This window comes from Lepus europaeus, chromosome 21 (assembly GCF_033115175.1).
Source record: "Lepus europaeus isolate LE1 chromosome 21, mLepTim1.pri, whole genome shotgun sequence".
NCBI lineage: Eukaryota > Metazoa > Chordata > Mammalia > Lagomorpha > Leporidae > Lepus > Lepus europaeus.
Genome location: NC_084847.1, coordinates 50,811,708 through 50,929,424, shown reverse-complemented (window position 1 = coordinate 50,929,424; position 117,717 = coordinate 50,811,708). Strand labels below are relative to the sequence as shown.

At 61.3% G+C, this 117,717-nt stretch overlaps 1 protein-coding gene across 5 annotated transcripts; it reads left to right on the top strand.

Annotated features, from left to right (window-relative positions):
* Window positions 1-17,793: 17,793 nt before the first annotated feature.
* On the top strand, window positions 17,794-113,913 carry GTF2IRD1 (GTF2I repeat domain containing 1). Of its 5 annotated transcripts, none has more exons than XM_062179710.1 (27): window positions 17,794-17,900; window positions 54,265-54,393; window positions 56,805-56,946; window positions 59,298-59,453; window positions 60,784-60,967; window positions 61,316-61,626; window positions 63,428-63,517; window positions 64,665-64,748; window positions 65,718-65,901; window positions 72,194-72,219; window positions 72,639-72,747; window positions 73,542-73,579; window positions 73,964-74,044; window positions 74,409-74,498; window positions 81,181-81,228; window positions 81,810-81,875; window positions 82,107-82,290; window positions 85,882-85,931; window positions 86,096-86,152; window positions 87,127-87,210; window positions 89,478-89,661; window positions 89,865-89,893; window positions 105,524-105,601; window positions 105,740-105,932; window positions 109,417-109,454; window positions 112,861-113,000; window positions 113,681-113,913. In XM_062179710.1, the coding sequence occupies exons 2-27, from the start codon at window positions 54,271-54,273 to the stop codon at window positions 113,747-113,749; spliced, it is 2,838 nt and encodes a 945-aa protein (XP_062035694.1). In that variant the 5' UTR covers window positions 17,794-17,900; window positions 54,265-54,270; the 3' UTR covers window positions 113,750-113,913. The 5 variants fall into 5 exon arrangements, with proteins under 5 accessions (XP_062035694.1, XP_062035695.1, XP_062035693.1 ...); XM_062179711.1 differs by having other exon boundaries at window positions 112,858-112,994; XM_062179709.1 differs by having other exon boundaries at window positions 112,858-113,000.
* The last annotated feature ends 3,804 nt before the right edge of the window (window positions 113,914-117,717 follow it).

The following is a 117,717-nucleotide window of genomic DNA, read 5'->3' as shown; positions in this document are numbered from 1 at the left end:
ACTCCTCACTCCAGGACACTGGGAGCCGCAGCTCTCTCCCGCAGGACTCTCTCCTGCTCCTCTGAAACTCCCAGCCATGGGAGGCAGGGCACGCGGGGAGGGGGGCCAGGAGGTCGCACAGTGCACCTGCCTCCAGGTGACGGCCCTGGTCCAGCCTGTGCTGCTGGAGTCCTGACCAGGACAGGGCCAGCTCTGTGCTCAAAACTGGCCACGGTTCAGCACCATTGTCAGCAAGGCTGTGCAGACAGGGGCGCTGTGTCGCACACCTCCAGGGGGCGCGCTATTGTGTGTATGGAGCCTCCTCTGGGTGGGCTGAGAGGCTTGGAGTTCATCCCAAGGAGCGCTCGCCGCAGGGGTCACCTAAGAGCAGCTCATGGCCCCAGACAGATGGCGTCTTCCCAGGCTTGTCCCCCCTCCTTTCCCCTACCCCCATCTATAAAGAACAGAAAAGTAATTTTCTAAAAACAGAATCGAGGCCGGCTCTGTGGTGTAGTGGGTTAAGCCACTGCCTGCAATGCTAGCATCCCATATGGGTGCTGGTTCGAGTCCCGGCTGCTCCACTTCCGATCCAGCTCCCTGCTAATGCGCCTGGGAGAGCAGCAGAAGATGGCCCAAGTGCTTGGGCCCCTGCACCTGCGTGGGAGACCCAGGTGGAATTCCTGGCTCCTGGCTCAGCCCCAGCCACTGCGTCCAATATGGAGAGTGAACAAATGGATGAAGGTCCTCTCTCTGTCTCTCTGTATGTGTCACTTTGCTTTTCAAACAAACAAATCTTTTAAAAAAAATTAGGTCCCTAAGTTAATGCCGCAATGCAATCTGTAAGGTGCTTCGGCAAGTTTAGTAGATGTATTCCAAATACCTTATGCTTTGTTTTGATTTATTCAATAAGGGTGCTAGGACAATTAGCTGTCCATATGGAAAAAGAATAAAATTAGATTCTCACCTCCCACGTAAGTGAAAATCAACTCCAGATGAATTAAAGAACTAGGTGTGAAAAATATAATCAAAAAACTTTTAAAAGAACATGTAAAATGAGGAAATGTATCAGACTAGAAAAGCCCCAAATGATTAAGGTCCAGATGAACATTTATTTAAGATTTTTTTTTTTTTGACAGGCAGAGTGGACAGTGAGAGAGAGAGACAGAGAGAAAGGTCTTCCTTTTTGCTGTTGGTTCACCCTCCAATGGCTGCCGCGGCTGGCGCGCTGCGGCCGGCGCACCACACTGATCTGATGGCAGGAGCCAGTTCTTTTTTTTTTTTTTTTTTAATTTATTTATTTTTGACAGGCAGAGTGGACAGTGAGAGAGAGACAGAGAGAAAGGTCTTCCTTTGGCCGTTGGTTCACCCTCCAATGGCCGCCGCGGTAGCGCGCTGCGGCCGGCACACCGCGCTGATCCGATGGCAGGAGCCAGGTGCTTCTCCTGGTCTCCCATGGGGTGCAGGGCCCAAGGACTTGGGCCATCCTCCACTGCACTCCCGGGCCACAGCAGAGAGCTGGCCTGGAAGAGGGGCAACTGGGACAGAATCCGGCACCCCAGCCGGGACTAGAACCCGGTGTGCCGGAGCCGCAAGACGGAGGATTAGCCTAGTGAGCCGCGGCGCCGGCTCTAAGATGATTTCTATGTCAAGTACCATCACACTAGGGACTGGCACCGTGGCGCAGCGGGTAAAGCCGCCACCTGGGACGCCAGCATCCTATACGGGCGCCAATTCATGTCCCGGCTGCTCCTCTTCTGATCCAGCTCCCTGCTAATGGAAGATGGCCCGAGTCCTTGGGCCCCTGCACCCGCGTGGGAGACCTGGAAGAAGCTCCCGGCGCATGGCTTTGGATCGGCGCAGCTCCGGCCATTACGGCCATTTGGGAGTGAACCAGGGATGGAAGACACTCCCTCCTTCCCCTCTCTTTCTGTTAATTCTGTCAGATAAACAAATAAATCTTTTAAAAAATCAAACATCTAAGTTTACTATTTGAAAGGCAGAGTGATGAGAGGTAGAGGTAGAGGTAGAGGTAGATGGTAGAGGTAGAGGTAGAGGTAGAGGTAGAGGTAGAGGTAGAGGTAGAGGTAGAGGCAGAGGCAGAGGTGGAGATAGATAGAGATAGAGGTAGATGATAGAGAGCCTGAACTCTCCTAGGTAGGGTGCAGATGTCCCGAGTGACAACCCAGCTGCTGAGCCAAACACTGGCCCCACAGGCCACCTCTGGCTGCCCTATCCCGCCCCGGTCTCTCTCCCAGAACCCTCTTCTGTGGGGGAGAGACACAGGTGCAGCAGCTGCGGGCTCTGATTGGCCCACCTCCAGGTCAATCACTGGGGGAGCGAGCAGGTGCAGCAGCAGTGCGCTCTGATTGGCCCACCTCTGGGTCCATCACTGCGGTGTGGTAAGCCGTGAGAGCTGTGATTTATTAAGCGTGGGGCCCCAGGCTGCCCCTGTGGCCAGGATGGGCCCCTCCCGTTGAGCAGAGTCCCACAGTCTGGGGAGCAGGGGTCCCCCTGGCTGGACCAGGGCTCTGAGGACAGAGATGGTCAGATCTGGCCCTTTCCCGCTGTCCCTGGCCGTGACAGGTGTTCCAGAGGTGGAAGTACAGAGACCTCGGGTCCCCAGATGCCGCCCTGGGAAACCCCGCCAGCAGGTGCAGGCCACTGGGGAGCAGCAGGAGCTGCTAAAACGGGCTCCTCCCACCCAGCACCTTTGCCAAGGAGGAAAAGGCACCCGTGTGGTTTGTGACCCCGAAGTGGGCCATCTCCATGGAGATCAGGGGACAAGGGAGTGGGCACCTGTCCTGGGAAGCCAGGGTCCTTCCGGGGAGAGGGCACCCCCCCACGTGGGGGAGGGGTCACCAGGTTCAGCACTTTGGAAATGTTCATGGAGGGAAATGGTGCAAAGGAGCCCAGATCAGAGGTGCTGGGGGAAGCAGTCGGGTTAGGGATGGAGGGGAGGAAGCCGCCCGGTGCTCTGCCCACCGCGAAGCTACTGACACCTGGGTCCCTGGAGGAGGTCCAATAGCCCGGGACCCCCTGGCCCCTGCAGCCCCGGGTCCCCGGCAGAGGTCTGATAGCCCAGGACCCCCACGCCCCCTGCAGTCCTGCCCAGAAATCAATCCTCTCACATCCTGGACACCCAAGCCGTGGCTCTCAGACCCAGAGCTGAGGGGGCCGGCACTGTGGCACAGTGGGTTAAGCCGCCACTCACAACACCTGCACCGCACATCAGAGTGCCTGGGTTCGAGTCCCGGCTGCTCTGCTTCCAATCCAGCTTCCTGCGAATGTGCATCTTGGGAGGGAGCGGGGGATGGCTCAAGTACTTGGGTCCATGCCACTCACCTGGGAGACCCGGATGGAGTTCCTGTCTCCTGGCTTCAACCTGGCCCATCCCTGGCTGTTGCAGGCATTTGGGGAGTGAACTAGCAGATGGGGGATCTCTCTCTCTCTCTCTCTCTCTCTCTCTGACTCAAATAAATAAACCTTTAAAAAATAAAATCCGAGCTAACCACGACGCTCCTCTGTATTGCACCAGCTCAGGCTCCCATGCTCCGGGAACCTGCACACCTGCAGGATCATTGCGGCCCCGCCCTAACCTCTGAGCCTTCCCAGAGGCCACTCCCACCGCCCACCGCATCTTCGCATCATCGTTCAAACACCCCTGGCTTCGCTCTCTCCCCATGCCTTCCAGAGACTTCGTTGCACCTGCTCTTGGGGCTGATGTGTGTGTGCCTGGCCCGGAGTTCAGGGACCGCGCCGCGTCATCGCCGTGGTCACCACCAGGGCTGGCCCCGCCAGGGCAGGCACGGACGGATGGAACGGGTTTGGGGAGCAGAGGGCTTGCCTCTCTCTGGGCCTCACGGGCATCCTCCCCCCATCCCCCTCTGAGCCTGTCCCCAAGGACGGCCGAGGGACGCGGTGATTAATTAGAAAGCAAGTCATGTGCAGGTCCGGCCTCATTCCAATAAACCCGTCAAGGGTATTAGTTACCAGATGTGGTGATAGAGGTGGGGGAGGTGACTGGAGCAGGGAAGGATCCTGGGGCCCAGAATACAAATGAGCACCCGATTCAGTGGCTGGGGGCCCTGGGGGCCCGCGGGGCACCTGCTAGGTGTGGGTGCGCATGCGCCGCCGCTCCCCCCCCCCCCCCCGCCCGCGCATGTGCATCCACACCTAGCAGGTGCCAGGTCTCTGCGTGGCTCATGGCGGCCCCAGCCCTCCCTGCTCTGAGCCCTGTTCTTCAGCCGAGGACATCAGGGGGCACAGAGAGGTTTTACCGCCAGGCAGGGGTCACACAGCCAGCAAGCGGCACCGCTGGGATAGCCGCCTGTGCTCTTGTACTCTCCCACGGGGGTGCAGGGGTCCGAGGACCTGGGCCATCTTCTGCTGCTTTCCCAGGGCGCATTAGCAGGGAGCTGGATGGGAAGTGGAGCAGCCGGGACTGCGGCTCACACGATAGGATGCTGGTTTGCAAGCTGACCCCGCCCCCTAGCCTGTGCTGTTACCAACAGGGGTGCACGCCTCCCCGCGAGCCACTTGTCACAGTGGCAGTCACGTTGCTGGGACCCGGCCTGTGCCAACGAGGCTCCTCCCAGGAGCCCGCGACTATGTGTGTGTGTGGCGGGAGGGGCTCCCCTGGGACAGGATTTGGGGGGCGAGGCACCTGCCCCTCCTCGCTCTTCTCCGTGTCAACCCCGGGAGGCGGTCTCAGCCCAGCACCCGTCCGCAGCGGGATTAAAATAGTCCTGACCTCAATAGGAGCGCGATGGGATGGCAGTCCCGGCGACGCCAGCCGGGGCGGGGGGGGGGGGGGGCGGGGAGCGCGCACACGGATGAGCAGCCCCCAGCCCCTGTGAGCAAGGGGACAGACCAGGAGGTGCTGTCGCGGGGGGCGGGGGGGGCGGGGAGGGATGCTGCGGCCAGGGGCAGGGCGGTGCAGCCGGCTGTGAGGGTGGGGGGAGGATGGGGGGCGTCTCTGAGTCCCCGGGGAGGAGGGCCTGAGGGTCATAGGCAGGCTCTAGAAGCGGGCGTGTGGGCCCTGACCCGGGGAGGATGCTGAGGTGGGCGGTCCCCTGTGGGCGTGGGCAGGGTCCCTGAGATCTGGATCACTAACTCATGCCCATGAGGCGTTGTGCACAGAGCGAGGGACATCACCCTTGCTTAAAATCTACCATTGTTGTCGCGCAGGTCTTTTTTTTTTTTTTTTTAAGAATTATTTATTTATTTGAAAGGCAGAGTTTTTTTTTCCAGGTCTCCCATGTGGGTGCAGGAGCTTAAGCACTTGGGCCACCTTCCACCACCCTCCCAGGCACATTAGCAGGGAGCTGGATCAGAAGTGGAGCAGCCAGGACTCGAACCAGCGTCCATGGCATCGCAGCCGGCGACTTTACCTGCTTGCTATGCCACAGTGCCGGCCCCAGTTCCCAACAACTTGAAGCATCACCTACTGCCTCCCAGGGTGTGCATTGGCAGGAAGCTGGAGTTAGGAGCTGCAGCTGGTACTCGAACCCCAGCTTATGGGACGCAGGCATCTTAACCACGTGGCCAACTGCTCCCCGCCCCTCTGCAGCCACTGTCTTGCAGTTCTTAACCATTTCGTCTTGAACGTGTGCTTTGCACCTAAAATGCAAGAGGAGGTGGAACTTGAGCGGGAACGTGGAGATGGAGAATGTGTGTGTTTCTGTTCCCATCCAGTGGTGGCCGTGTCCCAGGGACCCAGGGTGCACGTGGACTCAGGCTGGGCAGGATTCAGAGTGACTCAGAGCAGGTGCACCGAGCCCTCCAGTCTTGCCTGTAAAGATTCAATTCATTGGCCGGCGCCGCGGCTCACTAGGCTAATCCTCCACCTGCGGCGCTGGTACCCCAGGTTCTAATCCCAGTTGGGGTGCCGGATCCTGTCCTGGTTGCCCCTCTTCCAGTCCAGCTCTCTGCTGTGGCCCGGGAGGGCAGTGGAGGATGGCCCAGGTGCATGGGCCCTGCACCCGCATGGGAGACCAGGAGGAAGCACATGGCTCCTGGGTTCGGATCAGCGCAGGCCCCGGCCATAGTGGCCATTTGGGGGATGAACCAATGGAGAAGGAAGACCTTTCTCTGTCTCTCTCTCACTGTCTAACTCTTTCTGTCAAAAAAAAAAAAAGAAAGAAAAAAGAAAAAAAGAAAGAAAGAAAAAGATTCAATTCATTACGAATGGAAAACAATATTTACTTAAAAAAAATTTCATCCGTACAAACTGTTCTCGGTGTCATTTGCTGTGCACCACAGTGAAACAACTTTCCATGCCATTTCCACTGCATCAGGGATTATGGGAAATGCAGAAACGATGGCGGATCTGCAGGAGGGGGTGCGTGGGGGCCTGAGCACCCACAGATTGGGCAGCCACGGGGCTCTGGCACAGCCCCCTGAGCACAGGGAGGGAGGACTATACTAGATTGGGGGTCGCTGGTGGCTTTGAGAGCCGCCTGCCCCCCCCGGGGGTCTGCCTAAGCCACACCTCGCTTGTAAGGCGGGAAGACAGCAGCGCTGTTGTCAGAACCAAGGAGCGCCCCGGAACCCGAGCCTTCCTGCCTTGCTGCTCGCTTCCCGTGTGCGCCAAGCACGCGGCTGACAATGGTGACGTGGGAGGAACAGGGACGAGAGTGACACACGGTTCCTTTTCTTTTCCATCCCTCCTTACGAAGCACAAACTTGGTTCTGATTTGTGCCTATCAAGAGCGGAGCTGAAAACAGCTGGAGTGGGTGTTGGGCCAGACGGAGAAGCCAGCACTGTGGCATAGTAGGTTAACACACTGTGGCCTGCAGTGCCAGCATTACCCTATGGGCGCTGGTTCAAGTCCTGGCTGCTCCACTTCCCATCCAGCTCCCTGCTAATGCACCCGGAAAGCAGTAGAAGACGGTCCAAGTGCTTGGGTCCCTGCCACTCATGTGGGAGACCTGGAAGAAGCTCCAGGCTCCTGGCTTTGGTCTGACCCAGCTCTAGCTGTTTCAGACACTGGGGAGTGAACGAGTAGATGAAAGCTCACTTGCTTGCTTGCCCTCGCATGCTCTCTCTCTCTCTCTCTAACTCTGCCTTTCAAAAAAAAAAAAAAAAAAGAGGCGGAGCTGAAATTGACATCATGAATGAATGGCCTCTTGGTCCTGGGTTGTTTTTTTTTTGTTGTTGTTGTTGTTTTTAAGATTTATTTACTTGAGCCGGTGCCGTGGCTTAACAGGCTAATCCTCCGCCTTACGGCGCCGGCACACCGGGTTCTAGTCCCGGTCAGGGCGCCGGATTCTGTCCCGGTTGCCCCTCTTCCAGGCCAGCTCTCTGCTATGGCCCCGGAAGGCAGTGGAGGATGGCCCAAGTCCTTGGGCCCTGCACCCGCATGGGAGACCAGGAGAAGCACCTGGCTCCTGGCTTCAGATCAGCGAGATGAGCCGGCCGCAGCGGCCATTGGAGGGTGAACCAACGGCAAAAAGGAAGACCTTTCTCTCTGTCTCTCTCTCACTGTCCACTCTGCCTGTCAAAAAAAAAAAAAAAGATTTATTTACTTGAAAGTCAGAGTTACACAGAGAGAGGAGAGGCACAGAGAGAGAGAGAGAGAGAGAGAGAGAGAGAGAGAGGTCTTCCATCCACTGGTTAACTCCCCAATTGGCTGCAACAGCCAGAGCTGCGCCGATCTGAAGCCAGGAGCTTCTTCCGGGTCTCCCATGTGGATGCAGGGGCCCAAGAACTTGAGCCATCTTCTACTGCTTTCCCAGCCATAGCAGAGAGCTGGATGGGAAGTGGAGCAGCCGGGACTCGAACCGGCGCCCATATGGGATGCTGGCACTTCAGGCCAGGGTGTAAACCCACTGTGCCACAGCACCGGCCCCAGGTGTGTGTGTGTGTGTGTTGTTGTTGTTGTTTTTTTTTTTTTTTAGATTTATTTATTTATTTGAAAGGCAGTGACAGCAAGAGTGAGAGCAAGAGAGAGCGAGAGCAAGAGAGAGAGAGAGATCTTCCATTCACTGGCTTGCCTCCAAAATGCTCACAACAGGCTGAAGCCAGGAACCTGGGACCCCATCTGGGTCTCCCACATGTACAGCAGGGCCCCAATGTGGGGCCATCTTCCACTGCTTTCCCAGGTGCATAAGCAGGAAGCTGAATTGGAAGTGGAGCAGCCGGGACTCGAACCAGTGCTCATACGGGATGTCAGCGTAGCAGGTTGAGCCACAGCCACAGCGCCAGCTGCTGTTTTCTCCTTTTCCTGGGAGTCCTGTCCACTGCAGTGTTTCGGGTCCTATGCCCGCATGGGGGCCCTGCTGGGTCAGGTGCACCTGCCTGCCGAGGGGGTGATGGGGGAGGTGCAGAGGCAGCCCAGGGGGAGGGGAGGCTGCAGGGACACTTCCTGGATGTCAGAGAAAGCAGTGCGGTGCCTCTTCTGTAATTCTTTCTAAAACACAGAGGCGGGAGGTGTCTAAAGGTCCTTCAAAAAGTTCGTGGGAAAATGAACTGGCGGATGGGTTTCTTCTGAGATCCTAGCTTTGTCTTTGATCACTCGTGTTTCCCATGAGCTTCCATGAGGATCCCTTGTGCACTCAGCCCTGCCAGGAGCTGGTGGGGCTTCCTCTGGGCCTGATCAGGCAGGGAAGTGGGGTGGAGGGTAGGGTGGGCAGGCCGGCCGGCCCCCAGACCCTCACTCTGCTCTTGGTCCAGTTTGCCAAGTGCCCGGGGCTCTGCCCTGCCCTCCAGGGGGCCCTGGTGGAAGGGACAGAGCAGTGGCCGTCTGTGACTTTCCCAAGGCTGCCAGGAGTCTCCGTCCCACCGCCTGCATTCTCTGCTCATGTATTTATTTTCGGAGCAGGAAAGTGGATTTGCAACGCTCCTTCTGCGTGTGCAACCCACCCCCCGGAGGTGGGAGGGGCTGTGGGGCTCAGGAATAATGCAATGCGCCAGCCCCACCCCACCCCCACCCCAGGCCACGCTAGGCTCCAGGCTGTCCTAGGAAGGCTCTGGGTCGCCACACAGGGGCCCAGGAGAAAGCCCTGCCCCTGTCCCCTGCCGCTACAGTTGAGGCAAGTCCCCACCTGCAGCACAGGTGTGCCGCTCTGTCTTCACTGTGGTTTGGCTGGCCACCCGGGACGTGGCCCGTGCAGGGCTGGGTTCTTTCTTGGGTGCCACCCTTCATCCTCCTGGGCACGCTGAGCCCCCAGCTATGTCCTGAGCCCAGCACAGACCGATGGGAGCCCCAGCAGCTGGTGGGGTGACAGGTGGCATTGCCCCTCTCCCAGCAGGCTGCTAAACGCCCCCCACTGAGCCTAATGCAGGAGCCACTAGGGTAGACACAGGGTATTTAAACGGAGGCATCAAAAGGTTGACCAGCAACTTCTCTGGAGCGAGCCAGGGATGGAGGGGGGTGTACCTGGGAATGGGGGAGGAGCCATGGTACCCGGGGCAGCCCTCCCATCCCCCACCGCACACCCCAGCCCTGGGAGGCAGTGGCCTGGTGCTTCTCTATCATAACATTTACCAACAGAGCTGCAATTGAGCCAGGCGGCTCAGCAATTATAATCATGTTATCATTATTGCTGATAATTCTGATCGCGAGCATAAATTATCAACAGGAGCAGGGCGCGGGGGGGGGGGCAGGAGGTAGACACCTCTGGGGCGGCGTTGGGGAAGGGGGGAGACCGGCTTCCCTTTCTGCTCAGCACCTCCCGCCCCGCTCCTGGTGCTGCCCAAGGCCAAGCGGCCCTTCTGGAGGCCTGGCCCCTTGGGGTGCTGGGGACTGAAGGTGGCGTTTCCCATCAGCGTCCCAGGGCTGCCCCGACCACCACTCACGGAGCCCCTGGGTGCCTTGCACAAACTATTAAGGTGCAATTATTACGGAGCCGGTAGTTCTAAATTGATCTTTCAGTTACTCCGCAGCTGCAACCATGGAGACGGCCCCGGCTCAATTACACGCCTCTCTTCTGTTCTTTAAAGATTCCAGTGGAGGAGAGCGGGAGGAGAGGAGGCAGCGGTGGCGGGCGGGCCGGCAGCGGGGGCAGAGATGCCAAGAGAGACAGAGACGACAGAGCCTGAGGCATGGGGAGGGGGCAAGAGACCCCCAGAGATGAGGAGCAGGACTGACCGGGATGGGGAGAGCCCCAGAGAGGTGACAGATCCGAGGGAGCTGGGAGAGATAAGGGCTCAGAGTTGGAGACAGAGGAATCACGGGACATCAAGTGAGGGAGACAGACAGGGAAGGAGAGAATGGCGGGGGGGGGGGGGGGCTGGCCAGAGCGCCTGCAAGGAGAGAGACAGAGGCCACGGCGGAAGCAGATTCTAGAAACAGACACATACACCCTCCTCCCCGCCCCTTCCCTCTCCCCCCGCCAACACACACACACACACACACTTTACTGGAAAGAGCTACATAAAAAGACAGCAAGGAACAGATGGAGGGAAACGGGAGAAAAGTGAAGACCAGGGAGTTCGCTGACAGCACAGAGAAGGCGCACGCTTTCTATTCATTCATGCATGCATCATTCACCCACCCACCCGCCAACCCACCCATCCATCCTCCACTCACCCATCCGTCCACCCACCCACCCATCCATCCATCCTCCACCCACCGACCCATCCACCCATCCATCCATCCATCCTTCCATTGTCCACCCATCCATCCCTCCATTCAACCACCCATCCACCCACCCATCCACCCATCCATCCGTCCACCCACCCACCCATCCGTCTACCCACCCATCCATCCATCCACCCATCCGTCCACCCACCCATCCATCCGTCCATCTACCCACCCACCCATCTGTCCACCCAACCACCCATCCATCCATCCACCCACCAACCCACCCATCCATCCTTCCATCCAACCACCCACCCATCCATCCATCCATCCATCCACCCACCCATCCAACTACCCACCCATCCATCCATCCATCCACCCACCCATCCAACTACCCACCCAACCACCCATCCATCCATCCATCCATCCACCCATCCATCCATCTGTCCACTCATCTGTCCAACCACCCATCTGTCTACCCATCCATCCAACCACCCATCTTCCATCCATCCACCCATCCAACCATCCATCTATCCACCCACCCACCTACCCATCCATCCATCTACCCTACCACCCATCCATCCATCCATCCACCCATCCATCCATCTGTCCACCCACCCATCCACATACCCAGCCAGCCAGCCAGCCAGCCAGCCACCCATTCATCTACCCATCCATTCATCCATCCAGCCACCGATCCAGCCACTGATCCATCCATCCATCTGTCCACCACCTGTCCATCCACTGATCCATCTGTCCATTTGTCTACCCACCCATCCATCTGTCCATCCATCCATCCATCCACCCATCCATCCATTCACCCATCCAGCCCTCTGTCCACCCATCCATCTGTCCACCAACCCATCCACCCAGCCAGCCAGCCACCCATCCATCTACCCATCCAGCCACTGATCCATCCATCCATCCATCCATCCATCCGTCCATCCATCCATCTGTCCATCTGTCCATCTGTCCATCCATCCACCCATCCATGCCTGCAGCGTCTGCAGAGCCCCACCGTGCGCCAGGCTCAGGGCTCACAAGCCCCCACCTCTGCCCTCACAGGGATCTTAGAGTTTACTGGGCCCATCTGTGTTTCTATAGTGAGATTCCCGAGGCTGGGGAACTTTATCGGGGAGAGTTTCATTCAGCCAACAGTTCTGGCGGTGCAAGGGGTGGCACCTGGTGGCATCCTTGCTGCAGGGTCCTGAGGCTGCACAGGCCATCACATGGCGTGAGACAGGGAGGAGGTGTGTGTGTGTGTGGGGTCTCTCCCCATCTTCTCACAAACCTACCATGACATGGCTGTGGGAGTGCCACCCTTACGGCTACAGGTTCCCCCGAAACACAGTCGAATGGCATTTCCAACCTCTTTGTACCGCACAGTGAGGGTTGAACTTGAACACGGGAGCCCTGCAGGGACCCATTCAGATCACATCCAAACCACAGCAGCAGGAGAGTCAGACGGGGACCAAATGCTCCAGCAAAGCAGTCTCCCCCGGCCGCGTACTACGAGCCATGGGGCCCAGAGCTCCTCGGCCAGCAGGTAGCTTGGGAGGGGTGGTCGGGATGGGTGCATCCTTGAGGACTGGGGGCTGACCTGGTGGAGGACAGGTGGGGGATACCAGGTAGAAGAACTGTGTGTGCCAGGGCCAGGCCCACTCACCAGCGGGAGAGCAAAGATGGGTTCCAAGTCCTGGCTGCTCCCTGCTAATGCACCTGGCAAAGCAGCAGAAGATGGCCCAAGTGCTTGGGCCCCTGCACCCACATGGGAGACCCAGAAGAAGCTCCTGGCTGCTGGCTTCAGCCTGGCCATTACCACCATCTGGGGAGTGAACCAGCAGATGGAAGATCTCTCTCTCTCTCTCTCTCTCTGTCACTCTGCTTTTCAAATCAACAAATAAATATAGAAATTTGAAAAAAAAAAAAAAAGACTTGGTTCCAAGGCCTCCTAAGGCAGTGGGATAGGAGGCTGGGGGCAAGGGGAGACCCCCAGGGGGATGCATTCTTCTGGAACTGAGGGGCTGCAGCTAATAAAAATTTGGGGGCAAGAGAGAAAGATGCTGACACTCCCAGCCGATGTGTCTCTGGGGTGGGGGAGGGAAAGGCACTGGGCTGCTGGGTCCCGGGCCACCATGGAGCCAGAGTGCTGTGGCTCTGCTCCGCCTGCTGCTCCCAGGCTGTGGCTGAGAAGGGGCTCCCTCCGGCTCCAGTGCTCAGGGCCCCGCGCAGCCCGGAGCTCCCAGGGGCAGGGTCTTGTCTTGGGGTGCAGACTCTCTCTCCAGAGGCCGAACAGCCCCCCAAGAATGCAGAGGCCGGTGTGCCCCACGCATGAGTGTGCACCAGAAAACCTAGGGTCCTGCACTCCAGACGAAAGGCCCAGGCCACGCCTACCCCTGAACCTGCACTTTCTGTTGTTTGAATTTGGTTATTTGTTTAGTTTTGGAATTTTTATTATATTTGAAAGGCAGAGAGTGTGAAATTCCCTGGGTTGGTTCACTCCCCCAAATGCCTACAACAGCCAAGCTGGGCCAGGCCAAAGCCAAGAGCCAGGAAGTCCAACCGGGTCTCCCTTGTGGGTGGCAGGGGCCCACTTCCCGAGCTGCCTCCCAGGGAGCTGGAATTGGAGGCAGAGCCGAGACTGGAACCCAGGCGCTCTGTTAAGGGATGCAGCTGTCTCCGTGGTATCTTAATCATTGTGCCAAATGCCCACCCAGGCTGGTACTTTTAAAAATATTATTTATTTACTTGAAAAGCAGAGTTACAGAGAGGGAGAGGCAGAGGCAGAATGAGAGAGAAATCTTCCATCTGCTGGTTCACTTCCCAAATGGCTGCCCGGCCAGGACTGGACCAGGCCAAAGCCAGGAGCTTCTTCCAGGTCTCCCACATGGGTGCAGGGGCCCAAGCACTTGGGCCATCTTCCACTGCTTTCCCAGGTGCATTAGCAGGGAGCTGGATCAGAAGTGGAGTAGCCGGGACTCGAACCAGTGCCCATATGGGATGCCAGCATTGCAGACAGCGGCGGTACCCGCTACACCACGGCACTGGCCCTTGGCTGACAAGGTATGGAAACTGAGGCCCTAGGCTCCCCAAAGCCAGTGGCCGAGCTGAGGCACCCACTGGACCCCCTCTGGTCCTGGCTCGTCCACTTTTCCAAGCACTGGGCTGCAGATGAACTCGCTAGAGACCTCGGGCTGTGTTTGGGGATCCACTTTACAGATGAGGAAACTGAGGCTCGGAGAGAAGACGTAGCCCCAAACAACACGGCTGAGATTGAGAAGTCAGTCAGTCTGGATCCCAACCCAGGGCTCTCCATGTAGGGCTGAGAGGGGTGCCTGGCCGCCGGGCGGTGGGATGGGGCAGAGACTGGCGTACCCTCCACTAGGCAGTGCAAAGGGACGGGGGCGCACAGGGTAGGGGTTCCCCCAAGGCTTTGCACTTAATGGTGCTCTCTTTCTCATAACGTCACATAGCATCTGGGGAAGTCACTTTGAAATGCTTTTTCCTCCATCTTTCCTTTTTGGGTCTTGAAGTTGTCCTATTTTTTTAAAAAATTTATTTGTTCATTTGAGACGGGGAATGGGGTGGGTGGGGAGACTCCCATCCACAAATTCACTCCCTAAACGCCTGCAACAGCCAGCACTGGGCTGGATGGAAGCCAGGAGCTGGGAACTCAACCCAGGTCTCCCACATGGGTGGCACTTCTGGCTGCCAGAGCCAGCACCGGCAGGAAGCTGGAGGTGGGACTTGAACCCACGCACCCTGATATGGGGAGTAGAAATCTCAAACTGCGGGGCCCAACACCTGCCCTCTCCCCACCAAAGTTGTCTCAAATCTTTACTAATTCATTTATTTATTTAAAGATTTATTTTACTTATTTGAAAGGCAATGAGAGAGAGAGAGAGAGAGAGAGAGAAATTGAGAGAGATTTTTTCCATCTGCTGGTTCACTTCCCAAATGGCTGCAATGGCTGGGGGCTTGGCTAGGCTGAAGCCAGGAGCCTGCTTCTCCATCCTGGTCGCCTATGTGCACTTGGGCCATCTTCTGTTGCTTTCCCAGGCGCATTAGCAGGGAGCTGGATCAGGAGTGGAACAGCTGGGACTTGAACCGGCGCCCATATGAGATGCCGGTGTTGCAGGCGGCAGCTTTACCTGCTGCACCACAGCACCAGCCCCGCTCCTGTCTGAAGGGATGACTGCCCTGCTTCCAGGTTGCCCAGGCTGTCCCGACCCCAGCTCACCAGGGTGCCTGAGATCCCGGCTGTACATCTTGAGTTGGGGACATCTGCGAGACCATGGCCCTACGGATGCCCTGTCCCACCAAGAGAAAGGATTCAGTTTCCAGCAGCCTGGACCAGACTGAGCCGCAGGGGGACAAGGGCCCACGCAGGTGATGGAAGGAGGCCTGGGGGGACATCCCTCTCTGGGGCTGCAGATTTGGGTCACAGACACAGGGGTGCCAGCGAGCCCATTGCCTGCCCCGTGCCCCTGTGTGGGCCCCCACACTGCCAAGGCGCCCCCGCTGGCTGGGCTAACATCCAACGTGGAGGCTCTGTGGCCTGATCGTGGACGGGTCTTCTTTCCCTCCCAGTCCTCACAGCTTTGCTCCTCTGAGGGGGAACAGGAATGGTGGATGTCTTCTGACATTCTAGAAGTCCCACTTCTAACAAGTGCCGATGATCCCGAAAAGACAAGGAGAGCCAGATGGTGGTGGAAAGAGGCAGGTGGCAGATCCAGAGTCCTGAGTGCGGATCCTGCCACTCGCTCCTGGGCTGCTCTGGGTCACTCCCGCCCTCCGACCAGGTGCGGTCTGCTCACCTGTATGATGAAGGCGTTGGGTTCGCTGTGCTTACCTGTGCTCCTGTGTGGTCCCATCCAAGGCAGTCAAACCTGAGGTTCCCTCTGGGGTTGCCCCAAGCCGTTCCCCTGCCAGGATGCCTGGGCCGTCTTTTCGGCTACCTGCCCCACCCCCCACTGGGCGGAGCCAGGAGAGCTGGGTTGTGCAGCATGTTGGGAGAGGCACTGATGCCTGTAGGGGCTCAGGGTCCCAGAGGCTGCCGGAGTCCACGTGGACAACGCCCCCTGGCGGCCAGTTCTGCACGGGGGGGGGCCAGTTCCTCCTGCCTTGGGGCTTCCTGGGCTGACCCGGCAGCAGCAGATCCAGGTACCCACCCCCTTCTGCGATTGCCTGGTGCCCTACAGTCATACCTGTGACGTGGGGCTAGTCCCATCCACCGGCGGCTGCTCAGATGAAACCAGCCAGTAAACCAATGAAGGCCCATCTGTTACCAGGCACCTGCTGTATGGGGGGCACCACGCTGGACATTTCCCCCGCAGTGTATGTTGTTCAGTCCCCACAGCAATCGGAGGAAGGAAGGCCTACCTTAGCCCCATTGTACAGACAAGCAAGCTGAGGCCCAGGGAGGCAAGTGGTGCACACACAGCCCCGTGCCATGCCCAGGTCACAGGTTTCCGAGTGGGGCCCGGCTATGCCGTATCCACTGCCCCCGGTCTCTGCCTGGAGTAGGCTGGGGCCCAGCTGTTTGGCCCAGCAGTCCACAGAGTGGAGAGAGGGACCTACACACCCAGCGTTGCTGCTCTGGATTCTGCCTGCAGGGGGCAGTACTGAGCACATGGCAGAGCTGTCTTCTCCCCAGGCCTCATCCTCTCTCCCGGCCTTGAGGTTGGGGAAGACTTTGGCCCAGCACCTGCCAGCCCTTCCTGGAACCAACTTCCCTCAGCCGGGCCCCCTGGAGCCACTTAATGTTACCCTTAACACCTCCAGCGCTGGCGCCCGATGTCAAGGGGGCACCATCCATCGGTCAGTGGGCAGAAGGCAGCCAGGGGAGCCAGTCCCGGCAAAGCACTCATGTGGCTGGTGTCTTTAACAAAGTCTCTTTTCACTGCATTGTCGGATGAGGCCGACAGTACCTACCTGGCAGGTGTAGCACGAGGCATAGAGATCTTCAATGCCTCACCCCAGAACCAAGCGGATGCTGAACCAGCCGCGGCCACCATCTGTCCTGCCTACTGTGGGAGCCACCCCGTGGTGGACACAGGGGGCTGCAGGAAGGGGGAAGTGGACCCTCGGGGAGGGGAACTGGTTTGCCCAAGGTCACAGAGGTGGCAAGAGGAAGAGCCAGGATTTGAACTCACACAGAACCAGCGCAGGCTGGGTGGGGATGCGCGGCTGGAGGGACCACATGGGAGGGTGCCTCGAGGTGTTCCCAGTCTCCCCAGGGGGTCCAAGGGGACAGATGGAGGACTCCCGGCCCCATGCCCAATCCCAGGGCCCCTCCCAGCTCTGCCCTGGGGGCCGGCTCTAGTCTGATGGGCTTCTGGGCTTGTGGGGGGAGGGGGGAGTGCTTAGCCAAGGTCAACCCTCACCAGCGCCTGTGCCGGCCCCAGGCGGGACCTGCTGAAGTCTCAGCCAGGCTTGGGTTTGCTGCATCTAGGCCAGGAACTCCCTGGGGTTGGGGCCTGCCTGGGGTGTGCGTCCCTGCGGTGGCCAGCCTAGCAAACACCTGGCACAGGGCTCGGGGCACCTGTGGGGGAGCGGCTGTGTGGATTCGGTGGGGGGGGATGTGGGTGGGTGTGCACCTGGATTCAGCAGGGCCCCTGTTGTATTTGGGGGTGTGGGTATAACACGGGAGGGTACCAGGCCAGGGCACCACAAGGGAGGGCACTTGGACCTGCTACGACCTCGACCTCGGGCATGGGCACATCCCCCAGAGGGACAGAGGGGACCTGGGCCAAACCCTGGGAGGAGAACCGAAGCCAGGAGGCCGGGATGACCGGTGGGCCTCCGCTGCCTTTCCCCGCCCCCCCCCCTCCCCTCTCCAAGCCGGAGCCACCGAGTGACCTTGACCCCCCGGGGTGGGGGGGCGAGTGCCCAGGCTCCCTAATCCCGCGGCCCGCGGGGCCAGGCGGGGTGGGGGCGGGGCGGCGGCGCGCTCCCCCCGCGGTGCCCAGGCCGGGGCGCGGGGCGCGGGGCGGGCTCGGGCGGGCTAATCCCGTATGTAAATGGCAGCCAATGGAGGGTGGTGTTGCGCGGGGCTGGGATTAGGGCCGGGGCGAATGGCTGGCAATCTTACTGGGATTACAGAACAAAGAGCCTCCCGCGCGCCCGCTCTCGCCTGCGCTCCCCGCGCCGCGCCCCGCCCTCCGCCGCAGCCGCCGGGGTGGGGGCCGCCGCGCGCCGCCCCCCGGCCGGCCGAGCCCCGCCGCCCCCCGCGCTCTTCCCCGCCCGCCCGCCCGCGCCGCCGCCGCTCGCCTGCCTCGGCCTCGCCGTCCCCGTTCTCGCGGATTAATTAAGGCGGAGGCAGCGGCGGGAGGCTGAGTGCTGGCCGCGGGCCGGGGCCGGGGCGCCGCTGGCAGGAGCGCTTGGGGATCCTCCAAGGTAGGAGAAACTTTTGCGGGGGGCGGGCGGCGAGGCCCGTCTTGCGCCCCGCACCCCCCTCCCCCCCAAGCCTGGCCCCCCTCCCCCTCAAGGTGTTCCAGAATTCGGGTCCGGCTTTGGGGGTGTGTGTGTGTGTATGTGGGTAGGTGGGGGGGGGGCTTGGGGAGAGGAGGCACGTGACCGGGATTATAATTCGGGCCCGGGGACGCGAGGGGCGGCCGCCCCCCACCTGCCGGCAGCGGCTTGCGAGCCCGGAGCTGTCAGCCCCCACCCCCCGGCCCCTCCGGAGGTTGGGGGGCGCCCCGGGCCGGCGCCTGAGGCCGCTGCAGTTGGCGAATGAGGTCAGTCGTGCTGCCCGCGGCGGGCGCCGGTGCGGGAGCCGAGGGGGCTGGGAAGGCCGCGGCCCCCGCCCCCTCCCCCCCAGCCGCCGCCGCCGCCCGGGCTGGGCCCCTACTCGAAGGCCGAGTCCCGCCGCAGGGGCTGCCCCAGCCCTGGCTTCCCAGGTTGGGGTCCCCGCCCCGGGAGGGGGCTGCCCGGAGTGGTGGTGGTCGCTGGCCACTGGGTGAAGCCGGGAAGGAGACGGGGACAGTGACAGTGGCGCAGGCACGAGGAGTCTAGGAGGCCAAGTTGGGGGTGCCCCGTCTGTGGGCGGTCCTGAGTTATTGCAGACAAGGAGGGAGGGAGAGGAGGGGGCTTCAGGGCCCACCTTCCCACCAGTCCTGCCCGGAGTCCCTGGAAATGGTGGCCTGGACCCTCTGCAGGGCCCCCTGGGGAGACGGACAGCAGGCTCAGGGGGCCACCGCGTTGCTGGGAGTTCTGTCCTCCTGGTGGGTGCCCGAGGAGGCTGGAGCCCTGGCCTGCCTCCCCCCGCCCCCCGGGGTCCACACTTGGGGGCGGGGAGAGTCCCGGGTGCGGAGGCGGAAGTGAGGGAGTGTGGCCTGGAGGGGTCTCTCTGGTGGGCACGTGGGGGATGCGCCGGCCCTGGGATGGAGGATGGTGTGGGCTGTCCTGGGGTGGCTGTGGTTGGTGGGGATGGCACTTGCAGGGGCTTCTGGGACTGCTCAGAGTAGAGGGGGGTGGTGGCCCGAGCCCCCCGGCCCCCTCCAGCCCTGGGACTCCCCTGGCGGGCTCCCTCTCAGCACTGGCCTGGGAGCAGCTCGTTCATTTCGGCCGCGTCATTCCCAGAGGGATCGGGCAGGGTTATTGATTATTTATTCGGAGAGGGAGGGGCTGGGCACAGGGCAGCGAGGAGGGGACCCGCCAGGTGGCCGTCATGAGCCACCCTGGATGGGGCCCTGGAGGGTGTGACAGAGACTCTGACCTCTTCTGTCTACTCAGGGGCACGGGGTGGGCCAAGACAGACCTGGCCCCGAGGCGGTGGGGTTTCTGAACCTCCAACCAGCATCACGTTGTGGGAGGCTTATTCCCGAGTCCTGTGCTGTAGCCCGCTCGGAGGGTGACCTAGAAATTGGCGATGCTCGCTCAAGAGGGTCCCAGGGGACTACTGCCAGGTTGTTGGAGCGGGGGAAGAAGTGGGTCTGGGAGCCAGCGTCATGGGGGTCCACCTAACCCACATATCAGCGCCGTTCTTCCCAAGCTGGGAGCAGGGGCCTTTATCTGCGGTGTGCCCGTCACAAACAGTCTTCATCCATCCACTTACGGCAGTCTCCCATGCCGGGAGCGAGGCTGGCCCTCTGACCGTGCGGCCGCGGCTCTTGCTTGGCGCTGAAGGCAGGCGCCACCCTGGGGGCCTCCGAGGTAGCTGTCCCTGCAGTGGGGTTCAGAGTGGGACACCCCAGCTGAGGACCTCAGGGGGACGTGGTGTGGTGGGGGCCGGCTTGGGCCCCTCCTGTCCTGAGCCGTGACCTTGGGACTGAAGACCACACGTGGGTGGCTCGTCCTTACCCTGGCTGGCTGGTGCCTGGTCACCCGGTGCATCGTTGGCCCGGTCAGTGGCTCCTGCAGTCTCACCCCTGTTCCTAAACGGCCTTGCTCTGCACAGAGCTGTGCCCTACCCCTGCGGTTCCCCAGCGGGCGGCAGCTGCAGCAGGGGGAGGGGCCACATCTCTCCCCTCCTCCCCCAGGGTCTGAGCACTGGCCGAGGTGACCCCTTCGTGTGTCCCTGGCATTCTTGCCTTCCTCCCTCAGATGCTCACGAATATCTCTCCCGTTGCACCGTGCTCCTCAAACATGTGTTGACCAGCCGTGTGCCTGAATGAATGAATGAAAAACCCTGCGCCTATGGTCTTGTCCCAAGTTCTCATCTCTGGAGCAGGTTCCCCACCATGGTAGGGGGCCCGGGGCCTTTCCTTGAGCCTCCGAGGGGGCCTATGTGATCCCTCGCTGCGTATGCCCCCCCAGTCTCTCCGTCCTGCCACTCTCTGTGCCGTGGCTCTTAGCCAGCAGTGGCCATCTCTCCTTTAAACGCTGGGCAGCACGGAACACGAGCAGGTCCTGAGGTAATCAGCCCGGGGTGTGCACCCGGCTTCATGGGGGCCTGGAAGGGTACCCCTGGGGAAAAGGGGAAGTCACCCAGGAAGCAGGTGAAGTGACAGCACCGGGGGCAGAGCAGGACCTGGGCGGAGGGCTTGGGATCCCAGGCTGAGTCCAGGTTATACCGCGGAACCTCCTGGAACAGGGACCCTTGGGGAGACTGGCAGGGAATCCCCCCAGAAGAGGTGGAGTGGTGGCAGGGGTGGGTTTCTGGGGAGAAGGGGAGGAGCCAGGTGCATCTGGCCAGGAGATAATGAGGTTGGACCTGTGGTCAGTGGGTGGGAGCTGGGAGAACACAAGAGGCTTCTGGGTAAGGAAGGGGGACTTCAAACAGTCAGAGGCCCCTCCCCCCAGGCCCTGTGCCCCTGGCTACAATCAGGCTCAGGTGCCCCGGGGTTGTGTGGTATGGCAGAGGGAGGGCCTCCTGGCCTCTGTTGAGGGGGGGGGGGGAGCCAGTGCTGCTTCTCCCACCCTCTGCGATGTCCCCAATTCCACTCCCCTCCAGAGCGCACCTGTCCTGCATCCCTTACCGCGCCCCCAGGTCTCCCTGGCGGAAGTGCACGTGGGTCTGATGGCTTCTCCAGGGTGAAGGGCAGAGCTGCAAGGGGCAGGGCTGGGGGCTTCGGGCTCTGGCCCTCGGCTCTGCTCTTGCCTTGCCCCGTGAGGCCCCGGCTCCCTCGCTGGGCGCCCTGGGTGACGGCCGGCTGGGGTGACAGCCATGGAGCCGAGCCCTTGTGCGGTGCGAGCTGACCGACATCCTCCATAGCCAGGCGTGTGGTGACTGCTGAGGGGGGGCTCGGGCCAAGCATCCATCCTCTTGACCTTGAGCTGCACCTGGCTGACCTGTGGCTGTGTGTCCACCTGTCTCCCTTCTTTAGGAACACCTGCTTTGAGTATCTAATGCTTAGACTCATTTGGGTTTCAGCTAAGCAGCGACCAATGTAGGATTTAGACCAAGAACCTGCTTGCTGTTCACCTGTCTGGGGGTGGGGTGGGGTCTCCTGTTTTATCTGGCAGGCCCCCAGCTGCTGCCCCTGGGGCAGTGAGCCTGTTGAATGCCAAGGAGGAGCTGCAGGTGGGGTCCCGGCTCACTCTGAGGCGCCAGGGTTGGTCTGCAGTGAGCGTGCTTCAGATAGAGCTGACTCCCGGTTCTCTGACGTATGGTGCTAGGCTCTGTCCGGTCTGTGGCCCACGGGACCAGCTTTTCTGCAAGGCCTGGTGGTATAGCTGTTCAGGAGGTCTCTGGGACACCTGGGGCTCCCCGGCGTTCTCGTGCGCTTTGTGTTACTATAACGAAGTCGCCGAGGCAGGCTGCCTTATGAAGACAGGAGGTGCATGTGGGCACAGAGTCCAAGCAGCGGGGTGCAGGCTGTGGCAAGGGCCCCCCACCGGAGCCGCACCCCCTCTCTTGGTGGGAACAGGTGTGTATAAAGCCACCAGGAGCAGTCCTGGGAGCTGCGTGGTAATGACCCAGTCTCCTCACTTCCCAGGGCCCCCACCTGCCAACTCCTCAGTTACATGGAGTTTCTGCCCTCTTAGTGCCAAGATGTTGGGGATTCCATTCTAGCAGGCACGGGCTTCGAGTCATGGCACCCAGCGTGGGGAGCCCTCGTTTTCAGGGCGTTTAGTGCCAGTGCGCATAATGTGCTGTGTCAGCAGGTGTGGGAGGAGCAGCGGGGCCACCTCCCCTGTCGCAGTGTCGGGGTTCACGTGGGGTGCCCCTGCTGCCACCCACCCTGGGAGCCCAACAGTGGTGGCTCCGGTGCTTGGGTCCCCACCACCCACGTGGGAGACCCGGATGGCGTTTCCAGCTCCTGATGTCGGCCTGGCCCAGTCTGTGACTGTTGTGGACGTTTGGGGAGCGAACCAGTGGACAGACAATCTCTCCCTCTGTCCCCCTTGGTCGGCCTTTCGAGTAGATGAAAATTAAAAAGAAATAAGTAAAAATTGAAAAGAAAGAGCTGTCGAGAGGAGGGGGGTTGCTGGAAACACCCCGTTAGCCACCAAAGTAGGACTTCCCAGCAGAGCTCGCAAAGGCAGCCCTAAGCCCTGGGGGTGTTTTCTCTGAGGATGAGAGAGAGAAAGAAAGATCTCCTATCCACTGTTCACTCCTCAGATTCCCATTAGTGGCCAGGGCTGGGCCAGACCGAAGCCAGGATCTTCTTTCAGGTCTCCCGTGCAGGTGCAGGGGCCCAAGCACTCGGACCACCTTCCCACAGCTTTCCCAGGCCATAGCAGGGAGCTGGATTGGAAGTAGAGCAGCCGGGTCTCGAACCGGCACCCATATGCGATGCTGGCATCCCTCCCGGTGGCCTTACCCCTACACCACAGCGCCGACCCCCTGATGCCCCCTTTCAAGGCACCGGGAGCCTGTGCCCTGGGGCAGTCATGGGCTGGAGGCGCCGCCCCTGGGCTGGGCGCAGGGCGAGTGTAAGTTTCGTGGCTCGGTCCTTTTGCTGCTGCTCCAAGTGCAGTTTATACACAAGGAAGGTTCATTCAGTCAGGCCCTGGGGGTTCCGGTCGAGGGAGGCATTAGGTGAGGGTGATCTTACTGCAGGGACGCTGCCGGGGGCATCACCTGGCGACGGTGGCAGCTGCTACTCCTGTCTCCTTATAAAGCCTCTAGCGCCATCCTAGGGCCTCAGCCTCAGGACCACACATGACCCTTGTCGCCTCCTAAAGGGTCCACCTGGTCCTCAAAACCTCACCACAATAGACTTCCAAACCAACGCAGATGGCCGGGAAGTGCCTGTGCCCCAGCATCCTGCTCCGCGCCCCCCACCCCCACCCAGCACCTGTGCCGCGGTCCCGGGGGTGGGAGGTGCAGCTGGGAAGTGAGGCGCGGGGTCTCCTAGGCCCCTCGCTGGAGTCTGGACAGTTTGCTGGAACATGACCGGGAGATGCAGCCCCCGACTGCCCCGGACCGCACGATGGCTGTGGCTGTGGAGTCTTGGTGATATGGCGTGGGTACATGAGGGGCCCCCACGCAGGTATGGAGAGGAAAGTGGGGGAAGCCAGAGGTGGGGCAGCTGGGGCCTCCCTCTGCTGTGCCTGTTGCTGGGGGCGTCTCCCTTAGGCAGCTTTGAGAGAGAACTGTTCCAGGATGGGCCAGGGTCTTATGGTGCTACAAGGTGCATTTTAGGGGCTCAGCCCGTCCGCTTGTCACTTAAGCAGCCCGTGAGAAACGCAAGGCCACCACATCCGAGGGTCTCGCGGGGTGCTGGCGTCCACCCTGGGTTGTCGAGGCAGGAGGGGTCTCCGTGTGGAACGTTGCTCAGTGTGCACGCGCTACAAGGCTAGGGGAGGAGGGGCATGGGCGTCTGGCCTGACAGCTGAGCTACCCCTCAAAGCGCTTGGCGTGGACCCTGGAAGGCAGCGGTGAGGGTCCAAGCACTTGGGCCCCTGCCACCCGCGTGGGAGACCCGGATGGAGCTCCAGGCTCCTGGCTTCAGCCTGGCCCAGCCTGGCTCTGTTGAAAGCCTTTGGGGAGGGAACCAGCAGATGGAAGCTTTCCTTTCTCTGTCTCTCTGCCTTTCAAATAAATACATTCAAAATATTTTTAAAATAAGTTTAGATGCAGAAATTTTGACATCCACACACAATTTTTTCTTAACACTGTGGACTTTTTGAAGAACTCTCATACATGATTTCAAAAAAATTTTTTGCACCAACATCAACTTAAAAATACAGTTTAAAAAACTTTTTTTTTGAATTGACTTCCATTTTATTTGGGAGACAGAGCTCTTTCTTCTGCCGCCTCACTCTCCAGATGCCCGGGCCACAACCAGGGCTGGGCCAGGCGGAAGCCAGGAGCCCAGAACTCCATCCGGGTCTCCCCCATGGGTGGCAGGGACGCGTGTGCTCCAGCCATCGTCACTCGTTGCCTCGCAGGGTGTGTGCTAGCAGGGAGGTGGATTGGAAGTAGACGAGCTGGGGACACAGGCGTCACAGGCGCGGTGACTTCACCACCACACTGAGCACCTGCCACCAACGTAAGCTGCTTTTAATTCCATTTTTCTCCCCGCAAACCTTTTGCAATCTTTCATTGAGCGATCTCATCTCTCGCTTGCTCGCTCGTGCACACACACACACACACACAGTTCCCCCGAGATCCTGTGCAGTCCGTCCCCTGCCCTGGCCCCAGCCCCGGCTGCTCCTGATCTGTTTTGTGTCTCGGTGGCTTTGTACTCCCAGAGCATCACGTAAATGGAGCCACGTGGCTGGCAGCCTCCGTGCCTGGCTTCCTCATCCTGCCCCTTAAAGGCCTTCTCCCAGGCGTTGGGGTCCCGGCTGCTCCTTTTGGGGTGCAAAGGAGTCGTCCACGGAGCGAACAAGCCACAGACCAGCCTCTGTCCTCTCAATACAGCCTCAGCAAATCGGCTTGCTGCCACCCCCCACCCCGCCCAGGCAGAGAAGAGGGGTGACTTTTCTCCTCTGGCCATCCCCCCACCTTTGCGGTGCCTGCAGCCTGCACCCTTCCCTCCCCACCCCCGCAAGCTGACCCTGACCGGGGAGAGCCGCACGTCTCTGACTTCAGAACTGGAATTTCATCCAGGGGTTCTGGTGACGCCTACGCCGAGCCCGGTGATGAAATTACACCTGCCTGCTGCCGCCCGCGGGGCCTCCCCCACCCCACCCCACCCACCGCCCTCCAGGTGGGCTCCCGTGCGATTGATGCTGGGGCCCAGACAGCTGGGGCTTGAGGGCGAGGCGGCGCAGGGGGAGGAGAGCTGCCTGCCCTTGCCCATCCCTAGGCACCTGCGCCCCATGGGTGTTGGGAGGGGGGAGGGGACGTCCCTGGCCCTGTGTCTCTGGTCGCCACTCCTGCAGCTGTTCAGCTGCGGGTAGGAATCCCTCGTTATTCCTAGTTCAAGGCCAGGGTTCCTTCCGGGGTGGGGGCAGGAGGGTGATGCAGGGTCCCTGAGAACAGGGCTGCACGGCCGTGGTGGGTGGGCTTTGGTTCATTCCTCTTTTTTTTAAGATTTATTTTATTTATTTGGAAGAGTTACAAAGAGAGGTAGAGACATAGAGAGAGAGATCTTCCATTCACTGGTTCACTCCCCAGATGGCTGCAATGCCCAGAGCTGCGCCGATTCGGAGCCAGAAGCCAGGAGCCAGAAGCTTCCTCCTGGTCTCCCCATGGGGGCACAGGGACCCAAGGACTTGAGCCCTCTCCCACTGCTTTCCCAGGCACACCAGCAGGGAGCTGGATCAGAAGTGGAGCAGCCAGGAGTCGAACCGGTGCCCATATGAGATGCTGGTACTGCAGGCTGGGGCTTTAATCCACTGTGCCACAGCACCAGCCCCTGGTTTGTTCCTCTTAAAAATGGGGGCCCTGAGGGGTAGGAGGTAGGGTGGTTCCACCCATTTGAGTCAGAACAGGGCCACCATTCCCCCCACTCTCCATTATTCAAAAGGCAAAGAGAGACAGAGAGAGAGAGATCTTCCATCCGGTGGTTCACTCCCCAGATGGGCTGGGCCAGGCCACAGCCAGGCACCAGGAGCTCCATCCAGGCCTCCCATGCAGGTGGCAGGGACCCGGGTGTTGAGCCACATGCCTTGCCGCCTCCCAGGGTGTGCATCAGCAGGAGCTGGGACTCGGACCCAGACTCTGTGGTATGGGAGCGGTGCGTTAACCACTGCACCAACCGCCCGCCCCATGTCAGGGCCTCTGTTATCGGCCTGACCTGTGTGGGCTTGAAGTGAAATTACGGTTGGCCAAACACGTGGGGTCCGCTGCCGCCGCCCAGGGTCTGCCCTGGGTGCACAGGGGTCCTTCTCCCGAATGCCCATGTGGCCAGCACTGAAGTCTCCCTGGCCGCAGAAGCTGCTAGCCTGCTCGGTGTGCTGAGCCGACCCCGCCTCTCTCTGCCCATCTGGAGTTGGGGGGCGGCAGGAAGCACCTGGCAGGGTTGCCGGGTGGGCACAGTGAGTGGAAGGGGCGCTGGCCAGGAGCTTGGTGGATTCCCAGGGACCGTGGCTCCCCCTGGGATTTGGGGGTGGGGTCTGACTTTGTTGTTTGTGAGGTTGTCTCTTTCCCCTGCCTGCCCTCCACCCTCCCACCCCTGAAGACCTCCAAGGCTGGACCCCTGGGGCTGGCACTCAGCGGGAGGCCTGGGACGGCCCTGGCCCTTGGGTGCTCCTGGGTGGCTCCCTGGAGCTCCAGGGTGGTCCTGGCGGCTCTTGGGGGGTCTTGTGATTGGGCCAGCCTGCTGTCGCTCTCATGTTTATCTAGGAGCTGGTTTTTCAGGTGTGGGAGCTTCTAGCAGGAGGCCCAGGCTGGGAGTGTGGGGCCCTTGGTGTGCATGGGGGGTGCCCTTGTTCCCCATGTACACCCTGGCTCCCAGCAGGCTTCTGGGCAGGCGGGCAAACCACATCCTCTCCTTTGATCCGTGGCCTGCGGCTCCCCAAGATACTGTTCTCAGCACATCCCTGAGTCAGAGGCCGGGGGCTCCCCCTCCTTGGTCGAGGCTCCCCAGGCTGCCTCAGGGCATCCCCACTTCACCAGGGTGGGCAGTGGAGCCACCAGGGCCAGACGGACATAAGTTCAAGTCCCACCTTGACCACTGAGCTGCTGTGTGGCCTCAGGCAGGTGACCGCCCCTCTCTGAACCTCGCTGGGGCGAGGATAGTTTTTTGTTTCCAGGGTTGTTGGGAAGGATCCCCGTGTTCAGTTGGGGGGATGGTGGTGACCGCAGAGAGGAGCTGAGCCCCACAACCCCCTGCCCTGTGCTTTCCCTCTGCCCCACCAGCTTGGAGAACCTGGAGCTGGCTGGGCCCCTCGGCCTGTCCACCCACAGCCCCACAGGCCAGGTGCCAGGCAGCCCACCTGGGAGAGGAAGTGTTCGGATGTCACCCAGGGAAGGCCCAGGAGAGGTGGCGTCTCTGCAGGGTGGGTGGACTTGGACGCGAGGGCATTGTCTTCTGTGGGGGGAGGGGGGCAGCAGTGGGATCCCGGGCCCAGCATCGGGAAGTGCCACGGCGTGTGTGGCCAAGCCAGCACCCTGCTTCGGAAGTGGCCGCACGCACCGTGGGCACAGGCTGGGCTGCCGTGCCGGGTCCCGGGGAGGAGTCCCATCGCCTCCTTCCCTGGGCTTCTCGCTGCTCCCTGGGGAGCGACAGGCCCAGCACAGCAGCCCTGCCTGCTGCTCCGGGTGCCAGCCGTGACGGGCTTAGAATAGCCCGTGTCCCCGTCCTGCTGCTCCTGGGAGCATGTTTAATGCGCCTGTCCCTCTCCCTGGGCCAGTGCACACACTCAAGGTCTCAGCGTGGACATCCGTCCCAGCCACCTTGCTGAGAGAGGTCTTCCATCTGCTGGGTCACTCCCCAAGTGGCCGTGCTGATCCGAAGCCAGAAGCCAGGTGCTTCCTCTGGGTCTCCCACATGGGTGCAGGGGCCCAAGCACTTGGGCCATCTTCTATTGCTTTCCCAGGCCAACAAGAGGGAGGTGGATCAGAAGTGGAGCAGCTGGGGTGTGAACCAGCGCCCCTGTGGGATGCCGATGTCACAGGCAGATGGCTTTAACCTGCTGGGCCATACTGCCAGCCCCCAGGTCCCCAGGCACGGAGTGAACCTCCAGGACATCCTTGTCAGGTGCATCAGAAACAAGCTGGGGCGATGCATTTGGGGTGTGCACCGGTTCCAACCCTTGCCGCCTTGCCCCATCCGCCCCCCACCCCCACCCTGGGGGCCACTCCTGCCTGCCTGGCTGTGTTTCCCAGAGCATGATTGGGGAGGCTGCGGGGGGGGAGGGGGGAAGGTGGTGATGGCAGAGCTGTTTCTGTCTCTGTATGTGGAGAGGACTCGTGTGGAGCACAGAGTGTTGAGACACACACGCGTGCGTGCAGTCACACACGCGTGTGTGTGTGCACACATGGGTGGCCCTCCGGGTGTGGCGGCCGTGCCGGGTGACTGGATGTGTAGCTGGATCCCCAGCAGCAGCCCCTGTCCGGTACCCCATAGCCATCGGCAGCGAGGGCCCCGTGCACTTTGGCTCCGTCTGTGTGGAGGCTGAGACAAAGGGGTTATTTATTCTTCACCGGGAGGAGCCTGTGGGTGGGCAGTGAGGAGCCAGGGTTGGGGGTTGGGGGGGTGCTCAGCCCCGTCTTCTTCGGCGCCCCCGGTTTTCTCCCTAGCGTACTGGAGGCTGGTGGTTCCTTTTTGGTTGGTTTGTTTCTGGAGAGTTTGTTTTTAAACGATTTCCTTGAAGTGTCCGATCCAGGGTTGTCCTATGCCCCGACAGCCCCCGGCTGCGAGGGGGCCCACTTACTTGGAGTCTTACTCGGCTTTGGGACGGTGGGGAGGCCACCCGTGACACTGTGCTGGCAGCTTGTGCTGGGACCTTTTCCTGGGCGGGGCGGCCCCTGGACTGTCGGTGTCCAGCGCTGTGTTTAGTCCGTGACATGGGAGGGAGGTTGACAGGGGCTTTGTCGTGTAGGAGGCGGGGTGTTGGGTGATTCTGGCCCAAATGCAGGCGAACTGGAGTGTGCTGAGTGCGTGTCGGGGGGCGGGGCCAGGCTGTGAGGTGCAGGAGGTAAGACATAGTCAATGTGTTTCTTCCTTTTTTTTTTTTTTTTAAGATGCATTTTTATTTATTTTGCTGGCTGTTGTGTTATTTATTTCAAAGGCAGAGTGACAGAGAGAGGAAGGGGGTAGAAAGAGACAGAGATCTTCTATCTGCTGGTTCACTCCGCCAGATGGCCTCCATGGCCAGAGCTGGGCTGTTCTGAAGCCAGGAGCCTGGAACAACATCCAGGTCTCCCATGCGGGTGGCAGAGGACACTTGGACCGTCTTCTGCTGCCTTCCCAGGTGCATTAGCAGGAAGCCGGACTGGAAGTGGAGCAGCCGGGACTTGAACCGGTGCTCCGATAGAGGATGCTGGCGTCACAGGCAGCGGTTTAAGCCGCTGAGCCACAGCCCTAGGCCTGATGCATTTTTGGCTTACGGTATTTTCAGAGGTAGACACATTGTGAGCCCAGGGTTCTCTGCGCCCCTGTGCACAAAATTGTGCCGTAGTCATCGCCAGCTGATTTCAGAGCTGCTGCTTTTTTGTCTGAATTTATTCGCTTGTTTTCATTCCGTTTGAATGGCAGAGAGATGGAGACAGATCTTCTCTGCTTTGCGTCACTCCCCAGACACCTGCCATCGTTAGGGTTGGAACAAGCCAAAGCCAAGAGCAGGGATCTCTGTCCAGGTCTCCCATGTGGGTGGCAGGGACCCAGGCACTTGAGCCATCGCTTGCTGCTGCCCAGGGTGCGCGTTAACAAGGAGCTGGATCAGCAGTGGGGTCCCCACTTTATGGAGGGGAGCCACCTCCCACCCCTCCCCCAGCCTGTGTCCACCCTGCTGTACCCATGAGGCCTGCAGCCCAGGGCTTGTCCGTTCCCGTCCGAGACGTTGTCTCCTGAGCCAGCGTGAGCTGCAGGCCGTCTCGCCTTTGGAAGCCGGCCCGGGCTGGAGCTGTCGTCCTCGGCCAGCGGGAATGTAAAATGATACGGCCATTTCTGGAAAACCCACTGGGCAGCTGCTTATTTATTCATTAGTATTCTTTTTCCAAAAAAGATTTATTTATTTATTTAAAAGGCAGAGTTACAGAGTGGCAGAGAGAGAGAGAGAGACACCTCTCATTTGCTGGTTCACTCCCCAAATGGCTGCAATGGCCAGAGCTGCGCCTATCCAAAGCCAGGAGCCAGGAGCTTCATCCAGGTCTCCCATGTGGGTGCAGGGACCCAAGGACTTGGTCCATCTTCCTCTGCTCTCCCAGGCATGCATTAGCAGGGAGCTGGATGGGAAGTGGAGCAGCCAGGACTTGAACTGGCGCCCATATGGACCATCTTCTGCTTTCCCAGGCCTTAGCAGAGAGTTGGATCAGAAGTGCAGCAGCTGAGACTTGAACTGGCACCCATATGGGATGCCAGCCTTGTAGGCAGCACCTCCACCTGCTATACCACAATGCTGGCCCCCAAGACTCAAGACTCACCATTTCAAAGTATGCTATTCTATTGATTTTTTAAAAAATTTATTTTAAGATTTATTTATTGGGGCCAGCACTGTGGTGCAGTAGGTTAATCCTCTGCCTGTGGCGTCAGCATCCCATATGGGTACCAGTTCTAGTCCTGACTGCTCCTCTTCCCATCCAGCTCCCTGCTATGGCCTGGGAAAGCAGTAGAAGATGGCTCAAATCCTTGGGCCCCTGCACCCATGTGGGAGACCTGGAAGAAGCTCCTGGCTCCTGACTTTGTATCGGCTCAGCACCAGGCACTGCGACCATTTGGGGGAGTGAACCAGCATTTGGAAGACCTTTCTCTGTCTCTCCCTCTCACTGTCTATAATTCTACCTCTCAAATAAATAAATAAAATCTTTAAAAATTTTTTTATTTGTTTATTTGAAAGGTAGAGTCACAGAGGAGAGGGAGAGAGAGAGATTGATCTTCCATCTTCTGATTCATTCCCCAGATACCTACAGCAGCCAGAGCTGGGCCAGGCCAAAGCCAGAGCCCAGGAACTCCTTCGGGGTCTCCCACGCGGGTGGCAGGGGTCAAGCACTTGGGCCATCACCTGCTGCCCTCCCGGGGTGAAGCATGAGCAGGGAGCCGGATCGGAGGCAGAGGAGCCAGGACTCGTACCAGCACTCGGATACGAGACACCGCCGTGACAGGTGGCGGCTTAACCCGCTGCGCCACCACACTGGCCCTGCTTGGTGGGTTTCAGTGATCACAGAGGTGTGCCCCTCATCAGGGGTCTCTTCCTCCCCTTCCTCATCCCAGGCCCTGGCAACTACTAAGAGTTGTCTGTAGGGGCCAGCGCTGTGGCGCTGTGCCGGCATCCCAAGTGGGCATCAGTTCGAGTCCTGGCTGCTCCACTTCCAATCCAGCTCTCTGCTGTGGCCTGGGAAAGCAGTAGAAGATGGCCCAGGTCCTTGGGCCCCTGTACCCACGTGGGAGACCCGGAAGAAGCTCCTGGCTCCTGACTTCGGATCAGCAGCTCTGGCCATTGCGATCATTTGGGGAATCAACTAGCGGAATGGAAGACCTCTCTCTCTGCCTCTACCTCTCTCTGTAACTCTTTCAAAGAAATGAAATAATTCTTTTTTTTTTTTAAAGGTGTCTGTAGAATTTTGACAACTTAAAAAAGAAAATTTGTGCAAAGTGGGACATGGGTGAGTGTTGGTGCTGTGGCGTAGCAGGTAAAGCCGCTGCCTTCGGTGCCGGGATCCCATATGGGCGCCGGTTCGAATCCTGGCCTCAGATGTTCAGCCTGGCCGTGAAGAAACCTAACGGTCCGGACAGGAATACCTGGGATCGAGTCCTGGCTCTGGTCCTGGCTCCAGCTCCCTGCTCACTCGCGCCCTGGGAGGCAGCAGGTGATGGCTCTAGTGCTCGGGTCCCTGCACCCACATGGGAGACCCTGATAGAATTCTCCAGTCCTGGCTCCTGCCTGGTTCCGCCCTGAGTCATTGTCGGCATTTGGAGAGTGAACCAGTGGCTGAAAGGCCTTTCTTTCTGCCTCTCAGTCATTAAAAATAAAAAAGAAAGAAAGAAAGAAAAAGAAAACCCAGCTTGGACTTTGAACTTCTGCAGCGAAACCTCACTTAGGGTTTTCTCTGCCATTCATTGCTGGGTCGGTGCCGCCTTGCCCTCGTCGTTGGAGCTGCTGAGCTCTGGTCAGCAAGATGGTAGCTCGAGGTTGCCTGCTGGCCATGAACCAGGGACCTGTGTCGGCTGCTGTCGTCGAGGGGCCCAGGGTCTGGGGCTGTGGCAGTCCCCGTTCAGTGCGTGCTGTCTCCATAGCTCCCCACCACCACCACTGGAAAACCCGTGACCTTGGCCATTTGCACGGTGCTTTCCCGAGCCAGCAGCCTTGTCGTCGGCTCAGAAAATGAAGCATCGGGGGTCTAGGTTGGTGTCAGGGCCCCCGATGCTCCCTAGGAATCCCAGATATCACAGTACCCCAGCTGGGAGGCCCCGGCTGTCCGTCTGGGAGGCTGAAAAGACACCATTGGAATAACGCGCCTGATGAGAGCTGCCAGCCAATCTACAAATATCTGTGCGTGAGGTTCCCGTCTGGGCCGCATGGTCCTCGTGGATCTGTGCCCGGGGCCGCGCCAGGGGCCGCCTTCTGGGGAGGGAGGGCGCCCTCGTGCGCCAGGGCTGCTCTGGGCGTGTTGTCAGCCATCACCTGTGCACAGCGGATGGCAGTGACGTACCCGTGGCCTCGAGGAACGGGGTACCCGGCCCAGCCATCTCATCGACCGCTCTCGCCTCCTGCCTCTGCTCCAGACAAGAGGCAGGGCAGGGCGTTGGGTCGCCTGTCCCTGTATTGAAGCAGGGCCTGGGGCCCCCGTGTCATACAGCTCCCGGTGAGGAGGAGGCAGCTGGGCCCAGATCTCGCAGGGGCCATGGCCCTGGGTCAGCGTCTGAGACCGTTGGCCTCTGTGGGAGACGAGGGGTGTGGGCTGGGAGTCGGCAGGGAAGGCGCCCGTTTGTGCCGTCACAGCAGCCAACTGAGCCTCCAGGGAGCCCCCGGCCATCCAAGTGGGTGCAGGTGGCCACGCTGCCCTCTCGCAGGTGGGGGCAGAGGGAGAATGGTTCTGTGTGAGTCTGCGTGAGCCCGAGTGTGCCCCTGCGCGTGGTGAGAGCTGGAAGCCTCCGGGGTCCTGTGTTGTGGGACAGGTCACCTGCACACTGGGCCTCAGGTGTCCCGTGCCGCCCCCCAACCCCCTCTCATCCCCCCAACCCCAACCCGCCTCCCCCGCAGGGTATGGGCATCAGCTGTGCTGGTGTGAGAGCTGGGTCGGGGGACGGGCGCGTGGTATGTGTGTGTGTACACGTGTCCATACACACACACACACATATGCTGTGCCCACCCTCAGGGCCTGAGCTGCCGGTGCCCGATCTGCTCTCCTGATGCCCAGCCACCTGCCGGGGGGCGGGGGGCGGCGGAGCCTTGCTGGGCCCCGTGGCCTGCTCCTTCCTGTCTGGTTGCATTCCTGGCCCGCAGCAGATCTGTGCGTGGCTGAAGAAGTCGCTGAATCCCTAAGCATCTATGTTCCTATCTGGAAAATGGGTCATCGGCTATCTGGTGCTGGTGAGAGTCCCGGCCCCCGAGGAGGAGGGGCTGGTGCCATGTCCTTGGCTGCCTGGTTTCCGGTCCATGTCTGCCGCTTCCATTCCTGCTTGGGTACCCTCTGAGCTGCGGGGATTCCGCTGGAGCCCCACTGCTGCCTCCGAACCCTCGTCCAAGCTCCCGCTCCAGACCCCCATCTGGCCTTGGGAGTCACCCCTCCCCCCCAGATTCCACTCACCCCTGGTGGAGGAGCTGATGGTGCCCAGGGTCACAAAAATTAACGTGAACTTCCCTCTCCCTGGCCAGGGGCCTGGGGGCAGGAACACGCCATTCACCTCCAGCTTCAGGGCTGGGTCACAGCAGGTGTAGGGGAGATGCGGTGTGGTTGGCTGGGTCCCACAGGCCCCTAGCAGGTGGGTGTGAGGGCTTGGGGTCCCTGAGATGGGGAGACAGGAGGAGAGGGTCCCGGGACAGGAGGTGACCGGCTGGAGGGTGTCAGGGGCTGGCAGGGCCTGGGCACGGCCCAAAAGTCAGGAAGGGGACAGGCTGGGGTGACCCAGATGAATGTTACGGACTGGGTTGGGAGAAGGCTCCCCTACCAACTGCTGGTCCAAGTTCCTGGTTCACGGGTGGGGAGGTTGAGGGTAGCATCTGATCTGATCCTGCCCTCTACCCCTGGGGTCTCAGAGGTTGTGGGGGCAGGGGTAGGCGGGAGCCAGCACCCTGGGGTTAGGGTCACCCGTGAGCCAGGGGCTACCTTCTGCCCAGCCTGTCCCCAACAGGAGAGAGCCTGGTGCTGCTCCCTAGGTTTTCCGAGAAGCCTGTTTACAGCTGGTGAGAGACCCTCGGGAGATCGGCTCGGTGCGCCTCCACGCACCTCCCTCCCTGACACCCAGCCCCAGGCTACACAGACGCCTGGTGAGAAAGAACAAGTAATGAGCCCAGGGATCAGTCACAACTGGGGGTTGGTGGGGGGGGAGGGGCCTGGTGCCAGGGGTCCCTGATGCCAACTGAATGTACTTCCTACCCAGGATCCCTCTGCATGGGGACGGGGGTGGCAAAGGTGACATTGGGAGCCCCCCAAGCATGGACCTCAGGGTGACGCTACTCACTGTCCCTTTAGTTAACGAGCACATAGGGTCTCCAGGCCCCTTACCAGGCACTGCTCATATGTTCACGTGCAGGGTCCTTGCCCTGCTGAGAGCAAGGGAATTAGTGCCACTTTTAAAGCGTTAATTGGGGCCAGCACCATGGCAGAGTGGGTTAAGTCGCCACCCACAATACCAGCATCCCCTGTGGGCACCAGGTTTGAGTCCTGGCTGCTTCACTTCCAGTCCAGCTCCCTGCTGATGCGCCTGGGAAAGCAGCAGGTGATGGCCCAAGTGCTCGAGCCCCTGTCACCCGTGTGGGAGACCCAGAGGAAGCTCCTGGCTCCTAGCTTCAGCCTGGCCCAGCATGGCTGTTGCGGCCACCTGTAGAGTGAACCAGCAGATGATGGATCTTATTTGTTTGAAAGTCAGAGAGGGGACCGGTGCTGTGGCATAGTGAGTAAAGCTGCCACCTGCAGTGCCAGCATCCCGTATGGGCGCTGATTCGAGTCCTGGCTGCTCCACTTCTGATCCAGCTCTCTGCTGTGGCCTGGGAAAGCAGTAGAAGATGGCCCAAGTCCTTGGGCTCCTGATCCCTTGTGGGAGACCTGGAAGAAGCTCCTGGCTTTGGATTGGTGCAGCTTCGGCCATTGCAGCCATCTGGGGAGTGAACCAGTGGATCAAAGACCTCTCTCTGCCTCTCTGTAAATCTGCCTTTCAAATAAATAAATCCTTAAAAAAAAAAAAAGAGAGAGAGAGAAACAGACACAGAGAGGTCTTCCATCCACTGGTTCATTCCTCAGATGCCCACAGCAGCCAGGCTGAAGCCAGGAGCCCAGGTGGCATGGGTGGCAGGGACCCAAGTACGTGAGCCATGGCCGCTGCCACCCAGGGTGCGCATCAGCAGGGAGCTGGATCGGAAGCGGGGCTGGGATGGAGGTGGCTTCAGTGGCGCCGGGTCCCAGGAACCACAGGCAAGGCTGAGAGGGCTTGGGCTTCTTGCTGGGGTCACCAGCTGCTGATGGCTGGGTGGGGAGTTGAACCCAGCTTTGCCTGCCTCCCACTCTGTGCATTTCTGTCTTCCTCCTGCTGAGGTGGGGCGGGGGGAAGATACCAGCCCAGCCAGGTGTGGGCGTGGCAGGGTTGCAGGTGCTTATGGGAGGGTCTCCGCTGTGAAGAGGGGGGTGGAGCCTGGCCAAGCCGCATCCTGCATCTCCCTCCCACTGCCCCACCGCCACTTGTCCCTTTACCTGCCAGGGGTAAGCCCCGCCTGCACAGTGACACTTGGGACCCCCACGGGCCACGTGTGCCACAGTGGCCCCGTGACATCACACCGCCTAGTGGTGTCGTGGCCATTGGTTTGTGTGAGGACAATCCATGGCGTTTGCATGCCTGGCTCGTTGGAGCGCCTGCTGTATACCTGGTGCCGTCTGAGGTTTTTTTTGGGAAGAAACAGCAGTGAGTACCACAGAACCCTTGCTCCCCTGTGCTTCTGTTCTGGGGCGGGCGGGGTGGGGTGAGGCCTGGGAGGACCTCCAGCTGCCTGGGGCCCACCTGCCAGGTGGGAATAAAGCCGGCCCTGCCCAGGGCCAGGGGATGGAGTCCTGTATTGTCTTCCTGGATTGACAGAGGGGCTTCTGGCTGCATGTATGCAGATGGGGGTCAGTGTCCCCCGTGCAGGAACCTGTGTCCTGCATGCCAAGGGGAGGACCCAGGAAACCTGGTTTGCACCCCTCTCCCACCAGGCCTCCCCTCCCCGGCTGCCCTGGCTCCCCGGCTTCCACCCCAGGCTCCTGGTGTTCCCCCAAGGCGCCTTGGCCACCTGCCTCCTCCCTGACCTCTGACCTCCACCAGCACCTCTTCTTCCCTTTCCTCCTTGAATACCTGAGCCCCCAAAAGCCTTTTCCTCAGCTTCCCCCCATTTCTCCCTCCTGACCCCTCCCCCCCATCATGCACTGGCCACGGGTGGGCCTGGGGCATCCCAGGATCAGCGGCTCAGCCCCCTCCCTCCCAGCCTTCTCTCTGTGCCGCACCTGCGCACCAGCGCCCACTCGACCCTGGAGTCGCTCCCGGCGCCACCGACTCCTTGGGATCCCCTCCCAGTGGGTCACACGGCTCTGCCCCGCCCCCGTCTGCTGCAGCCTCCAGCCTGGACTGTCCCCAAGTTCTGGGACTGCTGGTGGCCAGGCCCCGCTCGGGGCCCCCCGTAGGCCAGCACACGATCCTGCCGGGTGTCCCCTAGGTGGACAGCATCCGGCCCCCGCTCCGCGCCGTAACAGCGGCTCCTGTTACCGCTAAAGGAACTTCTGGGGGCCCCTGCTCCCCTCAGCCATGCCCAGCTCCTCGCCCACTGCTTCCTGCCCTGCCCTGTTTGCTACAGCCAGGCAGACCTGGACCTGTTCCCATCCCACCCACTCCTGGAGGCCACTGCCCTGCCTCGGCCCAGGCGGGCTGGTGGCCGGGGCTTCCGGGGCAGCAGGCACCCCTCGCAGCGGCTCTCCGAGGACTGGCTCAGCGCTGGTGTCCATGGGAGGCAGGCCCCCCGAGTCCTGAAGAGCAGTGTCTGGGCATGGGGCCCCTGGGATCTCCACTCAGCTCAGGTGTCACCTCCAGGGAGCCTCCCTTGACTGTCCCACCTGCCATCCCTGGCATTTTCTGAGTTCCTTGCTTTGATCCATCGTTGAGGTCAGGATTTACTTATAGGAAAATATATCCATCTTCGTGTCCAGCATGGTGCATTCTCTGTGCGCCTGTACCAAGGGGACCACCGCCTGGTCTTGGTGCGTCACAATTCAGTTTCATTCTTGTTGTTGTTTGTTTGCTAATATTCAGCCTTATTTTATTGTCATTCTCCTGTCCCCTCCCCCAGCCTGGCGAGTCATCAGGGGCAGGATGGAGAGTCACCGTGTTGGTGGCGTGTGGGAGGGAGGTGGCCACATCCCCACACGGTGACCGGGCCCACACGTGTGTGCAGCAGGGCAGGGGCCATGGCTGTGGGAACGCGTGTGACTGTGATGAGCCTGGCCTGACGCCCCCGGCCCAGGGCCCCGAGGGGAGCCATGGCCACGCCCCGGCTGGCAGCTTGCAGATTAATCTCCAAGGCCACGCTGCCAGTTGCCGGAGGCACGCAGGCCCGGCCAGGATTGAGAATTCTCATCCTGGTCACGCAAGCGGCCGCCGCCCCTGCCTGCCCGCCTGGAGCCTGAAGCCAAGCTTTAAATAACGGGATGGAAACCTGACCCGAGGAGCTGTCCGCCCACCGGGGCCCGGCATCTCCTTGGTGGGGGGGGTTGGAGAGGGTTGTAGGCACAGGTGCAAGCTGCACCCCTCCTGCTGGCCAGGAAGGGAGCAGAGAAGCTGGGCTTTGAGGATTTTGGGGTGGTCTGAGAAGCGGCCTGGTGTGCCAGGAGACGGCCGTCTTCCAGAACTTTCTCCCACCTGTGCCTTCAAGAAGCCTGAAGGGGGCGGGGGGCAGAGGGCATTCCTGGGCCAGGCCACAGAGCCGCAGATCTTCCTGGAAGAAAGGGCCCCTCCCTCTGGGGCCCGCCCATGGCCGTGCCCGGGTCCCACTTCCCGGCCCTGGGGCCCAGGCAGCTGCACTGGTAGGTTGCCGGTGGCAGTTTTTTTTTTAAAGAGTGTGGATTTTGTGGTTCCTTCCGAACTGTACAACCTCCTTAGGTGGTTTAAAGGAGAGGGCAGAGCAGCCACTCCTAGGTCCAGCCTACGGAGGTCTAGGCCGTGCTGTTCCCGCCCCAGGCCCCTGCGTGGTGTGCACCTGAGCCCCCTCCCCATGGTGTACCCCTGAACCCCCATGGTGTGCATCTGAGCCCCCCATGGAGTACACCTGAGCCCCTACGTGGTGTGCACCTGAGCGCCCCCCCCCGTGTACACCTGAGCCCCCCTGGTGTGTACCTGAGCCCCTCCCCCCCCGTGTACACCTGAGCCCCCCTGGTGTGTACCTGAGCCCCTCCCCACCCCGTGTACACCTGAGCCCCTACGTGGTGTGCACCTGAGCGCCCCCCCAGTGTGCACCTGAGCCCCCCTGGTGTGTACCTGAGCCCCTCCCCCCCCCGTGTACACCTGAGCCCCTACGTGGTGTGCACCTGAGCGCCCCCCCAGTGTGCACCTGAGCCCCCCTGGTGTGTACCTGAGCCCCTCCCCCCAGTGTACACCTGAGCCCCCCTGGTGTGTACCTGAGCCCCCCCCATGTACATCTGAGCCCCCCTGGTGTGTACCTGAGCCCCCCTGGTGTGTACCTGAGGGCCCCCCCCAGTGTACACCTGAGCCCCCCTGGTGTGTACCTGAGCCCCTCCCCCCCCGTGTACACCTGAGCCCCCCTGGTGTGCACCTGAGCCCCCTGGTGTGTACCTGAGCCCCCCTGGTGTGTACCTGAGGGCCCCCCCCAGTGTACACCTGAGCCCCCCTGGTGTGTACCTGAGCCCCTCCCCCCCCCCGTGTACACCTGAGCCCCCCTGGTGTGCACCTGAGCCCCCCGGTGTGTACCTGAGCCCCTCCCTCCCGGTGTACACCTGAGCCCCTCCCCCCCAGTGTACACCTGAGCCCCCCTGGTGTGTACCTGAGCCCCTCCCCCCCCCCCGTGTACACCTGAGCCCCCCTGGTGTGTACCTGAGCCCCTCCCCCCCCCCGGTGTACACCTGAGCCCCCCTGGTGTGTACCTGAGCCCCTCCCCCCCGGTGTACACCTGAGCCCCCCTGGTGTGTACCTGAGCCCCCCGGTGTACACCTGAGCCCCTGCGTTGTGTGCACCTGAGCTCCTCTGTACTGCGTTGGTGTCGCCCCCATGGGACGGCTGTCTCTGCTCTTTCCCGTGTGTGCATGTGCGTGTGTGCTTCTGTTTACACACCCTCAGACACATTTCTCAGGACTCGTTCATAGAATGACAAGGCCTGGGTGGAAAGGTGGGCGCGTGGCTAAAATTCACTCTCTTGAAATTGTCTCAGGGTCCCCATGTGGCTTGCTGAGACCCAACCGTGTGGGCCCAGGGCAAGACGCCCCTGCTCCTGGGCTGGTGGCTCAGGACAGGGCTGGGCCCTAGGTGACAGGTGCCCCAGGGGCCTGATGCAGAGCCCTCTGCCCTCCTCGGCCTCCGAGGGGGCCATACCCTCCTTACTTAGTGCGAGAGCAATGCGGGGTCCTGTGCCGGTCTCTGTTGTCTCACCGCAGTCCTGATACCCCACGACTTGTACAGACTTCCAGTCAAAGACAGGAGGTATTTGATTGCAAAGAGCTCCGTGCATTTTCACTTTTTTTTTTTAATAATTTTTTTTTTTACAGGCAGAGTGGACAGTGAGAGAGAGAGACAGAGAGAAAGGTCTTCCTTTTTGCCATTGGTTCACCCTCCAATGGCCGCTGCGGCCAGCGCATCGTGCTGATCCGAAGCCAGGAGCCAGGTGCTTCTCCTGGTCTCCCATAGGGTGCAGGGCCCAAGTACTTGGGCCATCCTCCACTGCCTTCCCGAGCCATAACAGAGAGCTGGCCTGGAAGAGGGGCAACCGGGATAGAATCTGGCGCCCCGACCGGGACTAGAACCCGGTGTGCCGGCGCCGCAAGGATTAGCCTGTTAAGCCACGGCGCCGGCCCGTGCATTTTTATTTTAAGATGCATTTATTTATTTGAAAGAGTTAGAAAGAAGTCTTCTATCCGCTGATTCACTCCCCAAATGGCCACAATGGCTGGAGCTGGGCTGATCTGAAGCCAGGAGCTTTTTCCAGGTCTCCCACACGCGTGCAGGGGCCCAAGCACTTGGACCATCTTCTACTGCTTTCCCAGGTACATTAGCAGGGAGCTGGATAGGAAGTGGAGCAGCCAGGACCCGAACTGGTGCCCATATGGGATGCTGGCGCCATAGATAGCAACTTTACCCTCTATGCTATAGCGCCGGCTGCCTGGTAAATTTTTATGAACCAAACCACCCAGGAGACTGTTTCCCAGATAGGAAACAACGCTGCCAGCTCCCCAGGCACTGTCCCCAGTGCCCGTCCGGTGACCACCACCGCTCCCGCCCGGCCTGGGTTTGAACTCTGCACAGCGTGACGTGCCGCGCCCTGATGCTTTCATCACGCGGGGTCGCGTGCCACTGCCCGGTGTCTTTTGCAGTGGACTGGGCGGGGGCAGGGGGTGGGGAACGTGGCAGGAAGGAGCGCCAAGCTTGGGGCGCTGCCTGAGCCACTGCCGCTTTGCAGGGACGCAGATGGTCTCCTGGAAATATAAAAGAACTGCGAGTGGCATAGGCAGGCCAGCCCGTGGGAGAGCACGGGGAGGCGGCACAGGCAGCTGGGCTTCCTCTGGCCCCTCCGGCCTTGGTTTCCCCAGCTGGACCCAGAGGCTGTCTGCTCTTAGCATACGCGCTGCCCGCTGGCAATGGGGCAGAAGTGAGGTGCCTGTGACCGCAGCCCCCAGCCCGTAGGCCGCGATCTTTGGTGATGAGATCTTTGCAGATTAGTGGCCGTGAAGACCCTCTTTAAAAGGCCTTGCCGGCCGGCGCGGTAACTCAATAGCCTAAACCTCCACCTGCGGTGCCGGCACACCGGGTTCTAGTCCTGGTCGGGGCGCCGGATTCTGTCCTGCTTGCTCCTCTTCCAGTCCAGCTCTCTGCTGTGGCCCGGGAAGGCAGTGGAGGATGGCCCAAGTGCTTGGGCCCTGCACCCCATGGGAGACCGGGAGAAGCACCTGGCTCCTGGCTCCGGATCAGCGAGATGCGCTGGCCACAGCGGCCATTGGAGGGTGAACCAACGGCAAAAGGAAGACCTTTCTCTCTGTCTCTCTAACTGTCCACTCTGCCTGTCAAAAAAAATAAATAAATAAAAAATTAAAAAAATAAAAAGGCCTTGCTGTGTTGTGTGGGCAGCTGCTGCTGGACCCCACCCCCCACAACCCCAGGACGAGAAGCCAGCGTGCACAAGAGAGCCTGGGACCATCCTCCCAGTCGGGAAACGCTCGCCTGTGTCAAACCAAAGTTGGTATTCCAGAAACTTCTACCAGTGTGGTGTGAATGAACCTGAACTTCAGGAGCTGAACCCCATCGGCCTATTCACTCTCCAAATGCCCACAACAGCCAGGACTGGGCCAGGCTACAGCCAGGAGCCCGGAGCTCCATCCGGGTCTTCCATGTAGGCGGCCAGGGTGCCCAAGGACCCAGGCTGTTGCCTGCTGCCTTCCAGGGTGTGCATGAGCAGGGAGCTGGAGTGAGAGTAGAGCTTGGACTTGAACCCAGAGCCTCCAGCACAGGTGACGTCCCCAGCAGCAGCTTAGCCTGCTGCACCAGACACACACTGGAGACCATTGTTATCGTCAGTGTCACTGTAGCACAGGCACCTGGCAGGGCCCCGATGTGTTGCACGCTCCAGCCCCTTATCTGGTGCCCATCTCGCCGAGGCTGTGGGGCGGGGTGAGGAGGAAGGGGTGACGCCCCCTGGGCGAAGCCTGGGAACTGGTGGCTTCCACGGAGGCAGGAAATTTCTTGTTGAGTGGGATCGCAGCAGAGGGAACAGCACAGGTACCCTGGGTTTCCAGAAGGAAGCAGGTGGGGCTGTGGCAAGACCCAGATTTGCTGTTTAGACAGACTTCCCCCGACGGCCAGGACTCACGGACAGCAGCGTTTATCAGGAGAGCCCTGAGGACCAGGGCCTCTGAGAGTGGAAACCATCGCCTGTGCGTGTCAGTGGCCGCTGGCTACTGCAGGAGGTCCCGTCTCCTGCTGTCCCTGTGGCATGGGTAAGGCCCCAGGGAGGGCGTGCCCGTGGCACAGTGGTTGAACAGCCAGGGACACCTGTATTCCCTATCAGAGGGCCTGGTTCATTATCCAAATGGCCACAATGGACAGGGCTGGGCCAGGCTGAAGCCAGGAGCTGAAGCCAGAGGGCCCGGGCTTGAGTCCCGGCTCCGGTCCCAGTTCCAGCTCCTTGCTGGTGCGCACCCTGAGAGGAAGCAGGTAGCTGAGCCCCTGCACCCACGTGGGAGACCTGGAAGCAGCTCCTGGCTCCTGGCTTCAGCCTGGCCCAGCCCTGGCTGTTGTGGGCATTTGGGGAGTGAACAGTGGATGGAAGATCTCTGCCTGTCACACAATAAATAAATAAATAGTTTAAATAAAAAGTTTGTGGGAGGGGCCAGCACTGTGGCATATTGGGTAAGGCCTCCGCCTGCAGTGCCAGCATCCTATATGGGCTCCTGGTTCGAGATCCAGCTGCTCCACTTCCCATCCAGCTCCCTGCTAATGCACCTGGGAAAGCAGCGGACGATGGCCCAAGTGCTTGGGCCCTGGCCACCTCGTGGGAGACCCAGAAGAAGCTCCTGGCTCCTGGCTGAGCCCTGTCCATTGTGGCCATTTGGATAATGAACCAGCAGATGGAAGACCTTTCTCCCTCTGACTCTCCCTCTCTAACTCTGACTTTCAAATAAATTAAGCAAACTTTTCTTTTTAAAGTGTGCTTGTTTTAAACATTGTACAAATAAAGTAACCGCCCACTAATGCTGTATATATGTCACCATCTCAGCAAGGCTTTTGTTTTACGTTTTATTTATTTATTTGAAAGGCAGAGTGATAAGAGAGAGGAAGAGGCACAGAAATCTTCCATCTGCCAGTTCATTCCCCCAGTGATTCCAACAGCCAGGGCTGGGCCAGGGTGAAACCAGGAGCCTAGAGCTCCATCTGGGTCACCCATGTGGGTAGCAGGGGCCCAAGACTTGGGCCAACTTCCGCTGCTTTCCCAGGCCATTAGTAGGGAGCTGGATGGGAAGTAGAGCAGCTGGGACTTGAACCAGTGCCCATATGGGATGCCCGCTGAGCCACAGTGCCAGCCCCTCATCATCTGTTTGGTTTTTATATATATATATGTATTTACAGAACATTAGATATGATACATGCAGTATAAACAAGACAGGCTGATAGAGAACTTACAGAAGCTAGATATAGAAACTAAAATATATGTTTTTTAAAAAGATTTATTTATTTCTTATTTGAGAGTCAGAGTTACACAGAGAGAGGAGAGGCATAGAGAGAGAGAAGTCTTCCATCCGCTGGTTCACTCCCCAATTGGCCGCAATGGCTGGAACTGCGCTGATCCGAAGCCAGGAGCCAGGAGCTTCTTCTGGGTCTCCCACGTGGGTGCAGGGGCCCAAGGACCTGGGCCATCTTCTGCTTTCCCAGGCCACAGCAGAGAGCTGGATCGGAAGTGGAGCAGCCGGGACTAGAACCGGCGCCCATGTGGGATGCCGGTGCTTCAGGCCAGGGCATTAATCCACTGCGCCACAGCACTAGTCCCTAAAATATACACGTTAAGAAGTTAGTGATGTGTACAGATATGAAAGGTCAAACTGTTCGTGGAAGGGGCTGGCGTTGTGGCATAGTGGGTTAAGCTGTACCTGTGCCATTGGCATCCCATATGGGTGCCTGTTTGAATCCGGGTCTCCCACGTGGGTGCAGGGGCCCAAGCACTTGGACCATCCTCTACTGCTTTCCCAGGCCACAGCAGAGAGCTGGATTGGAAGTGGAGCAGCCGGGACTCAAACCGGCGCCCATATGGGATGCCGGCACTGCAGGCCAGAGATTTAACCCACTGCGCTACGGTGCTGGCCTCGACTGTTCTCTGTTTCTACCCCACGCTGTGTCAAGAGTGATGAGACGAGAAGGGGAAACGGGTTGTGGCTGCTGATGGAGCAGCCAGCGGCGCTGATGGTGTGAACACGCATCACAGATTCCGTGCGGCTCCCTGTGCGCCAGGCAGGTTGTTCAGGGACATGGGGGTGGGGTGAAGGGGCCTTCATTTCTCCAGCCACGGTCACGGCCATGGCGAGGGTGCTCCCGTGCACACAGCGTCACTGGCGTCCGTGCCTTTCTGAGCAAGACGGCCTCCCCACGCCTCTCATGTCTGGGAGGCCGGAGGTGGACTCTGTGCTGCTCTTTGGGACGGTCTCAGCTTGAGAACCTGGCAGTAGGGCACCAGGATTTGCCCCGCAAGGCTGGTTGAGAGGCCCAGCTGTCCCCCACCCGGGCACCTGCCTGTGGGTGCCAGGACACCGTTGGGGGCAGCCCCTTTTGGGGTGAGAGCCAGGATTGGGGTCCAGGATTGTGGATCGCAAGCCCCAGGCTGCCTGGACCCAAAGCCCCTCCAGCTGCCGCGGCCCTGAGCAGGGCAGGGACGGGAGGCGGGGCTGTGGCCCTCAGCCTGGTTGCTGCCACACAGCTGGCCAGGGGGCAGGAATCCCAGGTCCCACCACCACCCCGCCCCCGGGACAGGAGCTGGGGCGTCTGTCGGCAGGGTGCGGCTGCTGGGGAGGAGAGCCGGCCCCCTCCCCAGGAGGGGAGACGTTTCTTGTTTGCGCTCTCAAGCTTCTCCCTGCAGAAACACAAGCATATGGCTGCGGATGGCGCGGGGGCGTGTTTGGGTGGCGTGCGCGCCTGCCTCTGCCTTTTGCATGCTCCGTGTGTCTTTTTCTGCGTCGCCTCCAGCTCCCCCCGCTGGTCCCCTGGGGCAGCGAGTCAGAGGCGACCTCGGAACCTCTCTGGACATTGCGGAATTCCGAGATGAGGACTGTGTTGTACCCTGCCCGCCCCGCCGTGAGCTAGTCCCTGGGGACTTCAGAAAGTTTGTGGGAAAAGAAAATGAAAAGGTGTTTAGTTGGGTGCAAAAATTGTAAAATCCATGCATAGCTTTTTTTTTTTTTTCATGCTATGCATTTCCATGAGCTTTGTGAAGACCCCTGACCTTGGGGGCTGTGGGCAGTGAGGGGGTCTGTGTTCATTTCCTGCCACTAAGGACCACAGAGGTGATGGGAGACACGTGGGGCCAGTGTCGCGGCCCAGCGGGTTAAGCCGCCGCTGGGACCTATCCCATTCTGAAGCGTCAGTTGTCAGAGTCCCGGCTGCTCCGGTTCCAGTCCAGCTCCCTGCTAACTAACGTGCCTGGGAAAGCAGCGGAAGATGGCCCAAGCCTTGGGCCCCTGCACCCACGTGGGAGACCCCGATGGAGCTCCAGGCTTCTGCCTGGCCCTGCCCCGGCTGTTGCAGCCATCTGGGGAGGGAACGGGCAGGTGGAAGTTCTCTGGGTCTCTCTGGATCTCTCTGCCATTCATTGTACGGGAAGAAAGGGCACACTGGGAGTGGGTTCCTGAGGCCGGAAGTCCAGCGTCTTCCCCGTCTGGCCGGGGCAAAGGTGTTGACAGACTTGTGCTTCCTCCAATGGCTGCGGGGGCGGCTATTTTTCCCCGCCCCTTCCGGTTCCGGCCGGCGTCTCCTGGGCTCGTGGCCGCCCCTCTGGAAGCAGCCACAGCCTCATCTTCCCTTGGCCGGCGTCTCCTTCCTGGGAGGTGCGTGCTGGCGTCTGGGGCCCACCAGAATCTGCTGGGCTCGCCCCTACCCCCACTCCCAGCTCAGGACCCCCAACTCACTTCCGCCCGTGCGCGTTCTTGTGCGTGGGGCCGCACCCGTGAGCTCTGGCGGGTGTGAGTGTCTCTCTGAGGGCCTCCCCTGTGAGCCTGTGGCGGTGTGGCGGCCCCAAACCAGCCAGCCCCCGTGCCCTCCCCCACCGTACAGATCCATGCTGTACCCCACCCCGGCCCCCCGCAGCTGCCCCGGGCGCAGGAGCGGCTACAAGGTCCGCCCCCTCCCAGGGCCTCTCTGTAGTGAGCAGACCCAAATTTATTTATTTTTTTTATTTTTTGACAGGCAGAGTGGACAGTGAGAGAGAGAGACAGAGAGAAAGGTCTTCCTTTGCCGTTGGTTCACCCTCCAATGGCCGCCGCGGCTGGCGCACCGCGCTGATCCGAAGCCGGGAGCCAGGCGCTTCTGGTCTCCCATGCGGGTGCAGGGCCCAAGAACTTGGGCCATCCTCCACTGCCTTCCCGGGCCACAGCAGAGAGCTGGACTGGAAGAGGGACAACTAGGACAGAATCCGGTGCCCCGACTGGGACTAGAACCCGGGGTGCCGGCGCCGCAAGGCGGAGGACTAGCCTAACAGACCCAAATTTAGCAACGACAAAGCCACAGCCTGGCCCGGTGGATCTCAGGGTCTCACTCAGTTGGGACTGCGGGGTGGGGTCATGCCAGGGACTTCTCGATGCAGTTGGGGTGACTTGTCCCCCCCAAACTCCTGCAGCGCGTGGGTGGCTCCCCAAAGTTGTCAGTGAGCAGCATTAAGAAAGAGGAGAAACTTGAGCGTGGCCATGGAGGGAAATGATTTGATGAGGTCATTAGGAGGAGCTCCCATGATTGGATCCTGGTAGCTTTGTGAGGAGCGTAGATGGACATGCATGCTGGCCGAGCCCTGCAGGGGGATTGCTCACCTCGCCCTGGGGCTCTGCCTGCAGGGAGGACCCCACCAGCAGAGGGCCCTGCACCTGCACCGTCAGAGCCGTGAGCAAAAAACCAACGTCTTTTCTCTATCAAGTTAGCCTGCCTCAAGTTTCTCCTTATAGTCACAAAAGTGGACGATGCACTTCTTCCCTGCCCCGGCCACCTCCAGCCCCGTGGTGTCTAAGTGGCTGACCGCCTGCCGGTTGTCTTGGAGTCTAGAGGCCCATGGCCCGTGTCTCAGAGTGGGGGAGAAGCTGGGGTGAGGCTGCCGCCTTTGGGGAGCCTGGCGGTGACTTCCAGGACTCTGCTGGTTCCCGATGGGCCCATGTTCAAGAGGGAGAGGAGTTAGATGTCACCACTTGGTTTTTTTTCAGTTTATTTATTTGAAAGGTAAAGAGAAAGAGAGAGATTCCCTCTGCTGGTTCACTCCCCAATTAACTGTAAAGGCTGGGGCTGGTCCAGGCCACAGCCAGGAGCCGGGTCTCTCATGTGCAAGCCAGGGCCCACTTGCGTCAGTCCGTCTGTCTTTCCGGGGACGCACGGGTTGCCGCCGTGCACAGCGGCTGTGAACGCGGGGCTGCCTGGGGCCTTGTTTTCCATCGCTCTGGGTTTAGACCCAGAAATGCAAGTGCTGGATCGTGCACTGCTGCCATTCTTCATCTTTTAGGAACTGCTTGCCGCCAGTGCCTGCAGCAACAGCACGCAGGGGTTCCCGTTTTTGCACACTTGTGATTTTTCTGGGTAGCTTTCGGCTTGGCCTGGTTTTGAGAATGTAGCCTTTTTAGTGGGTGTGCGATGGCCCGTCAGTACAGTATCTTGTTTTGGGGGAGGGATTTACTTGTTTATTTGAAAAGCACAGAGAAAGAGAGAGACATCTCCCATCTGCTGGTTCACTCCCCAAATGCCCACAGTAGCCGAGGCTGGTGCAGGCGGAAGGCAGGAGCCAGGGACGCCATCCGGGTCTCCTGCATGGGCCGTCACGTGCTGCCTCCCAGGGCTATCAGCAGGAGTGCCGGCGGTTTGCTAACGATGATCTGTGTGGATCTTTTCCCATGCTCGGGGGCCATTTATACGTTGTCTTTGGAGAATTATCCATTCTAGCCATTGGCCCATTTTCTGCGTGGATTGTCTGGGGTCGTTTTGCTGTCGAGTCTTAGGAACCCTATGCATGTTCTGGATGTCAGTCCCTTATCAGATCCATGATTGGCAGGTATCTTCTCCCATAGGTCACCTTTTTGCTCTGGAGGGCGGCACAAGCTTCTTACCCTGGGAGCAAAGGCTGTGTGTCTCCATGTGTGGCCCCCTCCCTCTGCCTCTCCAGTGTCGTCCCTCGACGTAGAAACTCAGAGAACTCCTATGCATTGCACTACCCAGCCCAGCAGTCACCACCTTAGGGGAACCTTGTTTGGCCGACCCCTGCTCCCCGAAAATAGCTAAAAAGTGTGAAACTCCCAGTGGGGAGTCTCCCCCAGTGGGGGTCTCCTTGTGGCCTCGCCGAGATCAGCACAGGGAATGAGAATGGCGCTGGGTTCAAAAGTGTGTGTGAAAGGAATGAATGAGGCCTGCGCCACGGCTCAATAGGCTAATCCCCTGCCTTGCGGCGCCGGCACACCGGGTTCTAGTCCCGTTCGGGGCGCCGGATTCTGTCCCGGTTGCCCCTCTTCCAGGCCAGCTCTCTGCTATGGCCCGGGAGTGCAGTGGAGGATGGCCCAAGTCCTTGGGCCCTGCACCCGCATGAGAGATCAGGAGAAGCACCTGGCTCCTGGCTTCGGATCAGCGCGATGCGCTGGCCGCGGCGGCCATTGGAGGGTGAACCAACGGCAAAAGGAAGACCTTTCTCTCTGTCTCTCTCTCTCACTGTCCACTCTGCCTATAAAAAAAAAAAAAAAAAAAGGAATGAATGAGTACACAGAGGAGTTGATGAATGAAGGCGCCAGGGTTGAGAGCCCCGCCCCTGACTGAGGCTGCCCCACCCCCACATGCCCCTCACCCTGAGCATGCACTGGTGCTTGGGAAGGGGCTTAGACAGGAGCTGATCAGCTCCCCTGTGGGCCAGGAATGACCTTGAGTGGTGAACTTGACACACACACACACACACACACACCCGTGGTTGTCTGGGAATTGTTAGTGACAGCTGTGCCAGTGGTCGGGGAGCTGCTGACGTTGGTTTCTTCGGTGCAACTCCGAGTCCGTGTGGGGACGCGCACTCCTCCCCCAGCTGGTGGGTCAGGCCCCCAGCCTCACTGTGGCCGTTCTCAGCCTGTCGTGTCCCTCTCTTAGCCATCGCCGTCGTCCCCTTGCTCATCTGCTACACTCACACTGCTGAGTTCACGCTCCCCTCTCACACTCCTCCTACAGGTGTGCGGATGCTTGAGGGGCGGGAACAGTAGGGTCCTGGCTTCCCGGCCGGGCCACAGCCAGGGACAGCATCTGCACAGTGGGGTGGGGGAGGAGTAGCCTGGGCCACACCCCGGCCCCTGGGTGGGGAGCAGAAGGCTTACACACACATGGTGTGGTGTAAGCGTTTTGGACTTTGGGACGTTGGGCTCAGGTCCTGGCTCTGGGGCCTTTGGGGTGAGAATTTCCTTGTGGAGGGTGAGGGCAGCTGTGAGACCCCGCTCCGGACCGGGCCAGCCCCAGCATTTAGGGAACTGCCTTGGGGCTCCCTCCGGCCAGGTCATGCTGCCTCGGCGCCAGGCGTGCTGGCTCTGCACCCCGCTGGGTGTCCTCTGTGTGGTTCTGAAGCCCTGGGCCTCTGGCCAGGAGCCTGGCATCTGCACGTGACTCACCAGCCACTCAGCTGGCCGTCCTGGTACCCGGGCCTCCCCCGTTGGCCTTGTTCCTCTGAGCTGAGTGTTGTGGCCAGTGGAGGGGCAGAGCGAGAACAGGCTGTGTGTCCCAAGTCCAGAATCTTGTCCTGACTGCTCGCTGATATTCTTGGGGGTGGAGTCAGGCCTTCCTGCCCAGGTGTGTGGAGTGTGGTTGGGAGGCTGGGTGATGGAGCAAGTGCCACTTCCTGCCCAGGTGTGTGGAGTGTGGTTGGGAGGCTGGGCGATGGAGCAGGTGCCACTTCCTGCCCAGGTGTGCGGAGTGTGGTCGGGAGGCTGGGCTATGGGGCAGGTGCCACTTCCTGCCCAGGTGTGCGGAGTGTGGTCGGGAGGCTGGGCTATGGGGCAGGTGCCACTTCCTGCCCAGGTGTGCGGAGTGTGGTCGGGAGGCTGGGCTATGGGGCAGGTGCCACTTCCTGCCCAGGTGTGCGGAGTGTGGTCGGGAGGCTGGGCTATGGGGCAGGTGCCACTTCCTGCCCAGGTGTGCCGACTGTGGTCGGAGGCTGGGCTATGGGGCAGGTGCCACTTCCTGCCCAGGTGTGCCGACTGTGGTCGGAGGCTGGGCGATGGAGCAGGTGCGCAGTTTGGAGAGCTGAGTTCTTCAGTTGCTTCCACCGTCTGCCCTAGCTCTGCCTCTTGGAGTTCCCAGCACAGGCCTGTGTCTGACCTCGGAGACGTCACCATGGTGGCAGCCTCTTCACCCACCTCTCTCTCTGTTCTCTTTGTCCCCTTCCCCGAGTGTCCCCCTTATCAAAGGAAGTTGCCTTTCTTGGGCCGCCGGGTGGTCATTTAGCATCTGTCCACACTCACAGCTGCTGGGAGAGGTGTGGACTCCTGGCCTGGGTGGTCCCTGTGTCACAGGGTAACTGGGGACTGAGGGCTTTCTGTGCTAGGCCCAGGGAAGTCAGGTGGGCATCTGGGCAGCAGTTAAGACTCTGTGACCTGCGTCCCATCGTTGAGTGCCCGGGTCCAAGTCCTGGTTCCAATTCCGACGCCAGCTTCCTGCTAATGCGCACTCTGAGAGGCGGCAGGGACGGCTCACGGACTTGGGTCCCTGTCGTCCTTGTATAAGACCTAGATGGAGCTCCTGGCTCCTGGCTTTGGCCTGGCCCTGCCCTGGACTTTGCTGGCATTTGAGGAGTGACCCAGCAGATAGAAGTGTGTGTGTGTCTGTCTGTCTGTCTCTATGCCTTTGAAAGAAATAAAAGTCCCATTGCAAGTGAGCTCTGCATCCAATCAGCTGGGCTTTCTGCATCGCAGCCAGTGTGGGAAGCACCGTCCCCGCCCACTGCACGTCATCTGGAAGGGCAGGCTTGGAGACGGACAGACCTCGTCCCCACTGCGTGCTCCCTGGGGACCTGGCAGGTCCCTTTGTCATGTCGAGGAGAGTGATGCTGGGGCCATCGCTGTGGTGTAACGGGTAAAGCCACCACCTGCGACGCCAGCATCCCATATGGGCACTGGTTTGCATCCCGGCTGCTCCACTTCTGATCCGGCTCCCTTCGAATGCGCCTGTGAAAGCAGCAGAAGATGGCCCAAGTGTTTGGGCCCCTGCACTCATTTAGGAGACTCCTGGGTCCTGAATTCGGCCTGGTCCAGCCACGGCCTTTGTGACCATCTTGGGGGTGAATCAGTGGATGGAAGATCTCTCTCTTGGTCTCTCTCTCTCTCTCTAACTTCACCTTTCAAATAAATGAACCTTAGGGGGAGAGAGCGAGCACGATGCTATAGCAAGGCCGGTAGCTTCTGTGTGCAGATGCTGTACCCGGGCTGCTGGGTCTGCTGATGCTGCAGGTCAGGGGCGTGACCTGGACACCTGTCTGACCACGCGGCCTCCCTCTCTGGGCTCTGCGGGGCACTGAGACCCTGGCACCGGCTCCATTCGTCGTCAGCTCCAGTCTCTAGGCTCTTCCCACTTCGTGATCCAAATCCATCCTGGCTGGCTTGCAATTTCCCACGTTTGTCAACCCCCCACCCCCTGAGCACCAGGCAGGTGGCTTGGGAACCCCCCAGCACGCGCAGCGCCAGCCAGCTGACCTGAGTGCTTGTGAGTCCCCTGGACATTTGTCACACACACTCGTGAAAACTAGCCCGGCCCCCAGCCCCCAGCCCCTGGCTCTCGGAGCTCCCGGTCTATTCGGAGAAACCTCCCCAGGAGCAGGTGGTGAAGTTATCCCAGACTGCACCAGGAGACGGGTCTCTGGCTCTCACGGGAGGAGACAGCCGAAGGGGGCCCTAGACCTGGAAGAGCCTGGAGCCCAGGGCAGGGGCAGAGGGTCCCCCGGGGCTTACTGCAGAGGGACGCTCTTGTTTCTTTGCCATCTGCAGCTTGCGAGCAGGAGCGTGAACCCAGGTGGATGCTGCATGGAGTCCCTCTGTCTGGTGTTTGGAGCAGGGACCAAGGGGACAAGAGCAGGACAGGGGATCAGGGAGGAGGGCATCGCCCTGGTCGGGGCAGTAGCCTGGTTGGTGAGGTGGCCCTGGGGGAGGCCAGCCATGGATGGCTGTGGGTGTGTTTTGGAGCTGGGCTGTGTGAGGACATGGGGGTGAAAGGAGAGGACCCCCACCCAGCCCCTCCCCACACCACCCCTCCCCCAGCCCCTCCCCACACCACCCCTCCCCCAGCCCCTCCCCACACCACCCCTCCCCCCTCCCCAGGTTGGTGCCAGGAGGAGGCGTGGCCAGCACTCCATTCATGGGGTCCCTGAGGGGGCTGTGCGTGGCCTCCCTGCTGTTGTCCTGACCCCTCCAGGCCTTGCCCACTCAGGAGCCAGGGTGTGGTGTGGGGGGGTCCCTGGGCACAGAGGGCATCCTGACCATGTGTGTCCACGACTCAGGAGCTGGCCGCCCACACCCCTGCTGGTGCCCAGCTCACGTCCCTGCAGGCCTCCATTTCCCCCTCATCCGGGGACTTCCCTCTCCTGAAATCTTGCACACTTGGGTCAGGCTTCGCCGCCCGCCTGCCTCTAGGTTCTCTGTTCTATGTGGAGTTTCCCTGTGTCCGGGTCTCGGCTGCCAAACAAGGAGACTCGGGGTGTACGTGGGGTTCACCTGTGATGGTCCCAGACCTGGGCCTGGCTGTCCTCCTGGCTGCCCGCCAGCCTTCCTACCGTAGCCCCAGGGAGAGGCGCCAGTCACTGGCAGGGGGTGGCCTCCGTCCCTCATCCCCAGATCTACTCCCCTGGACTCCAGCTCAGGACACAGGGCTGGGCTGGCCAGGACAAGAGTCCGGCCACAGCCTGCAGAGGCCCCAACCCCGCCCCCGTGTCTGCGTCTCCCTCTCTAGGTCCCTGGTTCCGTCCTAACTGGATTAAAACCTTTGCCGGAAGGAGCCAGCTGCAGGCTGCGGGCCACAGGGAGGCCAGGGCTGGAGCGCCGTCTGGTGCCTCCCACTTGACCTTGATTCGATTTTTGCCTCCTGGCTGGCCAGGAGTCTGGTAGCCCGGAGGCCTTTCTGGGAATGGCTCAAGGGAGTGGCCAGTGGCGGGAGGGGCTGGCGGATGCCTGGGAGCTCCTAGACCAGCAGGCAGATCTCTCAGCGGGGGGCCTTGGGGGAGCCACCGCAGACCCTGGGACAGGCTTCCTGCGGCAGAATGTCCCCAGGGTGGCCCTGCTGCCCGTTGGGCCACGCATGCGCCATCCGTGGCCATGTCCCATGGGTGGCCCGTCACCCCTAGTGCATTTCAAACTTCTATAAAATCGTAGCCCGGGGGCAGAAGCAGGGCTGGCTGGTTGTTCCCATCAGCATTTATCCCCGGCCCCAGGGCACCGCTGGGCAGGAGACCCGCACCTGCTGTAGACTCTTGGGCGCCCCCGAGAGGCCACAGTCTGTGGTTGGGGGGCCTCCCCGCTTTGGCGCTGTTGCATGTGTGGGGCAGCAGAGGCAGAAGACTTGGTCCCTGCCCTGGAAGAGCTGAGCGTCTGGGGGCAGTCCTGGCCACAGAGGACACCCTTAAGGCACCAGCCCCCAGGGGCTCCTGCCTGGTGCTTCCCACCCACACCCAGTGCTGCCTGTTCCCCAGAGCAGGGAAACCCAGGGTCCCCGCCTCCTGGCTCCTCCCTCTCCTTTGCTCCCACGGGGAGGGCGCTAGGACAGCCTGGGGGTGGCCCCTGAACCTGACTCCCGGCTTAGGAAGGAGAGGGCAGGGTGGAAGCAGGAGCCTGGGGGAGCCGGTGTTTGTATCTGGGGGGTGTCCAGGCTGGGCGGGGCAGGGGCAGCAAAGCCTGAACGCCCGATAGGAGCCCTGGCCTGAGGGAGCCCCAGCTAGGAGGAGGTGACGGCTCTACCTCCCCTCCCCTCCCCGGGGCCTCACGCCGTCTTCAGGGGTACAAAGTCCTACCCTGGGGCCTCTCACCCACAGCCAGGAAGTAGACTGAGGCTGAGGGGCCGGTGAAGGGGAGGCCAGGGAGGGCACCTGCCCCAGCCGGGCTGCGGGCACAGGAAGTGGGGTGAGAGGAGAAGCCACTAGGCCCACGACAACCCACAAGATCGTACCTGAGCAGAGCAGGGGCCGGGTGGGTAGGAGCAGGTGCCCTGCCCCGTGCCTCACGCCCACTGCGCTGCCTCCTCCATCCCTCCAGGTGACCATGGCCCTGCTGGGGAAGCGCTGTGACATCCCTGCCAACGGCTGCGGGCCCGACCGCTGGAATGCCGCCTTTGCCCGCAAAGACGAGATCATCACCAGCCTGGTGTCCGCCTTGGACTCCATGGTGAGCCCACCTGCCGGGAGGAGGGAGGGGTCAGAGCGGGGCCTGGGCCGCTGCTCCGGAGGTCAAGTCCGGGGACGTCCAGCCCTGGTCCTCCCACGTCCCCTCTTGCTGTTCGCTTCCTGCCCCCAGGCGTGAGCCATGCTCTCCCTGTAAGTGGGAGAGTTATCACCGTATCGCCACCCACTGCCCCGGGCACTGTCGCCTACCCACGCACCTGTCGGCAGTTGGTCCCAGAGGAGGAAATAACTACCCTCTTCACGGTGACAGTTCTGTGACGACTGAGTGTAGGCAGGTGTGAAAAAAACATTTTCATCTGCCATCAGCGGCTCGCCTGCCTGGGAGGGCGGGGGAGCGAGAGCCAGAGAGGGCAGCGCCTGGCCTGCAGTCACACAGCACGAAGCCGTGGGTTCCCCCGCGGGGACAAGGGCCCTCCTCCTGGGTCAGCTCTCGGCTGTTCCTGCTGTGGGGAGGCTGCCTTGGTGCCTGCCATCTCTCTCCTTGCTCCTTGTTTGTTTGGGAGCCTCCGTCCGAGTGCTCGGGGGTCAGAGGCGGCTGTGGCTGCAACGTGGGCCGGTGCACGGCGGGCCCGGGCCTTGGGCTCAGATGGCTGCTCGGGACACCTGGGTTCAAGTCCCGGCCCCGCTGCCGGCTCCAGCTTCCTGCTGTCGCCCACGGGCAGCAGGTGATGGCTCGAGTACTTAGGTCGCTGCCGCCCACGTGGGAGACCTGGATGGAGTTCCCACCCCTTGTGTGTTTGGGAGAGTGAAGCGGTAAAATGGGAGCGCGCTCTCTCTCTCTCTCATTAATTAATTAATTAAAAGGACAAAAAATAAAGTCATAAATCTTTGGAAAAAAAAAAAACCAGGAGAGACTGCATCTATTGGCACAGGAAGTGCCAGTGGACAGCGCTGGGCTAGAGGACTTTGAGAGGGGAGGAGGAAGAGGGGGAGGAGGAGGAGGAAGAGCGGGGGCAGCCAAGGACCCTGGAGCGCTCCTGGTAGCACCAACAAGACGGGCCTGGGCCCTGTGAGGGTTCCCTGCGGGACACTCGGGCCTGGCAGCAGGGGCTGGGGCTGGGGTTCTTGGGGCGGCGGGGGCTCCCCTACCGGCCCTGTCTCTCGCGTCCCCCTGTGGCCCCCAGGGGGAGGCGAGGTCCCCTGCCCCGGCCTGGGCTGCAGCTGAGCAGCGGCCCCCCAGTGCAGGGTCTGTGCAGCCCTGACGGTCTTTCCTGCCTTGGAAGTAGTGACCTCATCTCCTCTTGGGAGAGCAGGAAACGAACATGCAGGAGATGCCAGAGGGCAGGCCCACTGGTCTGGCCGCCACTTCCTCACCAGAGCGGCTGCTGGCTGGAGCTGGAACGGGAGGCGAGGTTATAGCCCAGAGAGGTTGAGGAACCGGTCTTAGGTCACACAGCACCAAGCTACAACCAGAAACCAGACTTTATAACCTTCTATGAGTGCTGCTCAGCTCCTGAAAACCAGCAATTCAGGGGCAGGTGCCTGGCAGCGAAGTCACCACTTGGGGGCGCCCGCATCCCCTATTGGAGTGCCTGGTTCAAGTCCCAGCTCCTCTGCTTCCAATGCCAGCCTCCTGCCAAAGCGCACCCCGGGGAGGCAGCAGGCGGTGACTCAAGTCCTTGGGCCTCTGCCACCCACGTGGGAGACGCGGATGGAATTCCAGGCTCCCGGCTTCCCAGCCTGGCCCAGCCCCTGGCTGTTGTGCACATCTGGGGAGTGAGCCACCAGGAGGCAGAGGGCTATCTGTGTCCCTCTTCCTGTTCCAATCAAATGGAAAGAAAGAAATGGAGTGAAAATGAAAGCTCAGCATTTATTAGGCACCAACTGCATGCCACAGGTGCTAGGTGCCGGGTGTTCCCGATGAGGCAGGGCCAGTGTTGCCAGCCTCAACTCAGGGGCCAGGAAAGTAGCCAGCCTGCTGGTCTACCCACACCCGCTGTCCTAGGGTAGGCTCTGCCTGCAGCCAGTGCACCTGGAACCCCCCACAGCCACTGAGACCCCAGGAGTAGCCGCTCACCGTGCAAAGAGGGAAGCCTGGGCCCCAGAGAGCGTGGGCAGGGAGCCTGGGGCTGTCTGAGCCCTGGTTCCCCTGAGACAGGGGTCTCATCCCAGCGCCCCCTGGCCCAGGATGTTGGGAGGGGCCAGGAGAGCCCTGGACAGGATGGAGACTGGGGCCAGGGCAGGAAGCCCACCCCAGAGCAAGGAGGACCAGAGGGCATTTGTCTTCCTCCAGCCCCCAAGGCCACCCTCCGGGGAGCTGTTGGTTCATTCATCCCCGCTGTAGGCCAGTGAGGTCTGCCCCTCCCCAGCACCCCCACACTTGCCCCTGGAGGTGTGGCCGAGCGGGGAAGGGGGAGCCTCCAGCTAGCTCACGCTGGGCCCCGCTCCCCGCAGTGCTCGGCGCTGTCCAAGCTGAACGCGGAGGTGGCGTGCGTGGCCGTGCACGACGAGAGCGCCTTCGTGGTGGGCACCGAGAAGGGCCGGCTGTTCCTGAGCGCGCGGAAGGAGCTGCAGGCCGACTTCCTCAGGTTCTGCCGTGAGTACCCCCGGGGGTGGGGGTGGGGACGGGGGCGGGGGTCCCAGCCTGGCAGCAGGGGGGGCCACAGCTGTGGTCCAGGTTCTCCACCAGCCCTCTCCCAGCCCACCCTGGCCAGTGGACACAGGCAGACGGAGCCGCGGGACGGGCTAGAGCCAGCCCCCTCGCATGTACCTATTCACAGACTGGTACACTGAAGCCCGGGATGGAGTGTGCGGCCGGCTCTCAAGGCAGGCAGGCAGGCTTTGAGGCCAGCTCTGTGGTTCCTGCTGCACCCTTCAGAGTCGGGGAGGTGCACAGGCAGCAGCCCAGGGCCCCTGCCAGGGGGTCCTTGTCACTGAGCCAGGGTCCGAGGGGTCCCTCTGTGGCCCCCAAATCCTCCCCCTGATCAGGGACCTCAGGACCCCTCCTAACTCAGTCCCCACCTCCGCAGCCCCTCTCCCGTCCTCAGGAACCTCTTGTGCTCCCTCGGCCCAGGCTGCACGGGGCCCCCAGTCCCTGGCCTGCGCCCATTCTGCCCACCCTGACGTGGTCCCTCTTTCAGCGGGAACTTCCGGCTCCCGTGTGCCTGGCTGCAGTTCCGTTCCTGACCCCAGCTTCTCACTGTTAACAACTGTTGGTGGCAGCAGTGGTGGGTCAGGTAGATGGGCCCCTGCCACCCACGGGAGAGACCTGGAGTGAGTTCTGGCTCCTGGCTTTCGTCCCCTGCCTGGGGCCATAGCAAGCATTTGAGGGATGAACCAGCAGATGATAGCTCTGTGTGTGTGTGTGTGTGTGTTCTACCTCTCAAATAAATGAACATTTAAAAAATAGTATATAAAATTATCTTCAGGCAATATGTATAAGGTATTTACAAACATGAATTTTTTTTTACATTTTATTTATTTGAAAAGTAGACTTAGATCTTCCATCCAATGGTTCACTCCCCAAATGGCTGTAATGGTAGATGCTGGGCCAAGCAGAAGCCAGGAGCCAGGAGCTCCATCCTGGTCTCCCACATGGGTGGCAGGGGCCTGAGCACTCGGGCCATCATCTGCTGCCTTCCCAGGTGCATGAACAGGGAGCTGGATCGGAAGTGGAGTATCGGGGGCTTGAACCTATGCCCACATGGGATGCTGGCATCCCAGGCAGAGGCTTAACCTGCCACACCACAACACCAGCCACAAAACAAATGAATTTTGTGTTTCCGCTTGGGTCCCATCCCCCCAAGACATCCCATCTTGTATTTGCAAATATTCCAGAATCTCACAACAACTCCAAAATCTGAAACACTGGTGGTCCCCAGGGTTCTGGGTCAGGGGTGCTCAGCCTGTCCCTGCACCCGCAGACTGTGTGTGGAAGAGGGGAGGCAGGGGTGGGTCTAGGGGGTGATGAGGTCTCGCGTGGCACGCACGTGGCACTCAGTTCCCACCCACTGTTCACCTGCTGTTGTCACTGTCACTAACACAAGCCCCCACATTCCACGCCGGGCCTGGCGCTAAGGGCCTCACCGGCCAGGGAACAGCATCTCTGGGCACTGGGCATGTCATCAGTAGAGTGCGGCTGCTTCCTCGGCTGGCTCAGTACCCCCTACCCTGAGCCTGAATCCCTTCCAAGGTCAGGGCAGGGGGCTGGGCTGGGCTGGGGTGGGTGTAGCAGGTGCTGGCTCCCAGTCTCCCAGGCTGGGGCCCAGGGAAGGTGCACCTGGTCTCCCAGAGCCAGCAAGAGCCACTATTTATAGCACTGGGAGGGTGGCTGGCTTATTCCCAGCAGAGCAGGCTCCAAGCTGGGTGGGAGTGTGCAACCCTCCTGTGCTCCCTGATCCTGATCCTGTCCCTGGACCCCCTGGTACCCCCCGGGGCCCTGGCCTGGCCCAGCCTCTCTGGAGCCCCCATGGCATCCTGGTCAGGTGCCCCATCCTCTCTCCCTTGGACAGAGCAGGAAGCTGGGGCCCAGGTTGGTTGATATGGGACAGGACGGGGCAGGGTGGGGGTCAGTATCAGAGCACAGAAAGGGGCAGATGTGACAGATAGACCTCCAACCCCAGTTCTGCACCCAGCCAGCTGGTCTCCTGCACACACTCACAGACCCAGGCCCAGAGTGGGCAGGAGCCTGCCCAAGGTCACACAGCAAGTCGGAGGTGAGCAGGGCTGAGACACAGGTCCTGTGCTGGGCATGAGGAACTCTGCAGTGCCCAGCGCTGGCCCTCAGCGGGGCAGCCAGGGCCCAGCTTGCTCTCTCAATCCGTTCTCCACTCATTCGTTGATTCATTTCCTGGTGCGCTAAGCCAGGTGCCAGGCTGCAGGGCCCAGCACGGTGGAGTCACGGCGGCCCCAGGGTGGGGTGTGAGATGGGTGCTGTGTGTCCCACAGGAGGGCCCCCGTGGAAGGACCCGGAGGCAGAGCACCCCAAGAAGGTGCAGCGGGGCGAGGGTGGCGGCCGGAGCATCCCACGGTCAGCCCTGGAGCACGGCTCGGATGCGTACCTTCTGCGGAAGATGGTAGAGGAAGTCTTTGATGTTCTTTATAGTAAGACCCTTCCTCATTCCATTTGGGGCCCCCGGGGCGGGTGGGAGCCGCCTCACGTGCCCCTGGGCCACCGCCTGCCTTCCCTCCTCCCTGCACCCCTGAGCCCCCCACCCCGTGTGGCTGTCCCAACCCAGCCCTGTTTCCTGAGTCCCCAACACCACAGCCCCCACCCTGACTCAGGCCACAGGTCCCGGCCACCTGCCTGTAGAAACAGCGCCAGAGCCCAGGCGTGACCTCCACAGCCTCCGGGGACGTCCTTTTGCCCTGGCCCCCCATGAAGCCACACCCTGTTCTCTGCACACTCTGCCTCGCTTTCCCCTTCCCGCCGGGTCAGGGCTCTCACCGTACCCTATCCCCTCATCAATGCAAGGGCTGTGTTTGTCCGTCCTGTCCGGCTGTCCCCAGCCTGTATCCAGGGCCTGGCAGGTGCTCAGCTTCTGTTTGTTGAATGGCTGGAAGACTGACAGCCCCACTGCAGAGGGGAGGAGCCCTGGGCTCCCTGGGGAAGCATCAGGTTGCAGGGGATCCCCGGGCCCTGGCGGCAGCGGCCCCCACATGGCCTAGGTGCTCTTGTACCCGGTCCCTGAGGGCCCCGCCTGGTTTATTTCCCACTCGCCCTGTGGCTCCTACAGAGCTGAGACCAGGGAGGAAGGACCTACTGTGTGCATGTTGGGGGTGGGTGCTGGGGTGCCCAAGGCCCAGGACTGGGAGGACCTGCACGCAGGGTTGGTCAGCGGCAGGGTCCGTGCCCACCTCGGCCACCTCCCGCAGAATCACAGTGGGCTGGGGGCGACCGGGCCTCTTGCTGGCTCTGGGTGGGGGCTGCAGCCTTGGGAGCAGCCACCGACGAGGCCCCCCAGCTACCCCTCCATCCTCAGCCCTCGGCCCCTCCTGTCTGTCTCCCCTCCCCACTCCCTTGCCCCCTTCTCTCTCTGAGTCACTTCCCCCTCTTCTTGCTCTCATCCTGGCCTTGCCCTGCCTCCTCCCCCAGCCATGGCTCATGCAAGCCCTGGCTCCGCCCTTGTACTCTCTTTCTCCCCCTCACCCCTTTGTCCTCTCCTCCGGCCCTGGACCCCTACTCTGCCACCACTAGGTGCTCAAGTGCATGGAAGGGAAGTGCCCATTGGTGAGGCCGCCAGGGAACACCTCCAGCCCCCGCACAGAGGAGCTCCAGACCCTTGGGCACAGACCGCAGACCCTAGAACTGCGGGGACCCAGCACCCAGGGGAGCCCCTCAGCAGGGCCTGACTGTGGGGTGCACCTGCCCTGCCCCCATCCCCAGCCCTGGCTGGGCTCTCACACCTGGCCCCTCTCCCCTGCCGGCCCGCAGGCGAGGCCCTGGGCAGGGCCAGCGTGGTGCCGCTGCCCTACGAGAGGCTGCTCAGGGAGCCGGGGCTGCTGGCTGTGCAGGGGCTGCCCGAAGGCCTGGCCTTCCGCAGGCCGGCCGAGTACGACCCCAAGGCCCTCATGGCCATCCTGGAACACAGCCACCGCATCCGCTTCAAGCTCAAGAGGTGGGTGAGGGCTGGGGCCCAGTCCGGTGCCGGAGGAGAGACCTGGAGCCTTTCCCCGGGTGGGGGTGGGGGCGGGGACTCCACCTGCACAGTGACAGGCGTGGCAGCCAGTGAAAAGGGGCAGATGGGAGATGAGGTGGCTAAGGCTGGGCCTGGCAGGTGCCACTGGCTCTGTTCAGGCCCCACCCTGTCCCCAAGCTGGGAAGAGGCTGATGAAGGGTCATGTCGCGCTCCCACCTGTGTGATGGGCTCCCGACCCAGCCCTGCTTGGGGGGGGCGGCGGCTGGGGGCGGGGTAGCAGGTGCATCAGGGATGCTAAGCTGCCTGTGTCGCCTCTCCCTGACCCAGGCCACCCGAGGACGGCGGGCGGGACTCAAAGGCACTGGTGGAACTGAACGGCGTCTCCCTGCCACCCAAGGGGTCCCGGGACTGTGGCCTGCACAGCCAGGCCCCCAAGGCGGCCCCGCAGGACCCACCCCCCACCGCCACCTCCTCCTCCGTGGCTGGCTTCCTATACAGCACGGCGCTCCCCAGCCACGCCATCCGCGAGCTCAAGCAGGAAACGCCCACCTGCCCGCTCGTCCCCAGCGACCTGAGCCTGGGCCGGCCCGGGCCCGAACTCGCAGCCTCCAGTGGCCAGGACTTCGCCGACTGCTGTGGTAAGGCTGCCACCGGGCCCGGCACATGTGGGCGGAGGACAGGGGTCTCCCCAGGCTAGGAGGAGCCTCCTCCGCTGCTTTCCAAGTGCATTAGCAGGGAGCTGGGTTGGAAATGGAGCAGCCGGGACTCGAACCAGTGCTCATATGGGACGCCGGCGTCGCAGGTGGCGGGTTAACCCACTGCACCACAACGCCGGCTCCGAAGTTAGGGAGCATCTGGGGTCAGGGATTGTTGAGCTGTGAAACCTGCCTCCTAGAGAGCAGCAGCAGCGTCCGCAGAGAGCAGGTTCGAAATGCAGGTTCCCAGGCCCTCCCCTCCTCCCCAGGCTTGTGATTCCGAAGCTTTATGGGAAGCAAGTACCAGGCTCAGGTTTGAGAACTGCTGGACCCAAGCCCTGGGTCCAGTGCTTGGGCAGAGATCGTAGAGAATGGAATTGGAAGTGAAGCTCGAGGGCGGGCGTTTGGGGTAGTGGTTAACACGCCGCTGGAGAAGCCTGCCTTCCACATCCGGGCACCTGCCTTCAAGCCTTGGCTCCAGTCCCGTGCCCAGCTTCCTTCCTGCTCACGCACACCCTGGCGGGCAGCAGGCAATGGCCAAAGTACTTGGGACTCGGCCACCCACGTGAGAGACCTGGATTGAGCCCCTGGCTCCTGGCTTCAGCGTGGCACACGCTGGCTGGTGCAGGCTGCCAGGAAGTGAATCTGCGGGTGGAGGGTTCTCTCTCTGCCTCCTCTTTTCTCTCTGTGCCTTTCCAATAAAACAAATAAGTGACTTTATTTTAAAAATATTTATCTTGGCCGGCGCCGTGGCTCAATAGGCTAATCCTCCGCCTTGCGGCGCCGGCACACCAGGTTCTAGTCCCGGTAGGGGCACCGGATTCTGTCCCGGTTGCCCCTCTTCCAGGCCAGCTCTCTGCTGTGGACCAGGAGTGCAGTGGAGGATGGCCCAAGTGCTTGGGCCCTGCACCCCATGGGAGACCAGGAGAAGTACCTGGCTCCTGCCATCGGATCAGCGTGGTGCGCCGGCCGCAGCGCACCAGCCGCGGCGGCCATTGGAGGGTGAACCAACGGCAAAAAGGAAGACCTTTCTCTCTGTCTCTCTCTCTCTCACTGTCCACTCTGCCTGTCAAAAAAAAAAAAACTAAAAAATTTAAAAAATATATATTTATCTTGTTTATTTGAAAGAGTTTCAAAAAGAAAGGCAGAGACAGAGAGAGAGGTCTTCCATCTGCTGGTTCACTCCCCAGATGGCCGCAATGGCTGGGGCTGGGCCAGGAGCTTCATCCGGGTCCCCTATGTGGGTGCAGGGGCCCAAGGACTTGGGCTACCTTCTGCTGCTTTCCCAGGCCACAGCAGGGAGCTGGGTCAGAAGTGGAGCAGCTGGGACTGGAACCGGCACCCAGATGGGATGCTGGCACTGCAGGTGGCAGCTTAACCCACTGCACCAGCACGCCAGCTCGTGTCCGTGGACTTTTTGAAATGCCCTGGCATTTACTGTGGTTGCTATCATGATGAGGAGGAAAAGTGACACCTCCTGCACAGATGTTTGGGCCGCCCGGAGGCGGGCGCCAGTGTCCCGCTCTCACGCACCAGGCTTCTGCTGGCAGATCCTGGACACAAGGACTCAGGCCTCTGGTCCGGGGGCTTTGCCTCAGTGTCCTGATCGCAGGACCCCAGTCCAGGGTCTGCCTTGCCGGTGACGCCGCTTCCCCGGCACCAGAGCCCGTGCCCCAGGGGGTGGGACCTGGGGACCCCACGTGGACGCCACCCGGAACCTGAACCTCTCGTCTCCCTTGTCCAGGACAGAAGCCCCTCGGGCCCGGTGGGCCGCTCATTCAGAACGTCCACGCCTCCAAGCGCATCCTCTTCTCCATCGTCCACGACAAGTCAGGTGGGGCGGCGCCCATGGAGGCATCCCGGGCTCCAGGGCTGGGGGGGTGGTGCTGGGCAGGGTGGGAGAGAAAGGAGGGGCAGCTTGCTCAAGGAGTGTAGCAGGTGTCTCTGGGTGAGTGGGGGGGGGGGTCCGGACTTGGGGCGGGGGGGCTGCCGGCTTGGGGTCCTACGTTAGTTGCAGCCAGGATGTCGTCCTGGGGCAGGGGTCCCAAGGCCCAGCTCACAGTGTGGCTGGCACGCCCCCAGCTGCTTTCCTGTAGAGTTCCTGACCCCAGGGAGGTCAGGAGGGAGCTGCAGGCATGGCAGTCCCTCCCGCCGTGTCGCGGCACTTAAATACCACGGCATTTATCAAAAATGTGTGGCCAGATTTAAAATCATCCCCACAAGAATCCCCTGTGGTTTGGGGTGTTTTTTTTTTGTTTGTTTTTTGTTTTTTAAGATTTATGTATTTATTTGAAAGAGTTACAAAGAATGATACATAGATTTTTCCATTCCCGGGTTCACGCCCCAGATGGCTGCAACAGCCAGGGCTGGGCCAGGCCAAAGCCAGGAGCCAGGAGCTTCCTCTGGGTCTCCCATGTGGCCGCAGGGGCCCAAACACTTGGGCCATCCTCCTAGCTTTCCTAGGCCATTAGCAGGGGGCTAGCTGGATGGGAAGTGGAGCAGCCAGGACTGGGAGCGGCGCCCATATGGGATGCCGGCGGCCATGTGGGCAAGGGGCAGAAGCGGCAATCGGCCCTCACTGGGTGATCTCAGGCGAGATCCCCAGCTCCTGTGGGCCTCAGTCTTCCCTCTCTGCAAAATGGGAATGAATGCAGTTCAGGGTCCTCATCAGGGAGTCATAGGATCAGACGACACTGAGCGCAGGTGGGCGCTGGGTTACGGCTGCTGCTGCCCTTAGGAGCTGGGGTGAGCCCAGGGCCGCTCCTGTTGGGAGCCTCAGGTCGGGCAGAGGCTTTGGCCTCCTGGGACAGGCAGCAGGGCGGGGCACAGGGGAGAGCCTCAAGGTCGCGAGAGGTCAACCCAGCCCGGGTGGGCCCCCGGGTGGACGGGGCTGAGCCTGCCCGGCCCACAGAGGGGGCCCACGGGGAATACAGCATGGGGCCGTCCCACGGGGCCTCACTGGCGCCCCCTCGCTCTGATAGAGAAGTGGGACGCCTTCATCCGGGAGACGGAGGACATCAACACGCTGCGGGAGTGCGTGCAGATCCTGTTCAACAGCAGATATGGTGAGTGCGCGTGCGCGGTGAGTGGGTGGGGCCACGCAGCCCGGCCCGCCCTCCCGCAGGCAGGCGCCCCGCCGGTTGGACGGTGGTTGTGTCAGTATCTCCTTCCCCGTTCTTCAGGGGGCGGGGCAAGCTGGGCACAGGTGACCCATGACCTGGGGAACCACCAGGGCCCCGACCGTGCCCTGTTGGTGCCTTGTGCTTACCAGACCCCCCACGGCCCACGCCCACCATGCCCTCTCCCCAGCATGTCTGGGATTCCTTTTGGGGGCAAACTCCTCACTCTTCAAGACTCAGCTTGCTTGGGGGTCCCCTCCTCCAGGAAGCCTCCGGGCACCCGGAAGCCCTGATGCACCCCTCTCCGTCCTCGGCTGTGGACTTGCCCCTGACTTGCGCCCTCCCCGCCCTGCCCTCTGCACCTGCCGTCCAGCCTTGGTCCTTCTCCCTCCCTCCTGTGACCCTCACCATTCACTGGCCCAGTCACTTCCATCCTGAGCACCTACCTTGTGCCTAGTGCAGATGAATCTGGACATAACGCCACCTACCTGGTGACCAGCGGATGACAGACGGGGCAGGGGGGCGGGGGGGACTGTGCTACACAGATACAGCCCGGGAGCCCTTTGTGCAAACACTTGAAGGGGGGAAGGAGAGGGACAGGGGTGTCTGGGAAGGTAGCTGGGCAGGCAGGAGCACATGCAAAGGCCCTGAGGTTTTCGCCTGGTGTGCAAGGCACCAGGAAGGCGGCAGGGCCTGTGGTCAGGGTGGAGCGAGCAGAGAGGTGAGAGCGCCTGGGGTCCCGTAGACAGGACCTGGGAGCTGGGAGCCCATGGACATGCTCTAAGAGGAAGCGCCGTGACCCGGTGTCCCAGCAGGACCCAGCATGGCGCTGGCTGGGGGGGAGGCGACCGTGGCCCCGGGCCCCGTGCATCTGCAGCCTCGGTGTCCCGCTCAGCCTTGCCGTTGCCCTTCCAGCGGAAGCCCTGGGCCTGGACCACATGGTCCCCGTCCCCTACAGGAAGATCGCCTGCGACCCGGACGCGGTGGAGATCGTGGGCATCCCAGATAAAATCCCTTTCAAGCGGCCATGCACGTACGGGGTCCCCAAGCTCAAGCGGATCCTGGAGGAGCGGCACAGCATCCACTTTGTCATTAAGAGGTGCGGCCGGGCCCCGGGGAAGGCCATGAGGGGCCAGGGCTGGCGAGCGTGGGGTGCTCGGTCTTCACGTGGCGAATCAGATGGGCCTGGCAGGAGTTCCCAGCTCCATCACTCAGCCACGGGCCTGTCTAAGGATCTCACAGAAAATGGAGGCACGGCCAGCGCCGTGGCTCAATAGGCTAATCCTCCGCCTTGTGGCGCTGGCATACCGGGTTCTAGTCCCGGTTGGGGCACCGGATTCTGTCCCGGTTGCCCCTCTTCCAGGCCAGCTCTCTGCTATGGTCCGGGAAGGCAGTGGAGGATGGCCCAAGTCCTTGGGCCCTGCACCCACATAGGAGACCAGGAGAAGCACCTGGCTCCTGCCATTGGATCAGCGCGGTGCGCCGGCCGCAGCGGCCATTGGAGGGTGAACCAGCGGCAAAAGGAAGACCTTTCTCTCTGTCTCTCTCTCTCACTGTCCACTCTGCTTGTCAAAAACAAAAAAAAGAAACAAAAAAAAAGAAAATGGAGACACAGCGTCAGGCCAGGGACAGGGCGAGTTCCTTTCCTCTCTCTCTGTATCCAAGAGGGCTCCCATCCACGGGTTCACAACTCCCAAACACCCACCATGACGGGACCAGGGCTGAGCTGAGCAGAAGCCAGGAGCCAGGAGTCTGGAGCTCCATCCGGGTCTCCCACGTGGGTGCCAGGGACCCAGTTCCTTAGCCATCACGTGCTGCCTCTCTGGGTGCACGTGGGCAGGAAGCCAGAGCCAGGGATCAAACCCAGGCGCTCCAGTGTGGGACGTGAGCGTCTGATCTGGTGTCTTAACCACAGGCCAAGTGGCCACCCAGGAGGTTCTTAAAAGCAATGCTCTGCCCACCTGAGCTGTGGCCTGGGCTGAGCCAGCTCCCCCCCCCCCCCGCCCAGAACACCCCTCCCTCGGGGCTGCCAGCTCCCCCCAGCCCTGCACAGGGTGGGCGGGTGAGAGAGGGCAGAGCGCCAAGCCCCAGCACGCCTGCTGTCACCACGGGCCCTCAGCCCTGCCTGCCCAGCTCCCGCTGCCGTCACAGGCACCAGGCGATACCCAGACTTCCTGGGCTGCATCCTACCTGAATGGTCAGAGACAGAGCTGTGGCCAGGGGTCATGTCATCCAACCCCCTGCCTCCAGGCAGAACTGCACGGCCACTCCACACCCGCGTGTCTGGCCCCTCCCGTCCGCGGAGCTGTGCACAGGGATGGAGGTCAGGGGCTGTGTCATTTTTTTTATTATTATTAATTTTTTTAAATTTTTTGACAGGCAGAGTGGACAGTGAGAGAGAGAGAGAGAGAGAGAGAAAGGTCTTCCTTTGCTGTTGGTTCACCCTCCAATGGCCACTGCAGCCGGTGTGCTGCGGCCGGTGCACCGCGCTATTCCGAAGGCAGGAGCCAGGTGCTTCTCCTGGTCTCCCATGGGGTGCAGGGCCCAAGCACTTGGGCCATCCTCCACTGCACTCCCGGGCCATAGCAGAGAGCTGGCCTGGAAGGGGGGCAACCGGGACAGGATCGGTGCCCCGACCGGGACTAGAACCCGGTGTGCCGGTGCCGCAAGATGGAGGATTAGCCTGTTGAGCCGCGGCGCCAGCCTAGGGGCTGTGTCTTGTTCATGGCTGAAGCTCCAGGCCTTGAACAGTCCCCGGAAGGTGGCCAAAGCTCCTTACACATCTGTGGAACCCATGAGCGAGTGAATCAATGCTTTCCCAGCTTTGGGCTCCTGCCGAGAGCTGCCGCTTTGTCTAAGATGTATTTTATTTATTTGAAACTCAGGGAGAGACAGAGAGCTTCCACCTGCTGGTTCACTCCCAAAATGGCCCCTATGGCCAGGGCTGAGCCAGGCCAAAGCCAGGAGCTTCATCTGGGTCTCCCACGTGGGTGCAGGGACCCAAGGACCTGGGCCATCTTCTACTGCTTTCTCAGGCCACAGCAGAGAGCTGGGTTGGAAGTGGAGCAGCCCGGACTCAAACCGGCACCCGTACGGGATGCTGGTGCTTCAGGCCAAGGCATTAGCCCGCTGCACCACAGCGCTGGCCCCTGGGTTCAGTTTCGAGCCGTGTTGGGGTTTGCTGTGGATCACATGGCGGGGGCGGGGCGGTTAGGGAAGCAAGGGGGCAGGGACCACCACGTGGGGCAGACGGGCCCCAGCCTAGAGGGGTTGGGAGAGATCTGGTCACTGGTTCACTGGTTCAATAGCTGGGGCCAGGGGCTGAGCCAGGCCACAGCCAGGAGCCCAGAACTCCATGCGCGTCTCCCAGGGACCCAAGCACTTGGGCCATCTTCCGCTGCTTTCCCAGCGCACTCGGAGGGAGCTGGATGGGAAACAGAGCTGGCAGGACTCAAGCCAGTGCTCTGCTAGGGGAAGCTGGCATTCACGCTGGCTTCGCAGGCAGCGGCTTAGCCTGCTGCTCCACCACACCAGCCACTGACTCGGGCATTTTTTTTTAAAGATTTATTTATTTATTGGAAAGGCAGAGTTACAGAGAGGCAGAGGCAGAGAGAGAGAGAGAGAGAGGTCCTCCATCTGCTGGTTCACTCCCCAAATGGCCACAATAGCCAGAGTTGTGCTGATCTGGAGCCAGGAGCCAGGAGCTTCTTCTAGGTCTCCCACGCAGGTGCAGGGGCCCAAGGGCTTGGCCCATCTTCTACTGCTTTCCCAGGCTATAGCAGAGAGCTGGATTGGAAGTGGAGCAGCTGGGACTCAAACCGGTGCCCACATGGGATGCAGGCCCTGCATGTGGTGGCTTTGCCTGCTATGCCACAGCGCCAGCCCCTGCCTTAGGACTTTTTTTTTTACTACAATAGTGCAGAAGCTGTTTTCTGCTCTCAACCCAGTGTTCAAGAAATTGCATGTATTTATCCATACTTGAGTATAATATGGGCTTTGTGTTAAAATTTATTATTATTTCCTGAAAGGCAGAGTTATAAAAAGGAGAGATACAGAGAGAGGTCTTGCATCTGCTAGTTTACTCCCCAAATGACCTCAGCGGCCATGGCTGGGCCAGACCGAAGCCAGGAGCCAGGAGCTCCTTCTGGGTCTCCCATGTGGCTGCAAGGGCTGAAGCACTAGGGCCATCTTTTTGCTGCTCTCCCAGGCGCATTAGCAGAGAGCTGGATCAGAAGTGGAGCAGCCGGGACTCGAACCGGTGCCCGTATGGGATGCAGGCACTGCAGGCGGCTGCACTGGGACTCCGGGCCCTTTGTTAAGGGGTTTGTGCCCCACTGTGGGCAGATGGAAGCGTTCTGAGCACCTAAGCGCACGAGGCTACCTGGTGTGTCAGGTGTGAGGCATGGAACTACATTTTGGTTTACGAGATTTCCAACTTGGGATGGGTGTTCTGGGACGTGGCCCCATTGCCACGGCGAGGGCCAAATGCATCACCCCTGGAGGAAGCAGGTCAGGGATGGGGGAGGGGCAGGGTGAGCTCCCTTGGAGGAGTTCAGTGAGTGGCAGGTGCTGGGGGTGAGGGGAGATTCTCAGGGGCCAGGCTGAGAAGAAGAGAGGAGAGTCCTCCCCGGACATGGACAGGGGAGGGAGGCGAGAGAGGATCCACATAGACCCCGGGTTCCCTGATAGAGGCTGGGGTACTACTCTGAGAGGAGCCCCTCACCGGGGAAGCTGGGAGGGAACCAGACCTGTGCGGATCAGCTCCAGCCTCATCCAGCCCTGGCCCCAGGACGCGGTGCGCGTGTCTGCCCGCCTGCCTGCAGGCCCTGCCGGAGCTCCGCCTTCCCACACCCCGGACTTGAGCCGCTTCACCTGCCCCTGCTGCCCTGGCCCCCAGCTGCCCTGGCCCCCAGCCGCCCTGGCCCCCAGCCGCCCTGCCACCTGTCTCTACCTTTCAAGCTCACCTTCCTCCGCTGTCCTCATTCGGAAGCCATTGTCACCCTCCAGGGGGCGAGTGTCTCCCCCACCCCACTTAGTGCCACCCTTGCCAGCTGTCTCACCTGCAGGCTGCAGCCGTGGGGCCGAGTCTGAGCCATCTCTTGTGCCCTCCTTGATAAATGGCACTGGAGGAGAACTGAAACCCATCACGTTTCCTCTGGGCGGTGCCTACTTACAGTCTAGCTCAAGTCTCTCTTGCTGCTGCCCAAGTCCTTTTCCCTCCATTCCTTCCTGCAGCCCACTGCATTTGCCAGCTCTTACAGCCCCTGCCCTGCCCTGGGCTCTGCTGAGGGCTTCCTGAAGCAGCGGGCGCCGTGCCTGCCTACCCCCTGGGGGACACCGCCTGATGCCAGGGGGCTGCTCCCTCATGGGAGAATCGAGGGCGCGTCCAAGCCCTGTATTCCCCCGGGTGGAAGCCTGTGCGGCTTCCTGGAGGAGGAGCCCACTCACCTGCATCGTGGGGTGGGCAGCTGCTCTCCAGAGCCTGTCAGAAGATGGATTAGATGCCACCCCCTCCCCAGGGTTTTCAGTGTGCAAATGAGAGCCGGTCCCCATCACGGACCTGACAGGGAGCAGGGGGCTCCGGGCACGAGTCCTCGCTGACTCACTTCCCCCTGAGCCCCCTGACACACACTTGGTGTCGGCGGCCCAGTGGGACATCGGTCGTAGCTTGTCCCAGCCGCTTCCTTAACCGCTCTGTACTGCGCCTGTCCTTGTCTGAGCCATGGAGACTGAGTGACCGGATGTGGTCAGGTGCAGGGAGCGGTGGCTGCACTTTCTCTATTATCTACTCCTTCCCCCCAGCCCACAATCAGGCATTTGACATTGTCCTGACAGGTGTCAGGATGGCTTAGGGGCAGCCAGAGAGTGGCGTCTCCAGGCCTTGCCCCAGGGGTCTCGGGGTGGGGCAGGGTGTGTGGGGTCAGGGTGAGGTTAGGGGTCCCCTCACAATGCCTGACTCATGCCAAGCTTGGCCTCCAAACCACCAGGCTCTGAGGCCACACCTGCAGCAGGTGCTGCTTGTATGGGTAGGGAACACTGGGAGAGCATTCTAGAACTCAGGTGGTTGGGCTGGTGCTGTGGCTCACTTGGTTAATCCTCCTCCTGCAGCGCCGGCATCCCATATGGGCACCGGGTTCTAGTCCCGGCTGCTCCTCTTGCAGTCCAGCTCTCTGCTGTGGCCCAGGAGGGCAGTGGAGGATGGCCCAAGTGCTTGGGCCCTGCACCCGCATGGGAGACCAGGAGGAAGCACCTGGCTCCTGGCTTCGGATCATTGCCGCGCGCCAGCCATTGGGGGGTGAACCAAGGGAAGGAAGACCTTTCTCTCTGTCAAATAAAAAACAGAGTTTAGAACTCAGGTGGTGCCTGCAGGCCTGGCGGTGGCCCCTTGCTCAGCGCCGGTCCTGCATCCCGGGCAGCCCTGAGGGCATCTGAGCATCTCCCTGTCATTGTCCCGCCCCGGCTGCCCCCAGGGAACCATGGAGCCCCTGCCCCACGCCTTCTGCTCAGCGCTCCTGAACTCCAGCAGCCCCCTCGTCCCCAGGCTGCTCCGGGCCTCCTCTTGCCTCGCAGAATAGAAAGCAGGAAGTCCCGTTCAGGGTCCTGCCCGGGCTCTGCCCCTCCCTCTGTTCTGGCTGTGGGGGCTTTTGTTTGCATTTCCTGCTGGGGCCTGAAGGGGGTGCTGTCGGGCAGGGGCTTGACATTGATCCCACCTCTGCAGCCTGAGCCTGGTGACCAAGGCCCTACTCCCTTGTCCAGCCGCTGGGTGGCACACAGGCTGTGCCTCTCAACCCCCTGCCCCCCCCACCCCGACACCAGCCTGGCAGAGGCTGAAGCAGGCGGGCCATCAGGCGCCCCCCGCCCACCTGCATTCCGTCCTCACTTGACTGAGCTCCCTGGGGTCTTACCCACATGACTCAGCATCCCAAACAGCCCCTGGCCCCCAGCCTCCTCCCTTCCAGCCCCTCCCCACTCCCCCCGCCCTCCGCCGTGATCAGGCCACACCTCCACCCTCCGTACCATACCTGCAGAATCTCTCACCTGTGCCATCTCACCTGTCAGTGCTTCTTGCTTGGACCCCCTGGGCCTCTGAGACACATGTGCAAGGTCCTGTGGGAAGCCCCAAGTTGCTGTGACCTGTGGACAGGTCTGCTTTGTACTGGCCCCCGCACCTACCCCTGAGTCAGACCCAGGAGGCATCGGGTGAAAGGCCATGGGACAGGTGAACCCATCGCTCACCATCAGGTGTGGTAGGGAAGGGGCCTGAGCCTCCCGAGGCTGGGAGGAGCCCCTCTAGGGCCCCCAGGGGCGTGCACAGGGGACTCAGTGGCTGTCACTGTGCCACACCCGAGGCCTGGGCGCCATTCTCACACCTGTCTCTCCTCTCCTTCCAGGATGTTTGATGAGCGAATTTTCACAGGTAAGTGGGGACCCATTCTGAACCCCACAGGGTGATGTCCCCCGATGACCTTGAGCTGACCTTGCTCTGGCCTTGAGTCCGGGCGACGGCTTCAGTGTCCAGGCATGGACAACGTTTGCTGGCCGCTCCCAAGGAGCCAGGTTCTCTTCAAAGCTGCAAGCTTTGTTTTATTCCAAGTCGGTTTAATTTTCAGCGGTCCTGTGCAGCCGGTTCTATTCCCATCCCCACGTCCCCATAAAGGGACCACAGCCTGGTACACCCAGGAAGTGTGGCCCCTGAGCCCAGCCCAGAACAGTAGGCAGGTGGACGTCCAGCTGAGGTGGGGAGAGGCAGACTCTTGGGGGTCCCAGCTCCGGCCCCGCCTCCCACCAGCCTTGGGGCCAGGGATTATAGGAACATAATCTGTTCCCTCTCCCTAGGGAACAAGTTTACCAAAGACCCCACGAAGCTGGAGCCCGCCAGCCCGCCAGAGGACACCTCCGCCGAGGTCTCCCGGGCCACCCTCCTTGACCTGGCTGGCACTACTCGGTGAGCCCCTGCCCTGATGACTGGCCACGGACACCCACGCACTGTGAAAGGCAGGGCAGAGTCCAGACGCGGTCACCTGCCCTCGGCACGCGGCCTGGGTGCCATCCGCCAGGGTCCATTCACCGCCCGGGTTCCGAGCCCCCAGCTGATGACAGTTGCACAGCACTATGAATGTATCAAATGCCCCTGAACTGCACATTTATAAAAATGACTAAAATCGGGGCCAGTGTTGCAGCACAGTAGGTTAAGCCAGTGCCTGCGACACCAGCATCCCCCATGAGCGCTCATTCGAGTCCCAGCTGCTCCACTTCCGATCCAGCTCCCTGCTGACGCACCTGGGAGAGCAGTGGGAGATGGCCCAAGGCCACAGGGATGGGCCACTCAGCCCAGGCCTCCCGCCGTAGTGCTCTGGGAGAAAGCGAGGGAACTGACAGAACCATCGGTCCCAGGCGCTCTGCCTAACCCGCCCCCTTCCAGGCCGGGGATCCTACCTGCTCAAACCCTGCAGCAAAGGCCTGTCCAGCCCCCACTGTGCTGCCCTGGGGAGCCCCCAGCGAGTGGCGAGCTGGACGCTTGGAAGGTTCACCCTGCAAGACAGCAAGCAAGAGTCTGGCTGGGCGGACGGTGGTCCCGGGAGGCGGGGTGCTAGGGGTCTCCACGGCCCGGCCCAGGGAGCCTCTGGGCTGATGTGCCCATGGTATGCTCTGAATTGGTGGCTCTGACAGCCGTGGTGGGCACGCAGCTGGACAGGGAGATGCCACGGACGCCTGGTCATCGCCCGCCTTCCTTTCCAGGTTGGACAAGGGCACTGTCTCGGAAGACTGTGGACCAGGTGAGGGGGAGCAGGTGCCCAGCACGTGTGACCTGGGCTGGGGGAAGAGATCTGCTGGGCACGCTGGGGGCGGGGGCAGGGAGAGCCTAGGGGGAATGTAGAAGGAAGACCCGCCCCCACCACTTTTCTTAGGTCTGTCACCAAGAAACTTCCAATCTGGGAGCCTTAGTAACATGGGGCCATGAGGCTTGGCCTGAGAGCCCACCTGACCCCCACTTCCTGGTCCAGGCAGGAGCCAGGGGGCTGACACGACTTTTCCTAGGGGTTCACTAACAAGTCACAGAATGTTCTGGAATGACCCACCCTGCCTGGCCACACTCATGCCTAGACCTGACAGGACCCCTCATTTCTTCCTCCTCCTCCTCCTCCTCCTCCTCCTCACAGGAACCTCCGTGGAGCCAGGCGGGCTGAGGCCGATCAAAATCGAGCCCGAAGATCTGGACATCATCCAGGTGACCGTGCCAGGTGAGGCCCAGGGCCCAGGGGCTGCCGTGACCCGAGCCGTGTTCGCAGGTGCCCAGCCACACCTGCGCTCCCAGCTCCGGCCCGCCCCTCCCTGGCCTGACCTCCCTGGGGTTTTCCAAGGCAGGGAAAAACGTTAGAGTGAGAAGACCCGGAACCCCCACTCTCTGTGTCTGCCCAGAGCTGGGTGCCCTTGACCCTGGAGGCTCAGCCTCGGGGTGAGCTCCGAGAGCCCGCAAGGACGCCTGGCCCCTCTGAGTCCCAGAGCCAGGCCTGCCTTGGAGCCCCCGATCTGTGGCTGGGCAGGTCAGGGTGGGCCCACGGGGCAGGCGGAAGATGCCCTGATCACCTGCAGTGTCATCCCCAGACCCTTCTCCAACCTCTGAGGAGATGGCCGACTCCATGCCTGGGCACCTGCCCTCGGAGGATTCCGGTTATGGGATGGAGATGCTGACGGGTAAGAAACAGGCTTGGGGGGTGGGGCGGGACCAGCAGGGTAGCAGGCACGTCTGTTAAGGGACCGTGGCCCTCGGCAAAAATGCTCGGGACCAGAAACTGCTCTGGGATTTTTTCCCAGGTTTCCTCTAATTTTGGACCCCGTGCAGATACATAGCGAGCTGTCTTGGGGCTTGGAACCCAAGGGTCAACAAGCGATGCGTTCATTCCGTCCATGCCTTCTGCACGGGGCCTGAAATCCATTTCATGCCTTTTGTGTGTGTTTGTTTGTTTAGCAATTTTGTGCACAAAACAGTTTTCGCGTGTGGGATCTTCCACTTGCAGTGGCGTCAGTCACGTCGGTGCTCAGAAAGTCCTGGACTTTGGAGCTGTTGAGCCTCCTCGCTGATGGGGGGGTGGGGGTGGCGGGGTGCAGCCCCTGTGGGCTCCTGGCTGCTAGAGGGGTCCAGCAGGGCCAGGTGGGCTCTGGTCCCGGACTTGTTTGAAGATTCTCAACCCGTGGACCTCCCGGCTCAGGCTGGCTTTCTTTCAGAAAACCGAAAGTCGGCTCCGCTATGATGTGTCTTTCCCAGGAGGCCCCGGGGCAGATGAGTTCGTTATTTTATCCAGCAACTCTTTATTGAGACTGAGCACCAGGCCTTGTACAGGGTGCGGGGGGAGGGGGGAGTGGGGGGTGGCAGTGCCGTGAGCAGACAGAAGCCCCCGCCTTGGTGGGGCTGACTCGACGCAGAGAGAGTCGGGGTGGGGTGTGTGTGAGGGGGTTGATGCCCTGGGGGACACCAGGCCTGGAGAGGAGGTGTCGGGGGCAGGAGAAAGGGGTTGCCCTGGAACCAAGGCAGTCGGAAAGGACCTCACTGACAAAGCGGGACAGAGACCTGAGGAGGAGCTTTCCAGAGGGCACATCACGTGCAAAGGCCCGGAGGCAGCCTCTGCCCCGCGAATCCCAGGGCAAGCTGAGGAGCCAGGGAGCCAGCTGCTGGAGGTCGTGGGGGACCCCGAGCTCAGCCTTGGGGCTGAGAATAGGCCGCAGAGTGCTGGGGACAAAGAAACAGACTCCTAGGATAATCCAGGTTTGGGGGGGGGGGGCACAGCAGAAAGGGAGCAGGGCCTGTGTTTGTTTTGTTTTGTTTTTAAAGATTTTATTTATTTATTTTTAAGGATTTATTTATTCAGGGGCCAGGACTGGTGCAGTGGGTTAAAGCCCCTGCCTGCAGTGCTGGCATCCCATATGGCCGTTGGTTCGAGTCCTGGCTTCTGCACTTTCAATCCAGCTCCCTGCTAATGCACCTGGGAAAGCAGTGGAAAATGGCCCAAGGGCTTGGGCTCCTGCAGCTGCATGAGAGACCCAGAAGAAGCTCCTGGCTTCAGATCAGCTCAGATCCAGCCATCGATGCCATTTGGGGAGTGAACCAGTAGACAGAAGATCTCGATCTCTCTCTCTTTGTAACTCTTGTTTAAAATTAAAATATATATATACATATTTATATATGTAAAATATATAATTATATATGTAAAATATTTTCTAGTCCCGGTCGGGGCACCGATCCTGTCCCGGTTGCCCCTCTTCCAGGCCAGCTCTCTGCTGTGGCCAGGGAGTGCAGTGGAGGATGGCCCAAGTGCTTGGGCCCTGCACCCCATGGGAGACCAGGATAAGCACCTGGCTCCTGCCATCGGATCAGTGCGGTGCGCCGGCCGCAGCGCGCTACCGCGGCGGCCATTGGAGGGTGAACCAACGGCAAAAGGAAGACCTTTCTCTCTGTCTCTCTCTCACTGTCCACTCTGCCTGTCAAAAATAAAAAAAAAAAAAATTAAAAAGAAAAAAAAATATTTTGTATTTATTTAAAAAGCAGAGAGAGAGAGAAAATCTTCCATCCCCTGGTTCACTCCCCAAATGGCTGCAGTGGCCAGAGCCGGGCGATCCAAAGCCAGGAGCCAGGAGCTGCTTCTGGGCCTCCCACGTGGGTGCAGGGGCCCAAGGCGTTGGGCCATCTCCCACTGCTTTCCCTGGCTACAGCAGAGAGCTGGATCGGAAGTGGAGCAGCCGGGCCTCGAACATGGTGCTCCTGTGGGATGCCGGCACGGGTGGTGGCCTCACCTGCTGTGCCACGATGTCGGTCCCCCCCCCCCCCCTTTTTTTTTTACTTTATTTTGGAAGTGTTCAGAAACACACACAAGTGTGCCGACTATCACGTACCCCACAGGCAGCTCCAGCAATGACCCACAGGTAACTGGTATAGATGATAAAGAGAGAAAGTACGGGCGTTTAAAGCTTTGAGAAAAGGATGGTAAAGAGAATGGGATGGGAATGAGAGCCCTGAAGGCGTGGGTGTGGCCGGAAGTGACATCAGGGCCTGGGAGCCTCAAGGGAGCCAGGCCCAGAAGCTTCCAGAAGCTTCCAGAAGCTCGTGGCATCCTGGGGCCTGTTCTCCGTGCGTGCATGAACCAGAGTTTCACGGGGTGGAATTTTCCGTTTGCAGCATCCCGTTAGTACCTAAAACGTTTCCGATGTTGATGCATTTCGGGGCTTCTGATTTTCGGGCGAGGTACGCTTAGCTGGAACCTCCTGGGGAGGCGGGAGTGGAAAACAGGAAGTGGACCGAGGGGATTTGGACTGGAGGGTGCTTTATGTGGAGGTCAGGGGCTCCAGACGCTATGAGGCTGCCGCACCCTGACCCAGGGGCTGGGCGCAGGTTTGAACTATCCTATGTCCCTTTCTGTACTTTGTTCAGTTTTTACCCAAAACACACAAATGACTGGAACAAATAAATCAGGAGTATCCTGCAGGGCCCGGCGGGTGGTGCGGAACAGCCCGCTCCTGCCCTCCCGCCACGGGAGAATGTTCTGGAAGCAGACGGTATGGGCGTTCATTAAGGAGGAGGGGCATGCGCTCAGGCTGAGCCCCAAGAGGATGGCACCCCAGAAGTCGCAGGAGGCGGAGCCCGGGGTCACACCACCTCCAGGCAGTTGACTGAGTCTCCCTGGGCATGGTTCTAGAACCACGGTCTAGAAGGAGGGATCCAGTGCGGGGTCCTGCGTGAGGCACCAGTGGACCTTGGCCAGCAGCTGGCGGAGCCGGGGCTGCTGCGCCCCGTCCTCCCCTGGGAAGGGTCTAGGGGCGGGGCTTCTACCACCATGCCCTTTATGCCCCGGTCAGTATCCATGGGAGAAGCCACTGCCATGTGAGCGTCAGTGGAGGGGGTCGTCGGGCATAGCCTGGGTGCCGGGGTCCCAGGAGGGGGCAGGGGTGCCCTGGAGTTCAGCGTCTGTGTATGGGAGGGGCAGGGAGGGAGGCCGAGCCGGGTGACCCTGCCCTACCTCTCCTGCAGCCTCAGCAGGGGCCCTTCCAGTTGGGGTGGGGTGCCCTGGCCTTTATGCCCCCTCCTCCCGCAGTCTGGGTGCTGTAGCTTTTTTGCTGGCTACACCGGAGCTGTCCTTTTTAGGGCTGGCCTCTGAGAGCGTCTGCTGCAGGGGCCACAGGTGCTTCCTGGGCCCCGGATGTGGGCGAGGCCTCTGGTCACCCACCAAACAGGAGAGCAGGAGACAGTAAATACGCACACACAGGAGCAGAGCGTCAACCCTTGCCCCTCTCTGTAGGCAGAGACTTTGAGCACATGGGACATTGGGTGCCCACACAGAACTGGAAGAATGAAGATTGGGGCCAGCGCTGTGGCACAGCCAGTAAAGCCACTTTCCCCAGGCTGTTAACAGAGAGCTGGGTCAGAAGTGGAGCAGCCAGGACTCGAACCAGCGCCCCTATGGGATGCAGGCAGCAGCTTCACCCTCTGCGTCATAGCGCCAGCCTCAGTGTGGCGCCATTTCTGTTGGAAAGGCTTCTCTCTAGGAAAGCGGCTCAGCAAGGCAGGGTCACCTCCCCAAGGCCACACAGCCTGGCGCTGAGTTAGGAACGTCTGAGGTCTTCGGGACCATGCAGATTAGCAGGGTGTGTATACTTGTGTGCACACGTACCTGAGCTCTCCCGTGTGCTATAAAAACAGATGGTGCGGAACCTTGTACGACGTGCAGAGAACGCTCCCACGGGCACCGCCTGCTGTGCCTGTCTGCACACGGCTCACGTGTGTGTTTTCTCCTTGGTACAAACCGACCCCGTCTCCTGCGCCTCTGTCTGCGCAGGCACTGGTCTTGGGGCATCAATGCCACGTGACATCTCTTTACCCACTGTGGAAGCCCATGGGGCAGGCACTCTGGGCAGGGCATTGCTCGGGGAGCCCCAGGCAAGTTCCCCAAAGCACACGCAGAGCCCATCCCCTGCTGCTTTGGGAGGGACCAGTTAGCCTGAGCCAGCTTCCTTCTGAATCGAGAGCCCAGGAACAAGGCTGGCCAGTGCCCACAGATGCCCAAGGGGGGGCCCCGGGGGGTGGCAGAGTCTGACCAGTCACATGTGGCTGCTTGCAGGTGCACAGCTCACGCCCAGGAAGGCTCCCCGGCCAAGTGTCCCCTCTCCTGACCCTCAGGCCACCTTCTAAACTTAGGCCGGTGCTCCTGGGGTGACATCCGGAAATACCAAGAAGGCGGCTTCTCTGGGGAACGCCAGAAGCTGTCCCCAGGACACCAGGACAAAGCTTTGAGTGTGGTTACTTGGGGGACCCCCGGGAACAGCGGCAGTGGCTGGGAACAGGGCCGGGTCCCACTGTGGGTGGTGGAGCCACTGGTTAGGTAGGCCAGAGTGGGCACAGCTGAGCTCTGGGGGAGGGTGCTCCCCATCATCACTGAGAGCCCTGTCTCCCGGTGTTGTCTCTGCCCACTCCACTCACAAAGCCAGGATGAAGCCTTTGCGGGCACAGCAGGCAGCGGGCAGACCCCCACATCTCCTAGCAGCCCGGGTTCCTGTCCCAGCTCCGCTCCGGCCCCAGCTGCCTGGTAATGCACACCCTGGGAGGCAGCAGTCATGGCTCAAACACCCGGGTCCCCGCCATCCGTGTGGGAGACCTGGATAGAGTTCCCAGCCCTGGCCGGCTGTGGCAGGTGTTTGGGGGGTGAACCAGCAGCTGCAAAATTTGTCTGCCTCACCGTGTTTCATGTTAACTAATAAGTCAGTTTTTTTTAAAGATTTATTTTATTTATTTGAAGGACAGAGTTACAGAGAGAGGTAGAGATAGAAAAGTCTTCCATCCGCTCGTTCACTCCCCAGATGGCCACAACGGCTGGAGCTGCGCTGTTCAGGAGCCAGGAGCTTCTTCTGAGTCTCCCACATGGGAGCAGGGGCCCAAGGCCTTGGGCCATCTTCTACTGCTTTCCCAGGCCATAGCAGAGAGCTGGATCGGAAGTGGAGCAGCCGGGACTAGAACTGGTGCCCATATGGGATGCCGGTGCTTCAGGCCAGAACTTTAACCTGCTGCACCACAGCGCCGGCCCCTAAATAAGTCAGTTTTTAAAAGAAGCCTCTGGGAGACCAGGAGAAGCACCTGGCTCCTGGCTTCGGATCAGCACGATGCGCCGGCCGCAGCGGCCATTAGAGGGTGAACCAACGGCAAAAAGGAAGACCTTTCTCTCTGTCTCTCTCTCTCACTATCCACTCTGCCTGTCAAAAAAAAATTAATTAATTAAAAAATAAATAAATAAAAGAAGTCTCAATCAGGCCCATGTTCCCAGGGTCTGTTGAGTCAGGGCCGGCCTTTTCCCACTGGTACTGGGGCATCAGTGGAACCCTCCAGAACCTTCCAGCTCCAATGATCCCAGCCATGGACTCAGTTTCCCTCAGTTGATTCTGAGCAGGGCTCGATCCCCGTGGCCTCCCCCTGTGCCCTCCCTCCCCTCCCTATCCACGACCGGAGCCTGGCTCTCCATGCCCATCATCCCTCGGTGCTGCCGGACCTGGGGTCCAGGCTGCTGCTCCTCTCCCGGCTCGGTCGTGGGCTAGGTAGGGCTGGGGGTTAGTCCTGCACTTGGAAGCAGTGGGAATTGTTAGGTGCCAAAGCCAGCATCCAGAGCTGCAGCCCCCCACCCCCTGGGTCCCAGCGGCGAGAGCCCTCTCCACCTCCCTCCAGCCCCAGTGACAAAGGCTGCTGAGCCGGACCGTCAGCCCCCTGCCAGCCCCTCACTCCTCCCCTGCCCTGAACTTGCACTTCATTCCCCAACCCAAACCCCATATGGCTCCCTGCTGCCTGGGTCCCTCCAGCAGCCCTTTTCCTGGGTGCTGTGCTCCAACAGGAAGCCCCTTGCCCACTCGCCCCACCAAGGCCATCAGGGCCCCCCAGGGCCCCCCCCACCCCATCCAGACCCCCAGCACTCACTGCACCTGTAGGCAGATCTGGGAACAAGGTTGTGCCACCATTGCAAGTGCAGGCCAAAGCCAATGCCGCTTTGTCAGAGGCCCCAGGCCCATGGGCGCTGGTGCAGCTCCACGCCCCCAGCAGCCTCTCCCTCTGTCACTGCCCCACTGTTTTCTGGCACCAACCTGGAGAGAAACACCTGGTCTTGTCCCCACCAAAGTAGGGTGGAAGGAAGGAAGGAATGTGGGGGCGTGGTTACTGGGGGCTCTTGCCAATGACCTCAGCCTGCCGTCCTCACTGGGAGGCCACAAGGGCACCTGATCCCATCTAGGGGGTGCTGTGCTAGGGTCCGGGGTCAGGGGCCACCAGCCAGCTCCTCCCCACTCTGGCCTGACTTTAGTGGTGTAGGGGCCAAGAGGTGATAACTGTGGTGTCTGTCCTCTGTTCTCGCAGACAAAGGCCCCAGCGAGGACCCACGGCCGGAGGAGAGGCCAGTGGAGGGTGAGTCCCCGCCCCTCCCGCACCCTAGTACCCCCACTCTGCCCTCACCTTCCCTTAATCCTGGGCCTCTTCCCTGGCTCTCCCACACTCTGGCTTGGAGAAGGGCGTCCTGTGGGCTGCAGGGGGTGGGAGGGGATCTGAGCTGGGAGGTACCTGGCAAGAGGCTTTGCAGGACGTGGCTTGGCGTTTTGTTGTTACGCACACCCTGCCGCTTTGAACAGAGGTCTGGGGTCTGAGCCTGGTCTCCCTGAGCAGGTAGAATTTAGGTCGGAAAACATAAAACCTGCTTTGTGTCTGACACACCTGCCAGTGGTCGTGAGCATTAATACTGCCCCCTGGTAGCAGCGTGCACAATTTGCAGGCTTAGTGCACACTGCAAGGCCCATCCATGGCCCTTCCTAGGCCCCTGGGAACCTTCCACCTAGCCCCAATTTCACAGGCAGGTGTGTGAGCCCCTGTGGAGCCGCCCTGTCCACTCCCGCCGCGGCAGCCTCAGGGTCCTCCCTGCCGGGCGCAGAGCTGGGAGCAGGGAGCAGCCGCCATCCCCGGGCAGGCCCGGCTGACCGCCCTTTGCCCTGCAGACAGGCACGGCGACGTGATCCGGCCGCTGCGGAAGCAGGTGGAGCTGCTCTTCAACACACGATACGGTGAGCGGGGCGCGGGCAACCCTCCTCCACCTGCCCAGCCCGGCCCAGCTGCTCCCTGCACCGCCATCAGGAGCCCCCACCCCGGGGGCCAGGGGTAGGGGAGGGGCTCCCTGGTGCGTGTCCACGCCCCCTTCGTCGCCAGCAGCCGGGGCGACAGCTGGCAGCTCTCGGAAAGCAGGCAGAGGTGGCAGCGGGCGGGTGGGCAGGCCTACAGCAGCCGTGTCTCCACAGCCAAGGCCATCGGCACCTCGGAGCCCGTCAAGGTGCCCTACTCCAAGTTCCTGATGCACCCCGAGGAGCTCTTCGTGGTGGGGCTGCCTGAGGGCATCTCCCTCCGCAGGCCCAACTGCTTCGGCATCGCCAAGCTCCGGAAGATTCTGGAAGCCAGCAACAGCATCCAGTTTGTCATCAAGAGGTGAGGCCGGCCAGGTCCCCTCCTGGGCGTTGGGGCTGGGAGGAGGGGGCAGGGGCACTGCTGGGCTGGGCCGAGGCTGGGTCTTGTCATAGGTGCTGTGTGGCTGCAGCTGACAGACACGGGGTACCCCAGGCCTGCCAGACCCAGAGCCAGCTGACGCCACCGTGCCCTTCTCAGCTTGCCCGGGTGCTGAGCGCGGCTGTGCCCGCTGCTTGCCCGTTGTCAGGCAGGTGCGGAGGTGTCCTGGGCCAGGGTCCCAGGAAGGGAGAGGCCGGGCAGTGGCTTCTCCAGGGCCTTCTCTTTGCCTCGTACGTCTCGTTTTTCTCGGTGACAACCAGCATGTGCAGCCTGCGTGCCTCCCGCCGGAGAAGAGGGGGTGGGGTTATTGAGTGTAAAGGGTGGGGAGGGTCAGGCTGGCCTGTGCTGTGTCTGCTGCTTCTGGGTGTTACTGGAATGATCTAGAACTTGAGGTTTGGTTGAAAGTGACAAGAGGATACTTTAAAAAAAAAATTAAGGCACAGTTAGAGAGACAGAGAGGTCTTCCATCCGCTGGTTCACTTCCCAAACAGCCGCAACAGCCAGGGCTGGGCCAGGCGGAAGCCAGGGGTCAGAACTCCATCCGGGTCTCCCACATGGGTGCCAGGGCCCAAGCACTTGGGCCATCTTCCATTGCTTTCCCAGGAGCATTAGCATAGAGCTGGATTGGAAGTGGAGCAGCCAGGACTCAAGCCAGTGCCCATGTGGGATGCCGGCATCTCAGGCAGCGGCTTTAGCCCCAAAGAGGACACTCAAGAGATTGTTCTCCTGGGGGCATCGATGGCCCCAGACCCAGACCCTCGCACTCCCATGCACGCACAGATGGACGACTGCTGACGAGGCCCACCGGGGCACAGGCGTCCTGCGGGACAGCGGGGGGGGGGGGGGGGTCCAGCCCCACCACGTGCTGACCTGCAAAGCAGCCATGAATGCCACGGTCCTCAGCTTGCTAGTGACACGGAATAGTCGCAGGATCATGTCAGGGGCTGTCACTCAGGTGAGGGGGCGGGGAGGAAGCAGAGACCTGAGGGAGCGAGGTTAGCAGAGGAAGAGCGTTGGGCTGCAGGAACAGCAGGTGTAGAGGCTCTGTGGCAGGGATGTGTCTGTGTGGCCAGCGCCACGTGGACGAGGGAAGAGGGAGGGAGGGAGGGTTAGAACAGGGCCAGATCACGCGGCGTCACGGGCCAGCTCAGAGAGTCTGCATTTTAAGAGACAGGGACATCTTCTATCTGGTGATTCATTCCCCCAGTGGCCTGCAGTAGCCGGGGCTGAAGCCAGGAGCCCAGAGCTCCATCCGGGTTCCCCCATGTACTTAGCCAGCACCTGCTGCCTCCCAGGACATTAGCAGACATTATTTGAGAAGTAGAGTTACAGAGAGAGGTAGAGACAAAGAGAAAGGTCTTCCATCCGCTGGTTCCCTCCTCAATTGACCGCAACGTCCGGAGCTGCACCGATCTAAAGCCAGGAGCCAGGAGCTTCCTCTGGGTCTCCCACGAGGGTGCAGGGTCCCAAGGACTTGGGCTATCTTCTACTGCTTTCCCAGGCCATATCAGAGAGCTGGATCGGAAGAGAGGCAGCTGGGACTCGAACCAGGGTTTTAACCCACTGTGCCACAGTGCTGGCCCCTAGGAGGTTTCAAAGAGGCTGGGACCTGCTGTGGTCATGTGTGTGTGTGTGTGCGTGCGCGTGTGTGTGACTCCAGCTGCAGGCTGAGGGGTGACACCTGGTACACACAGTCAGCCTTACGAAGATGGGGCTGCCAGCAGACCAGTTGCTTCCTGGCTGGGGGCTGGGAGAGAGGCAGGGACTGACGGCTCCAGGGAGGGGCCAGGGCCGGGAATGGCAGCCTAGGGACCGGGGCTGCTCCCCGCCTGTGTCCCCGGCAGCACCAGGGCGTCAGCAGCTCCTGGGCACCTGGCCCCTGCTCTGGTTGGCCCGCAAGCAGGTCTGCAGGCCAGGGCCGCGTCCCCTCTGCTTATCTGGGGGCTCGGGGCTCTGCCCTACCCCGGAAGCACCAACTGTAGGGGGGAGGTGATGCCCAAGTCTGGCTCCTCCCATTGTAAGCCCGTGACCTTGCACAGGTGGCTCTGGTGTTAAAGTGGGCGGTGGTGGGGGAGCAGGTGCCGTAACCACCCTGGCCTGTGACGTAGGAGCCCTGCTCAGAGATGTCACTCTGCCTCCTGGCCTCAGTTTCCCCATAGTGAGAAAGGGACCAGAGGCAGGTGTGCAGGGCAGGGCCGAGCCTCCCCCTTGCAGCCCTGTGAGCGCCAGCTGGGCGCCAGCGGTACCTGTTCCCGCGGCCTCATCCCCTGGCCACTGAGACCCTGGCCTCGGCCTCACTCCCGCTTGGCTGCTCCTGTGACCGGGAGCCCCTCCCCTGCCCGGGCCCTGGTGCTGTCCCACTGCCCATGGCGGCTGCACACTGGCAGCCTGAGCTCCCCAGGGCACAGCTGGATGGACGCCGAGGCATTCAGGATCAGATCCTCCCATGGCGGTGGCCCTGTGACTTCCACCCTGGCTGTGGCGAGCAGACGCAGGGTCTTCAAAGTTCCTGGAGGCGGGGCGTTGCCCAGCGGGTAAAGCTGCCGCATCCTGTATCAGAGCGCCGGTTCGAGTCCCGGCTGCTCCGTCTCTGCTCCGCCTCCCTCTACCGTGACGGGGAGACACTGGGTGATGGCTCAAATACTTGAGTCCCTGCCATCCACACGGGAGACCTGGGTGGAGCTCCTGGTTCCCAGCTTTGGCCCAGCCCTGGCCATTGCAGCCATCTGGGGAGTGACCCGGTGGATGGAAAAGTCTCTGTCTCTCTCTCTCTCTCTCTCTCTCTCTCTCTTTCTTTCAGATAAATAACTAAATCTTTTTTTTTTTTTTTTTTTTTTTGACAGGCAGAGTGGACAGTGAGAGAGAGACAGGGAGAAAGGTCTTCCTTTTTGCCGTTGGTTCACCCTCCAATGGCCGCCGCGGTAGTGCGCTGCGGCCGGCGCACCGCGCTGTTCCGATGGCAGGAGCCAGGTGCTTCTCCTGGTCTCCCATGGGGTGCAGGGCCCAAGCACTTGGGCCATCCTCCACTGCACTCCCTGGCCACAGCAGAGAGCTGGCCTGGAAGAGGGGCAACTGGGACAGAACCGGCGCCCTGACCGGGACTAGAACCCGGTGTGCCGGCGCCGCAAGGCGGAGGATTAGCCTGTTGAGCCACGGCGCAGGCCAAATAACTAAATCTTTTAAAAGTTCACAGGAATCTGTGTTACCCAGAAATTATGCAAAATTTTGAAAATTTCCTGCACCAGAACTCACTTTATCTTTTACTTCCGTTTTTCCATGAACTTTTGCAAATCCCTCCAGACAGCATCCCAGAGCTGAGGGCATGGCCCTGGGCCAGGCCAACCCCCGGACAGGGCAGGCCGCACTCCCAGCTGAACCCCCAGATCCGTGGGAGGCCCCAGGTGTGCACTGTGCAGAGCCGGGGCCCCCTGCACAGAGGTGTAGCCTAGGGCTCAGACAGGACAGGGCAGTGTCGGGGCCCCCGGCCATGGCCTCACTTGTGATGTGTTCCAGGCCTGAGCTGCTCACGGAGGGAGCCAAGGAGCCCATCACGGACGGCCCAGGTACCTGTCGTGGGCCGGGGCATGGGTGGGTGTAGGGGGGGCCCAGCCTCCACCTCTGCCTCCTCGGCCCTGGGCCCAGCCCCTCCTGCCACCCCACCCCCACCGATGCCACCTGGGGGTCCCAGGCGCACCCACCTCACCTGGCTTCTCTCCCCCGCCCCCAGAGCGGGACTCCGGGGACTCCCTTGTGGACGAGAGCCTGAAGAGGCAGGGCTTTCAAGGTAAGGTTGAGCTCAGGGTGAGGTCGGCTGGCCTGGCGCCATGACCTTGACTTCTGGGGGAGGGGAGGGCTGTGCGTTTGTTACACGCCAGCGAGCAGGTCCCAGGGGAGGCCCCGGAGTCTGCCCACCCGGTGTCCCGCAGCTGGCTGTACTGTCAGTGCTTGCAAGTGATGCGAGGCCAGGGGGGCTGCCTGGAGGAAGAAAACCAAGACTAAGCTGGGAGGGTTGGGAGGCAGAGAGCCAGGAGGGGGAGGAGAGGAAATGGGGAAGGGCTGCAGGTGAGGCGGGGGATGGAAGGAAGGGGCCAGGGTCTGGGGGGGGGGGGGGGGACAGGCGGTGCCCTGGGTGTCCTGAGCATCACCCCCATGTGTGGGGGGGTGAGGTATGGCTGAGAACAGCTGGCCTCGTCCACAGTGGGGCGGGGCTGCCCATATGTCCCCCATTGTGGGTGTTCCCTGGGGGTGGGTGAGCCCAGAGAGAGGCCCCCAAATCCCAGGACGCTACCTGCTGCCTGCAGTCTAACTCCTTCCAGAAGGTTCTTTGATGAGTGCCCGTGCTCACACCCACCCACCCCACCCCCCTTAGCAGACAGAAGCTCCCAGGGCCCCCACCCAAGCACCCAGGGGCCCCTGAGGGTCATCTCTGTGTGGGAGGGGAGGGGCAGGAGGCTGTGGAGGTCTGGGGACCCCCATGGTGCGAGCTGATGCCTGGGGGGTCCTTACCAAGTGCCTTCCTCGTGAGTCAGCCTCCACCAGGAGCTGCCGGGCCAGGGTGGCTGTGTCTGTAGGGACGGCACCTGCCACCCCATCCGGCAGGGCCGCCTGGCCAACCCTGCGCATGTCGCCTCCCAGGGCTCCTGGCAAACGTGGGCGCTCAGCCTCGGCCCCACTCCCAGCCCCACGCAGCCCCAGAGCCCCCGCTGCGGGTGGGAAGCCGTGTTCCTTCCCAGCCCGTGACTGTCTGTCACTCCACAGAGAATTACGACACGAGACTGTCACGCATCGACATCGCCAACACGCTCAGGGAACAAGTTCAGGACCTGTTCAATAAGAAATACGGTGAGCGGTGAGGCGTGTGCCCGGGCCCTGCCCTGGGGGGGAGACGCACCCTCACCGGCTGTACCCAGAGCCTGGGAGAAGAGGGGTGCCTCCTTAGAGCGGGGGCCCGGGAGGGCCTCTCTGAAGAACCCTGGGATGGATGGTCAGGAGTTGATCCACCAGGGTGCGGAGGAAGGGCTGGAGGTGGCATGTGCAAAGGCCCTGGGGCCTGTGCTGAGAGGGCCCTGGGAGTTGCAGTGTGGGTGTGAGGTGCTGCAAGAGAGCAGAGGCCCCAGGGAGTTGGCCAGGCCCTTGGAAGGAGCCGGGGCATCTGCTGCCTCACTGGGCTCCCGGGAGGATTGTGCCAACTCCATGCTGCAGGCCCCTGCAGATTCCGTGTCTGTCCTCGCGTGGCAGAAGGGGCAAGGCCGTCCCGTCCCCTGAGCCTTTCCGTTGCCTCCTTGTTACCCCTGTGAGAAAGAGCGAGCGAGCGAGCTCGCATGCCCTGGCTCACCCCCCAAATGCCCTCCAGGGCTGGGGCCAGGCCAGGCTGCAGCCGGGAAGGCAGGGCCATCACCTGCCGCCTCCCGGCTGGGGCCCTAGCAGGAAGCCGGAGTTGGGAGTACAGCCAGGACCCAAGGCTGGCCCGGGACTCTGTTCCCACAGTGTTGGCTGCACCTCAGGCTGGCAGAATGGCTGCAGGACGGCCAGCCATACCATCTGCATCCCAGCTGCCTGCTCCAGGAAGGAGAGGGCTGGAGGGCTGGCTTCCCCTAGGGTTTGTGTTTGTTTTATTTGAGGGGGGGTGGCAAGAGAGGGAGGGAGAACCCCCTCCCATACTTAGTTCACTACCCAGTTGTGCGCAACAGCCCCCAGCTGGGGCCAAAGCCAGACACCACAAACTCCATCCTGGTCTCCCAGGTGGGGGTCAGGAACCCAGGTACTGCCACCTACCGGGATCTGCTTAGCCGGAAGCTGGCGTCAGGAGCCAGGGCCAGGACTTGAACCCGGGACCTCTGATATGGGATGGGGGCACCTTAACTTCCCACCCACTGGGTCAACCCCCCACCGACCTCCGCAGGCAAAGGAGCCAAGTGTGCGGGGTGTAACATGCTTGGGACGTCTACACCCCATAATCAGAGTCCCTGGATCCAAGCCCCAGCTCCCTGCCAATGCGCACCCTGGGAGGCAGCAGTGGCGGCTCAGGTCCCTGGGCCCCTGCACCCATGTGGGAGACCCGGATGGAGCTCCAGGCTCCTGGCTTCAGCCTGGCCCAGCCCTGGCTATTGGGGGGCATTTGGGGAGGGAACCAGCAGATGGAAAAATCTCTCTCCATTGTGTTCTCTCTGTGTTGCTTTACTTTTCAAACTAAGTCTTTCCAGCCGGCGCCGTGGCTCAACAGGCTAATCCTCTGCCTAGCGGCGCCAGCACACCGGGTTCTAGTCCCGGTCGGGGCGCCGGATTCTGTCCCGGTTGCCACTCTTCCTGTCCAGCTCTCTGCTGTGGCCCGGGAGTGCAGTAGAGGATGGCCCAAGTGCTTGGGTCCTGCACCCCACGGGAGACCAGGAGAAGCACCTGGCTCCTGGCTTCGGATCAGTGCGATGCGCTGGCCGCAGCGACCATTGGAAGGTGAACCAACAGCAAAAGGAAGAGCTTTCTCTCTGTCTCTCTCTCTCACTATACACTCTGCCTGTCAAAAAGTAAAAAAAAAAAAAAAAAAGTTTTAAAAAATAATAAAATAAACTAACCACCGAATCATACACTTTCAAATGGTGGATTTCAGGTGCGTGAATTATATCTCCTTTAAAAAAGCTATCAGGCTAGGGCAAGGGCGTGGAGCCAGAGGTGACAGGACGACGCAGCTTTTCTGTATTTGCCACATGAGGTGCGCACAGCGCGGCTCTGAGTTCCCCAGGAACCGGAGCAAAAAGGGAAATGAGACGGGCTGTGCGATTCCCAGTGCTGGAGACAGAAGCGCCCGCAGGCAGGCGGCCCCAAGGCTCCGCTGCTCCTGCCCGCGCTGAGAGCCGCGGAGATGCCCGCCCCCTGTCGTTAGGGGGCGCCCTGGGAGCGGGCAACGCTGTCAGCGAGACCCCCTGCAGGGAGTTCCGTGCCTCCCCCACCCCCCGGCAGGCCCCACGCAGGTCCGAGAGGCGTGGGTCATGGCTGAGGCCACGTGGCTGTCCCCGGGGAGGTGGGGGACCAGGCCAGGGCCAGGTACAGAGAGAGCGGTCTGGGCGGCCCCCCTGGCCCCGCCTCTTGTCCCTGACGACCCCCCTCGCCCGCAGGGGAGGCCTTGGGCATAAAGTACCCGGTCCAGGTCCCCTACAAGCGCATCAAGAGCAACCCCGGCTCGGTGACCATTGAGGGGCTGCCCCCCGGGATCCCCTTCCGGAAGCCCTGCACGTTCGGCTCTCAGAACCTGGAGCGCATCCTCGCCGTGGCCGACAAGATCAAGTTCACGGTCACCAGGTATTCAGTGGGGGCGGGGCGGGGGCGGGGCTCGCACGCAGGGATGGATACCGGAGGAGGCGGCCCTCCCAGCTCCTGCCTGGAGCCTGGGCAGGGGTCAGAGGAACGGCAGCCCCCCCCTGGGGCGTGGGGAGCCCCGCAAGTGGGCACTGCCCCCACCCCAGGCCCTCGTCCTGACCTTGCCACCTCCGATTCTCTTCCAGGCCGTTCCAAGGACTCATCCCAAAGCCCGGTAAGAGGCGTGGGCTCCGGGGAGGGGGCTGCGTGACATGGCGGGAGCAGCAGGGGCGGGGGAGGGGCTGGCCACGGCCCTGGGGGACCACCAAGGGACACAGGTTCTGGGGCTGGGGTCAGGAGCCGGCCGGGCCCCTCTCTTGTCCTGCCTGCACTGGGCAGAGAAAGGGGCCGTGGGGAGGCCCTGCTGATGGCTGAGTTTCCGGGGGTGGGGGGGACAGGTGGGTTCCTACCTGGGGGGCCTAGAGCCTGGCGTTAAGGTGCGAGGGCTGCCTGCCAGTCCCGATGGCAAAGGCCTCTCCCCCTCCCCTGGAAGGCGGCCATCCCCCTCGGCTGCCCCAAACCCAGACCAAGGCTGCCCCTGCACTCAAGCCCGCACCGCGGACCGGGGAGCCTGGGCAGGCTGGGAATAGGGGCGTGGCCACGGCCGCACAGGAATCCCCTCCCCAGTCCCACGCCAGCCCTCCATATCACACGGAGGCTGACCCCGCTGCCTGCCAGAGCCTGGCCTGTCCTGTGCCCAGGCCTGGCTTGTTGGGCTTCCTGGAGGCGGCAGACATTCCTGGGGGGTGTGGCAGCACCGTGGGGTCCCACGGTCTCCTGGAGCCAGGGTGGAGAGGGGCTGTGTTCCGTGTAAGCAGTGGGGGCTGAGATCCCGCGGCGCCCCTGCAGGTGAGGGGGGGAAGCAGCAGCAGCCCCCAGGACCCCCGGCCGAGAGCTCATTTCGTGCTGAGCGCTTCCCGCAGGTGCTGCGGCTCACGCATGCGCGCACGCATAGGCGGGGGTCTTGGAGAAGTTTATGGAAAACGCACAGTATGGGAAGGCGGTGCGTGGATTTCAAAAGTGTTTTGCATCAAAATGAACTTCTCTGGGCCCGGCTGTCACGGTGCCGCCTGTGACACCAGCATCCCGCCTCGGAGCGCTGGTTCGAGTCCTGGCCGCTCCACTTCCAATCCAGCTCCTTGCTAATGGGCCTAGGAAAGCATAGGAGGATGGCCCAAGTGCCTGGGCCACTCCCACAGAGAGACCTGGATGGAGCTCCTGGCTCCTGGCTTTGGCCTGGCCCAGCCCCAGCTCTTGCAGGCATCTGGGGAGTGAACCAGGGGATGGAAGACTGATTTCTCTCCCTCCCTCTCTAACTCCGCCTTCCAAATAAACACATCTTTAAAAAGAAAGGGAAAAAGAGAATGAAATGCATAGTCTTCAGGCCCTACCTCGTGTTGACTAGGGCAGAATCTGCATTTTGAAAAAACAAACTTTTTGTTCCCTTTTTCCACAAATCTTTTTGAAATTCCCTTGTGTTTTCTGGAAAGCCTGCCTGGGCCAGGTGGGGTGGTGGGCTCTGGGGTGGGGGGAACAGTGCGGACCAGACAGAGCAGGCCTCTCATTGGTCCCCCAGACCTCCCAGCAGGGGCCAGAGCCCACCTTACAGCAGGGGAAACTGAGCCTGGCATCCCGGTGCCTGTATGTGGGGCTAGCAGGGATCTGCTCTACAGCGCCTCACAGTGGCGGCTCCGGGGTCGTTGGCCCCACACACCTGGGAGGCCTGGTGCCAGCCAGAGAGGGGCAGGGAGGAGGGCCCGGTTCTCCTGGCCACGGGAAAGCCGAGACAAACCTTCCCCCGGGCTGCCCATGGCCCCTGGGCCAGCACCTGTGCCCCCTGCCCCGCCTGCAGGTCCAGGCCTGCCTGGCCCCAGCTCACAGACAGAACCACTGAGCCCTGCGGAGTTGGCTTCCAGCCACCAGCCCACCCAGGCCAGTGTCTGCCGGGTCCCCATAGGCCCTGGGCAGCACTCTGAGGCCCCATGACCACGGGCAGTGTGGGATTTGGGGTGAGAGCCTGGGGACCCTCCCGGGGGTGACCTCTCCGGTCCAGCAGGACCCACACTCCATCCGGGGGCTCGGGGCCTCTCTTAGCTCCAGGCTGCCCGCCAGCCTCCCCTTCCGTCCCCCTGTGTGCAGGGGGAGGCCTTGGAAATGCTTTCTCTTCTCTGCCTCCCCTGGGCGGCAGGCTGCCTGGAGGAGGAGGCAGGAAAGGGATGGACCTGGGTGTCAGCCCACGGGGCCAGAGCAGCCAGGCTGCTTGTCACACTGGCACAGTCCCGACTGTTCCTGTTGAGGGATCCCAGAGCCCAGAACCTCCTGGAGCTGGATCTGCTGCACAGAGACGGACCTCAGGGAAGGCTGGGGGGCGAGACCAGGTGATGGACAGACACCGGAGAGGGGGAGGGGCTGGAGGGTGGGGCTTGGGACGAATGGGGGACTGCATAGGACAGACATTGTTAAGAATGGTTCTGAGGTTTATTTCATTTATTTGAAAGGCAGAGAGAGAGAGAGAGCGCTCTTCCATCCACTGATCCACTCCCCAAGTGACTGTAACAGCCAGGGCTGGGCCAGGCTGAAGCCAGGAGCTTCTTCCAGGTCTCCCACGTGGGTGCAGGGGCCCAAGCACTTGGGCCATCATCTGCTGCCTCCCAGGCACATTGGCAGGGAGCCGGATCAGAAGTGGAGCAGCCAGGACTTGACCCAGGCACTCTGATACGGGATGGCAGCGTCGTAAGGGCGGCTTAACCCGCTGCGCCCCAGCTCCGCCCCGGTTCTGAGAGTTTCCCGTCCCTTACTGACCAGAGCAGGTGAGGCCTGCTTTGGAGTGGGGTCAGGGGTTAGACACGATGCTAGTGTGGGGCCAGGGCACAGCCACCCTGGACCAGTTGGTTGTGGACTCAACAGAGGTGACCCAGAAGGCCTTGCAGTGTTGTCTCAGCTGGGCGCATCACCTGTGCCCTCGGGCTGAGTGTTCCCTGCTCTGACATGCGCAGTGATGGGCCGGCACCCGGCCAGGGAGGAACATGAACTTGAGCGGAGCCTCTTGGACAGTTTGTGTGTTGGGAGAGGGGGGAGTTCAGGCCTCGGACCAGAGGAGCTGGGGGCTTAGGACTGGGCCAAGGATCCAGAGAGAGGGGCAGAGGCTCGGAACAGCCCTAGGGGCAGTCGGTCCTGCACAGCGCAGGCATCTCGCTCCAGGGGACAGACGGGCACCGGGGGGCACAGGCCACTGCACGCACACGGCAGGCAGGTGCGGGAGGTGCAGTGAAAAGAGTGATCCTGGCGTCCCCACTCTGTGGGGGCCACCGGGCCACAGCGAGCACCTTCTCAGCCCTCCAAAAAACCAGGACAGCGAGGGACGCTGTTCCGCAGGCGTTGGCCCACGGGCAGGAGAGCCGCCGGCCGCTGGTACAATAGCAGCTGCAGAACCTTCTAGCAGGTGCTAACAGCCTGGCACACCTGACGTCTGCGTCACCCTTGGCATTGGCAGGTGCAGGGCCCACCCTCGTTACCTTATGGGAAATCCTGCAGTCGGGGCCAGCGTGTGGCACGCGGGTTAAATGGCTTCCAGCAGCCCATACTGGACCTCCGCCTCCCATCCAGCTCCCTGTTAGTGGCTGGGAAAGCAGCGGAAGATGGCCCAAGTACTAGGGCCCCTGCACCCACATGGGAGACCCAGAGGAAGCTCCTGGCTCCTGGCTTGGGCAGTGCCCAGTGCCAGCTGTTGTAGGCATTTGGGGAGTGAACCAGTGGATGGAAGATCCATTTCTGTCCCTCTGATGCCTGTCTTTCAAACAAATACATTTTTATTGAGGATGTCCCCAAGGTCACACAGCGCGTGTGTGACCTTGAACGGAACCTAGGTCTGCCCGATTTTCCTTCGGAACCCAGGGCTGGCTCTACACCATTCCAGGCCTTAGTGCCCGCCCTTGCAGGGGGTCCTGGCCACGCCTTCCGCCCCCACTCCCCAGCAACACTGAGTGGCTCTTTGCTGCCCCCTCCTGGCCGCCATCAGCTATCGCATTGCTCCGGTGCTTAGCAGCCCAGCGGCGGTGGTGGCTGGTACTGAGCATGTGGGAGGTGTGGGGGGCAGGAGAGACCCGGAGGGGGCTGGAGGGTGGGATAGGGTCGCCAGCGGACATTGCAGCAGGGTGATTTCAGCTAGGCTTGACAGAGGGAGGGGCAGGGGCGAGGGGGCTGCTGGCGACAGGCTGGGGGGACCCCCCAGGGGGAGGACGATTGCAGAAGTCCAGATCCCCGAGACAGGGCTGGGGAGCCGGGAGGGGACAGCCAGAGAGGATGCCTGATGTCACAGCGTTGGCGACCCGGGGTGGGAGGGGTGGAGATCAGGAAAGGGTGCAAGGGAGAGAGCCTCACCCTTCCACTTTCCTGGCTGCAGGTGCCAGGCCCTGTGCTGCCAGCTTGTCACCCACAAGCTCCGGAGGGGGTAACCAGGGGGTGCCCAACACATGCTGTTCTCCTGGGTCTCCACTGGGACCCTGGAGGCTCCTACTTGATCTCATGGCATCACAGGTGCTTCCCCGGGGGACTGAATGAGACATGTGTTGTCTGGGGGTTACCATGGTGACCACACTGCAGCCCCACCCCCATCCTTGGAGGGTGCAGATTGAGGAAACCAAACTGGAGCAGAGAAACCAGAGAGGTTGAAGGGGGCTTTGAGCACAGGCAGCAGGTAGCACCGGGCTATGAGGAGGTCGGAAGGTTCCAGAAAGGTGACCGTGGTGGCCGTCCCCAGAGCTGGGTTCACAGGCCTGTGAGACACCTCCGGGGTCGTGCGAGTTCAGAAGGGCTGAGGCAGCTGCTTGCAAAGCCTGGGAGAGAAAGCGACATCCTTGGGCCTCACCTGAGGGATCATGGGAGTGAGGAACATTCCAGAACTGCTGGGGAAAAGTCCTGGAAGGTGGTGAGCTCCCTGGCCCTGGAGGCATTTAAGCAGGGAAGACGCCTCCCACGGGGCTGGCTGCGGGGAGGAACGAGCCGAGGGCCCTGCCTGGTGGCTCCCGCCGAGTCCACTGCCCCCCGCTGCCCAGCATGTTTGGGGCTCCCCACCGCAGAGGCAGAGCAGAGCTACCGACTTCCTGTGCGACTCCAGCAAGTCCGGTTTGCCTGCCTGGGCCTCGGCATCCTTGCTTGTAGAACGAGGAGAATCGCACCCAGCCCGCCGGCCGCTCGCGGGGCACCCTGGGGCCCACGGCCAAGGCCAGGAGGAGGGGCGGGCTGGCAGGAGCAGGGCGCGGCGAGGCGAAGAGGCCGGCCAGGCCGGAGCGCGGAGGGCCTGGAAGGCCTGGCTTTGCAGCGTGGACTGAACCCTGCAGACCCGGCCTTGGCGAGCTCTCCCGCTGACGTCCCCACGCTGAGGAGCCAGGGCCCGAGTCTGGGGAGCAGGGCGGGGGGGCCCCAGCATCGTCTCCTCTGAGGAGACTGCCCCGTGCACCCTTACCCTGCCCAGCGCCATCGGAGGTCCTGTCTGAGCAGCTCGACCCATGGGCAAGGGAAAGAAAGACCCCGGCCCCAAATGCGACGGTGCCACTCATCACCCAGTGGGAACTGCGTGGGGTGGATTTCCTGGAGAGGGGGGCCTGACCTGAGCCAGCATGGGGGGCCGTGGAAGAGACACTGAGCATAGGAGGAGCAAGAACAGGTCCCTCTGCCACCTCTGAGCTGTGTGATCCTGGCTAAGTTAACTTACCCAGTAGTCTGTGCTCTTGGATGAGTTAACTTCCTGTCTCTGGACCTCTATTTCCTGGGGGGGGGGGGTCTCATGGACCAGAGGTGCCCTGTGAAGCCTCCTCTGCCCACCTCCCTACTGCTGGTCACTTCCTTGTCCCCGGTCATGCACTGTCAGCCGCCTCTGGCCCCGACCTCCTGCTCTCCGCCTTCCCCACCCCCTCGGCACCCTCCCAGTGCCGTCAGACTCTTGGGAGCTCAAAATAAAACCGTCCTTTCTCGACTTTCTAAAGATAGCCCCGCTGCAGCGCCAGCCACATGTTTCTCCACTTAATTATCTCTGCTTTTCCTTGTTAATTAGACTCCGTAATGATCTCCCTCCCGCCGTCCCGGGCAGAGCTGGCATCTGTGGGCAGACAGGAGGCCCAGCTGCCAGCCTCAGATCTGGCCCAGCGCCCCCTGTTTGCAGTAGCAGAGGAGACCCCCACCCTTCTCCTGGGGGGAAGGGGCTCCCTGGAGGTAGTTGCAGCCCCGCCCTGCCCCCACGCAGGGTGGGGAGTGGACAGGGAGGGGGGCGTCCCAGGCCCCTGCCAGGAGCAGTTGGGGACCTCACAACCTTCCAGGAACCATCGGGGGCTGAGACCACCCGAGCCGAGTTGGAATGAGAAGAGGGGTCCCCTAACCCCTTCTGGCTTACTTTCGTAGCGAAAGTAGGGGGGATTGGGCACTGGCCATGGCCTTGCATGTGCATGGGCACTGTCTGTGCAGCGCCGTGGGGAGGGGTCTGGCAGTGGAGGTGGGGGTGCAGCCTGGTCCCTAAAACCCTGCTCTGGGAGGTGGCCGGGGCTTGGGGCCGGGCTCAGGGTCAAACCCTGCCTCTCGGTGGTGCTGGGAAGCAGGCAGCAGGTGATAGATTGTGTGTCTGGAGGGGAGGGGTGATCTCACAGGCCATCGCCAAGGAGAGGCCTGAAGGGGGCGATAGTGAGCCGGCGGGCCGCGCCTCACAGGCCCAGTGCAGCCTCTGCAAAGGCCCTGGGGTCCCCTGCCAGGGTGCTGGGGAAGTGGTGGGAGCTGAGGTGCAGACAGGGGAGGAAGGGAGCCGGCGCTCAGGACGCCTGCGCCGAGTAACCCCGGAGCCAGAGGAACAGTCAGGCTTTCTTCCGAGCGTATTCTTCCTGTCATTTGGAAGTCAGAGATCCGGCATCCACTGGTTCGCTCCCCAAATGCCCACAATCACCAGGGCTAGGGCAGGCTGAAGCCAGGAGCTCCATCCTGGCCTCCCATGTGGGTGGCAGGGGCTCAGGGACTTGGGCCATCACCTGCTGCCCCCCGGGGTGCGCATTAGCAGGGAGCTGGACCGGAAGCAGAGGGACCAGCGCTCGAACCCAAGTCCTCTGATACACGAGGTGAGTGTCCCAAGTGGCATCCTAAACCCTGCACCAAATGCACCCCCTCCCCCCACCGCTGACGGCCCCTCCTGGGCTGCAGGGCTGCAGGCAGACAGGGGAGGGGGTGGGGCGGGGAGTGAGGTTGCAATAATCCAGGCTGAGTCCTGGCCCTGGGCGGTGAGGGTGGTGATGAGTCACTGACCGCAGGTGCGAGTCACAGGAAAGCAGCAGAATTCGACGTTGTGGGAAGAAGATGCAGGAGCCGCCCACTTGGGGGTGCTGGGCGGGGCGGGGGACACAGGCTCTGAGTGCGCCACGATCAGTAGCAGTGGGGGGGGCGTCCAGGCTCGAGTTGCAGCTTGTAAACGCACTGGAACAGGATGAGGTCATCTGGGCGTGAGTGCCATGAGGAGGGAGCCCCTCCCAGCAGGCCGGAGACTCCTGCCTGTTAGCGTGGTAGGGGAGAGAGGGTGTTGGCCTAGAACCCCGGGGGAAGCCCCCTGCTTCTCCCCAGGGGAGGACCCCGCCTCCTTTGTGGCCTAGAGCCCCGACACGCCAGTGGAGCCTCTTGCAGGGAGCTTGGGTTCAAGGTCAGGGCTGCGAGGGCTTCGTAGCAGGACTCTGTGTCCTTGGGGATGAAGGGCAAGTGGCGTGTGGTAAAGCCAACCCCCTTGTCCAGGATTATCACTGCAGGGGGAATCAGGGAGCCCCGAGACTCTCTTATCTGCTGTGTGACTGGGACGTGGCCAGGCAGGGTGAGCAGGTGCTCGCCCCACAGCCCTGGAGCGGGGGGCATTGTTGGCCAGGGAGGCCAGCGGAGGGGGAGTCGGTGAGGTCCACCGGGCCATGGGCTGTACCTTCTAGATGTCTCTGGGAAAGTGGTCTAATGTGGCAGCCACCAGCAGGCATGGGGGGGCCGTGCCAATGCCCTGGGGCTGCTCCCAACGTCAGTGGCTGAGAGCCACACAGATGGGTTGTCTTGTGCTGGAGGGCCTGAGTGCAGAGTCAGCCCCACGGGGCTGCAGCCAGGCTGCGGGCGCAGCCACAACGTCCCCAGGCGGCCTCCTTCCTCCGCTCCGGCCCCTGCCTCTGTCCCCGGGCGCCTGGCTGCAACCTCGGCTCCTGTTCTCCCATCTCTTTCCTCTAACTCAGCGTAAGCTTCCCCCTCAAGATCCTCCCCTTAATCCCACAGCAGACCCTGCGATCGGGAGGTGGACATCTTTATTTTTTTGTTTTACCTGAAACCGAGAAACAGAGAGCTTCCATCCACTGGTTCAGTCCCCCAAATGCCCACCCCAGCCAGGAACCTGGAGTTCCATCCAGGTCTCCCACATGGGTGGCAGGGGCCCGAGGACTTGAACCATCACCTGCTACCTCCCAGGGTGCGCATTAGCAGGGAGCTGGATCAGAAGTGGAGCAGCCAGGACTTGAACCGGCACCCATATGGGATGCAGGCAAAAAGACAAAACCAATAGAAATACTTGCAGTTCTTGGGTTCCAATCTCGGCTCTGCTGCTGACCCCAGCTTCTTCCTGCTAACGCACACCCTGGGAGGGAGCCGGTAATGGCTCCGTGACATCCCTGCCTTGGCCGTGAGAGACCCGGATCTCAGTCCTGGCTCCTGACTTTGGCCTTGCCCAGCCCATGATCTTGCAGGCAGTTGGGGAGTGAGCTAGCAGATGGGGGTCTCTCTTTCTCTCTTTCTGCCTCTCAAATAAATAAAAATTTTAAAAAGAGAGAGAGAGAGTCACAGGGCCACCCAGCAAATGAGTGCAGAGGTCTCAAGCTGATGCACAGTTCCTCCAGCAGTGGTCACTTGTGGCGTGCAGGGGTCAGGCTGGCATCCCGGGCACGCCTGTGGAAACAGACGAGCTGGCTCCCACTGGGAGCATCCACTCCCACACGGTTGGCCATAGCACTGGCCACTGGTGTCCTTGGGCAGCCACCATCAGAGGGTTCCATCTTCCAAAGCATGCCCAGCCCAGGCCAGGGGAGGCAGAGCACGCCTCCTATTTGCTGTCGCCTGGGCAGCCCCCTGGCCGCAGCTGCCCGCCTCTCACCTGCGCCAGGCAGTCATGGCCACTGTTCAGCCCAGGCCCTTGGCCAGCCTTGGGTCAGCCCTGCCCCTGGCCATGCCAGTGATGTTCCTGGAGCCTCGGGGAATGGGAGGGAACGGGGAAGGAGACAGCTTGTCCTGTGGAGGCCCACGAGTGAGGCTGAGCCAGGGTCATCAGCCTGTGACCCACGCCCATCACCAAGCCTGGCTCTTCTCTGCCAGGCCTGGCCAGCAGCTTCGAGCTGTAGGACCTCAGGAGAGTGCGTCAGGAGGCTCTGGCAAAGGGGCCGGGCTGTTCTCAGACGGGGAAGCAGAACCCCGTCCACGGGGGCTGAGTGACCTGGGTTCGAGTCCCAGCACCATCAGCTGCAGAACGTGTAGCTCTGGGCAGGCACCTGGATGTCACCGAGCCTCGGTTCCCTCGTCTGTAACATGGGGATCGGAGAGCTCTTGGCCAGGTTTGTAGGGAGAGCGTGTGGATGGCCAGGCACAGGCTCTGTGTGCCTAGCAGGTGTAGCGGCCCCAGGTGCAGTGAGGGGGGCGCCCTGCCTGCTGCTGGAAGCAAACACCTGGACCCAGGGGGGAACACAGAGCACCTCCCCCACCCAGCCGGGGAGGGCAGGTGCACTGGTGGAGAGCACACAGCCCAGCTTCTCCCCAGGGACCTCCTGCACTGCACAGCACCCATGACTCCTGGCTCATGAGCCACTCTCCCCATTGATCCCAGAACGGGACATGCAATTAATCATTCATGTATATATATATATATTTTTTTTTTTTTTTGAGAGGCAGAGACAGCTCCTGTCTGCTAATTCACTCTCCCCAGATGCCTGCGTGCGGCAACAGCCAGGTTGGGCCAGGTTGAAGTCAGGAGCCAGGCACTGCGTCCAGACCTCCCATGTGGGTGGCAGGGACCCTGCTGTGACTCCCAGCGTGTGCATTAGCAGGGAGCTGGAATTGGGAGCAGAGCCAGGACCTGCATCCAGGCCCTCCCACATGGGATGGGGGAGCCCCAAGCGGTGTCTGAAGTGCGATGCCGAATGCCTGCCCCTCTTAAAAGCAGTGATTCGTAGGCTTGAGAGCAGAGAACGAGCGCTCTCACCTGCTGTTTATCCTCCAATCAGTTGCTACAGCTGCGGAAGAGGGGTGAAGCCAGGAGCTGGGAGAGGAACCCCCAATTCCTGAGTCATCACCACCCCTCCCAGGGTCTGCATTTGCAGAAACCTGGAGCCAGAGGCGGGGTTCGAACCCAGGCACCTGATGCGTGCAGGCAACCTAACAGGCATGCTAACCTCTAGGCTAAAAGCCTGCCCTGCCGCAGGGCCTTTGAGTACTCCTTCAAAAACAAGAGCAGTGTAGACCCCAGCAGTGTGGACCCCCCCACCCCACCCCAGGCACCCCCCTGAGCCAGTTGCTTTAAGTTCCTGTGCACCTCCCAGCGTTTTGATTTGCTAAGCATGGCTGACTCCACCCCCCACATTCCCAACCTGATGGGGGGGGACCTCAAGGAATCCTGGAGCTCACAGGCAGCAGGCCTACAGGACAGGGGACTCGGCTGTGGGCAGGGAAGAGACCAGAGGACGAGCAGGGAGAGGCAGGAGACTGGCGCCGGGGGCCTGGGCAGCTGGTAGATGCTGTGTGGCCAGGCCCCACAGCACTTTCTGGAAGGCCCTGGATCGTGCGTCTTAGACAATGATCTAGGGGTCACTGCAACGGGTTAAGCCAGCATCCCATATGGGCGCCAGTTCAAGTCCCAGCTGCTCCACTTCCGATCCAGCTCCCTGTTAATGCGCCTGGGAAAGCAGCAGAAGATGGCCCAAGTGCTTGGGCCTCTGCCACCCACTTGGGAGACCCAGATGGAGCTCCTGGCTCCTGGCTTTGACCTGGCCCAGCCTTGGCCGTTGCAGGCATCTGGGGAGTGCACCAGCGGATGGAAGACCTCTCTGTCTCTCTCTCACTCTGCCTTTCAAAGAAATAAATATTTTTTAAAAAGAGGAAAGGGGGGGAGGGAGGGAGGGAGGGAGGAAGGAAGGAAAGAAATGTTCTCTCCAGAACAGATAGGACAAACCCAAGAGATTCAGGAGGAAAAACGCCCACCCCCTGCGGAGTCACTGTGTGAGGGTGGCCTGGGGAGACGCAAAGCCCGGCGACACGGCACCCGAGGCTTTTCCACGCGTGCCGTCAGAGCCTCCCATTTGAAAGACATGGAAACTGAGGCCCAGTGAGGTCGAGTGCCCTGCCCTGCCCTACCCGGGGCACAGTTAGAATCAAGGGGCCTTCTCTCTCCATGAGCCCCTCCATCCTCCCACTGTGTCCTGAGGCACACTCTCTCCACCTCTCTCTGCGCTGAGTCCTGTGACATTTCCAGAGAACATTCTGGAATGTCTGCCACCACTCGTGTCTCTTATGGCTGCCCTGGGTTCCAGGGAGCTGGGGCAGGTCCCCTGGAGTAGGTTTGCCGACTCAGCACGCAGAACCATGGTGATAGACAACGTCGGTCTCACCCACAGGCTTACCCCACAGCAGCTGGCTGGGGGCTTTACTACCAACGCCCAGGACAGGGCTAGGCTGAAACTGGGAGCCAGGGGCTCCATCCGGGTCTCCCACATGGGTGGCAGGGGCCCAAGCACTTGGGCCATCTTCTGCTGCCTTCCCAGGTGCATTAGCAGGGAGCTGGACTGGAAGTGGAGCAGCGCTCTGATACAGGATGTCGGCTTAACCTGCTGCATGACCACGCCGGCCCCTAAGTTTGAGAGCCAGAGAGAAAGCCCCTGGTTCACTACCCACACGCCCACAGCATACAGGGCCGGGGACAGAGCCAGGATCCGGGAACTCCATCCCTGTCTCCCGTGCGGGTGGCGGGGACCCAACTACGGGAGCCCTCAGCTGCTGCCCCCAAGGTGCGCACTGGCTGGAAGCTGGCGTCAGGGGGGCAGAGCCCTGGGGGTCGGGGGCAAGTGTCCTAACCTGTGACTTAACCGCCAGCCCTGACACCCACCGCGTCATGGCTGCCACAGGGACTCGCCCAAGGTCACGCGCTGCTGTGAACCCAGGCAGGCGGTCTTGGGAAGACTCCTGTGGTATGCCATGGCCTGGCAGGGCTCTGATGCTTGCTCCAGCCCCCGCCCCCAGCAGGGCTCCCAGCAGCACCATAGCTGCCTTCCTGATCCTTGTCTCACCCAGCTGCAAAGCAGATGCACAGGTGGCCCCGGCCTGACCCAGCACAGCCCTGGGGGGCTCCCTGAGTGATATGGGAGCCAGGCTCTGTCGAAAAGGACACCTCTTGACCCACTAGCCTGGGCCTTGTGGGCTGATGGGGATATCGGATGTCCTGCTTAGTCCCTGGCGATGGCCACCGCTCCTGTCGAGGGTCGGGTGCTGGCCTGTGCACCCCAAAGCCCTACACAAGTGCCTGAGCAGGTGGGGGCCTCACCCCTGTCCCAGCCTGGAGCTGAGTAGGTCAGGGCTGCCGCACAGACTCCAACCCAGGGAGGGCCCAGAACGCAGGGGTGCAGGGGCTTCAGCTGTCCCCTGTGGGTCACGTTCCGACCCAGACAGTGGGTCCCTCCTTTGCCCTCCAGCACCGCCCCCCAGGGGCCCACCCCGTCCCACTTCATTCGGTTAAATCACCACTAGGGACGCCCATGTCCGGTAAGGGAGGGCCGGCTCCTCCGCTTCCCATCCAGCTTCCTGTTGATGCGCACCCTGGAAGGCAGCAGGTGCCGGCTCAAGTCCTTTGGCCCCTGCCAACCACGTGGGAGACCCCGATGGAGCTCCTGGCTCCCCGGTTTCAGTCTAGCCCTGTCCTGGGTGTTGCAGGCATTTGGGGAGTGAAGCAGTGGAGAGATCTCTGTCCATCTCTCTCTGGCTGCCTTTCAAATAAAAATGGAAAAGATACTTAAAAAAAAAAATACTTATCCTTAAAAATGACCTCCCTTCCCTTGAATAAAAACAAGCAGGTGGGAGGAGACTCTGGGCTGAGCCTGCACCTTCCCAGAGCCCAGGGGCATGAGGAGTTGGCTTTCTGGGCACCCTCTCCCAACACACACCCGCGAGTGTCCCTCGCCCTGGGTAGCTGTGACCTTGTGGGGGTTGCCCTTCCCCCCCACCCCGCCCCAAATGCTGCGAGACTGGGAAAGCCTCTGTGTGCTTGTCACTTCCTCCAAGAAGCCTCCCTGACTCCGGGCTGGGTCAGGCCCCGATTACCCTGCCATCGCCATCTCCTGTTCTGCTGGGTATCTTAGGACAACACAGCACCGTGGCTTCGTCAAACGCCAGCTACAAGCCCCTCCCTGGGGAGACAGATGTGGCATTGCGGGCTGAGAGATCGAGGAGTGGAGAGAGAAAGGCCTTAAAGATCCAGCCCTGCTTTCTGCCACGTGGGGACACTGACGCTTCTGGGGTCAGCCACAGGATTCCGGGGGCTGTGCAAGCGACTTAACTGCCCTGAGCCGCTGGTGTGGGGTCGTCTTTCCCTGTGCTGGGTCAGGGGCTGCCTGTCTGCTGAGGACTCTGTCGCCAGAGGCATCCTTGGTGGCCAGGGGACAGAGCAGAAGTGTCCCCCGCCTCCCGGCAGGCCCAGAACTACATCACTGATCTTCCCAGCACTTGGAGCAGGGTCGGGTCGGTTCTGGCCACGTGCCAGGGCCTGGAGACCCTCTGGGAGGGCTGTGTGGGGGCTGCTGGGGAGGACATCAGTCCCCAAGACCGGCACAAAGAGAAGGGTGTTGTCCGGGGCACCCAGGGGTGTGGCCAAGAGCAGAGCAGATGGGGGCCTGGGGCAGTGGGGGCGGGGGAGGGGCAGAGCAGCGCCCCAGCCCCGGGGTGGTGTGGGAAGCCCCTTGCCCTTACGGGGTGACCCACACTGGGATCCGGAGCTCCTCCCTGGCAGGGAGCTAGAGGGAGGCCAGGCCGCCCCTCGGGGTCTAAAGGTCAGGTGGAGGAGGGGGTGGCCGAGCCACTCAGAGCCCGGCCCAGGACTCGAGTCTCCAGACTGTCTCCCGGCGGAAGTGAGCCCTACCACATGTCGGCAGGATGAAAACAGGAGCTGTTTTGTTCTAAAGACTCATGCGGGTGCTGTCCCCTGTGGCCCAGGCCCTGGCTCCCTGCCTGCTTCCAGCTGCATCCCCCACCCCCTGCCCTAGCGGCCGGGTGCGTTCCATTGCACAGGGACTGCACACGGCCTTTCTGGGGGCATAGATGTTGCACACGGCCCTTCCCGGGGCATAGATGTTGCACACGGCCCTTCCAGGGGCATAGATGTTGCACACGGCCCTTCCAGGGGCATAGATGCTGCACACGGCCCTTCTCGGGGATAGATGTTGCACACGGCCCTTCCTGGGGCATAGATGCTGCACACAGCCCTCCCTGCTGCACAGGTGTTGCACACGGTCCTTTCCAGGTGCACAGGTGCTGCACACAGCCCTTCCCGGGGCATAGATGCTGCACACGGCCCTCCCCAGGGCATAGATGCTGCACACGGCCCTCCCTGCTGCACAGGTGTTGCACACGGCCCTTCCCAGGGCATAGATGCTGCACACGGCCCTCCCTGCTGCACAGGTGCTGCACACCGTTCTCCCCAGGGCATAAGCAATGCACACTGCTTCCCAGCCCTGGGCAACAAGCTCTGCCCTAGGCCCACCCGCCTCCGCTGTTTCTCACAGCCCTGCCCCAGCCTTGTCTCCAGGGCTGGCCAGACCTTGGCCGCTCCTGTAGGCCCAGCTGAGGGGGCGGGGGTGGGGAGGGGACACAGCCATGTCCCAGGAGCGGGTGGGCCCAGAAGGGCTGCCCTGGGACGCAGCTTTGGTGGCCCATCGCCCACAGGCTTCAGTGTGGCCCACACCAAGGGCACTCCCTACAGCCCACCGACAGATCCCGCGGCACCTGCTGCCCTGCCCCTAGGGTCACCTCCCCTTGTCCCGCTGGAAGCTCAGCCTGGCCCAGGCTGCAGATCCTCCTCTGGCCCTGCCCTTTCCCACCCCCACTGCCTCCATCGAAGGCTCTTCCCTGCCTTTGCGGAGCCTGCCTCCCCCAGCCCAACGGACAAGGCTGAGCACCCTGACTCACACGCGGTGTCTCCCCCTCCCCTGCAGTCTCCTGTCACTCGCAAGGTGAGGGGGCGGTGCCATGAGCAGGTGGCACCCCCTGCTCCAGAGCGCTCCGTGCCTGGCCTGGGGCTGTCGGGGGGGGGGGGGGAAGTGTGGGAAGGAGCGGTGGGCACTTGGTTAGGACCCCGGTTGGGACACCCACATTCCATGTCGGACGGAGTCCCTGGGTTCGAGTCCCGACTCCAGCTTCCTGCTAAGGCACATCCGAGAGGCAGCAGGTGATGGCTCAAGTACTTGGATCCCTGCCACCCACGAGGGAGACCTGGGCTGGGTGCCCAGCTCCTAACTTCGGCCCCGCCCAGCACTGGCTGTTGGCCTGCGTTTAGGAAGTGAACCAGCAGATGGGAGTCCTCTCTCTCTCCCTCCCTCCCTCTCTCTCTTTCTGTAACTCCGCCCTTCAAATAAAATGGAGGTCATGAGTTTAAAAGCTTTTGACCAAGATAAGAAAATGTGGACATTGAAGCCAGAGACTGCGACCCCCACCCCCGCAGGGCGAGGGTGCGGCGCCCCGGGGAGGCGCCGTGGTGCCCGGGAAGACTCTCATGCCCCAGCTGTCTTTGCAGATGAAGACGACGCCAACAGGCTCGGGGAGAAGGTGATCCTGCGGGAGCAGGTGAAGGAGCTCTTCAACGAGAAATACGGTAGGTGTGAAGGCGCTCTTCAACGAGACATACGGTAGGCGCCGCGGAGGGGCGGGGCGGTGGCCGCTGCACCCCCGCCCCCACTGCCGCAGGGCCCAGCCTTTGACAGGGCCCCTCCCCTGCCCCTGTGCCCTCCAGGTGAGGCCCTGGGCCTGAACCGGCCCGTGCTGGTCCCTTACAAGCTGATCCGAGACAGCCCGGACGCCGTGGAGGTCACGGGGCTGCCCGACGACATCCCCTTCCGGAACCCCAACACCTACGACATCCACCGCCTGGAGAAGATCCTGAAAGCCCGGGAGCACGTCCGCATGGTCATCATCAACCAGCTCCAGTGAGGGCCCCGGCGGGGGCGGGGCCGACGGCAGGGCGGGGCCGGGGTGTGGCTGCGGGGCGGGGCCGACGGCAGGGCGGGGCTGGGGTGTGGCTGCGGGGGCGGGGCCGACGGCAGGGCGGGGCTGGGGTGTGGCTGCGGGGGCGGGGCCGACGGCAGGGCGGGGCTGTGGGTGTGGCGATCAGGACAGCATCCAAGGCAAGGTGGGGGCGGGGCCTGAGGCAGGGCTGGGCCGGGGACAGCACGACCTGCACCTGCACAGCTTCACAGCCCAGTCTCACTGATGAGGACGCTGATGCCCGCAGCAAGCACAGGGAAGGTCAAAGTCAAGGTCACGGTGGTTCCAGCCCTCCCTATCGAGGCCCGTGGCCTCAGCATCCCTGGGTGTTTGCTTGTTTCTGAAGTGTTCATTAAATTTGATTTTTCCTGTCTATGCCATCCGCTCTTTCCTGTTTTAAAAATGCATCACCGTTTTTGTGCATGTTTAAAACAGTAATACAGTACCCCCGTCACCCAGGGGTGGCTGCTGTCTTGCTGTACTGTATATGCTTATATTTTTCTTTTTAACAACAGTAGTTTGTGTGTTTACTAAAAAGAATTCACGGAGCTGGCACTTAGCCTAACGGTTTTAAGATGCCCACACTTGGGGGCCGGCGCTGCATCCCGTACGGGCACCAGTTAAAGTCCGGCTGCTCCTCTTCCAAGCCACCTCTGCCTATGGCCTGGGAGAGTAGCAGAAAATGGTTCAGGTGCTTGGGCTCCTGAACCAGCGTGCGAGCCCTGGAAGAAGCTCCTGGCTCCTGGCTTTGGATCGGCGCGTCTCCGGCCACTGCGGCCATTTGTAGGGTGAACCAGCCGATGGAGGACCTCTCTCTGTCTCCCTTTCATTCTCTGTTCCTCTCTCTATAGCTTTACCTCTCAAATAAATAAATAAAATCTTTAAAAAAAAAAAAAAAAGGATGCCCACCCTCCCCATCAGAGTACCCGGATTCGATCCCCACTTGCGACACCTGGCTCCAGCCTCCTGCTGATGTCGACTCTGGGAGGCAGCAGTGTGGTCGAGCTCTGGCCGCCTGTGTGGGAGGCCAGGAAGGAGTCCCTGAGTTCCTGGCCCAGGCCCGGCTGCGGCAGGCACTGGGGAGCTCGCTCTGACCCTCAGATAAAGAGAGACTACGAGTATTCAGAATCAAACGAAAAGGAGAGGTCTCCTTGCCTCCCGCCCACAGCTCAGCCCCTGGAAAATGCAGGAAGCCCAAAGACAGTGCTCCCCGCATCCCAGGCTCCCCCCTTGCCAGGGAGTCCCTTTCTGGAACCTTCCGGTCCACATTTCTGTACTTGCCCAGCAGATTTCTCCTTTTGGAAAACATGAACCAGAACTCACACCGTATCTACCTGTAGGAAACACTTGATCTTGGCTGTGTGGCTGTCGCTCCCCCGCCCTGTGCATATTTGAGCTTCAGGCTCGTCTCTGTTGGTTCCTTTAACCACAGACTGTAGAGGGACCACCATGTCTTCCACCAGGGGCCAGGTGGCTCTGCACAAATACCACTGGAAATAAAATAACCAATCAAAGATGTTTAAAGATTTATTTATTTGAAAGAGTTACAGGCAGAGAAGGAGATCTTGTGTCTGCTGGCTCATCCCCCACATAGCAACAGCAAGAGCTGGGCCAGGCCAGAATTGCATGTAGATCTCCCACATGGGTGCAGGGCCCAAGCACTTGGGTCAACTTCCACTGCTTTCCCAGGCCATTAGCAGGGAGCTGGATGGGAAGTGGAGCAGTGGGGACTCGAACCAGCAGCAGTCATGTGGGATGCTGGTGTTGTAGCATCAATCAATCAAATTTAAATGAATACTTTATAAAATATTTATTTATTTATTTATTTGAAAGGCAGAGTTACAGAGAGAGAGAGAGAGAGAGAGAGAGAGAGAGAGGTTTTCCATCCACTGGTTCACTCCCAAATTGACCACAATAGCTGGAGCTGAGCCAATCCAAAGCCAGGAGCCAAGAGCTTCTCCTGGTCTCCCACATGGGTTCAGGGACCCAAGGACTTGGGCCATCTTCCACTGCTTTCCCAGGCCATAGCAGAGAGCTGGATTGGAAGTGGAGCAGCTGGGACTCGAACCCGTGCCCATATGGGAAGTCAGCACTGCAGGCGGCAGCTTTACCCGCTATGCCACAGCACCAAGCCCCTAAATGAAGACTTTTTAAAAAACATTTTGGCCAGTGCCGCAGCTCACTAGGCTAATCCTCTACCTGCAGCGCCAGCACCCCAGGTTCTAGTCCCGGTCGGGGCACCGGATTCTGTCCCGGTTGCCCCTCTTCCAGTCCAGCTCTCTGCTGTGCCCCGGAGTGCAGTGGAGGATGGCCCAGGTCCTTGGGCCCTGCACCTGCATGGGAAACCAGGAGAAGCACCTGGCTCCTGGCCTCGGATCAGCACGGTGAGCCAGCTGCAGCGGCCACTGAGGGGTGAACCAACGGAAGGAAGACCTTTCTCTCTGTCTCTCTCTCTCACTATCCACTCTGCCTGTCCAAAAAAAAAAAAAATTATTTCCAGCCAACTAAAAGAGTGACAGAAACAGATCTTCCATCCACTGGTTCACTCCCCAAATGCCTGCACCAGCCAGGGCCAGGCCAGGCCAAAGCCAGGAGCTCCATCCGGGTCTTCCAAGTGGGTGGCAGAGGCCCAAGCACTTGGGCCATCCTCTGCTGCCTTCCCAGGGTGCATCGGTAGGGAGCTGGACGGAAAGCAGGGTAGCTAAGCCTCAGGCCTGCACTGATATGGGATGGGGGTGTCCCAAGCCTCGGGCCAACCAGCCACCCGGCGCCCACCCCTGAAGGCAGAGTTTAAAGGCCATGCCTGGACGGCGCCCAGCGCACCTGCACCTCGGCAGTGTTTCCAATCCCTTGGTCAGTGTCTTCATCCCTTTTTTATTTAAAATACCCGAGAGGAGTTCTCTTGGGAAGGAGGTTTATTGCAGCTCACAGCCTGGAGGTTCGTGGTTCACGACCGGGGGAGCCCCGTGGGTCTGGCAGGCTGCGGCGTAAGCCAGGAAGCAGAGAGAAGCCGGGCCAAACTCCAGTGACCCACCCCGGCCTAGAGCTCCTCCCCCCAGCCCCGAGCCAGCCCCACCTCCCAGCGGCCTCAGTGGGATGATGTCTGCCCTGTCCGGCAGCCATTCATATTAGTGCAGACTTTGGGGTGTAAGCAAGCGTTTGGGGAGCCCAGGCCCATCCAGGCCGTCACAGGCAGCGCCCCCTCTCGGTGGGTCCGAGGCAGGCCCAGAGGGGCTGCTTGCCGAGGTGCACCTGCTGGGGTGTGGCAGGGAAGAGGCCCTCCATGTTGGATCTGGCCTCACCCGGCTGGAGCCGTGGCAGCGGTGGCGGCGGGGGGGGAGGGGGGGTCGCTGTGGCGGGGGGTGGGGGGGTGGGGGGGTAGAAAGCCGCTTTGCTAACGGCGGCCTCCTCCCTTTCTTTTTTCAGACCTTTCGCGGAAATCTGCAATGATGCCAAGGTGCCAGGTGAGTCGGAGGCTGAAGAGGCTGCCCGTGCGCTCCCGGGCCCCAGAACCACAAAGGCTCAGCCAGAGGTGGGCCAGGCGGGACCCCCTCCGCCCGGGGAAAGCACAGCCCCTGCCCCACCCTCCTGCTGTCCCCCAGGGTCCCCCCCCCCCCCCGGAGACTGCAGGCGCCCTGTGCTGGCACGGCTGGGAGTGTGATATCGGCTAGAGAGGGGAAGGCACAAGCCCGAAGCAGGGGCCGGGGCCCCAAGTGGGACGGTGGAGCGACCTGGGCAGGGGCAGTGGTGACATGTGACCCCCAGGGGTGAGGCTGGCTCAATTCTGCCCACATCTGCCCGGCACCCGGAACCTTCCAGCAGGCCCCTGGTGCGAAGGCTGTGATGGAGAAGCCGCCCGGGTGATTCTGCCGTGCCCAGGACCAGGCCCCGGGCCCCGGAGCAGCGTTTGGCCCAGCAGGCTCAGCCGCCGCTTGGCGCACCGACATCCCACATAGGAGTGCCTGGGTTCAAGTCCCGGCTTCCGCTCTTTGGTGCAGCAGGTGGCGGCTGAAGTCCTTGGGCTCCTGCCACCCACGTGGAGTTCCTGGCTCCTGACTCCTGGCTTCTGCCTGGCCCAAACCTGGCTATTGCAGCCATTTGGGGAGTGAACCTGCAGACAGGAACCCCCCTCCCCCCACTCTCTCTCTCACTGTCTCTGCCTTCCCAAGGGAAATGAACAAGCCAGGCAGACACGAGCTGGACGTCCTGTATCCAGCTCAGGCCTGAGCCTGTCTACTCAGGGCGGTGCCAGGGCCCACAGGTTGAGGGCCCAGGCCCCGATGCTCATCACCAGCCCCAGGCGGTCTCTGACCAACTGGCTCGATACTGGGGCTCCCCCGACCCCCATTCGCTCACGCGGCTCCCAGGTCTCAGGGACTCACCTGCCTCCGGTGACTGGCGTAGTCTGAAGAACGCCACACAGGATGCACATGAAGATGCACAGGGGGCGCACAGGACCCCAGAGCTGCCCACCCGCGTGCAGCAGCCTGCAGGGGTGTCCAGGAGTCCGGGTCCCACCCCCTACCCTGCCCCCATCCTGACGCTCCCTGGAGGCTGCCAGCCATTGGTCGGTCCACTCAACTCATTAGCATTAGGGAAGTGCAAGGAATTGAGGGGTTAGGAGCCAGGGGCTCTCAGAGAACAGGTGTGTGTGTCGGCTCACAGCAGGGGACAGGGTTTGGGAGCCGCCCTCCGCTCAAGGGCGGAGACGCAGAAGGCCCCAGGGCAGGACCTGGGGCCAAATGGACAGAGGACAACCTCACTTCCAATGTGTGGTCCTCCTAAGGTCTCAGGGCGCCCACAGCCCCAGGGCCAGCCCAAGGTTGGGGGTAGCAGCCCACAGCTCTGCCTCCTTGCTCCCATGGGGTCTCCAGCTCCAAACCCAGGCAGCTCCAGGGATGGGGCCACCTGCTGTCCAAGGTCCCTTCTTTAAGCCTGTCACAGACCCCCAGGCTCGGGCCCAAGAAGACCCTTCCGGGGGCATGTCAGGGTTCCACGCAGGGGCCAGCCACTCGGGCCCCAGACACCAGTGGGGTAGCTCCTGACGGCCACGTTGCAACGCGTCCATGTCCCTTCATTAAGCAGCAGCCAGGCCCTGCCCCGTTACCCCAGGGACTTGAAAACATTCGTGGAAAACTGCAATGAAAAGATAACGTTTATTTTAGTGCAAACATTTTGCAGATCCATGCCTAGTTTTTCATAATACGTGTTACTTAATTTTACTTGAGAGGTAGAGAGACAGAGAGCTCTCACCTGCGTGTTCACTCCCCAAATACAACAGCCAGGGGTGGGCCAAGGCTGAAGCCAGGAACTGGGAACACCATCCGGGTCTCCCACGTGGGTGGCAGGGACTCACGCACTTGAACCATCCCCCGCTGCCTCTCAGGGTGTGCATCAGCAGGAAGCTGGAGTCAGGAGCAGAGCTGGGGATCACACCCAGGTCCTCCAGTGCCCGTTGCAGGCGTGTTAACAGCTAAGCTAAACGCCCCCTGCACCATGAGCTTTTATTATTATTGTTATTATTCATTCATTCATTTATTTGAAAGGCAGAGTTACAGAGAGAGAGAGAGCGAGAGAGAGAGAGGGAGAGACAGAGAGATCTTCCGCCTGCTGGTTCACTCTCCAAATGGCCTCAGCGGCTGGCGATGAGTCAATCCAAATCCAGGAGCTTCTTCCGGGTCTCCCACGTGGGTGCAGGGGCCCAAGCACTTGGGCCATCTTCTGCTGCTTTCCCAGACACATTAGTAGGGAGCTGGATTGGAAGTGGAGCAGCTGGGACTTTGCAAACAATATTTGAGAAGTAGAGTTGCAGACAGGGATAGAGAGGTCTTCCATCTGCTGGTTCACTCCCCACATGGCCACAGTGGCTGGCGCTAGGCTGCTCTGAAGCCAGGAGCCAGGAGCTTCTTCTGGGTCTCCCATGTGGGTCCAGGGGCCCAAGCACTTGGGCCATCTTCCACTGCTTTCCCAGGCCATAGCAGAGAGCTGGATCGGAAGAGGGGCAGCCAGGACATGAACCGGTGCCCACGTGGGATGCCGGTGCCACAGCTGGTGGCTTTACCCGCTGTGCCACAGCGCCGGCCCCTGTGGGAGCGCATGCGTGATCCTGAGACACGGGTGGGGACAGTCAGCAGCCTGCATGGCTCAGCAGCCTCCAGCCAAAGACAGCAGCCTTCCCAAGCACCAGCTTTACAAGGAGCCCGTCACACACATCGTCTCCTTTGAGTCTCAGCACCAGTTTTCTCCATTTGGCTCAGAGAGGTCAATAAATTTCCCCAGAGTCACACAGCCCTGGAGTGGCGGCCGTGGAACTTGAGCTTAGGCCCTGGGACTCTGGACCGGAGCTCCTTGCCCCCGGGACGCTGCCTGTGCACTTGTCGCCCCAGGCGTGGTCAGTTCAGGGTGCTCCGGAAACCATCTTCCTACCGGGTCCCAGTATCTGAGCTTTGGCCGGGTGCCAGGCTCACGGGATGCTGTCAGCAACCTTGCAAGATCTCACAGTTCATCCTGGATGACACGAGCGCTTGGGCTCATTCAGGGGCTCTGCCGGAGGCTCCGTGCACCTGGTCACACTGCTCTTCCCGGCACCCCCTAAGCTGGGGTTCGTGGGGTGCGAGGCCCCAGGGAGGGCTCGGGAGCTGGGGGGAGGCCCCGGCCGCAGGCTGGGTGGGCTGGGGCCTGCGCTGAGCCTGCTGGGGCGCTCCTCCTTGGGGACAGCGTGCAACGCAGGCCAGGCTGCAGGAGGGTGGAGTCCGGTCTGGTTCACGACCGAGGCTGGACCTGGGCGTGCTGAGAACGGGATGTTGACCAGGTGAGCGGAGCCGCACCCGGACCCCAGCATCCGTCACCCACTCCACTTTCTCCCAGCAGCCAAAGACAGCAGCCTTCCCAAGCGCAAGAGAAAGCGGGTGTCGGAGGGAAACTCAGTCTCGTCTTCCTCCTCCTCCTCCTCCTCCTCCTCGTCCTCCAACCCGGAGTCCGTGGCATCCGCCAACCAGATATCGGTCGTGGTAAAGTCGCCCGCTCCCGGCCTCCACCGCTCCCTCCGGGTCGTGGGGGCGGGGCACGGGGAGGCGCCGGGCGGGCGCACCTGCCCCAGCCTGCTCTCTGTGGGGCTCCTGGGCACGCGGGCAGGAGTTCCCATCCCCGCTGGACAGACGGCCACACTGAGGCCAGGCCAGGGCAGGGCAAGGACTCCCGGAGTCCCACACTGTTGGGAGCCCGACTCCTGTGTGCACACACTACCTGCTCGGCATTTCGCCACATCCCCGCCAGGGGCAGGGTTCCCCGCGTGTGTAGATGAGGGAGATGCGAGTCAGGATGGCTCGCCTGTGTGTGTGTGGGGGGGGGGGCGGAAGAACCCACTCACCCCGCCCCACCTGCTACACATCGAGTCCAGAAGGGGCAAACGCTGGGCCACACTGGGATGTGGAGTTCCTCACCCTTGAATGCCGTCTCCCTCCCTCCCCTCCCTGGAGCACCCCAGAGCCCCCTGGGGTGGGGCGTCCCCTCCCCCCCCCTCCCAGTGAGCCGGGTCTGTGGGAGCGCACGCGTGATCCTGGACGCGGGTGGGGACAGTCAGCAGACTGCATGGCCTCGGCAGCCTCCGGTAGCCTGGGAGGAAGCGGTGGGGAGCGCAGCGGCCAGCGGCCAGGTGCCCTGACGGCCGTGCCTGCCTGTGTGTCTCCAGCAGTGGCCGATGTACATGGTGGACTACGCCGGCCTGAACGTGCAGCTCCCGGGACCCCTCAACTACTGAGACCTCAGCAGCGAACCGCGACCTCACTCACAAGACACTAAAGGAAATGTAATTTATGTACAAAGTGTATATTCGGATATGTATCGATGCCTTTTAGTTTTTCCAATGATTTTTACACTATATTCCTGCCACCAAGGCCTTTTTAAATAAGAAAAAAAAAAAAAAACACAACCACCATTGGCATTGCCTTTTCTCCTCGTGCCTGGTGCCGCGGCTGTCACCAGGGTGAAGCCAAAAGGCCCGGCTCACAGGGCCCGCCTCCCTGGCCACGCAGCGTGGCCCTGCCTACGTCACCCGTCTCCTTGCTGCCCTGGGGGTTGTGGCCTCGGGATGAGAAGACCGGAGTGGCACAGACAAAGCCTCCCACTGTGCCAGCTCCACAGCCACAGTCACTCTGTACCAGCCGCACACGGTCACCTCCTGTCCCCTGGGGGGGTCCCAGGGAGCACACAGTGGGGCAAGGGGCACTGCCTGGAGCCCAGGAACTCAGGGGAAGTCAGACCCTGCAGCTGAGCCCAAGGCACCTTGCAGGCGGGCATCGTGGGCTGGGGAGCACTTTCCTTGGAGCCCTGACTGGCGGCAGGTGCACCTGGAGAGAAGGGACTGGAGGCAGGAAGAAGTCAGGACAGCCCAACTCAGCCCCTGGGCCCTGCCTGCCCTCCCGCTGGGAAGACAGCACCCAGGCTTGGGGCCCTCGTGGGAGAGGCCAGCCCGAAACAGGGTCACCTCCCCCTGCTGCACAAATCAGGCCCTGGAAGCTGAGACTTGACAGGACACAGAGGAGAGGGAGAGGCAACCCCGGGAGAAGAAGGCAGCAGGTGCATCCCAGGGGCGGGGCCTCCAGGGGTGGGCGGGGCCTCTGGGGCTGCAGGGGTGAGTGGGAGCAGGAGCTTCCTGGGCTGGGTGGGATCTTCTTAATGGTCCTCCCACGTAGAAGATCTCACAGGCCTTGCCAAGGCCATTTCCAGAGGGAAATGAGGCCCCCCAGGGGCACTTGGGAAGGGTGTCCCCGCCTGCAGGGTGGGGAGGGGAGCAGAGGCGGGAGGCCGTGGGGCAGTTCCGCAGCTGGGCAGGTGGAGAGGATAAGGAGGGCTCAGCCCGCGGGACTTCAGGACGTCAGGGCCGCCGGGGCAGCCTGCGGTGTGGAGGAGACCCAGTTCTGACTCAGCTGTGTGATGTCCGCCCTGTGGGTCAGCCCCATACCCCTGGCCGGGAGAAGAGGCCTCGGGCCGGGAGGAGAGGCCTCGGCCCAGCCTTCCGGACTGGGCTTCCTCCTGGAAAGATGCTGGAAGCCACAGGCCGGGCAGGCTGCCAGCCCCACCCCCTTCCAGCTGCCAGCGAGTTGCCTCCCTCCCACAATCTCTGCCTCCCCCCCCCACATTGGTCCCTGACCCCTGCCATGAGCTAAACCCCACTTTTCCTCTCCAGGATGGGTAAGGGGCAACCCCCTACATTGCCCTCCACGCTGAAGCTTCTGATGAAATCAAGGGGTTGGTGGTCCCAAACCGCTTTGCACCTGCTACCTGGTGGTCAGCCCTCCTGCCCTGGGATCACCCACCCCATCCCCCATCTGACCAGATGACCTGGCGTTAGATCCCTCCTGGGCTTTTCCTCTGGCCAATCCATCCTGCACCCCAGCCCAGCCCCGCCAACCTCACCTCCCACCATCCAGACGTCCTCCTTTTTCCAAGGCTGCAGCGCGTGCCCGGCCCACCTAGCGGCTCCTGGCGCCCATCGGTCGTCGCCCCAACCCTGGGCGCTCAGATCTGCAGCCAGAGCCGGAAGTGGCTCCTGCCCGGCTGGGCGCGGCGGGGGCGAAACCGCGGCTGAGCCCTGAGCCAGCTGGGGAACCAGATATGCCTCGCGGCCCAGCCGGGCTGCAGGGCCTCCCCACCTGTCTCCTGTGGCGCCCACAGGTGCGTGCAGTGAGCCGCGCCCTGGGGCGACCTCATGGAGGGATCACTGCTCCCATCCCCTTCCGCGGCGGGAGGAATGTCCGGGCAGGGGGTGTGTGCTCCAGGCCCTGTGCCGGGCTTGGCCCAGGGTGTCCCCCGACCCAGCCCCCATCCCAGGGAGACGCTGCACCAACCCCGGGATCTCCAAAGCCTTGCACCCAGATGTAGTTTATGCCAACTCTGTGCATCGCAGCGACCCATGCTTTTTGAAGGCATTTTCATTCCAAAACACTCATTCTTTAATTAAACTTCATTTAGCTGCCATCTGTCTCCCGACGCAATGGCTTCGTGTTTTGCAACTAGGCAGGAGAATTGTTACCGGATATGTAAACACCCCCCCCCCCAGAAAAAAAAAATCACAAAGCGCTTTCCAAAGTGCTAAATGAGGGCTGGGAGGGGGGGCGTCGGGAGCTGCATGTTAAACACGCTAATTGCCGGGACGTGTTCCTCCGGGTGCAGAGGCTTTGTGCAACAATCTGCTATCCGGGAAGAGTTGGCGATTATGGAAAATGCTGGAATTATATCTGACTGAAAACAGCAATAAAGCAATCAGCAGCGCAGGACAAAGCCAAGGGGAGCAGGTGGCACCCACACCTGCTGCCCCCCCCAACCCCTGCCAGGCCCACAGGGGACTGAGGGCCCCTTAGAGGGGCTTCCCAGCAGCCAGGGGATACTTGCATTCCTAGGCAATGAACCCCACCCCCCGTTTTTAAGGAATCCAAGATTTTTTTTTTTTCTTTTTACAGGCAGAGTGGACAGTGAGAGAGAGAGACAGAGAGAAAGGTCTTCCTTTTTGCCGTTGGTTCACCCTCCAATGGCTGCCACGGCCGGTGCATCTCGCTGATCTGAAGCCAGGAGCCAGGTGCTTCTCCTGGTCTCCCATGGGGTGCAGGGCCCAAGCACTTGGGCCATCCTCCACTGCCTTCCTGGGCCACAGCAGAGAGCTGGCCTGGAAGAGGGGCAACCGGGACAGGAACCGGCGCCCGACCTGGACTAGAACCCGGTGTGCTGGCGCCACAAGGCAGAGGATTAGCCTGTTGAGCCATGGCACCGGCCTAAGGAATCCAAGATTTCTTGGAGAGGGAGGGTCTACCCACTCCCAAAGTTGGTGGAGAGGTGGAGAAGGATGGAGGGAAGTGGGAGCCCCTCGTCTCAAGAAATTTTGTATTTTGCGACTGGCACTGTGGCACGGCAGGTTCAGCCACCTCCTGTGACACTGGCATCCCGTGTGGGCACTGGTTCTGGTCCCAGCTGCTCCACTTTCTGACCCAGCTCCCTGCTAACGCATCAGAGAGACATCAGAAATGCTTGGGCCGCTGCCACCCACATGGGAGGCTCAGAATAAGCTCCTGGCTCCCGGTTTTCGCCTGGACGGGCAGCCATTGGGAAGAGAACCCGTAGATAGGAGTGTGTGTGTGCATGTGTGTGTGTGTCTCTTTCTCCCTCCCTCTCCCTCTTTCTCTCTGTGGCTCTACCTTTCAAATAAATGAATAAATGTTTTTTAAAATATTGTATTTTGTACTTATTTGAGAGACAAAGAGAAAGAGAGTGCCACAAGTCCACTCCCCGAATGCCAGCCTGCAACGTCCGGGAAGATGAAGCTGGGAGCCAGGAACTCCACCCACCCAGGTCTCTCCCCACCCCCACCCCGGGGCCGGAAATGGAAGCCAGGCCCTCCGATGCAGGACCCTGGTGTCTTAACTGCTAAGCAAAAGGCCCGCCCCAGGGAATCCCCTCTGCAAAATCATCCATGAGGGGCACTGCCTGCAGTGCCGGCATCCCGGCTGCTCCACTTCCCATCCAGCTCTCTGCTATGGCCTGGGAAAGCAGTAGAAGATGGCCCAAGTCCTTGGGCCCCTGCACCCAAGTGGGAGACCTGGAAGAAGCTCCTGGCTTCAGATTGACCCAGCTCCAGCCATTGTGGCCATCTGGGAGTATGAACCAGTGGATGGAAGACTCTCCCTCTCTCTCTCTCTCTCTCTCTCTCTCCCTCTCTGTAACTGCCTTTCAAAT

Excerpts from the sequence above, each read along its gene's own strand:
- GTF2IRD1 (XM_062179709.1), top strand. The coding sequence starts at position 54,271 with ATGGCCCTGCTGGGGAAGCGCTGTGACATCCCTGCCAACGGCTGCGGG. Across the intron at positions 85,932-86,095 it reads GCCCATCACGGACGGCCCAG|AGCGGGACTCCGGGGACTCC; the intron begins GTACCTGTCGTG and ends CCCCGCCCCCAG. Across the intron at positions 86,153-87,126 it reads GAAGAGGCAGGGCTTTCAAG|AGAATTACGACACGAGACTG; the intron begins GTAAGGTTGAGC and ends GTCACTCCACAG.